The following is a 143653-nucleotide window of genomic DNA, read 5'->3' as shown; positions in this document are numbered from 1 at the left end:
ATTCAATCTCCATAGTTCTTTCTGTGGACTTGGATAACATTTTCCATCACAAGTCATTTGGAATTGTCTTAGATTATTATATTTCTGAGAGGAGCTAAGTCTAATAAAGATGATCATTCCACAATGTTGCTATTATTATGTATAGAGTTCTGCTCACTTCTCTCAGCATCAGTTCATATAAAGGTTTCTGGGTTTTTCTGAAATCTGCTTGCTCATCATTTCTTATAAAATAATAGCTTTATATAACACATTATATTCCTATACCACAATTTGTCATCCATCTCCCAATTATTTCAAATTCTTTGCCACTACAAAAAGAGCTGCTATAAATACTTATACATGTTTGTCCTTTTCCTTTTTTTATGATCTTTTTGGGATACAGACCTAGAAGTGGAATTGCTGGATCAAAGGGTATGCACAATTTTATAATACTTTGGGCACTGTCCTAATTGCTCTCCAGAGTAGTTGGGTCAGTTCACAACTCTACCAACAATGCATTAGTGTTCCAATTTTCTTACATCTCCTCCAACTATTATCATTTTCTTTCCCTGTCATATTAGCCAATCTTATAGGTGTGAAGTGGTACCTCAGAATTGTTTTAATTTGCATTTCTCTGATCAATAGTGATTCAGAACATTTTTCATATGACTATAGATAGCTCTTTATCTGAAAACTGCCTGTTCAAATCTTTTGACCATTTATCAAGTGCCATGGTCATTATTGATAATTATTGAAATGGGCTGCTCTTCTACAGTTATGGTGTAAGCAAAAGAAAATAAGCAATGGAGAAACAAAAAACCTTCTACCTAACATGTCTATCTGAGCTTGAAACTCACAAGTGAATATGCCCTTATGTATTATAAAATCATCAAGCATTGAGAATATTATCCAGAAGATACAAAGAAAACATTTCCCCACCCTCATAGAGATCTAAGACTGATTTGTGATCAGTGGCACATACAGAACTGAGGGGAGCAACAATAGAATAAAAGAAGTTGTCTGGGGTATGTAGTAAATGTTTAATAACCAGCTTTTGGGTGGGTGAAGACACATTTTGAGATTTAATTTACATTGTTAACATTTTTGCTATTACTTTCTTAAGACCAGACAATGAATGAAACATGATTTGTCACATTTGCTGATTTCCAAGGTGTAAATAGTCACACTGATCATTTAACAATTGGAGAGCTACTTAGAGATCACTTCAGCACACCCCTAACTGAAGGTAAACTTAACCTTTACCACAATTTAATCTTGGACTACCCTTAGTATTACCCTGTATACCTGTGGGTTGGTTCATTCAAAAGAGAGTGCAAAAAAAAAAAAAAAAAAAAAAAAAAGAGTTATTTTGAAATATTCACATTTGCACACAATTTGAAATGGCTAACAATTTCAGTCTGAGAGCAATGGAAATCCACTTAGGATCACAGCATTTTACAAAAAGCAACAAACAAGTCAGCTACAGCTTACTCTTTCAAATCCTGTCAGTGTTACTTTTGTGTGGCCTTGGACAAACACTTAACCTCTCTGGGTCTCAGTTTTCTTATCTCTAAAGTGAAGAGATTGGATTAAATGGCCTCTGAGGTCCCTCCCAGATCTGAATCTATGATCCTAATTCCAAGTGCAGTTTTATCCCAATATGGGATAGCTATTTTGGGATAGCTAAATTTGGGATAGCAATAGCTATCCCAATATGTCACTATGTAATTGTAGGCTAGTACATTAAGGGATAGTAGCTTCAGATAGCTCCCAGCAGGTAGCCAGTAGTCCTTTGAGTTGTAGAGCATAATCAGGCTATTACATTCTATCCTAGCAGGAATAATTATTGAAATTTCTTCTTATTGTTATTCTGATTATTATCAATAACAATAATGTACATTTATATAATGTTGTAAGGGGCACAAAGCTCTCTGCAAATATCTCTTCTATAATCACAACAATTCTGTTACATTAGACGCTATTATTGTCCCCATTTCACAGACGAGGAAACAGGCTCAGATGGCAAAATGTTTTGCCCATCTACATGATGTTTAGAAAGTAGACAATATGAAATTTATATGTGCTCCCTTTGGTTTCTCACACTAAATCCATATTTTTATACTCTAACATCTTTGTTCTCAAAAGCATGTGAATTCTACGCATTTTGATCATTGAGGGGGTTAAAAGCTAATTACCACTTTGGGCTTTTTGAGAGCCACTCTAAAAGTTGAGCCCTCTGCTACTCTTTCTCTTCAAATTCTCTTTATGACACTTACAGGTACTACTATGGATTAATAAATGAAAGGACTTATGGCTGTAACATGGCTGGTAAAGTTCTTTCTTTCCCATTTCCATAGGAAACTTATTGAAGCTCTGACCTTTGGACTTCCTGTGACCAACCAACTCAAGATATGACACACCAACATTTGGTGAAATTGAAGGTGTGACTTTGAGTTGTCCCCAATCAATCAAGCAAATCACACATGTCATGATTCATCCTTAGCATGGATGGGTTCTCACAGAAGAGAAGAGTTGGGTTGGTCAAGTTCAAGGATGCTTATTGTAGCAAGCATTCAGTTAAAAACACTCCTCTCTAAGAGTCCTCACTGTTCTTCCACTGGAATTATTTTGTGGTTATAATTTAATTAAAATTACTATTGAGCTCTGTCTCTGTGAGGCTTTTGAAATGAAACCACTGTAAAGAGTGTCATCCTACCTCAGACATGCTACAAAAGAAGAAAAAATGCAGAAGATGATACAAATATGCTATCCAAAGACCATTATTAGCAGAGGCTACATACAATCAACATAAAGAAAAGAAAGAATAAAGGCCACACACATTCAATACAGGGTTTGTTGTGGTTGTTTATGGTATTTTCCATACTCAATTCAAGAGGATACAATACAAGGACTTGTTGCCATTTTGAAACTGAATGTTAATCCTTTCAGAAAAATAGCAGCCAACAGATTTCCACCTCTTCCCCACCCCAACAAACTGTGTTTGTTAAAATTCATGTCACTTTGAAAAATCTGTAAGTGACTTTTTATTTATTTGGGGGCTAAACACTAATATGGAGAATGTGATAAAGGAAAATTAATTGTAGAATCCTAAAATTGCAAAATGAGAGATTTTGCAAGCCTAGTTTCCTCAATATGATAAAGGAAAATTAATTGTAGAATTCTAAGATTGCAAAATGGGAAGAGGCCTTAAGGTCCAGTTCCCTCGTTTTTACAGGTGAAGAAACAAAGACCAAAGAAGTAAAAAGACCTATTCATAGTTAGTCCGGCTAATTAGCTGCCAATGTAGCTAAGTACGGTATTCTGGGCTTTGTCTCAGGATTCTGAATAGGTCCTGTAGAACTTCAGCCTCCTAGAAAAAAAAAAAAAATAAAAGCTCACAACCAAAAGAATGAGAATAATCATCATGAGTCCTTTCTCAACCATACATCATCCTCAGCCGAGAGTATATGACTTCTGTTTCCTGCTATTTGCCTACGGTGGCAGTTTGAGCATAGTTTCTCCCAGTGCAAAGATTCCTAGTTATGATTCTGATGCCCTAGTTCAGATAGTAGAACCTAAGGCTTTTAACTTTCTGGCAGAGCTGTTCTGGAGCCATTGCTAATTTTTCTGTGTGAATACTCACACCTCCGAAATCAGCAAAGGCTACAAAATCAATACTTGATTTACTTGATCTTCATTAATATTTTCTCTATCTCTTTCTTCAATTAAGAAAGAGATGGAGAAAACATTAATGATTAAGAAAGAGATAGAAGAAAATATTAATGATGCAGATTCAACCTAAAAGTGTGTTGTCCTGTATACAATCCTTTCCCTCCTGCCTCCCTCACCCCAGTGAATTTATTAAACATTTATGTTTTATATATATATATATATATGTTTAACATATACATATGTTAAACATAAAATGTTGTTAAACATTTAAACATTTTTGCTTGCAAGTCAGTGGTAGTTCTACAAGGTGCCTCAGTCATACTTGAACAATATCTCCTGCCCCCGCCCTGTACCTACAGCGTGCACTGCACGCAGCAGGCATTCCATAAATGTTTGCTAAACTAAATAGTACTGAAGAAACTCCCCTTTAATTCTCTATTCTTTTACCTGGATTTTCTCCTTTGAACTCTGTTGGACACTATTAATCCATTGCTCCCTTTGTTTTGCAATTAGTCCTTCCTACTGGATCCACTTTGCCTGGAGGCACGGGATTCCAAAATCTTCCTCTTGATCATACATACTAATTTCCTGCCTAGTCTCCACCTGTTTCCCCCCCCACCCCTTTTTTTCTTCACCTGCTTTTGAGGTACCAGCAAGTGGCCATAACTACCTGTAGAACCAAAGACTGCCAATGTGACTCCCTTGCACATGATGAAAAAGGCCTAGAGGAACCTAAGGGATCCAACTAGACACTGGGAGGGCCCAGAATGTGTTCCTCATTTGAAGAGAAATGGAATTCAGAATTAGTTGATGGAAACAAGAGGGTTATTATATCTGGTTTTAACATGGTCTTTCAGAGACAAATTGACTTGAGAGGTGAGAAGAGGGCTTAAAAGTATTTAATTAAAATACTTGCTTAAAGGTGTATATTATAGCCTTCTCTTCAAGACCTGTTCTCAGCTAGTTGTGAAGTCGGAATGGGGCTGGTGAACTAATTCACACTGTGGTGTAAATGCCCAATACCAAATTATTGTGTAAATGACTAACAACTTAAGGGCCAGTTCCCTTCTAAAGAGAATTTGAATCTTAATGGGATAAAACCTGAACCCACATATATGAAATTCTAATGACTGTTTTTCAAGCATTAATGATAGGTCATTGGTGAAGATCTGGAGTTGGAAAACCCTCCTGGAACCCTTCAAATCAAAACCTATAAGCAGTTGCCTACGAGAGCGGCTCATTAGCCCCCTTGCTCTCCTCTGCAGCGGGGCAGTGCGGCCATAGCGGAAGGACCGCCGGGCTGGGATGCAGAGCGAAGGGGAGGCTATCCTGCTTCCCACTTAGGTAGCTTTATGACTTTGGACCAGTCAGTCTCTTTAAGCCCGTTTAGATGGGGATAATAATACCTAACCTGCTCCCTTCCAACCTGTCAGAGTCCGGGGGTAGATCAAATGAGAACGCTGTATAGGGAAGTGCTTTTCAAAACATCAAAGGAAAGTCACCACAACCGATGTAGGACTTAGCAGATCACAGAGAGGACCTGGGGGCCATCTCTTTCTCATTTCACAGAGCTGCCCCAAGCGCGCTCGGGGGTGAGTGTCGGAGGCAGGGTCACGGACTCTGCTCCTCCGACTCCAGTCAGTGATCTGCTCTCTGAGCAGCAATAGGATCTGCCCGGGCGTTTCCAAGGTGTGCAGTCGCCAGAGGCAAGATCCGAACCCCAAACTTTCTGGTGCCAAGTGAAGCCCTGTATCCATTATACCGCGAAACCTCCCAGCCACAAAGGGCTATCCATATGTAGGTATCATTTATTACGGGAACACGGAGTGTTACTAATGGAAGAACAGGCTGTAACAGCTATTTCCTGTTGGCACTCTGATCACCGTCAGGATTGTTCCACTTTAATTGCCTGCTGGGGTACACTACCTAACAGATGGAAATGGTGCCTTCCCTCACAGAGCCGCACCATCCTTCCTCCTCCTCCTCCTCTTTTTCCTCCTTCTCCTCCTCCTCTTCTTTTTCTTCTTCTTCCTCTTTCTTCCTCCTCCTCCCCTTCTTCCTCCTCCTCATATTCCTCTTCCTCCTCCTCCTCTTTTTCTTCTTCCTCCTCTTCCTAAACCCCGCTCTCCTCCCCCCCCCCCCCTTCGTTATTCAGACTGATCTCCTTTGGGTATATGTAGGAGAGGTGGGGGTGGGGAGAGAGTGGGAAGGAGAAGGCATCCTTCTTCTCTTGTGAGCCGGGGTGAGGAAGCAGAATTCCTTTGCCTGAGATCAGCTGAAAAATCAGTAAGCAATCTGGGCTGGAGAAAATCAAATGCAGTGGCTTTTTTAGTTCTACTGGGTTTTGAGCCCAATTTGATATAGTCCTCTGATCAAGGGACAAGCATTCCTTCTCCTCCTAATGACATTCCTTAAGGAATGGAATAAATTATAGAGAGATTGCCAATAATAATACTTTTTTTTTTTTTTTTTTTTTTACAATAGCTAGCTTTACAATTTTTTTTTTTACATTTTTACATACCTCACTTCATCACTCTCCTCAATAAACTCCAGTGATTCCCTATTACATTTAAGATAAACAACGATCTTCTCTTAGTAGAATTTAAAACCCTTTACAACCTGGCCCAAAACTACATTATTATTTTATTATATTCTTAACTCAACCTTATTATATATTACTCCCCTTCAATTTCCCATATAATTCAAACTGGCGTTCTCACTGATCTTCAAATAAGGCATTATTTCCTCATCTCTGAATCTATTCTCTATAGGTCTTTTTGTAGTTGTTGTTGTTGTTGTTAGAAGCAATGGGGGCTAAATAACTTGCCCAGGATCACACAATTAGTAAGTGTCTGATTTGAACTGAGGTTTTTATGACTCCAAGGCCATTATTTTCTCTACTGGGCCACATAGCTGTCTTGAAAATTTTTCTTTCAAGATTCTTTTTCAAACAATATATTTTACAATTATTTTCTGATCCTAGGAACTGCTAGTGCCCTGCTCCCTCCAATTATCTCTTATCTATTTTAATCCATTTTTATATACCTACATATGTACCTGTTCTCTTTCCCAACAGAATGTAAGCTCCTTGAAGACATATTGTCTTACTAGTGTTTTTTTTTAAATAGCCTTTTATTTTTAAAATATATGCAAAGATAGTTTTCAACATTCAGGCTTGAAAAACCTTGTAGCCTAAATTTTTCCCCCTCCTCTTCCTTCCCCCTCCCTCAGAAAGCAAGTAATCCAGTATATGTTAAATATGTACAATTCTTCTATACATATTTCCACATTTATCATGCTACCCAAGAAAAATCAGATCCAAAAGGGAAAAAATGAGAAAAAACAAAAAGCAAGCAAACAACAAAAAAGATGAATATACTATGTTGTGATCCACATTCAGTCCCACAGTCCCCTCTGTATAAATGACTTTCTTCATCACAAGATCATTGGAACTGTCCTGAATCACCTCAGTGTTGAAAAGAGCCATGTCCATCAGAATTGATCGTTGTATAGTCTTGTTGAAGTGTATAATGATCTCCTGGTTCTGCTTATTTCACTCAGCATCAGTTCATGTAAGTCACTCCAGGCCTCTTTGAAATCATCCTGCTGGTCATTTCTTACAGAACAATAATATTCCATAACATTCATACACCATAATTTATTCAGCCATTCTCCAACTATGGGCATTTGCTCTTACTGGTGTCTTTTTAACTCTATCATCTAACATAGTTCCTCACTCATAATGATCACTTAATGAATTCTTGTCAGTTGATCGAATTGTGGAATCTCCAAGGCTCTGCCCCAGACCCTTTTCTCTCTCCATATTCTCTCACTTGGTAATCTCCTCAACTCCTATGAGTTTAATTATCGTCTCCATGTAGGTGATTACCAGATTTCTCTATCTGACCCTATTTTCTCTTTTGGATTCTGAGGGTCTTGCATCATCCATTGCTTATTGGATATTTTGAATGAGATGTCCCATAGACATAATAAACTCAACATATGAATGTGTCCAAAATAGAAAATTATCATCTTTACCCCCAAACCTCCTCTTTTTCTCAACTTTCCTATGGATTTTCAAGGACACCTCTATCTTCGCTGCCAGGCAGGTGTATCACCTTGATATTATCCACAACTTCTGGTCCATATGTCTAATCTGTTGCCAAGTCTTGTGCTTCTATATTCACCCTGTTTCTCATATAGGTCCTCTTTCTACACTCATAAAACTACCACCCTGTAACATGCCCCCATCATCTCTCACTTGGATTTTTGCAATAGACTTCTGGGTTGGTATCCTCGCTTCTTTTCAGTCCCTCCCATTTTCTACTTAGCTGCCAAAGCGAGTTTACTAAAGTATGAGTGTAACCATGTCACTTCCTCTCCTCAATAAACTCCAGTGGCTCCCTATTACTTCCAGTATAAAGTATAAAATTCTGTTTGACATTTTAGGTCTTTTATAATCTTGAATCTCTTTTTTTTAGCCACCTTATTTTCCTATTTTGAAATCTAGTCCTAGAGGCAAATTTGCTGTTCCTACCATACAACACTCGTCTTACTACTTTCTTTGCAGACTATTTCCTTAGTTGGGGGTGCTTTTCCTTGTGACCCTCACTTCTTAGAACAACTGTCTTTCTTTAAGATTCACCTCAAGTTATCATCTCTTCTAGGAGCTCTTTCTTGGTACCTTTTCTCCCCTTCAGTTGTTATTCCTAGCCTTTCTAAGCTTAGTTTCCATCCACTTAGTACTTATTTTGTTTGTTCTAATTTTTATATATTGTTTCCTGCAATGGAATATAAACTCCCTGTGGCAGGCACCAACTTTAATTTTTCTTTGTATTTCCAGAGCTTAGCATAATACTTGATCCGCAGTAAGCACTTATTAACACTTGTTAACTGTCCTTTACAATGTTGTGAGGTAGGTAGGGCTCAAGATATATATCATTGGTGGTCTTGGAGAACCAAGGACAGAACAACTACCTTGGTAGGTAAGGCAGGTGTTACTACTTCCCTTTGGAATATGAGGAAATTGACTTAGAAAAATAGGAATAGCTGGCGTTACATAAGGTTTTAAGGTTTGTGAAACCCTTTGCAAATATTATCTCCTTTTATCTTTACAGAGGAGGAAACTGGGACAGATCGTGGCTAAATAATTTGCCCAGGATCATTCAGCTAAGGGTCTAGATTTCCTGACTGCAGATCTACCGACCTGGACCGTGGCAAGAAGGCAGAAGCGGTCTCATTTCACACCCCCCACCCCCACCCCCCACCCCCGCCCCTCCCTATCTTAGGTAGTATCCCTAGTTATAATCAGAGAGAGAGGTGAAAACAGCTGGCTCTGAGAATGGTGGACTCATAGGTTCCAGAGTGGAAAGGCATGTTTGTGATCATCTAAAACGTTTAACAGATGAAAAAACTGAGTCCCAGAGAGGTTGACCACAGATCTTATGGTTCAAGATCAGCGGTAGTAATACGTCTGATGCCAGAAGACCCGGGTTCTTGTACCGTCCTCGCTATTTATCCCGTCGGGCAGATCATCTAATTGTTCTCGGCCTCAGTTTCCTCACCCACACAAAGGAGGTGGTAATAGGTTCTGTCAGGACCTCCTGCCCACAATCCTATGCAATCCGGGCTTTGGCCACTACCCCCTGGCTGCCTCCCCTAAAGCCGGCCCTGGGTGGATTCCCTTTCAGATAAACACAGACCCCTTTCATTCCTTCTCATGGGAAGCTACTCGATAGTAGGAAGCCGTTCTCCACTTGGGAATTCCCTCCATTCATCCCTCTGGCTCTGTTCCTTCCCTCCTGTGCCACCTTCCACAATAATGCCCTTCCTAGAGCTTGTTCTCCACACACAGGACTTCCCTGCTGGCTTCCAGACGTTTCCTCCCAATGTCTCTGGATGCCTCCATTCAGCCACATCTTTCCCCGGCCCTGCCCCCACCCTGCCTCCCCGAAGCAGAGCCGGTGGTCTCCTGGGCCGGCCGCTCCCTCTGCTCTCCGCTTTGGCGGTCTCCCTCGCTGCTATTTCCTCCATTACTCAGAGTACCTTTCCTTCTCTCCAGTGCCTCTGCCACAAACCAACCCCACCCCCTCCCCTGGCCCCATTCAGCTCCTTCCTGCGGCTTTTCTTCTCCTCTCAAGTTCAGCATGCGCTCCCGAGCCCTCTCCCCATCACTCAGGGCTGATTTGTTCCTCTTTCCCCAACCCTCCCCTTGGCCTTCTGCCCACAGCCTCCGCCTCGAGGCCTCATGTTCCTGCTCTCCCTCCAGGCTCCCTCCCGTCACGCCACAGCCAGCGCCGAGGCAGGGCAGCCTCCCGGCCCAGAGCCGCCGGCCCTCGTTTCTCTTTGCCCCTCCACCTTCCCAGGGTGACCGGGGCTGGGACGCGGGCGGTGGGAGTGCGGGAAGCCGGGCTACGGCTGCTGGCCTTGGTGGGCAGAAACCCACGGGGGCTCTGTTTGCCACAAAAGCGACTGAGACCAAATGATTCAAACAGATGCCATTTGTTCCCTCCTCACTTTCCCTCCCTTGTTTGGAGTACTCCCCCTCTTTCTTTCCATCTGCTTGGATAATTCCCTTTTTATTACTGTGCAATCGGACCCATGGCAGGCCCCTGCCCCTTTAAGAGGGCCTGTCTAGTGAATGTCAGTCAACCCAGCTGCAGAGCTCCTGGGCCGAGTTCTTTACTTGCTAAAAGTGTCTGTGCTGGGGTTAGGGTCCCTTCTATCCAAGTCAGCCAGAAAGCAGGGAAGGGCGGATATGGCTGTCTCTGGCCCCAAGACCAAATCTGCTGATTAAATTCAGTAAACATTTATAAATGAAAGAGTGCGTGACTGAAAAGCACCTATGTATTAGCTCCATTTTATCAGCTATCTATCTATCCATTTCTCTCTCTTTTTCTCTCACTCCTTATCTATCCATCTATTTCTATCTATCTGTCCATCTATGTCTAACTATCCATCTCTCTTTCTCTATCCCTATTATCCATCTATTTCTGTTTATCTATCCATTTATATGTATCCATCCATCTCTCTTTCTCTCCTATCCATCCATTTCTATCTTTCTATCATTAGTCTATCTCTATCATCTATCTATCTATCTATTCATTCTATCATCTCTATCAACCCATCCATCTATATCTATTTCTCTCTTTCTGTCCCCCCTCCTTTTCTCCCTTCTTCCCTCCCTAGCTATCTATTTCTATCGATCTTTCTACCATCTATTTCTATCTCTATTCATCTATCTCTAGTTCTAGCTATCCATCCATCTCTCTCCTCTCTCTCTCTCTGTCTCTCTGTCTGTATGTCTCTCTCTTTCTCTGTCTCTCTCACTGTCTCTGTCTCTCATTTATTATCCCTAGCCTTTCTGATGATTTCCATTTTCTCATCTACAACTGCTCACTGGACATCTTGAACTGGATGTCCCACAGACATCCTAAACTCCACACATCCAAAATTGAACTCAACATCTTTCCCCCCAAACTTTCCCCTCTTCCTAATTTCCCTATTACTGCTGAAAGCATCAACACTGTCTCTCAGGCTTGCAACCTGGGAATCATTCTGCATTCCTTGTTCCTTGCATCTCCCTCAGATTTGCTCCTTCCTTCTCCTCCTGTAGCCAATCTACTTTGGCAACAATTGAGGCAACGACTATTTGTGACCCTATGGACCACAGAGTGCCAATACTGTTCAGTGGATTTTCTTGGTAAAGACACTGGAGTGGTTGACCATTTCCTTCTCCAATGGATTAAGGCAGAGATTAATATAGCTAGTAAGGAGACACATAGTGGGCACTATATAAATAGTTATGTCCTTCCCTTCCCCTTCATTAATATTTTCTCCATTACTTTATTAAGCCTAGATAGTCAATAAAGTAAGATGTAAATTGAAATCTTACACTTTATCATGATGAGAAGTCTACTGGAACATGGTAAGAAAGAAGTCTTTTTCACCTCGTTCATAAAAAGAAAAAAAAATAAATCCGGGAGGGGAAGGCCTTCAGGGTTTCTGACCAAAGCGGATGATGGGCATGACCTCAGTCAAATTGAGACCTGTTGAAGACCTTAGCTTAAAAGGTCTCTCCCTGCATCCAGGGCCACCTCCAGTCGTCCTGATCTGTATCTGACCACTGGACCCAGATGGTTCTGGAGGGGAAATTGAGGCAGGTAACCTTGCACCCCTCCCTCACTTACCTCTAATTCACTTGCATGTCATGGCATTACCTCCCTGATGTCATGCTACTCTTGGAGATCGAAGGAGACAATCAATAACAACACCTTGAACATCTTTCATAGACTCCCTTTTTTGAGGCTGCCATCAGCCTGATTTAGGCTTTCATCACCTGACTTCTAGGAGACTGCAACAGACTATTATTTGGTTTGTCGGCCTCAAGTCTCTTCTTGCTTCATAGTCCATCTTCCAGTCAATTATCAATGATCTTCCTAAAGGGCAAGTCTTAGTGTGACTATGTTGCTCCTTCTATTCCATGAATTCCAGGCTCCTCTTTCCCTGCAGGGTCAAGCATAGAACTCCATTTGGATTTTAACCTGGTTCCTTCCTCTCTTTCCAGAATTCTTATGGCTTAATTTTCCTCCATATTCTCTAGAATCTGGACTCAATGTCCACCTTAGTTGTTCCTCACATACAATGGTTCATTTCCTGACTCAGGGTATTTTCACTGGTCCCAAAAGCCTGGAATTTTCTTCCTTCTTATCTGGATCTCCTGATTTCCCTGACTTCCTTCAAGCATCAAATAAAATTCTACCTTCTGAAAAAATCTTTCTTCTGATTTCTCTTAATGCAAGGGCTTTTTCTCTGTAATTATATATATATATATATATATATATATACACATTATTTACATATTATTTATATATACATTATTATATACATTTATATCCACATTATATATACATACATATATGCATAACTTATTTGTACATAGTTGCGTATCATCCCTCTTAAATCTTTTCCTCCTTCTAACCACAACCTTTAATCACTCTATCCTCCTCAATGTTTTTCCAGACTACTCTATTTGCTGACTTTACCTTTTCCTCCTTCAAAACTTCAGTCCTTTGATTAATCAGTTCAACTTGGACATAAAATTATAGACTTAGAGCTGGAAAGGACCTTGGAGGTCACTGAGTTTGACTCCATAATTTTAAATATGAAGAAATTGAACGCAATACTTCTCCTTGGTCACACAGCTAGTATCTGAGGAAGCATTTGAACCCAGATCTTCCTGTCTCCTACATACAAAAACCCAACTGCTATACCATCCTAGAATTTTGAAGCCTTTCACCCTACTACCATACATCTTTTCCAAACCCCAATTTATTTTGGTATATTGGAGTGTCACCACTCTTCCAGTCATGTGGGTTCAAAACACAGGAGTCATTTTTAACTCTTCATTTTCGCTCATCCTCCCATATCCAATTAGTTGCCAAATCTTGTAGATTCCACTTTCACAACCTGTATCACCATTTGTCCCTTTCTCTCCACTAATACTGCAACCACCTTAATCTAGGAATTAGTTGCTTCTATCTTGGAGTATTTCAATAGCCTCCTAATTGGCCATTAGACATCTAAACCAACCTCTAAGCCATAGTTTTCAAATGGATAGCAGATCTGGCCACATCCTTTCTCTGCTCAAAAACTACCAGTGGCTCTCCTATTTATTTATTTGACCATTTAGGATAATAATTTTGTTTGGTATTTAAAGCCCTGCATAATCTGGGTCCAGCCTGTCCTAGAAATGACTAGTTCTCTCCTGCAAACATTTTTTTACTCAATTTGACTTCCTGTTTCTTATACACATCATCCCATCCATTACCTTTATATTTTTGTACAGGATGTATCTCTACATAGAACAACTTAGAATCCTCTTTAATACTGCCTCTTGTAATACCGTTGTCCCTTCAGAATTCTGCTCTGATGCCATCTCTTTCAAAAGACTTTTTTCTAATCCCTACAGCTGTTAGTTCCTTCCCACCCAAATTACTGTGTATTTACATTGTATATATCCTGAATTTACTTCTCTGTGAATACATAAGCATCTCCTTGGTTGAATGTATGCTCTTTGAGGTCAGAGGCTCTCTCACTTTCATCTCTGTTGGCTAATGCTTGGTACAGTTCCTGGCATATTGAAGTACTTAATAAATGCCTATTGATCAATGAACCAATTAGATATAACTTATTTATCTTTTACCTGGGCTATTAAAGAATCAGTTTGATAGTGGATTGTTTCGAGCTGTGTTTAAAAAACCATATATCAACAAGGCCAATTAGTCACCAGAAGTTCAGAAAACAAATATATTGCTTCTTTTCAATGGATTCACAATCTGAAGCAGAAGGCTCTACTTGGTGAGTTCAAACTCAGTGGAGAAAACTGAGAGATTTGGGGACTGTCTGAAACACTGCAAATTGTTTCCTATCAATGCATTCATTTTTGGTAGCTCAGGAAAAAGGTGGAGACATTTGGGTCTGAAAATCAGAAGTAAAGAATATGGTGAGAAGGATGTCAAATAACTGTTCAGTCTTGGAGTCAATGTCAGGGGAAAAAAAAGAGAAAGATAGGACTTACAGAACAGCAAGGCTGCAATTTGTGAGAAAATTTATAGATAAGGTCTCAGAGGTGAGGGAGAGGGTAACTTCCCCAGCTTGGTCTGCCAACTCTAGCTGCAATTCAGTCCCTTATTGTAGCAGCCTTAATTCTCTGGAATTCAGAATAAGAAGGATGGAGCATAAAACAGGTGAAGATAAGGCTCCAGCAAGTATGCCTTTATTGGGAAAGCAGTGAAGGCTTCATTGGATGGGAGCATTATAAAGTTTCTATACTGAGGCAGTTAGGTAGTACAGTAGATAAAGCCCTAGGGGTGGGAAAACTAGAATTCAAATATGACCTCAGATACTAGCTGCCTGACTCTGGGCAAATACTTTCCTCAGTTTCCTCAATTGTAAAATGAAGTTAATAATAGCAGCTACCTCCCAGAGTTAGGAGGATTAAATGAGGTGATATTTGTAAAAAAAAAAAAAAACACAAGAAGATTTAGCACAGTGCCTAACATATAGTAGGTACTTATATAAATGCCTTCTCCTTTTGTAATCTTACGCCTCTATTATACATATACATATACACATACACATACATCCCCTTCCTCTCTCTTTTGCTCTCTCTTTCCCTCCCTCCCTCCCCTTCTCTTTCTCTCTTTCTGGCATTGGCTTGGCTCTGTCATACATTTCTCTGTGACCGAAGAGAAGACTACATTGAGGAAACAATTGTGAAAACAATCGTGAAATAGCCAAAAGTTATCTTTAGGGCCTTCTCTTCCTTTATTGTTGTTGTAATTGCATTAGGAAGATATTTTAAATTTCAATGTCCTTTAAGAAAATATGGCCTAGTATAGTAGAGGTTCTCAGACTGGGTTAAGTTTTTAAAAAATATATATTTTGGTAATTGTATTTTAAGGTAATTGTTTTCCTTTGTAATTTTATGTATTTTATTTAAGCATTTTAAAACATAGGGATTCACAGGCCTAGAGTCAAAAATTTTGACTAGCAAAAGGATGAATGACACAGAAAAAGGCCAAGATTGATCTAAATGAAGATTTAACAATGAAGTCCTAAGCAATGAATCATAGAAATAATTAATTATGGGAAAGAAAATGATAATGATGAAATGACATAGTAAAATGTCTGGGATGCAGCTATAGAAGTCCTCAGGGGGAAAAGTTTATTCCTATAAGCATACATGAACAAAATGGAAAAAGAGAGGATTAGTGATCTGAATGTTTCCCTGAAAATTAGAAATCCAATGCATAAACTGACTTAAAATAAGTACAAAAGAAGTGATACTAAAAATTAAGGAAGAAATAGATCGATTTGAAGCAAAAAAATATGTAGAGATAGTCAATAAAACCCAAAAACTTATTGTCAATAAGATTAAAAAGAAGAGAGGAGAAAAAAAAAAAAAACAAATCAACAAAATAGCAAATGAACAAAGTGAAAGCACATAAAACTGGAAGAAATAAAAAGAATGATCACAGCCTAACATGCAGTTATATGTGAACAAAACTGAGAGCACAAAAGTAGAGGAATACTTTCAAAACCATAAAATACTCAAACTAATGGAAGATCAAATAGAGATCTTAAATAATTCAAGCTGAGGAAAGGAAATAGAACAGCTGTCAAGGCACTACCAAAGTGGGAAAGGAAAATTCCTGGTCCTGGTGTATTTACAGGAAAATTCTGTCAAACATTTCAAGAACAATTAGTATCAATATTATTCAAATTATTCTAAAAATTTGAGAAAGAAAGCACCTACTAGTTGTCTTTTATGAGACAAATATAGTCATAACACTCAAGCCTCAGAAGCATAAAACACAGAAGGAAAACTGTAGACCAATGTCATTAATGAATACCAATTCAAAAATGTAAAATAAAATCCTGTCTGACGGGCTACAACTAGTCATCTAAGATAAACTAGATACCTTTCCCAGAAAATACAAGACTAAAATCAAGGATGCTCACTTTCCCCTCTACAATCTTATATAATTCTGAAAATGCTAGCAATACCAATGAGACAATAAAAAGAAATCAAGATTGTAAAGATAGGTAAAAAAAGAGAGATAAAACTATTTCTCCTTGCTTTTGAAATAATGATTTATTTAGAAAATTCTTGGGAATCAGCATGAATGCTAACTGAGACAATAGCTTTAGCAAAATCGCAGGCTACAAAATAAACCCTTGAAAATCAACAGAATTTCTACATAATAATAGCAAAATTCTTTTTTTTTTTTTTTAATTTAATAGCCTTTTATTTACAGGATATATGCATGGGTAACTTTACAGCATTAACAATTGCCAAACCTCTTGTTCCAATTTTTCACCATAATAGCAAAATTCAAGAGAAAATAATAGAAAAGTAAATCTCACTTAAAATAATTACAAAATGGATAAAATATCTAAGAATGAAAGATACCTAAGCACACAAAATACAAGTATAGTTTCAATTAAAAAGTCCTCCTTATAGTAATAATAATATTTTTTAAAAAATAATTTAAATAGCTGAAGGAATACTCAGTGCCCATGGTTGGGTTGTACCAATACTATAAAAGTGCCAATACTACAACCCGTAGTTTACAGTCTTAATGCTATATACCATCATATTGTCAAAAGGATGCTTTATATAACTCAGTAAAATGATATTGAAATTTAGTTGGAGGAATAAAATATCCTTAATATCAAGGAAAATTAAGAAAAGAAGTAGGGATAAAGGGGAAATAGCACTTCCAGACTTCAAAATTGTATTTTAAAGCAGCAGTCATCAAAACCATCTGGTATTGGTTAGAAAACAGAAAGGTGGATCAATGGAACAGGCTAGACAGGAGAGAATAAGAAACAATGGAACTCAATAACTCAAGGTTTGATAAACCAGAGAACATAAATTATTTAGGAAAGAACTTATTTGATTTTTAAAAAATCTGTTGGGAAAATGGAAAAACAGTCTGGAAGAAATTAGACTTAGGTCAACTCTTTGCACTATATTCCACAATGTATCCTAAATGAATACCTGACCTTAATATTAAAAACCATACTATTAAAAATGAAAAGATAAGTAGATTATATAGTCCTCACAGCTATGGATAGGAGATATATTCTTAAGCAAAGGACAGAGATAGTTACAGAAGATAAAATGGATTACTTTGATTACAGGAAACTGAAAAGTGTTTGCACAAACAAAATTCATGCATCTAGGATGAGAAAAGAAGTGGTCAACTGGGGGAAAATGGGTTTCTTGATCTTCATTATCCTGCCCTCACACAAATTTCCTTCACCAGTCTTCCTAGAAGCCTTTCTCTTTCATCCATGTGTGAATTCTATCATTCTGGAGAGATAATAACTAGCTATTAGAAGAAAACAAAGAAAAAAAATTTCTATTTGAGGGATTAGTCATCAGGTAGGTTTGGAGCTAGAATTTCCATGCAAGGAAGAGTTACAGGCTTTAATGGACTGACTGTGCTCAGAGACTAGACTTAAGATAGTAAGGTAATCTTGATGTCATACCCATCAAGAGAGTTTATAAATCACTGGAAGCCTAGTCTCTGCAGCTTTGCACATTGCTTGGGGCTGTCTCACTAACAGCTTTTGTATCTGTATCCCCAGTGCTTTGCACATAGAAAATGATGTTTTTTCATTCATTCACCCACTAAGGCTGAGGGTCACAATGCCTGAATTCCGTCCCAATCCTAGTGACCATTTGGTTGAACTTGCTTCTTTTCCCCTTGGGCTGCCTCTCATGTATTTGAAACGATGCTCCAAATTTAGAAAGGACTAATCAATCAATCAGTGATACAAACATGTATTGATATATAATATGTAGTTTTTAATATATTAATGATGAATAATACTAGATGCCAGATACTGTATTAGGAGCTGGGCATACAATAATAAAAATGCAAAAAGTCTTTATGGGGGAAGATACTAGAATCTCTAAATTAAATAAAGGCTCCTGAAAAAGCTCAAAAGTAAGAAGGGGCAGGATCAGTCAGTCAGTCGACTAGCATTTATTAAATTCCTACTATATACCATGTTAAGAGCTGAGGATATAAAAAAAGGGAAAAAAATCCCTGTTCTCAAGGGACTCTCAGTCTCTTGGGAGAAACAACATGCAAACAATTAGATACAAACAAGATATAGATAGGATAAATTGGAAATAATCACAGAGAAAGGGCATGAAAATTAAGGGAAACTGAAAAAGGCTTTTTGTAGAAGGTGGGACTTTAACTGAGGCTTAAGGGAAGTCAGGGAAACCAGGAGATGGAGATGAAGGGGAAGAATTCTCCAGGTATTGGGGAGACAGTGAAAATATTTAAAGAGACAGAATGCTGTATTTGTGTTGTATTATTCATCCTCCATTTTCAAAAAAAGCCAATGACATCATAAGGGCGATGTCTTGACTGGTGAGTGAAGTGGATTTAAATAAGGCAGAACTTTGCAAAGTCATCAGAATCATGAAAGGATTTGAAGAACAGCTTAGGAAGTCAGTGTCATTGGATTGAAGGGGAAGGGTGGGGGTTGAGTAAGAGGAAGGGGAAGTCAGCTAGAAATGTAGATAAAGGGCTTTACAAGTCAAACAGAGGATCTTATATTTGGTCCTGGTGGTAATAAGGAGCTACTACAGTTTCATACAAAGGGGAAATGATACCATCAGATCTGAGTTTTAGAAAGATCACTTTGATAGCTGAATGGAGGATGCCCTGAAGTGGGAAGGAGCAAAGAAATCAACCAACAGTTATGGTAATAGTCTAGCTCTGAGATGATAAGGAGCCTGCACGCCAGTGGCAACAATGTCGGAGAATAGGAGGAAGCAGTGTGCTAGTATCTGAGGAATTTCCTCACCTCAATTACAGACCTTTTCTTCCCTTATCCTGAGATTAGCCAGTGTTCATTTTCTCTCTACTGCCAGGAGACCCCTGATGTTGTTCTGTAAACAATTGTCTCCTCTTCCTTCAGTCTACCTCCGGTGCCCCATCTCCCAGGATGCCCTTCCTGGTTCTAACTCTGGTGCCCCATCTTCCAGGATGCCCTTCCTGGTTCTAACTCTGGTGCCCCATCTTCCAAGATGTCCTTCCTGAGTCTAACTCTGGTGCTCCATCTTCCAGGATGCCCTTCCTGGTTCTAACTCTGGTGCCTCATCTTCCAGGATGACCTTCCTTTGGTCTAACTCCGGTGCCCCATCTTCCAGGATGACCTTCCTTTCGTCTAACTCTGGTGCTCCATCTTCCAGGATGCCCTTCCTTTGGTCTAACTCCAGTGCCCCATCTTCCAGGATGTCCTCCCTTTCGTCTAACTCTGTTGCCCCATCTTCCAAGATGCCCTTCCTGGTTCTAACTCCGGTGCCCCATCTTCCAGGATGCCCTTCCTGGGTCTAACTCCGGTGCCCCATCTTCCAGGATGCCCTTCCTGGGTCTAACTCCGGTGCCCCATCTTCCAGGATGCCCTTCTGGGGTCTAACTCCAGTGTCCCGTCTTCCAGGATGCCTTTCCTCATCTGTCAAGATGATCTTTCTCTCCTCACACTTTTCTCCAATATTCTGCCACTATCCTTTCCCCCTTACACAGTCCAAGGCTGTATCATACTGATCTGTAAGTCACCCACTTAAATTAAATTATAAACTCCCTGTGAGCAATATAAAATAAGCAAATGCTTTTTTGGTTGAATTAGTGTTCATCAGAAATAACTTCAAATGCTTTTAGGATCATGACCTACTGGTCTGCACTGACTGCCCGAGTTATTTCCCTTGTAGAAGATGAGTTCTTTGAGAATGCAGTCTACATCATATCTGCTGTTGGATTTCCGATGACAGGGAGGCAAGAAGGCCATTCTGATGCTCTGCATGGGCCTTTTTGAAGCAGGGTGCTATAATTAAAAGAAAGCCAACTCTAGACTCAGGGGATCTATTCATATCCTGCCTCAGAGTTTACAACCCATGTGATCTTGGGCCTCAGTTTCCTGACCTGTAAAATTAAGAGACTAGCTGGTCTCTGTTTTTGATCTGTTTCTTTTCAGTTCTTTTCTTATCTGTTATACTATGATGCTATCTAGAAATGGAGCATGCTTCCCCTTATCTTGGAAGGTCCTCCTTTTCCTTCTTTCCATGCAAAGGAATTTCCTGCAGAAAAAGCCTTCCTTTTCTTACCCATTTAGCTTCCTCCTGATACAACTATGTATCTAAAAACCCACCTCCACCTGGATGACTTCTTGGGAAAGATTTCAGTTACTTAAAACTACTATACGACTTAACCAAACAATTAGAACCATATATATGTGAGCTGGAAGGGACCTCAAAGTAATCTACTCTAGCCCATATCTCAGGCAGTCAGTCAATAATATTTGTTAAGTATCTTCTGTGTGCCAGACACTAAAAACGAAGGCAAGAAGCAGTCTGTATTCTCCAAGAGTTCAGTCTGATGGGAACACACACACAATGTATAGGATAAATGGGAGATAATCACCAGAGGCAAGCAATTAGGGGATGAAGTAGAAAGTGGGATTTTAGCTGGGACTTGAAGGAAGCCAGTAGGCAGAGATAAGGAAGGGGTGCATTCTGGGCACGGAGATAGCCTGGAACCAAAAGATGGGGTATCTTATAGGCCAGTGTCACTGGAACACTATGTGTTCATAGTGAGGAAAGGGGACATAAGGTGTAAGAAGATTGGGAAAGTTGGTGGGGGAAATGCTATGTTAAAAACTCTGGATACCCAGCAGAAGATCTTCTGTTCAATCTGAGGTGATTGGAAGCTAAGAAATCCAGAAGGAACAGGTGAAAAGGAAGAAAATCTCACTCTTGGGGAATAGTCAAACCTGGACAAGAATCTTTTCTTCAGTATATTTAGTTGATAAGCAGTTACCCTTGCCTGAAGGCTGTTTGTGAAGGGGAACTCACTACCTTCCCAGGTGGCTCGTTCCACTTTAGGAAATATCTAAGCTTTTAGCAAGATTTGACAACATCAAACTTAAATCTGCTTCTAGGCTCCTTCCACTTACTACCTTCAGTTCTATTCTCTGAGCAAAGCAGAACTAGACTAACCCTTCTCTTTCCTACACAACAGCCTTTCAAACGCTTGAGGACATCTATCATGTCTCCTCTGAGTCTTCTCTTTCCCAGGCTAAATATTCCCGGTTACTTTAAGCGGCTATCTTTTTCTATTTTGTATTCTTCAAGCTTATTAACATCCATCCTAAAATATGGTACTAGAACTGGACAAAGTACTTCAGATGTAGTTTGATCAAGTCAGAATATCATAAGATAATCACCTCTTTGAATTCTAGTCTTGAAAATTAAAATATTATTATTATACGTAGTTAATATATAGAGAGTAAGATCATATGGCTTTTTAAATTTTTTTGGTTGTCAAATAACATCATCATCGAGTCACCTCTCCCATTTCACACTTGTGAGATTGTTTTTTTGGACATAAATATGGGGCTTTATATTTCTTCCTATTAAATTTTATCTTACTGAATGCATGATAGGGATGAACAGTCTACAAAATTGTAGAAAAGAAAATTATACAGTATAAGCAATGCAAAGGTACAGTTAAAGAAATGTGTGTTAAAAAAAAAAGTGACCTGGTTACAGGGATAACATTGAGGTTGTTGTGGCACTGAGAATTTGAGGAAACTCTTACCCCAATGTTGGGTGGATCCCTTTTTTGAACTTCTGGGAAGAGGGGAATAAGAACTGTATATATGGGTAGGTATAAATAGATTTCCATTTCCATTATTTTTAATTTTTATTTTTTTCCATTTCCACTATTGAAGGGCATTCTCACAGTAAGGAAATATCATTTCTATTTGAATATTGGAGATTTAGCTCAAGGTTCTGTCATGATCTTTTTGGATATTGACTTTGTCATCCAACTTGTTAGCTATCCCTCAGTTTTGTATTGTCTATAAATTTAATGTGTTTTTATCCAAGTCAGAAATAATGACATTAAGCAGTCCAGGATTAAGCACAGATCCTCTGAGAGATGCTCTAGTGACATTCTCCCAAAATGACATTGAAACCATTAACTACATTGACTACATTTTGGGTCTACCCCCTTGAACCAGATCTGAATCTACCTATGTTATATTCATAAGCAATAACATGTATTTAGCAAAGGGAATCATATTATATATACTGCAATTGGGATAATGCGTTTAAAGTGCTGTGTGAATCTTTTTATTATTATCATTGATCATTCCCCTAGGCTTGCAACCTAGATATCATTCTTACTCCTACCCCTTATTTTTCATGTCCAATCAATTGTTGTCTTGTCATTTCTACCTCCCTAATATTTCTTATGTATTCCTTGTCTCCCTCCATTAGACTGTAAGCTTCTTATAGATAGGGACTATTTCTTTACCCTTTCTTTGTATCCCCAGGATTTAGCCCAGTGCATGACACATAGAAGAAATTTAATAAATGATGCTCACTTATTGTTATTATTATTTAAACCAAGGGAACAAGAGGAGACAAAAAGACACAGTAGCTAGAAAACTGCCCCTGGAGACAAGTAAACTTGGGTGAAGCTCCAATTCTAACACAAACTCTGTAATCCTAGCTAAGTCACTTCCTTTCTCAGTACTTGGGCATCTTTCTGTGAATGTCTTCAATAGTATTTTATTTTTCCAATTACATATACAGATTTTCAACATTCATTTTTATAAGATTATGAGTTCCAAATTTTCCCCTCTTCCTCCTTTCCCCTCTCCTAACCCAAGAGAGCAAAGCAATCTGATGTAAGTTATACGTGTTCAATCATTTTAATCATATTTCTATAAGAATGTCAGTCTAACTAGGAAAGGAGTGACTTTAAAAATTAATCCTGCTCTGTTCTTGTTTTCTGAATTAGGATTTTTTTTTTAATCCTATTTCTATTTAAGGATAGATATTAAGGATAGAACTTTGTCTTTTGCTTAATATACTTCAAGACAATCCCTTCCCATAGTCTCTCTTTCCCCTGAACCCAATAAACTCTAGCTCCCCCCCCCCCCATGTATCATCCCTTTCCCTATTTTTGGAGTTTTTCTCAATTTATTAATACCTCTCTTTTTTCCTACTTATTTAAATATTCCCCTACCCTTCCCCTCCCTTTCCATTAATTAAAGTCCTCTTTACTCTCCTCCTTTTTATCCTCTTTTGTTTCTTTTTTTCATTTTCTGGGCCCTTTTCTAAATTAAGGAATTCTTTCCCTTGTTCTTTTCATTAATTCCCTTCACTTTCTGTATAAACTTTTACTCTTTGATTCAAAATCCATAAACTTATTTCTTCCTTCTTCAATCTCTCTGTTCATTGTGGAATTACAGCCATTAAAGTCTCTATTTTGAGTTCCCTCTTCAAAACAATTTCTATATCATTGCCTGGTTGACATTGCCCCTTATCCCCTCTTTTTTCTGTTGTGCCTCACTCTTAGAAATATTAATCCCTATAATTATGATAGAAATATTGCCTCCAATAGAAATTTTCCTGTATGCCTGATTGCTCAATCTTCATGAACATGGTTTTTTCCATTTGCCATAGAATCTCCTCTTTGGGCCTATGATCTCCCACCTTCCTGGATGCCTGTTGTTCTCAGAAGCTCTGATTCCCTCTATCTCGAGTCAGAATTCCCATTTCTCATCATCAGATCAGATTTCCCATATCTGTCCCCTGCACTGGAGTATTCTTCAGGGGGATTGTCTCTCCCCACCAAATTGTCTCCCTCCTTCCTTTGTTGCTGTTTTAAATCTCCCATACCCCTTTTTTGCCACCTCACCCATTCTCCAGTGGCTCCTTTATTTTCCCCTGAAACTATAGATCATCATTGACTATAGACTTGATTATTGTTTATCACCCACTCATATCCCAATATCTTCTTCCTCCTTTTATTTGTCCTCTTCTTCTGCCTTACTCAATCTTTGCCACTTGTGGAGAAGACTAAGGAAACCTCCAAAGAAAGACGAGAAGGAACAGGACCAGAGGTACAATAACCTACACTTTTGCTAACAGCTCTTTGCACCCAATGAGAGAAATATTTAGGGAAGAATTCTGGTAAAATGGGAGGGATTGAGGCATTTGGAGTTAGGGTACCTGAGTTCAAATCCTAAATGTGTCATTTACCAACCACTTTCTAGATCTCAGTTTTCTCATCTGCAAAGAGGAGGGTTGGATTGGATGGATTTTAGGGTCTTTTACATTCACAATCCCGCGATTCCAGGAGTGCTTTGCCCATAATTCAAAGACTTTAAATTTTGTCAGTAGGTATTGCCTCCCCTGCTAAACCTTAGTAGAATAAATCTTATATTTTTGTGAGCAATAATATATCATAAATAATAATATAACTGAACATGTCCACCCTACATTACACACACATCACCTTGCCTGCTTCTCCCCTCTCCCTGAGCTAAATCTGAGGCACTCTATTCCCCTTTCCCACCCCCCAGCCCATCATTCTGGTGATGCATTACTCTAAACTTAGCTAAGCCATCCTTTGATGACAGATGCACCGGCTGGTACTCAGACACACACACACACACACACACACACACACACACACACACTCAGTACTGGAGGCTTTGCCAGCCTGGGAGGGCCAGCCAGAACTCACATTCCACTGACATAGCCTCCAGGACCTCAGCCCCACAATGAGGCACTGGGGCCTTGCACAGAGTAGGAAGGCCCCACACGAATAACTGTTGAACTGTCAAAAGTCTACTCTGGGGCGGCTGGTGACTAACTCCTTTTTAAGTTGCCATATACCTGTCTGGTCTGCTGAAATCTCATGGAACTCTCCAGGGCTGCGTGGAGATGGCCATCGGCTGGCCTGGAATAAGTGTCTATCAGATAACCGAAGGATCCGGAGCTATCAAAAGTCTTATAGATTACTCTGCTCAATGCAGATTAATAAAAGAAGGCCAGAGGGATGATAGAGCTTACCCAAAGTCACACAGAGAGTAGAAGCAGGCTCAGGAACCTCAGTCGCCAGCTTCCAAATCCAGCCCACTTAGCCCTACCCAAGCCTGCTTCCCTGTCCTGCTCAAAGTCTTGCTTTCTCTGGCTTTGATCCCCATATTCCCTCCTCCCCTACAGAGGCCTTGGGAGATACAACCACAGGGAGTCTACAAAAGCACAGATGAGAGACACATCGGAACCCTGCCATATGCAGACAGAACAACTTTATTAAAAATGCAGCTGTTAGAAAAACCCTCAGAGAGGATGTCTGACGCAGATAGTGGTTGGCACTGAGAAGTACAAATCTTAAATAAACTCATCAGAATAGGGACATGCAAATACATTTTTCTTAAAAAAAAAAAAAAAAGTTCTTCTCTCCCTAAATTAAAGAATACGATAACCTCCTCCCCCACCAATTTCCCACTTTGTTTTCACTGCCTGCAACTTTGAAGAATCATGTGGCTCTCAGCCCTTTTGAGGCCTTTTCTTTGGCTAAAGATAAAGAAAACGTGATGGGAGATAGAATTTTAACAGGGATTACCTGGTTCTCTTCCTGCTCAGAACCGGACTGCCCAGTTGAGTTCTCACAGCTTAGTTTCTTCCTCTGGAAGATGGGAAGAACCCAGCTGATACAGAAAATATATTGACTCTGACATCTGAGAGGGCATAGAAGGCACTTAGAAAGCTCAGGACAGAGGTGGTGGAGGAAGGCAGTCAATACCACAGCCTGCCATTGTGCTTTGCACGGTTTCCTGGCTGGCCCTAAATAAAGGGATTAATGGCACCTCCAGTTCTAGTCATGGGAAAGCGTGCAGCAGGTGTGGGCAGCTGTCAGCTACTGGGAAGAAGGGGCATTCATTCACAGGCTCATAGATTGGCGCTGGAAGGGACCTTAGAGGTCAGGGAGGCCCAGAGAGCCCGCAAAATTAGCAGATATCTCGGGCAAATTTGAATCCAGTTCTTTCAGTCCCACGCTATTCACTCTGCCATTTTCTCCCTAGTGGGGGGAGGGCCCAACCTTTTCTCAGATGTGGTCCAGTTTTCTTCCGAAGCAGGGGGCAGGGACTGGGGGAAATGTCCCTGTAGTTAATACTGGGTGGTACAATCTATATCCCCAACCCTGCTCCCTCGCCCCCCAGCCTCCAACAAAAGTCGCAGCGCCTCTGGGAGTGCTTCTGGGGCAGGAAACGCCCGGCTTGCCCGGCCGAGGCCCAGGCCGCCGCAGACCGGCCTTTTGGCGGGCTGGAATCTGAGGACCATCCCCGGGCTGGGGGGGCAGCGGGGGAAAGTCTAACAGCTTTAGAACGCGCCCTGCAGGATGCGCCCATCCCTGGGCGCCGGTGTCCCGCTGCAGCTGACAGGAAGTAACCCCTGGTTCCCCGGAGTCCGGGTCCCTGAGTCCCACGGGGGCCCCTGGGGCCAAGCAGGAGCTGGCTCGGGGGTTGCCGAAGGGCCCCTCCGGAGGGCCGGGGGAGTGCTCACTGCCGACAGGCCTCCCTGGTGACATTGGGCAAAGGGTAGGCGAAGAGGGAGAAGTCCAGGATGTACTTGGGCAGCAGCTCCTGCAGCAAGGCCCTGGGGGTGTTGCAGAGGTGGTAGTGGAGGCTCTCGGGACTGGCCGGGCGGTACCAGGCCTGCCGGGCGGGAAACCGGACGGCTCGGGGCGCCCTCACCCACTCCAGCACGCGGTTGGCGTCGGCCTCCAGCCGCTCGTAGGAGCCCACGAAGTCGTAGTGCACGGCGCAGGGCTGGCACAGCTGGTACACCGGCATCCAGTGCTCGTTCATTCGCTCGGGCTCTTCGTCCACCAGGTACCTGAGGAACTCGGGGAAGGTGACGTCGTCTCCCGCGGGGCTGGGGCCCGCGCCGGCTCGGTAGCGGCGGACAATCTCGGCGCCGTAGCGCTGCTGGTACTCCCTGATCTCCCCGAATTTGTTCCGGTAGGCGGAGAGAAGGCGTTCCATCGGGTCCCGGACGAACACGAATTTGAAGTAGTGCTGGAGGCGGTAGCGGATCTCCTCCGGGCGCAGGTCGGCCAGGAACACCAGGTCACTTCGGTGGTCCATCTTGAGCCTCACGTCCACGCTGTCCAGAGCTCCGGCCAGGACCTTGAGGACGCGCTTCCAGTTGGAGCAGGCCACTTTGGGGACATAGCAGTAGAGGAAGCGGTACTGGTCACTCACCAAGATATGGCGGAACAGAGTGCGACGCTGCCCCGCCGGGAGGTCCCAGGGGTCCCGGGGCATGCCCGGCTGCCCGCACACGGCCCGCACAGTGCGGTTCCGCACGTCTTGTCGCACCTGGTGGTCCGGGTCCCCAGGGTCCAGCAGCGCCCCCGGGCCTCCGGCTGCAGTCCCCCGCCACACAGGGTCCATTCTGCCGTGGGGGTGCAAGGGCGGAGGCTTCATCTCGGCCAGAATGCCTCTCTCAATCATGAGCAGCAGCCCACTGGAGGCTACTATCACTCCAAACATCAACATGGAGGGGAGCAGCAGGGGTGGCCCCCCTAACCCGCCCCGACCCCTCCCCGAGGCCAGGGGAGTCCTCCTTGATGTCCGCCCCAGGGCCTCGGTACCCTTCGGGGCTGTCAGCGGGGTGAGAGGCCGGGGGAACATGGGATTTGCTCCCCACTCCAGGGAAAAGGACCCAGTTAGATGGTAGTTTTAACGGGATGGGGCAGTCACTCGACCACAGCTCAGGGAAAGCAAGTCCAGCTTTAGGCCCAGAGCCCCGTGGAAGGGTACGAGCTGCTGTACTCTGGGTCTAGGCAAGATAAAGCTCTGGGGGTGTGGGAGGCGGCCCCGCGAGGGGAGCGGGGCACTCCACTCGGGCCAAGCGGAGCAGCCCAGAGGGAGCAGCTGGACTTTACCGAGTACGGAGCTTCAGACGCCGCGTTTCGGGCCGGCTGGGCAGGAGGAGGGAAGCAGCGGAGGCCGGATGTCCCGCCTGGCCCAGCTCCCCCTTCTCGGGCTCGGCCCGGCCCCAGCTGTGACATCGAGCAGAGGGCGGGAGGAAGGGCTCCGCCCCTACCCAGCCGGGGCTCAGGTTGGGGGCTTCCACCAGCTCTTCCCGCTCGGGATCCATCCCGCGCCTGCGGTCCCTGCCTCCTACAGAAGGGGACCGGGGGGGGGGGGGGCGGGGGGGGGGGGGGGGGGGGGGGGGGGGGAGGGTGGGGAAGGAGAGAGGTAGGGGGCGGGGGGAAGGCATCGGAGCACCGCGAGTTCAAGCTTGGGGGCGTCACACCCCTCTCTCCCCACGGGCCAAAGAATAGGAAGCACCCAAAGCTGAGAGAGCTCAGCCCTCGAGACTCCTGGCAAGGGTACTTAGAGAGAAGAACCCAGACGCCTTGCGCCTCCCCACCAGCTGCGTGGACAAAAGAAGCCCCGGAGTTCTCTTAACTGAATTGGGGGGGGGGGAGGCGATGAGGGGCGCAGACAGGATTACTCAAGAACCTCCAGGCATTGGCCATCATTTAGTATCCTTTCAGCCCAGTCCTTCATTGACACGGAACACCCTGAGGTGCCATGAGACGGAGGGGGCCCACCCTGGGAAGGATGGAGGATCGGCATTCCCTCTACCTAGGATTTCTTCGCTCCTGAGGCTTCTCCTGCCTGGTTCTGTGCTGTTAAACTTCATTCAATCTGAATGGGACTGGGTCCCGGAAAGATACGGGGCTGCTGGTCCAACGCTCCAGCCAGGCTGGGATTCAGATGAACGTTTTGGCTTTCCATTTTGAAGTTTCGCCCTCGAGAGGCCTCTCCGCACTCGGGCCTCCCCAAGTCCCTGCAGCTGCAACCTGTTGGCCATACTTTTTATTCAGAGCATGGGGAATTGCGCCATCAGACACATAGGCAGTTTGGTATAGCTGATGGAAAGGGCTTTGGCTTTGGAGTCTGCAGGTCGGGGCTTCCGATCCTTCCTCTTTCTCTTTCTGCCTCTATGACCTTCGCCAAATCACTGAACCACCCCCAGGCTGCTTCCTCCTAAAAAGGAGAGCTTTCCAGCTCTAGAACTATAATCCTCTGACCCTGACCAATAGCATGGCCCCGCTCATCTTCCTGAAGGATTCCTCAGACAGTCATGTACAAGCGTGCCTTATCCACCACTGTAGTCACCATTCACATACTTGATTTGAAGTGGGGAGACACCCAGTAATGAAACACTAGGGTAACAAAAGCCCTTGGCTGGTACCTGTCTTTTACACACGGATCCCTGGAATAACTGATTGACTACAAAGGGAGGGGGAGGAGAGAGGGAGGGACCACATGAAGGAGTCAAAGATGACTCCAAGATTTAAATGGCCCTAGAGTGACTGGTAATATGGCGTCAAAAGAATGAGGGAAGAGTTAATCTGGGAAGGAAGAAGTGTTTTGAAAAGCAATGGAGTCCATTCTAACAAGAGTCCCAATGAGTTGGTAGAAAGAAGGTGGGTAAAATTGCCTGGACTGGGGTAGGGGGCAAGTTCATATTCTTGCAAATGACTCTCAGATCATTGAACAGCTACCAAGTTTGAAAGTTTAGTGTATTATTTTTGCATCATTGTTACTTTTCCAGCAGTAGAGATAATTAGTTGATCAGTAGTCAGTTGCATGTGCCTACTTCTATCATACATCAGTACCTCTTGATGCCCTCCCCATGCCAGCTGCTGGTAAACTTTCTAACAGCAGGTACAATGTCTTTTGTCAGTATAGCTTTACTCAGGATCTTTGCTCCGTCCACAAGCTTATTTATTGCTAGATTACCTTTCTCACCAATGTTCCCTGAGCAAACCTTGTGCCTGTTATTTTTCTTAGGCTGGACCAAATATATCTATGGCTTTTGTTCCTTCCAGGCATAGGAGAGAATGCTATTGGGGCTGTTGCCTCTGCCTCCTCAGCGAACATGACCCCTCCCTTCCTCTTTGAGTAAAGAAATTCATAGGGTTGGGGCAGAGGGAAAACAGTGTGGACTTTTACCTGTTCTACACTCATGACATTTAGATGCTTACAATGCAGTCTCCTCATCTATAAAGTAAGCAATCACAGTACCAATTTTACAAGTTGTGAGAACTGATTAATGAAGGTAAAGTATTCTGCAAACCTTAAAAGCCCTGTGTGAACTGGTGATGGTGGTGTTTATTATATTGCTACCTCCCTAGAGCAGACCTTGCTCATTGATCAAATGAGATTGAGAGTTGAACATCACACCAAACTGAACCAAATCTTGTGAGTCACCCTCTATCAGTGATGCATTTTCTGAAGCATTCCCATTTTCAGTCGAAGGGAGAGTAGTCTTTAGGCCTGAGTTGGGACCATCTAACAGGCATTTCTTCCCACCCCCCAGGTTTAAGGTAAAGTTCTTCAAAAAGGATGGAAGGCAGAATATTCACCTTAGTGATGACCCATGAATCATCTGACCTTACCCATAGCACAAGTATGCAGAATCCTCCCCTTTCTTCCCCCTTCTCCTTTGGATTGAATAATAAGTGAATCAATACACACTGCTGCCTCTGAGCTGGGCACATCAACCAACCATCAAGTGCCCAATAGCCACCATCAACCCTCTTTTTGAAGGGATTCCTTGAGGTTTGGAACTGCACTCACAGTACTTGGGGACATAGCAAACATTGCTATTATTCAGTCATTCATCTTAAGAGATCTTCCCACCCCTATAAGAGAGTTTGATCCTTGTCCCAAGCCCTTTTTAATTTATCCCACAACTTAGACTGAGAGTGAGGAAAAAGTAAAGTTCCCTGTATTAAAAGGGATACTATAAGAGTTAACACACTGACACATGAAACAGACTCACAGGCAAAAGATGACACGACACTAAAGTGAACCTTTTCTAAATCAATACAATTTCTCAAATTTATTTTTTTTTCTTAAAGAATTACTTCTAATTTCTCTGTCAGAAGGGGGTGAGAGGGAAGGTTTCTCCCCCCTTGTAAACACTGAAATACAGATCTGGGAAACGAGGGGAGACACAAAAAAAGTGCATTTTACAAAATTATCAACTAAAATATATTTTACATGGATTACACTTCCATTGAAATTCTACCAGCTGCATTTTCAGTTTCAAAAAATATTTCCATATCTAAGAGATTAAAAAAGCATGAAAGAGTCCTGGGTGGCAGCGGGGTGCCCTGCCTTGAGGAGAAGGAACCCGAGGAGCAAAGTAAGTCTCTTCCCCCTCCCCAATGGAAGGATGGGTCTCCTTCTGGAGGGCTAGGGTAAGCTTAGCTTTTTCTCACAAGCAGGATCACTTAAGATCCTTTGGGAAGGAGTGGGTATCTGTGGATACCCCAACTGCTGGGCAGCATGAAAAGCTCCAATCCCAAGCCTCCCTTATCCATTATTCCCCTACTGCCTGCTGTGGGCAAGATGCCCTAAGCATCCCAGGATCCCCATCCCTCCCAGACTGATTTTTTTTCCCCCTAATCAGCTTATTTGTTTGAGGGGCCCTCAGATTCCTCTCCTCCTTAATTGGGACTGGGCTCCCCTCTTATAACTTCTCCTCTGTTACCTCAGGGACTTCACCCACTCTTTAGTGGATATGAACTGCCCCTTCTCCCTTCCCCCCCAAGAAGCCTCAATACAAAAGGACATAGAGAGGACAAGGACAAAGCAGGGGCGCCACAAAGGCCTTGAGAAAGTTTGGCCTTGCATAGGCTATCCCCGGATCAAGAGGCTCTCTGCCTCTCACACAGCCTGATCCCTTCAACTCCCCATGAAACCATGGCTTCCCTGGGAGTGAGGGTGAGGAGGGCAAACACACTGGTGTGGGGGGGGCAGCTGGCAGTCCAGCTAGCTAGAGGCAAGACCCATGGTCTCAGCCTTCCCCTCCCCCATCACGGTCCCTCTTTGGTATGAAAAGGAAATAAACAGGGCCTGCGCATTGTTGCCACCTCCCCCCCCCATCCCCCACCCTCCCACCCCCTGCCAGGCCCAACTGAGAAGGGAGTAAGGTAAGGGGTGGGGTAGGGGGCTCCTAACCTGCTCTTTTCTTGGGGTCATCCCTAGGAAGAAAGGTGAGGTCAGAGCCTGGCCCTCAGCTCAGGCTAGAAAGGAACAAAATGGAAAACCTAGGTCCTTCCCTAGCTCCAGGAGTGAGTGGCAGCAGCTCTCAGCAGGTCTGTGATACAGTGTTGATTCTCATTCTGGTTAAATTAGTGCAATCTACAAAGGGCTTCCAGGGGGACGGACGGATGGGTGGGCAGAAGGGGGAGGGTGGGGGAAGTGTTGGGCCACCCCGCTCTCCTTTGGTTTGTTTTAGGACTGGGCTCCAAGAGTTGGGTGCTGAAGGTCTGCAGGAGGCTCTATAGAACCTCAACGTGTAAGGCAAGAGGGAAAAAAGTCTCCAGCAAATCAGGTAGTATTTTTTTTCTCTCTCCCTGACCCCACCCCCTCCCAAATACCCACCCTCCCTTAAACAACACACACCCCATGTTGGGCAGTTTCCTTCTGGGAGTCCCTAGGCACCTTTCTCTGTGCCAGGACGACGGGAAGCTGGATATCAGCTAGACAGAGTCCAGACCAGGCTCACTTCCGTCCAGGCAGAGGAGACTGCCCTCACCCCATGGCGTAGTATACTGTAGGGTGACTGGGATGAAAAGTGGAGAGGAGGATGCTCCAGGAGCCTTGAGTGGGGGTGGGACAGGGGCAGGCCCTCCTAGCTAGGGAGAGGAAGTCAAGTGCTCAAGAAAACAGGCTCTGGCTTTCTGAGGCTGGATTCAGTGATCTGCTCAGAGCCTGGGGGTGGGTGGGTGGGGAGGGAACCCCTAGGAGTGGGCAACAGCTGGTCACAGTGTGGCGAGGTAAAGCTGGTCTCCCACTCTCCCTTTCCCACCGAGGGCAACCTGTAGGGCCGGGGGTGTGGCCCTGCCCTGTCTTACCCCGCTCCCTTCTGGGCCAAGGCTCCACTCTGCAGAGACTGCTCTAGCCAGGAGATTTCCCCCCATGGGACATGGGAAGGATTTCCTGGGGGAGCCTGGTACCTTCCTTGGAACCTGGCCTCTGCTAGGGCCCCCTCAGGCTCCACCCACCCTCAGCCAAACCAGAAGACGCCTCCCCCAGGTCCCTTTTGCTCTTTCTAACCAAGTGCTGTGCTTTGAGCTGCTGCCATTCTCGCTCTGGGGAAGCCACCCTGGCACACAGGGAACACCCCCACCCCGGGTGCCCCTTGCCAGTTCTTCCCCCTGAGCTGGGGATTGGGCAGCTACTGTGGGTTCTTGAGGATGCGGCCATGTCGGAAGTCATAGACGTGGCGGCAAAGAAACACCAGGTCAGGGTCTGTGTCTTCTGGCACTGTGCGGTGGGGTGGGGTAGAGTACTCTACCGAGGGGGGCACCAGCGCTGCTCTCTGGCCAGGGAGACCTTCACCCCGACGTTTTGCCAAGGCACAGAATCTGTAGGGAACAGTACGGACATGATCTGGGGGTTCATCTCCTGGGCCCGACATCTAGGATTTAGACCTTGTCCACGAGTCCCTCCCCTTGTGGGAGCCGGCCCACCTCTGAATCTGAGCATAACAAGCACCTTCCAGGCCCTCCTCCACCCTCCTGGAAATCAACTGAACAAGAAGAGGATCACAGTGGAGGTCTCTTCCCACTAGGGAAAGGCTGAGGAAAAGACCATCCTCCAGTTCCCCCAGGAACTCCCTCCATCTCACCCATCCCGCCAGATCCAATCTGCGGTGAGAAAGGAGTGTTTCCCCAAAAGAGCCAAAAGTGGCAGAAAGAGTTCTGCTGGCTCTCAGAAGTGTCCCTAAGGCCTCTGCGGGGGCAGAAGGAACAAGGGGCTGACAGCTCCCCCGGGGCTCTATCAGGGTTTTATTAGAGGAGGAAGGTGGGCCTGGGTGGGCAGAAAGAACCACACACCTGCAGTACTCTGCAAAAGTCAGGACATAGCACTTCTCCTCGATGCAGGCCACACTGTTCTCATCCTGGTGGCGGGATGCAAAGATCTCATTCTGTGGAGAGAAGGGGGTAGAGAAGAGGGCAGTACAAAGTTAGAGGCTGCAAAGTGCTCTCGGTAGTCTGAGCTCAAGCCAAGCAGAGTGAAGAAGAGCCATTATCCTCTCCCCTGGAGAAAGCTCAATCACCCATAATGCCAGGAGGCTATTTTCTCCTAACCAACCCTCCAGACCAAATCCTGGACCCCTTCATCCCTCCCCTCCCCAGCCCTATTCCATTTTTCCATTCAACAAAGAAATTACAACCAAGAATGCCACTGGCAGCTTGCTTTCCAGGGGCTCTGTATATAATATAGAGAGTGTTTCTGCCATTTTATTCTCATAGTGCTGGTCCCAGCACTGGGTGGTTGTTTTTTATACAAGTCTGGGAGAAAGGAAACAGTCCTTTTCAACCTAGTCAACTGAGGAGGCTAGAGGAAGGGACAGGTTCCAGGATCTTCTCAAGTCCTCAACCCATCTGAAATAGGCTGGTGCTAGCCTCATCATGGTCAAAAAATAAGCAGAGAGGGGTCCAGAGAGAATGGGAGCAATGTCAAGAATAGAATCCAGGTATCTTACTGCCTAGTTAAGGGCCTTCTCCATTTTGCTCCATCTTCTTCCCAGAGAACTTAATTTAAGCTCACTGAGGGGAAGCTGGGGGCATTCAGGCAGTCTGAGTTAACAAATGTATCCATGTACTCCTTGCATACTGCCTTTCACATCAACTCAATCTTCAGGAAAGAGGGACTACTTGTCCTGCCCCAACTCCACTGCTATGTGGCTAGGCAGATACCTCTCTTTGATCAATTTTAGCCAGAAAATCCACTCTGCAATTGTTAAACTGGACGTTGTCAACAGGAGAAACTAAGATTCCAGCAGGTTCCAGACCTTAGTCTCATGTAGAGACCTGCACTATCTTCAGTGACCCTCCTCTTCTTTCTCCATTTCCCTTAAGAACCAGAAAGGCCCAACAGGAGAGGACTGATGGAGAATGGTAAGAATAAATCCCAGTCTTGTAGAGGTCTTGGAAAAAGTCTGGCTAAGAAGAGAAAGCTAGGCCCTGACCTTTATCAATACCTTTCCACCCTCCTTGCAGCCCCCCGAGATCCAGAGGACAGTCCCAATAATAATATCTCTTTATTTTTCAGGTGCTCACCTGATGCATGCTGGGATTTCGGCCTCCCTGAGTATGCTCTGGTCTATAATACCACAGCAGGCTCATCATCAGTTCTCCTGTGGAAAGATAACAGAAGTGCTCAGGGATGGTGTTGGCAATCTGAGAAAGACTGGCCTCAAGTTCCCAAGCTGTTGTCAACTCTGGCTGGAGTTCTTTGCCCAGATTAGATTTTGCTAATGACTGCTCATGATTCCAAAGCCGTGCAGAACACCTGGCCCCTCTCCCTGATCCTAGCCTAGAATTCAGTATTCAGAGATGAGCTTATGACATGGGAACAGCTTCAAGGGAGACAGGATAGAGGCTCATGCCTGAAAGTGTATGGACAGAACTTGGAGAGAAAATTTAATGAGGCATTCAGTCCCTGAGGTGTTATCTTCCAAAACTTGAGACTTGAACTATGAGAATCTCAACCCAGTGCTATTCTGGTGTCATGTGCTTCCTATCCCTGGGTTAGTACCTGTTTTTGGGTCTTCCCAAAGGGCAGAGATCTTGGCCACATAGGGCATAGATTTCTTTCGTGGTCCTGACTTCAAAAGGACTGTATCCCGGACCCGGATCATCTCTCCATCACGCTCCACTGCCTGGTAGCTCTTTCGGATGGCTGGTCCTGGTTCATTCTAAGCAATGATATAAATGAGTTTCAGATTTTGCAGTCTTATAATAGGAGAAGAAAGGAATTATAATCCTTTCGACATAATTGCACTTCACTCCCAACCAAGGAGAGGGAGGTCAAGGGATTACATTTATCCTGTATATCTCTTTTTTGAGGATTAGAGTAGGGGAAAACTCACAGAGAGAAATTAAGAAATGAAGTAAGAAACTTTATGGAACCATCCCTGTAGGCTCTGGGCATTAATTATCCTACTTCACTGCCATTTGGTCCCTTAATTTCATATAACTCTCACATATATATATTCAATTATTCAATATATATTCAAAATACATATTCAATATATTCAATTAGGGATTTCTTTTAGGAAGTGACTTTAGTTTCATTTTAGCCTCTGATTCTAAATTTTTTTGTGATTTTTGAGTGAGGGTATCCAGGATTTTTGCTTGGTCATGCTTTTCAGGAAGTCCAATGATTCTTAAATCATCTTTTCTTTTTCTTTTTCTTAAAGCTTTTTAATTTTCAAAACATATGCATGGATAATTTTTCAACATTAACCCTTGCAAAACTTTGTGTTCCAATTTTTACCTCCCTTTCTCTCAGTCCCACCCCTAGATGGCAAGTAATCCAATATATGTTAAACATGGTAAAAATATGTTAAATCCAATTTATGCATACATATTTATGCAGTTATCTTGCTGCACAAGAAAAATCAAATCAAAAAGGAAAATAAAATAAAATAAAATGCAAGCAAACACAGCAAAAAGAGTAAAAATGCTATGTTGTGATCCACACTCAGTTCTCAGTCCTCTCTCTGAATGTACATGGCTCTCTTTATCACAAGATCATTGGAATTGGCCTGAATCATCTCATTGTTGAAAAGAGCCATGGCCATCAATCAGAATTGATCATCATATGATCTTGTCATTGTTGTGTACAATAATCTCCTGGTTCTGATCATTTCACTTCACATCAGTTCATTTAAGTCTTTCCAGGTCTCTTTAAAATCATCATCCTAATCGTTTCTTATAGAATAATACCCACAATATTCATATACCATAATTATTCAGCCATTCTCCAGCTGATGGGCAGCCACTCAGTTTCCAGTTTCTTGCCACTACAAAAAGGGCTGCCATAAACATTTTTGCACATGTGGGTCCCTTTCCCTCCTTTAAGATCTCTAGAATATAAGTCCAGTAGAAACACTGTTGGGTCAAAGGGCATGCCCGGTTTGATAGCCCTTTGAGTATAGTTCCAAATTGCTCTACAGAATGGTTGGATCACTTCACAACTCCATCAACAATATATTAGTGTCCCAGTTTTCCCACATCCCCTCCAATATTTGTCATTATCTTTTCCTGTCATCTTAGTCTATCTGAGAGGTATGTAGTGGTACCTCAGAGTTGTCTCAATTTGCATTTCTATGATCAAAATGTCTAGAAATGGTTTTAATTTCTTCATTTGAAAATTGCTTATTTCCGTCACCATTTATTAATTGGAGAATGGTTTGAATTCTTATAAATAAATTTGAGTCAATTTTAGAAATGAGGCCTTTATCAGAACCTTTGAATGCAAAAATGTTGTCCCAGTTTACTGCTTTCCTTCTAATCTTGTCCGCATTAGTTTTGTTTGTACAAAAACTTTTAAATTTAATATAATCAAAATTATCCATTTTGTGTTCAATAAATGAATTCCACTTCTCTTTTGGCCACAAATTCCTTCCTTCTCCACAGATCCAAGAGGTAAATTATCCTTTGTTCTTCCAATTTGCTTATAATATCACTATGTCTAAATCACAAATCCATTTCGACCTTATCTTGGTACACAGTGTTAGGTGTGGGGTCAATACCTAGTTTCTGCCATACTAGTTTCCAATTTTCCCAGCAGTCTCTCTCAAATAGTGAGATTTTTATCCCCAAAGCTGGGGTCTTTGGGTTTGTTAAACACTAGATTACTATAGTCATTGATGATTTTGTCCTGAACCTAACCTATTCTACTGATCGACTACTCTATTTCTTAGCCAATACGAAATGGTTTTGATGACTACTGCTTTGTAATATAGTTTTATAAATTATCTTTTCTTGACTTATTTTCCACATTATTTATTTTTGATGGTAGATAACTCAGGTATTCTAATTTTTCAGTCTTTTGACTTTGTTTTAATGTTTCATGTTCTCTTTCAATCTCTGAGTTCTGTTTGCTCCATTCTGTTTTTTAGGTTGTTTGCTTCTTGACTCATATTTTCCACCTTTGAAGTTGTTTATTCACCTATTTTTTCCCCCTCAAGAGTACTAATTGCATTTTTTTGTTTCTTGCTTCATTTCTTTTATCCATTCTTAAAGTCCTTGTTGCCATACCATTTCCCCCCTTATATTTATTGTAGAGTTACACTACTCTCCTTCTGGATTTACTTCTTAGGCTTCTTCTAACCCATGCATTCTTCGGGGTATTTGAAGTTTTCTTGTATTTGTTCATGTCTCTAGCCTCATTTCCTAGACTGAGACCTTGTGACAGGGCTACTCTTTGATGAGGTGAGTAGGTGCTGGTTCTGTTTCTGTTAACATACTTCCAATGTTATGGATAGGGTGGCTGGATTCTGCTCCCTCTCTGTGCCATTTTTCATAATCCAGATGTTGGGGCTTCAGGTTCTAACTCCTTACAGTCTACTAGATTTGTGGCTACTGGACTTGGTTTCAATTCCATTTTCTTGGTCCTCTAGTGTGGCTATTGAATATCAGTGATCTTATTGGCTTCATCTTTTAGATGGAACCACAACTCTATCTGCTAAAGTACTTATACCCTGTCTCTTATTTCCTTGGGAAGTCACCTACAAGGAGCTGGCTTTGACTCCTAGTGTGGCTCCTGAGACTTCACTGGCTTAGTCCTGTTTATCAGAGATCATGGTACTTCAAGGTTTCCCTACAGTCACCCTGAGCAGAGTGCCCATAGGCTTCTGGACCTCTCCTTATGAAGTTATGGACTACTTTACTGGTGTTTCCATTTGAGATTATTGAATATTTCTTTCAATAATGTAAACATCTTTGCTATATTATTTCTCATGGGAGCTACTAACTTGACTGGAGGCATTCAAAACACCACCATGTTTACAATCAGTCTAATATTCACTTTCCTAGAGGAGTACCAGAAAGCTTCTTGGAATGGTTCCCATTTTATGAATTAAAAAATTGGAAAAGCCAGAGAGATGGCCAGAGAATAAGAGAGAGGGAGACAGAATCTAATACCTGTGATTACTCATGCTTTGCTCAGAGAAAGTGACTTGCCTAAGGTCACTCAAGGGCAGAATTTTGTTTAGAATCCGTACTCTAACTTCAAACTCAGCTGCCTCAGGTACCTGCATACTCCCATTTTGGAAATTGTCGAACTGCCACGAGTTCATAGCAAGAATCAGAGAATAGGAGGTGAGAAGGATTTGGTCTCTCCTCCATCTTTCACAAGCTTAATGCTTGTGAGTCCTCTGAGTCCTCTGAGATTCCAAAAAGCTTTGCCTTCTGTCCCTTGCCTCCCCTCCTCTCAGAAGATGCTAGGTACTTACCACAACATACACAGCCTTTTCACAGGCAGTTCCGACAGGCACCCAGCCATTAGTGGCCCGACGACGCTGGATGCGTTGCTGCTTTGGGTGGCTGCTTACTGCCTTGGTTTCAGAGGGATGCAGGCAGCTGGGTGCTGTACGCAGGCCAGACTTGGACCCACTAGGAGGTTTTGCACTTTGTGGGCATGCACGGGCCATTGTCTGGGGCTCCGAATTGGGTGTCTGCAGATGGGGGACAGGCTCAGCTGCAGGCGGCACATTGGGCACAGGACATCCTGAGAGGGGGTGGGCGGGTGAAGCTGGATGGCCAGCTACGGGGATCGTGAGGTCCAGCTGGTCCAGAGACCTGCAACTCTCTAATGGGAAAGGAAGGGAAAATGTCAAGGAGAACTCTGTGGTCCCTTTTACCTACTTTTCCAAAAGCTTAGTCCCTAAACTAAAATAGAAATTTTGTGATCACAACTGGAGAACCACAAGAGGTTTACTAAGAGTAAAAGGGTTTTAGGCTTTAGTTAAGGAAGTACAGGATGAAGGCAACTGTGTATACAAAAAGATAGGCAAAACAAGAGAAGCCATATATGTCCTGGCCTGGTGTGGGGTGGGGAGAAGAGAGAAGAACCCTGCCCTCATTTTCCAGGGCTCTAGCCCAACAGGGAACCTGGAACAACCAGTCTAGTCAGAGCCTATTGGTCTATAAAGTTGTTTTATAGCCTCCTATAGAGAGGGTGGAGAGGGAGTCACTGAAAAGGCCCAACTCAGTGCCTCCTTGACAACTCGGGCTCCCAGAAGGAGGGCAGAGCCACTTAGAATGATGCCTGAATTACTGCTCTAGTTGATTTGCTCACCTTCCCTAGGAAGGAGAGATGAGGAACTAAAAGTGGTCAGTGTCTGAGCTGAGAAGAAGAGACCCCAAAAGTCATGGCTGCCTACTTCCTGTCTAGACTTTCTCTGGTAAGCACAGTCACAGAACTTCAGAGGTAGAATGGACTTCAACAGCCACCTAATCCAACCAATACCCAGAAGAGAATCTGTGATAATATAAATAACACAGGCTCATCCAGTCTTTCCTTTTACAAGAAGGAGTCTCCACTGTGCCTTGAGGCAGCTCATTCCACTTCTAGATAAGCTCCTACAAGACATTTTTCCTAAAGTCAAGCCTAAATTTGTCTCTCTATAACTTCTACTAACTGTTCCTCATTTTGTCCCCTGGACCAAAGTAGAATATATACTGGAGATCACAAGTATGAATGTCACTGGGCTGGTGAGCTTTTTGGAGTACAGGGAGGCTGCCCATGTGGAATGCTGGGAGGAGTCTATCCACAAGGCTATTATCAAGACAAGGCAGCTTTCCTAACCCAATGAAGACACCAATTCTACACCCATGTGAAGACTGGTAACTTTCGTCTTCTTGGAAAAAAGAGCAATGCCAGCATGTAAATCCTAAGACCTCTTTATTCTTTCTTATTTGAGGATTTTACTCTCATTTTTGAAGGAGTCCCCCCCCAAGCCTACCCCTGCCAGGGAAGAAAAAAGATATAATAGAGATAGATTCATCAGGCCTGGAACACATTTTCCTGAGGTGTTTATTTGTGTTTTATTGAGACAACAAGGGCCAAGGCTGCGGGCTCAGATACTACTTTGCTTAAGCTGTGGGAATCCTGACTGCCCAAAGGGAAGGCCACACACTAAGGGAACATATAAGGAAGGGCACTGCTTTCTGGCATTAAGGCCAGTATTCTTGTGGTAATAGCCTGCTTTCACTTTAAGGCCTCCATCTACATTCCCAGTCCCATGTCCCAGCTATCCTTCCTGCCCAGGACTCAGCTCTCCATATGAATGCTTTAGTAACACACACTGGTCAACACATGCTTAAGGCTTTCTGCAGGAAACATACAATCATAGGATGACAAAGACACAACTTGGCAAACCTAACATGCTATATCTGAAAAGGTACTAGCATAGTCCACCCCACACTCTTAAGTGCTTCTGAGAAAACATTAGTGAAAGCAGCTTTAGGAGGGCAGTCGGCTAGGCTGCCAGAGAGGCCCTGCCCCTCATCAGTCAATGTTATAGCAGAGTTCTGAATCGTTATGGTAACATTTGGTTACACAGTCAGGTTATCAAAAACACATGTTACAAAAGTACACGCATCTTCTTTTGGATCTATTGCATGGAAGTGAGTTTGCTCTAGGTCTCAGTCATACTACACTGAATTTTGGGATACCCAAAAACTTTGACTAAAGTACAAGTCCTTTTTATAGGGACCCATTCCTGATCCTTGCAGTTGCTAGTGCCATCCCTTCTTGGATTATCTTCCATCAAGTATGTAGGTTGTGTATAGACAGGTGCGCATGCATACACATACAAACACACACACACTCACCCCCACTCCCACACACCCCTTTTGTGAACTTGGTTGTTTGCAAGTTGTCTCTCCCATTAGAATGTAAACTCCTTGAAGACAGGCAGTTTAAGGCCTATATAACCCCAATACACAGCATAGTAGCAGACACACACAGTAAGCAATTTCAAATGCTTGCTGACCGTTCACAAGAATACCCAGCTATTATGTTGTGCTATTCTCCATTAAGTCCTGACAGATAAGTTGGGCACAGCTTTGCCTGTCTGACATGCCTAAGCAGCTTGATGGCCACTAAGGCAGGAAGAATAAAACTGAAGAGCTTGCCTGAAAATGTCAGAACCAAAATTGTGCCCACTTCTCAGGGCCAGGCTCCCCTAATGACTTTTTGCTATGACCTCAGAGTGAACTCTCAGAACACTATGCTATAGGCAAAGACTAGAAAGGCACATATCACCACAAAAACCCTTTGTCCCAAGGCAAACACCTTTTCTAGGGACATCTTACCTGCTGCAAAAGGCATTTTGTAGGGACAGCTGCCATGAGTGGCATGGAGGCTGCTGACACGACTAAGGGACATGGGGAGAACCCCGCAGAGACTGTAGCTGTTTACTCCTTCTCCTTCTCCACAGCAGTAACGTGATGAACACCAAGGAGGGTGCTGGAAAGGGGTCCCTGTGGGCAGGGAGCTGGGGGCCACCAGAAGCCCATCACAGGGGGCAGAAGGGGACAGCTCTCCCCCCTCTGGGAACACAGGACAGGGTGAGTAGCCCCCACACTGCAGTCCGCTTTGACCATAGTACAAGTAGACCCCGCTCAGTGTGGTAAGCTCAGGACCACCATAGAAACAGCCGTAGTCAGAGTGGTTGCCGGGCACAGGCAGCGGGGGCAGCTGGGGGAGAGGGAACGAGGGCTGGTGTAGGTCTTGTTTGGGAGTGGGAGACTTCTCTCCTGGGCGCCCGTACTCTGGCTTCATGGCAGCCTGCCCACCCATCAGCAGGGGCAGCCGGTGGTACAGGTCTCCAGGGCTCTCATAAGAGTGGCTCAAGGATTCATAGGGTAAGGGTTCTCCTTTGCCACATAACCGAGGGGAGCCAGAAGAGTCAGTTGGTGGCCAGGTTCCCTCAGGGGGTATTTGCCAGCTGGGCAGTCCCTCAATCCCTGCGAGGTTAGCTTCCTGCCTAGCCTTCACGCAGTTTTTCCGATTGGCTTTGGCCCATTTAAGCCTCAATGTCTTAGGGCCTATAGAGTCAGGCCGGACATCTCCATCGGTGTGATTTCGAGGGGCCCGATGGGGCAGTTCCCGCTCCTGGCTCAGCTTGAGGAAGGCTGCTGCATTCAGGCTGGCCAGTCTTTTGGGAGCAGTATCACCTTCCCGACGGGAGCCATCTTCAAATACTTCCTCAGGCAGAATGTCCTGGCTACTACCCTTGAGTCTTCCTGCCCGAGTTCGGCTGCGTCCCTTAAAGCTTTTGGGGACCGGCTTCTCTGGTGAGGCCCAACTCCCACTTACTTTATCTCGGGCTCTCCTCGTTTCCCCTCGGCATCGCCGAGTAGCAGCGAGCCCGGCCCCGTCATCCCGCTCTAGGAGCAGGTTATTGAGGGCCTCCGCATTGAGCGAAGCCAGACGCCGCTTGCGTGGCTCTTCAGGAAGAGAGTTATCAGTCCCAGCCTCCTGCTCCCCACCTGTCTCACCCTTGCCTGGAATAGAAGTCTCTGGCAAGCCAGGTGTAAGTGGCTGCAGCTCTTCCACCCACGTGGAGGCCTCCTTGCCTCTGGGGCCGGCCACATGCTCCAGGCGGGTCAGCAGCACTTTGCAGGTCTTCGGCTTGCCGGCGCCCAGGAGTCGCTTGCGAAGAGGGTAGTTTTTTCTAAGCTCTTGTAGACTGGGGAGGCTAGGGACCTCTGGGGCAGCCCCTGGCTCAGTGCTCTCCTGCCGCTCCATCCTCTTGCCTTCCACCTGAAGTGGTTCCCGGCCAGTAGGGAGAGAGTTCAGCAGGGACAGAGATTTCCTCCGAGCATGCGTCATAGAGCAGCTTCTGGACCTGGAGGAGAGAAAGCAACAGTAATAACTGATCATTGGAGACGGTGCTTCACATCTGCTATTTCATTTGATTCTTATAGCCTTATGAAGTAGATATTATACAGATCTATGGAAGAAAGATTCTCTGAGAGGTTAACCAACTTGCCTATGATCACATAGCTGCTACATGACAGAGAGGAGGTTTCCCCGATCTCCAGGCAAACCTTCTTGTCACTACACCTCTCTCTGACAGCTCCCCCATTCGAAGCCCACTCCCATCTTCCAACTTTTCCTCACAATCACTTTCCAATTTTAATTATCTCTGCTAGCTCCATTTTGTTCACTTCCAGGACACCAATGCACCACCTGGTTCTCTGTTTTATCAAGCCAGGATTTGTTTTTCTCCAACTCTCCTCTTTCCAAAACATTGATCAACAGGGATGGTCCAGAAGATCTATAGGCCTATGTTAAATCTTAACTGAAAAAAGGGATGCTCTTCCCATGGGCACATTTCTCCCATTATCCTCCAAGCCCAAGACTCAGTCCCATCTTATCCATGTCCATGGGAGGAAGGGGAAAGGGACTGTCTATTTAGTAAGGGAAGAGAAGCAGGTCCATGGACCAAACTAAAGTAAAAAGGAAATATGGGAAGAGAACCCGGCCTGGTATTCTATCATTTTCTCTTCATGTGATTTGGGGACTATGTACTAAGGACTAAGCAAAAGCTATGTGGCTCTGGGTGACAAGCACCCTGTGTTCCCATGGGAACAGCAAAGTTCTTATGAAGGTTATAGAGCAATAATTCAATTTAGGTGTAAAAGAAGAAAGGGACAGAGATGATACTTCTGGCCTTTGGTTTCTTCATCATAAAAAGGTTGAACTAGATGACCTTGAAGGATCCTTCAAGTTAAAAAAAAATTCTGCTCCCAATTGCCTTGCAAAACAAAAAATAAATAAGTGAATGAATACAAATTTTATAAGAAGAGAGCTACTATCTTCCCATGAATGAGGAATGAGGTCTTCTTAGGAAGAATAAGCTGGTCTAATCAGAATTTCTGGGTAAAGGACAACCTAGATCTTTCTGCTCACTCATTCTACCTACCCACTTCAACCCCAAAGGTTCCATAGTCAAAGTCAGGGCCTAGATTCTATGAAGAAAAGCATTTCAAAGAATCAGAAGTTTGTCCCCTACCTAGTAACCAAGCCTAAACCACCCCCAAGCTGGCTCTTTAAGGGCTCCCCGGGGCAAGGAAGTTGTCATCTTACCCAGTGGTCCATCACCAAATCTAGCCCCAGGGGCTCTACTTTCCCTGGGAAGGGCAGCTAATAAGTCTGTTTTAGGGAAAGGAAAGGCTGGGAAGCTGGTAGTCTGGAACCCTTCAGTTCCAATGTGGGTACATATTATATAAGAAGCAGGTCCAAGTCACAGACCCAGAAACAGATGCCTTAAATCCTTGTTTAAACACAAAGGGATTCAGGAAAAGGAAGAGGCAAAGAGCAAATCAAATAAAAGTTAAGGGGCTGGAGCCTTTCCCCTCTACTGGCAAGTCCAGTGTTTGGTATTATTCCAGCTTAATAACAACTTATTCATATGGTGCTTTAACTTGTGAGGTGGATAGTGTTAGTATTACTATGACTACTTAATACATGAGGATAATAAGGCTAAGTGACCTACCCAGAATTGGAAAGTGTCAAAGCAAGGAGTGGAACATGGGGATCTCCAGTTCCTATGTTCATGGTTTGCCACAAAATCATGCTGCTTCTTAAATTAGAAGACATCTGGGATCACAGACCCTTATATAGAAGAACCAACCAGATGTAGGAAATTCTTCCTTAATGGTGTGCTCAGGCCAAAGCGGATAAGCATGTGACAGGTAACCCAGAATCCTGCTCTTGCACTTCAGAAAGCCTGGCATTGAAGAGGGGACATTGGGCAGAAAATTTTCCCCCAGCAAAAAAGGCTCCCAGATCCTGAAGAGTGATGGATAAGGTGAACCTAACTGGTCTGAGGGAGTTGTGGAATGTCTGTTCCCTCTCGGAGCATATCTGCCCGTCAAGAAACTCAAAGAGCAGCCGCAGCCAAGACGAAAGCTGAGTTTCTAGCTTAAGTCCCAACTCTGGCAGACCCCAGGTCTCATTGGATAGTCCACAGGGGCCCAACTTCTCAAACAAACTAGGGCACACAAACCCAATCCTGGCCCCTAGGCTCCACAACTCCTTTCTGCCTACCCTCAATGCCAGCCCATCCCCACTTCCCACCCTTTCCTTCTTAATTTCCCCCACTGCTATTGTTATTCACATACACTCCACTCTAAAGAACACAGAGTTAGAGTCCCTGCTGGGCTAGGATTTAACCCTGCAATTCCCAAACGGGAGTTGTGCTCAGGCTTCCTGAAGCCTCCCTTCTCCGGTGAGCATGCCAAATGCCCACTCAGAGGACCAGGATAAGAGTCCAAGGTGAGCACTGGCCAGTAAACTGGGCAGCACAGCTCTGAGTCACTCATTTTCAGCCCTTGATATTTCCCCTGGGAAGAACTGGGGGAAGGGGGAGGTAAAGGCTTTGGGAATTGTCAGAAGGACTCCCCTCCCTGCCATAAACCAGTCTGATCAGCGTGGGCGACCCCCATCCCAGAGCCCTGACTCGGCAAACTGGAAAGGGGAGGCAATGTGCCAGGGAGAAAGCCGTGGCTTCATGTGCTGACCTGCCCTGGCCCCGGGATAAGGCCAAGAGCAAGGTACTGGGGCAGAAGGGTGGGGTGGGGGAGAGGAGAGGGGCAGGTCAAAACCAAGACCCTTTTCTCAGAAAGCTCAGGGGCCCCCCAAAGGTGGAAAAAGAAAGATTGGGAAGTTGAGTGGTCCCCCTTCCCTCCTCCCTCCCCCATCTAGGCAGAGAGCCTACCAGGACAGAGGAGCAGAGGATGGCCTAAGGCCATTTAGCCAAGCTCACCCAGACTCTTGGCCTTCATGGGATATGTATGCATACTGAGAGTCAAAGTCAAGCTGGGAACATAACTAAGCCAGTAGACAGCCCTCATGCAGATTCATCTGCCCAGAATGGGGGTGGAGGGACCTTTGCTTAGCAGCACACCAAAGAAACAATATAGGACAGAGGCAGGTAGTCAAGGAACACTTGTTAATTAACTGAATGGGTAGGTGACAGACGTCAGGGCTCAGTTTGCCCTTTCAGGACTCTAACTGGAGCCCTCTTTACCATGTAAACATGAAATCACTAGTGAATTTAGGAAACAGGGAGTAAGGGTCTCAGTGTTATGCTTCTCTCCCTCCCCCTAGTTCTCCTCTGAGATTGAACATATGAATTCTTTTTTTATATGAACAGCCAGCTCAACATACAGGTGGAGATGCTGCTCAGTTGCTTGACCATGCAGTGGATAAACTGTGACTATTCTGAGCTTAGTGTGAGTATGGGGGAGGCTCTCTCTGCATTAACATACCCTCCAGTGAAGTTATCAAATCCCATGTAGCTCATTGAGAAAACTCTAAGCCATCAGAAACGCCACTGCAGAATCCTCCCAGATTTTATGCAGGACCTAAATCGTGAACTGCCCCCTCCCTCACGCCAGAATCATCCAAGTAGAGACTGGGTGATTTGGCTCCAGCTTCCCTTGAGCATGCTGAGCTGTGGGCTTTCGAGGCACGCTGAAGAAAGAGTGGAATGAGTCACACTTTGAAGCTTGACATGGGAACTACCGCAGCAGCTTTTCCCTGGGGTGGAGCTAGGCAAGAGAGAAGCAGCTCACAGCTCTATGGACCTTCCCCCCCCCCCCCCCAATAGGTCTAACCTAATCTGAGAAAGAGGATCCTAAGAAATCAGGGTGAGGTATGAATTTCAGCAGTCTTTCCCTCTCATTTATACAATGGATCAACCACTAAGTACAAAGACTGTTTTAGAATTTGGGAGTGGGGTGCTTACTAGGAACTTGATTCTATCACACCAAGAGCCAAGGAAGGCAGCTGCGCTGAGCCCCCACCCCCACCCCCACCCCACTGCTAACTCTGGGTTCCCTCTCCTTCTAAGGATATGGTCATTGGCTGGCCCCTAATTGCCACTCCCAATAAGAACTTCCTAGGAAAGTGATATTGGGGAACCTGATTCTACAATCAAAGATATTTCTTGTGCCCCAGGGCACTATCTAGCCTGAGAACACCAGAGAAAACCAGCCTAGCAGTTTTTTCCCTCAATATTTTCCCCTTTTTATCAAACATCCAGGCAGTATGAAACCCCGAGGAAGAGCAACCAGGAGGCCAAGACCTTCAGGAGAAATAATAAATAACATGTACAGTTTATGTATAGTTAGGCAACTAGTACAAAAGTCACCGTTTTCATTTTCTGTTTTAGGAAACAATCTCAGAGAAATGACTTTGCCATTTATTAACTATATATCTTTGGACAAGTCAAACATCAAACTCCATTTCTCTACTTTAAATTCTAAATTTTGCTCGTCACCATATGACCGTGTCTTCAATCCATGAACTAGGATTTAAATGGCTAAGATGTGCCGAAGATAGGAGAAATCTATCAGTCAGAAAGACCCGAATTCAAGCCCTGTCTGTGACACACATCTCCTTGCCAAATCATTTCAAGCTCATTACAACAGGCAAATGAATTGTAGAGCAGGAGCGCATCTATACTGGGAAAGGGAGTTTCCAAAAAAGGAATTCTCTACATCAGTGAAAACACAGGTCTTTGGGGGGGGGGGGGGGGGGGGAGAAAGAAACCAGATTCTAGGAAAAGACAAAAAGTAAACAATCCCTTCAAGTTGTATTCAATGTATGGTCACCCCAGAGACAGAGCAAACTAATAATCTCCAGTGATCAGGGACAGTGGGGTTGAAGCCAAGATGGTAGAGATCAAGACTCGGCTCTCTTCGAAAGTCAAAGAATGATCTTTATCAAAGAAGGATCTGGGTCTCAATTTTGTCTTGTTCTACAAGACTGAAAAAGAAGACAGTCATAGACCTGGAGTTCCAAGGAACCTTAAGAAGTCAACTGAGTTTAACCCCCTCATTTTACAGATAAGTAAATTGAGGCTCATAGACCACTCAAAAGACCTGAGAAAGGAAGTCAGAAAAATTTACTTTGATCCTCTATACCTTAAAGCTGCAGGCTGGTCTGGAAATGGTGCACTGGCAGTGCTTAATACCCTGGCCTTTCCCTTCAGATATCTGAGGATAACTAACTAAAATGGGAGCTGACATGTGACCCTTCCTTCTTTTATGCAATTAGTACCATAAACCAAAAGGGTGAAGGCTAAAGAGGTGGCAAGGGAAGGGCAAGCTGAGGGAAGCTATATTATCGCATCCTTTTTGGATTTCTAGTCGCACACGTGTATGTGTGTGGCTGGGGGTAGGGAATGGAGGGAGAAAGGAAGGTCAGGGAATGCTTCTGGGCACCTGAACTCCAGTCTGGCTTTGCATCTTCAGCTCAAGGCTTCCACTGCTGATGCTAAAAGACTGGCCCTTAAGAGGAGGCAGAATATGGAACTACTACCTAAGTGAGCCCCAGGAAGGTTCCTATGCAAAAAAATTCTTCCTCACTGCAGAAACACCACCATTAGTAGTTAAACATTGCCCAGTTCTATCAGCTTCTTTTAAAATGTAAATACTCCCACAAAGCGTAGCATATACATTCCTAACTGTGAATTTCTGGCAGTGTGGGATAGTGGAAAGAATACTAGATTTAGCATCAGAGAATCTACATTTCCAAGTCCTTTCAGGTATAAGTTATCTAAGGTACATAACGCTGGACCTCAGTTTGCTCAATTGAAAAATGAGAGAGAGAACTAACATGTAGATTTAGAGCTGAGAAAGACCATTAGAAGTCCCGAGTCTGACCCTGTTGTTTTAGAGATGTGGTACACGAGGCAGAGAGAAGTTAGTTGCTTTGCCCAAGGTCACAAAGCTAGTAACTCAGGATCGAACTTCCCTCTTCCAGATTCCAAGTCTAACACTCTATTCACTATACTAAGCTAAACTAAATGACTCCTTCTAAAGCTAAATCCTACCAGCTCCTCAAGCTTTTCCCATCCAACATTTTGAAAGGACAAGGAACATGAGAAGACTAGAAACCTAGGGGTGGGGGTGGAGGACAGTTGCCGAGTTATGGCAAAAGGGCATAAAAAGGGGAGGTACCCTTAGTAGTCTGATCCTCAATCTGGTCTAGAGTGAGAGTCACAGGGACATGGGATTGGGGGAGGGGAAAGGTATAGAACAAACAGGCAGGGAATTCCTTGTTTTCTTCTACATCCTCCCAGCTGTTCTTATTGTATTAAAAGTGAGACTACTTAACCAACTATACCAACGGCAGGGATCAAGAGAATCATCAATTCTCAGCTATCACTCTGTAATTCATAGAAGACAAACCAAAAGCCATCTTGGAGGGCTGCTTGTGCCTCCCCCTCCTGTCCCTCCTACCATCTGGGCTTGGGAGGGCAGAGAACTCCCTCACAGCTTGGGAGCTCTTCCACAGTGAGTGGGGAGCTAGCTAGATGAGTGCCAGCAGCTGGTTAACTTCAGAAGCACCCTGGGTCTGTTCCTTATAGCCCCTCTTTATATTAAGGGTCTATACTTTCAAATGAGGCCAGCTTCCTTTCTTCTCATTTAGAAAACGAAGAAATTCTGCCTGCATACTGAACTTTTGCCACGCTGTTATAATTCTACATTTTAAAAGTCCAAGTATTACATCATGGGAAAATTGGGATCTTCACTCCTTTCTATTTCTGCTGAGTATGGTGTGAATTGGGGTCAGGGATCTCTCACTCCAATACTGACTGAAAGCCCACTTTCTACCTTTATGTAAAACTTCAAAATTACCACGGTAAAATCAGCCAAGAGAAATACTTTTTAGCTTCTTCAAGGAGGTGGGGGAGGTGGGGTGGGGTGATAAGGGAATGTGGATTTTACTCCCAAATTCACTGTGAGCTTATGTCCAGGAACCACAGAGCAGTATCGATCCTGAAGAGATGATAATCTCAGCTATTAGGTGTCGATTAAAAAGCTACCTCTGCCATTCAATCCATTAGGACAGAAATCCATAGACAGGGGCAGATTAATATAAGTGACAGAAAATGAAAGCTGGGGTGCAATGTAACCTATTAGCAGGCTTTTCCATCTACCCTGGAACAGGTTTGATGAGCTTGGAATTTCTATGGTCAGTGTCTTAAGAGGGCCGAAGCCACATGTTCTTAAGAACTAAGCCTTCCTGGTTGGAAAGGCCTGGGATGTCCCCCATATGAAGTTTACTAAACAATCCCTTCTATTATCTCAACTTCCTCTGAGAGGATGCTACTAGACTGGTCTCAACACAGGCGAGCTAAGGCACTTGATGGGTACTCACCAAGAAAGCTCTGCCTGCCCCTAGGAAAGGGTGGCAGAGACAACCAGGGCAATGATATCTCCTGAGGAAGACATATTGGGATTATCTTTTAATTCCCCTTTAGCACACAGCATAGTGCCTGGTACATAGTAGGCACTCCAAATAGAGTTGCTGAATGAATGAAACCTAGACACCATGCTGGTGTGGGCACACGTCCAGCATGCTCTGGGGAACCACTCCAACCACTGCCACCTGACCCTGTTGGAAGGTCTGCCTCACTACCCGCTCTGGCTTGCCGCAAATAGACTAGCCTCACCTTTCAGTCCTCTCAACACTTCTACAAGAGATGTTCCTAAGCTGCTGGGCCTCGCGCTACCTTTGAAGCCTTTCTGATGCCCAGCCCGTGGTCCCACTACATTAACCTCAGGCTTCAGTTTGCCCTGGTATACTTGGTATACTGGCCCAGTCAATCTAGGATCTACTTCTATCTTGGAGTTGGGAAATGGGCTTTAATTTGCACTAAGTGAAACTATAGAAGTCTTTCTTTCCCCCTCCTTTCCTAAATGAGCACACATACACAAAAAGTAGTGACATGATGGAGTGTTATCCATGCAGGTCATGAAATTTTCACTGAAGGTTGAAGTGTCAACAGCTTTTCTGGGATGGTTCTATCCACAAGGAAAGAGATGTGACTAAGTTAAGGAGAGGAGCCTGAGGAGTCTAAGTCTATAGCCCCTGGGCCCTAGATGGTGAAGGTTACCAGGAGAACCAGCTGTGCTTCTTACAGCACAAAGCAGCTAGCTTAGTTTATAACTTGTGCCTCACTGTTAAGAAGCTACAAAGTGAGAGAAGAGACAAATTAGGAAGTGATTATTTGCATCACAAAGGGATTCTTCAAAGGGTTCCTTTAAATGGCAAACTCCCCATCTTAAAATGATTCCATTTACAAAACTTAACTTGACACACTGCTTTTTTCCAGGTGTGTCATTACATGAAAGAAGGCACACCTGCATAAGAGATTGTGGTCACTGAAGCAAAAGCCTTGGGCTGTGACCCAAGCAGGGCCAAGTCTGTCACTTTGCCTTCCTCTGGGATCCTAGGCAAGTAAGCCAACCTTCTTATCCCTTTCTACATTTGTACAAGGAGAGAGATGGGCTAAATAAAGCATGGGCTCTTCCCTTTTTTTTTAATGTCAAGGATCCTTCAGGCAATCAGGGGAAACTACTGACTCCTCCTTGAAATAATGATATTAAATACATAAAATACGTAAGGTTTACCAAAAAAGCTATTATAATGAAATAGTTATCAAAATATAAAGGAAGACAAGCACATGGATCTCGGTTAGGAAACCTTGGACTAAATTATTTTTAAAGTCCCTTCCAGTTCTAACATTTTATGAATCAATGCAAAAAACTGCAACAAAACTCTGTAAGTACCCAGATAACAATGGGACATGAGCTGTAAGGAAATTGCTATTTTTTTTTTTAAATTCAGGATGGCACACACACACTTATATATATGACATGATATATGTATTTGTGGATAATTTAGCACTATTTGGAGGATTTTTGAGCACTATGGCAAGAAGCCTACAGGGTGAGAATAGGTCTAGGATTTTATATCTGTTGGAAGGAGGAGCCCCATAGCTGAAATATCTAAGTATCTAGGCAGAAATAAACCCAATTATATCTCATTCCTTTCTGGAGTCAATTTGTTTGAATTTGTTGAAATTTCTAATTTGTAGTAAACAAAACAAAACAAAACAAAACACGTGTGTGTGTGTGTGTGTGTGTGTGTGTAGTTTTCTTTGCAGTTTGTCAAAAGGGCAAACGTCATATGTCAGGCAAGTAATGTGTGGAAAATGCTTTTTGCGCTTGGGATCAGAAGACATAAGTTCAAATTCCAGTTGATCATAGCTATTCAAACCGAGGCAAAGCCTAAGTTTTCTTTTCTGTAAAATAGAGGTTAAACTACTTCTACAACTGCTCTCAGATTGTTATCCTGTGGAGAACAGTCTATAAACCTTAAAGAATTATACAAACCACAAGTTCATATTATCCTATTTCACAAAGGGATGCCTAGCAAAAGATAGTTTTTAGGAGTGATATGAGGACAACCCATCCCTTCGACATAACTGTACATATGTCACTGGACAGACCATCAGTAAATTCGCGCCTTGGGAGGGTCTTAAAACTGAAATGGCCACTTGGAGGAAGATCTGAATCACATCAACTGTATTGCCAGTTTGGGCCAGGAAGCCAGTTATGCCAAAGCATTCAACAATTGAAAGACACAAGGAAGACAGGGTGAGTAAGAGAAATACATACTCAGCAAACTCCCTTTATTGAACTGAAAAATGCATTTCACAGCAAAATGAAGAGGAATACCCCCCTCCTCATATTTTTCAATCACAAACCTGTAAAATGGGGAAGACTTATGCAAAATATATTAGTGATTTGCTGCACATCACATGCAGAGGTGACATTACTGTTATATTTTCTCTTGTTTCAGGAATGGACATGGCTATCTATTCATAAAGCTAAACTCTTTTGCCCAGACTCTGGCAACCAAGGACACAAATTTCTAAAATGGCTTGCCAGTTATGGCTAGTCTCTTGGCTATGGAAAAGATCAGGCTAAGTGGTGCATATAGGGACTGAATGTGTGACTAGTCTTATTAGTATAATGTTCTAATTGAGACAAAAATAGATGCAGAGAATACAAAAAAAAAAAAAAAAACTTTCCCAATAACCCTACATCTAAGAAGCAGTGAGAAACACCTGAGGTATTCATATTATATAAATAAAAAGGATAGGCAAAACCCAGACTTCCTAGCTGGTGGTGAGCAAAGGAACATTATCTGATTTGTACCCTAAGGCTTTTTAAAATTCTTGTTCAATTGTTTTCATCTGTGCCTCATTCTTTGTGACCCTACCCGGGGTTTTCTTTTTTTTTTTTTTTTTTTTTTTTTTATTTTTTTTCTTTTTTTTTTAGGATATATTTATGTGGAAATTTTCAGTGTTTACAATTGTCAAACCTCTTTTTCCCATTTTTTACCCCTTTCCCCCCCCCCACCCCCTCCCCTAAATGGCAGGATGACCAGTAGATGTTAAATATATTAAAATATAACTTAGATACACAATAAGTATACATGACCCTACCCGGGGTTTTCTTGTCAAGAATCCTGGAACAACCATTTCCTTTGCCAGCTCATTTTACTGATGAGAAAACTGAGGTAAACAGGGTTAAGTGACTTGGCCAAGGTCACACAGTTTTACAAATCTGAGGCCAGATTTGGACTCAGGATCTAGACTGCAGGTCCAGCACTCTATTCAACTAAGCCACCTAATTACCTTATTCCTCTCCCTTCTCCTTCCTTCCCTCTCAGCGATCATGCATTTTTCTGAGCTCCACCTGAGTTCCCTTCTTTTCTCTCCCGGCTGACAGCACAGTTAACTACATACATCTTAAGCACTCTTCCATGGGGCATGTACATCCTCCTCTTTACTCCTCTCTATCTCCTTTACCAACCTCCTTTCAACTCTTGGCAACTGCTTCAGAAAAACACTTCTCCCTCTTTTATTTCATTTGTAAACTAAAATTGACCCTAATCATGTCTGACAAGTTTAAGAGTGGTAGTGCTACTGATTTACCTTTAGCAAAGAATCAATTAATCGACAGTTATTAAGCTCTAGCGAAAGGTAGAAAGAATGCCAAAACTGAAGTCCCTGATATAAAGGAGTTTACAACCGATTAGAAAGAAAGAAAAAAAAAAAAAAGCTGAAAATCTGTAAATGAAATTTAACAAAGAACTTGTGCCTATCAACCTTTTGAGTCCTTGAATTTAAGTTGTCTTTGTGATCTCTATAAGTTTTTATTTGCTTTTTCATTCTTTAAATATGCTTTTCTTCAAAACACCAGTATTTAAGATAAAATAAAAACTAATTATCTTTTCAATTTTATCGTGTGCTATAACAGAATTGTTTTCTACTATTTTTGTTTTAAATATAACAATATTCAGTTATGTTATAGATTAAACAGATTTTGGGTGCTGGTCTGAAACGAAATTATCATTTCTAAATTTTTTTCTTCTGAAGAAAACCCCAACAAAACAAACATGCTCAGAGTTTAAAATATATATATATATATATATATATATATATATATATATATATATAAATTTGAACTTTTGTAATATAATTAGTTTGTAAAACCAGAGATCAACTGTAATCCCATGAGGGAAAAGGTTTTTTGGGAAGGGATATAAAGAATGTTTCTCCAATTTTAAAATATCCTGGGGAGGAGCACGATTTCTTTATAACCTCGGAATTTTTTGGTACTTTTTAAAAATTCTCTTGCAACAATTAAATCTTGTTTCCTTTTGAAAACTTTATTGATGCCTTTTAATTTTCCATTTCATTCCTTTTCCTATAATATACCATCCTTCTATTCCTGTCCCTCCAACACAAGGGGAAAAAAAAAAACAGGAAAAAAAATCAACCAACATGATGATTGTGCCACAGTGTATACAATCCATAGTTCTCCCTATCTGTGTACACCAGGAGTAGAAGACTGTCTCATTATCTGTTCTCCAGGGTCAAAAGTGATCAGTTAATCAGAAAACATTTATTTTATATCTGCCTCAAGTAGAAGCAGAGAATAGCTAACCACTATTTTTCATAGAACTTCATGAAAATGTATAGGATTTTATATATTTAAGCTGGAAGGGTCCTTAGAGGCAATTTAGATCAGTGCCCTGATTTTAAAGATGAGAAAACTGAGGCTCAGGGAGGCCATTTGACTTGTCCCTACATAGGAATATCAGAATGGAGATTTCAAACACAGATCCTCTGATTTTAGATCCACTAAATACTCTAGTATATAAAATTATATTTAGGTGATCCTTTAAGTCTTCTTTCTTTATATTCAGCAGTTCCAAATCCTGTTCTTTTTCCCTGGTGATTTTATCCTCCAATTTCTTTCCCATTATTTTTCTAGCTTTTTTCTGAATCCCGGCTAAGTTTTCCACACCTGTCAAGTCGTTTAGTTAATAACATTCTAATAAGAGCTTGACCAATTTGAATATAGTTGGAAGATGATCTCATGGCTCTTAAAATGTCAACCTTGTGCCAGCCCATCCTAGTATCATGCTGGTACCCCAATAACAATTTTTCCATGAGTTTATAAGCAAGACCCATCATTTTTGACCTTTCTGTATCATGTGACACCATCTCTTTCTCTCATACTCTCTCTCTCCCTCCCCTTCCTTCCCCATATTCTTAATCAGCTGGCTTCTATGACACTGCTCTCTAAAGGTCTCTTCTCCCCCCCCCAACAATTCCTTTTTGATCTCCTTTACTGGTTCTTTTTCCTCCTCCTCCCAACCCACCCCTAAATGTGCAGTTCGGAGTCCTGAGGTCCTTTCTTCATGTATTCTTTTTTCAATGCTCCATTCTTTCCTTCGCTAATATTGTTTACTCCTGCGGCTTCAATTATTACATCTAAATCTATATTTACAGTCCCTGACGGTCACCCTTTGGTGGGCATCTCTATCTAGCCAACATTTAAACCGAACATCTCTCCTTCCCTTTCTTCCTCCCCCAAAGGGGAAAAAACCCAATTCTCCTCCTAAGCTATATCTGGAGAAACTACCACTCCACCAGCAATGTAGGTTCAAAATAGTATACTTATATAGTTCTGTCTTATTTGTCCCTCCTATTCAATCAACAACAAAGTCCTGCCTTTTGAAACACTAGCATTTAATCCTTTTCATTCCTGCTATCACCAGAGCAGTGCCTTCTACTAGTTAGTTAATAGTCTTTTCTGGAATCTATCCTACCTATTAAGGCTATATTAAAGCAATCTCCCTAAGGTACAGGTCTGATCACATTACTTGTCCGATTCGGTAAATTCCCCATTCTCTATAGGATGAGACACTTTAAGGCTTTTCATACATTGGCTTCAAACTACCTTTAAAAAGCACCTTAATTTTATTTTGTTAAACGCACAAAAATCTCTCTCTCTCATTCCCAGAGCCTGGAGAAGGAAAAGAAAAACAAAACCCTCATTACAAATAGGCAGAGACAGTCAAAACAAATCTTCACATGGTCACATCTAGCTAGAATGATGTCCCATCACCTTTCTCTCAAGAGGCAGGTACTAGTGCATTTCATCATAGGTATTCTGAAATCGTGGTTGATCCTCACTCCAAACTACCTTATTGCTGTTATTTCATAGTTTCCCCTTCACAATTTACATTTCAGTCAAACTGGACTATTAGTCTTTCCCCAACCTCATCCTACTTTCCCCCTCCTCCTAAGAGGCACTCCATTTGTGCACATCATTCTGACTCCCTGACTCTCAGTGGCTGCAATAGCCACCTACATCTTTGCTTGTTGAAATCCTCTTTCCTTTGTGGTCCTACACACTGTCCTATTTTATTAGGTCTTTCCCTGATATTCTCACCTTTCTCCTTGGTGATTCCCTCTTCCTATTTGACCTCCTATTAGTCTTAGTATAATACAAGTATTATACTCAACAAAATAATAAGCTTCTCTAGGCAAAGAACTGGGTGTGTGCGAGGGGTTGTTTTCTGTCTGCAGTTTTTCACACCTAACAGTGACTGGCACCTGAAATCACAAAATTAGAGCTGCCAGGAAACTTCAAGATCATCTAGTTCAACCCTGTCAATTTACAGATGAGAAAACTGAGGCCAGAGATGGGAAATGATGACCAGGGTGACAGAGGTTTCAACAGCTGAACTGGGATCTGAGCCCAGGTCCTTGGGTACATGTGCATCTCAATGTTTTTTGAATGACAATGACCTCCTAAAACAATATTTACCAATTCAAATCATACTGAGCAATGGTTTTACCCATTTACTAAAACTAAATGTTCTACCACAACTCCTCTGTCCTTTCAATATTAGCTCTGGAGTTCTTGGGAATCACAAGCAGAGGAAAAGGAGGAAAAATCAGTTGGGTTTTTTATATTTACAAGTTTTTTTAGAAAAAATCTTTGGCAATAAAAATTGCTATGATCCATATTGATTGAAAAACATTACTCTAGCACACCCCCAAATTCATAGTCAAAATTGATGCCAATCACCTGACCTAACCTTCAACTAGAACATGAATCCAAGCTACAATATTTAAAAGTTGTGGTGAGATATGTGTATATGAGAGATAGAAAATATATAAAAATTTAATTTTTTTAAAAATAAGGAATTCATTTTCAAATATGTTCCTGCCTCTTCCCAGACAAAGATTTTAATAAGGTAGGGGGAGGGAAGTTCGCCAAAAACATATACACTGTTTCATAGCCAAAGTACTCCTCACTTTTGCAACAAGAGAAATACATTTTCTTAACTCTATTCTGGGTCATTAGTACGTTATATTTACAACTTGGTCTCTATAATTATACAGGGTTCAGTTTAAATTTTTTTCAGGTGAAAATATAATAAAATATACTTAAAGGTTTATAAAACAAAACAGTAATATTTGTGCAAGTTTTTTTAACTGACAATCCCTACCCCACAATTAAAAGACAATAGCTGCTGGTACTGACAACTGGACAAAGGGTCAAAAATCTACCTCCATTTCTTTTCCTCTATGTCTTGGAAACAGCACTATCTAGCTAGGCATAAGGACCATCAAGGCATCACAAAGACAAATGATTGCACATAATCAACTAGATATCACAGAGTGAAAAGGAGACCTGTTTTACACTGTAGGGGTGGGGTGAGGGATTAAAATCCCACTCTCTTTGAAGGGCTGGAAAAAATCACATCTGATTTTGATTTGATCCCAAAGGAATTAGGAGAATCAGTGGTGTCCTTTCACTCCAACAACCTGGTTTATACTCCTAACAGAAGTTCCTTGGGATAAAGCCTTTAGGCAGGGGTTCCTTTGCTGTCCTTTCTCCTTGTGGAAGGGCCTTCAAAAAGGAGCTCAAGGGCAATGTTATTTTTTTGTGAAATGCTGAGAAACACTCCAGTAAATGCTCCCCACTGAGAGAGAAGTGGGGTTTAAATGGCCACTCTCCTTGGACATCCACCTATTCCTCTCTTTCCTAGGTCTGTTCATCTAGTCAATGGGCAAACCAGTTTTGTCAGGACAAGGCGCCAAAGCCTTAGTTGACTCAAGGAAAAATAGGAGGGAGGATCTGGAAATTAAAAACAAAACAAAACAAAACAAAAAAAAACCTATCATAATAAATTTTCATTTGTTCAGGATCTGATTAGTCTTCCACTCTTTCTCCTTCCTTTCAACCATTTTACCTAACATTAGTAGCCCTACCATGAAACAGAGATGGGGGGAGAGGGTGGGGAGGGAAGGATTGGGAATGATGGAGGACAGGATGGGCCCAGGACATAAAGGAGCAGATATTCCAACCAATCTATTTGACTCTAGGTAAAAGGAAGGAATTCAATTACCTGAGACCTCCCTCTCCTCCAGGGAATGGGCATCAGCTTCAGTGGTCTATAGCTGGAGGATACCAGGAACCCAGTCTGCTGGGGATTGGATTCCTAATCTTGATAGGCTGGATTACACCTTTTCCCTCCAATTTAAACAAGCAGCATATCTCTTTTCCTATAAACTGGGGTATTCCAGCCACGGTCCCCCTTTTATGCATAAGACCCCCAAACCTCTTCCTTTTTGGAGAGGCAGCGACCAACCCTCTTCACCCCAGCTTTTGCCCTCACCCCACTGAAGGCCTCGTGTCCCCAGCACAATGGCAAGTTCACAAAGGAAGTGAGCCTCGCCAGACTGTGCTAGCAAATTCCCATAAATACTTGGGCCTGGGGTAGCGCTGCTTATGTAAAATGCTTCCCCATTGAGAGATGCTGCTTTATTTACATTCCTCACTACCCATTCATAAAAAGGAGGCCTTTTAAAGTCGGAGCTGTTCGTATAACGCTCCATAAACCCAGCAGCTTCAGCTGGCAGTCTTAGACCCAGCCTGCTTCTCAACGCCAGAGATTTTTTTTTTAGATTTTTTTCCCCCCTTAATGGCTCACCTTGCGACGAGGCATTGAGGCCAGATGCTGCCAGAGCAAGGCCAAATAGAATAAGAACAAGATAAAATGAAAGAAAAAAAAAATCCACACGAAAATCCTCCCAAGCCCTGAGAGAGCAATACTGAAAGGAATGAAAATAAATTGAAAATTCCTACGGAAGTCCAACTTGAGGTGGGGGAAGGAGAGGAGAAGGGATGATAATGAAGTATGAAGGGGGGGGGGGTGTCGGAGAAAACAGGGAGGTAAATAGAGAAGGCAGGCAAAAAAGAGATTATCAAAGGGAAGGAGATTCCTTATAGATTTTCTCAAACTTTCTTTATAAATGATAACAATTCCCAGTTTCCCATTCATCCTTCCAGGTGCCAGAAGATGTGGAGAGGACTATTTTTTTTTTTTTTTTAAGCTGAAGGTGGAGATGGTAATAGGAATTTTAAAATTTCAGGTAAGAGTTTTAAAAAGGGGAAAGATTTTCTTATGACCCTTGATGAGACACCTTAGAGCTTCTAGTTCCAAGTGGGAAAAACAAGAGTACATAATCCAGACACTGCTTTAGATGAATAAAAATTATGCTGATGCCCGGTAAAGGGAAGAATTGTGTCTAAGGGCCACAGAGCAAAGCAGCTTGGAGCTATGAATGAACCCTAGTTCTAAGCTGTAGTACCTCTTCTGAGCTACAGTAGATGAGGAGGAAAGGTGGTGGTTTCTTTGATGGGGGAGTGGGCTTTGTTGCCATGGTAACAAGAAGAAGTATCTTTCCCTTCTGGAAGGAAATGCTAGTCCATTTATCATCAAACTGGGGCACAAAAGGGGAGATGGGGGGGGCAGGAGAGCTGAAGAATTTATTTTTAAGTATCTAGATTCAATCTAGTCAATAGTCTTAGCCCATTCTCTACACCGGTTAATGGTGGGCGGCCACAGAGTCCCGAATTTGATAGGATTCCTAATTACTTCTTTTCAATTAGCTTTAATTATGGATAGATCCGTTTTCAAAAGACCTCTGTCCCAGACTAGCTGAAACACACTGCCCTCCCTCTATACCAGACTGGAAACTAGGAATCCACAAAATCTAGGAATCTCTATTCTCCCCTCCAAAACATTTTTTCCCTCATTTACACCCAAGACTAAGAAGAGATAAAACACATGGATTCATTTAGCATGGACAAGGAAAATTGCATAACGACAGCAAAAGTGTGTGGGTGGGGGGAGATGGTCTGGTTGAGTAGGAAGAAAACAGGATTACAACATTTTCAGATCCATCTCTATATGGTGTCATGAGGACAATCTAATAGACAGAATCACCAAAAGTGCAGAAGACCAACATACATGAGTCCACAAAATCTCAGAATGCTAAGTGCAAACTAAAATACAAAAGAAAAATAGCACAGTAAGGAGATGGCAAAACCTCATTTCCTCCCCCATCAAATGATCCAGCCTGTCTACCTCCAACAAGGAAAGGTCAGAGTCCCTTAAGGGCATACAAAATACTGGGTATTTTGGGTCAAGTGCTTCTCTTTTCAATTCAATAGCATTCTTCATTCATTCATGACAAAATTTTTCACTGAAAGCTTATGTGTGTTAAGCCCCACAAGGTATAATGTGAAAAGGGAGAGCATACAATTCCTATTCTCAAGAAGCCCAGAATCTAACTATGGAGACAAAAACCAAAAAATACATGAACCAGTCAGAAAAAACAATAATAAAAAAAAGTGCTTTATCAGTTGCAGGCACTCCAGCACTGTAGCGGTTCAAAGAGATAATTGGCGAGCTAGGGAAGGCTTCACTGTGGAGGGAGTACTAGAACTCATTCTTGAAAGATGGGGAGTTGGCGTTTGGTTGAAGTAGGGGCAACATTCTGTTAGGGGAGAATTCTCCCTAAAGTGGTAGAGGAAGGACTGCTCAAGAAGTATTGCCTGTTTGGCTGAGTAATAATAATAAGAGCTAACATTTTATATAGAGTGTACTTTGGCATTATTTCATTTTATTCTCACAATAACTCTGGGAGGTAGACACTACTATCACTCCCATTTTACAGATGAAGAAACTGAGGCAAACGTCGGTTAAATGACTTGCTTAGGATCATAAGGATAGTAAGTATTTTAAGGTCAAATTTGAACTCAGGTCTTCCTGATGCCAGACCCAAGTGCTGGGTCTACTGCGCCACCTAGCTGCCCCAAGTAGAAGAAAGAATTAAAGAGAAAAGGTTTGGAAGATCCTAGAATTTAGAGCTGAAAAAAGACCTTAAGTCATCTAGTCCCATCCCCTCCCTTACAGACGAAAAACTGAGGTGCAGGCAGATTAATTGATCTAATCTGCTTAACGGCACATAAATAAGCATCAGAGTTGGGATGTGAATCCAGGACCACTGACTAAAGCTTTTCCTCTTTACCATTCTGTCTCCAATATGGGACTGGATATACGTCTTGAATGTCAGGCTGAGGAATTTGAGTTATATTATGTAGGCAAGTGAAAGCCATTATAAGGTTTGGGAGCAGGGAAATGACTGATTAAAGTGATATTTTAGCACAACTGTTCTGTGTTTGGGCAGGCTAGAATAATGAAAGCAGAGAGAATAGTAAGATGTTATTGAAAAATCCAGTCATGAGGTGATGAGAGCCTGAACAAGGGTGGCACTCAGAATGAAAAGGCAGACAGACTGGAGACACCTTAAAAACAGAGAATCAACAGAACACCCATGAAAAATTTCATTGGACAGAACACATCAGCTATATCTGATTTTAGAGGTTTCTCTAAATGACATCCTAACCAGGGAAGGAGCAAGGCCATCCCCACAGTTCCATTCTGAATTCCAGTTATTAGAAGAGATTATCTCTTGTACAGATACCAGAACAGATGAGTGCTTTGGAATCCCAGCCCTGGAGCCCCACGAGGACAAGAGGACCTGGATCCTGCACCATTTTGAGATGTTTATGCAACTGAAACCTTCTCACTTTAAGCTGCATTCTCCAGTCCACCAAATCTCCCTCAATTTGGGCAGTCAGAGCTGCTCATGTTCTGGCCCAGAGGCTCCACCCTCAAGGGGAGATGGTAGTGCAGCCCACACTGCACCACTGGGAAGACTGACAGTCTGAGCATCAGCAGCTTCCCAGGAGCTGGGATTAGATCCAACCAACAGCTGGTAGTAGCTCTTACTCAACACTGCCTGAGGTGGGATTTGAACTCAAGTTTTCAACCCATATTCTAAACCATCGCCTAAGCCTCCCCTCCACGTTTTTTTTTTTTTTTTTTTTTTTTTTTTTTTTTTTTTTTTTTTTTTTTTTTAAATCTTTTTTATTAAGAGAAATGGCAGCTGAAGGGGAAAAAGGACTTCTGGGAGTGTTTATATGACCAGGAAGATAGCTACCGGATTAAAGCCCAACACTGATGTTGGAGGAGGTATCTACAATTTAAAAGAACAGTGGGCAATGGCTCCCACCCCACCCCCACTGTCCAGAGTCTTCTTGTGGTAGTGATGCACTCTACCCTGCAGGACACGATGTCCCTTTAGGGCAAGGTTTAGTTTGATAGGGACCTCTTCTCCCTTTTTATGGAAGTTTTATGATGGGGGCAAGAAAATCTCCCAGGGGAGCATCTCAAAGTAATGACGTGTTGTTTATTTTTTCCCCTTTTATCATCAAAATCTGGCCCTGGGCTTTATTAATAATCTCCAAAGTCAAAATGAGAGCATTTCCTACCCCCCCCCCCCACCTCCACTAACTAGAAGAGCATTTTTCATTAAAGGAAGACCCTGGTGTGGGGCGCTGGTGCTCATTTTGTAAGCCCTAATAGAGATCGGGGTTATGGAAGAGGTGTGTAGGTCGGAAATCTGCTCCTACTCCAGTTTATTCCCCTCAAATTTAGGGCCCTAACGAGCACAAGTCAATTAAGAAGCTAGTGCTGATTTGCAAGCCTTGTTTTACCTGAACCCGAGGTCCTGTTTCCCGATCCCCTCACTGTACATGTTTCTCCCTTAGCACCCTTTCTTAAGTGCTCCCCACAGGGCCACATCCCTCTCTGCTTCTGAAAGGCGACCTCCATCTCTGGGGCTCATGCTCACTGGAACCCCGGGGAGGGAAAGGACCTTCAAAAAAAACGGGGCAGGGTCCTCTCCCTGACGCTCTCCTCCCTCCTTCTAGCCCCCTCCGGGGCTCCGGGAGCGCCTCCCTCGCCGATCGGGCCGAGGGGCCTGCTTGCCCAGAGGAGCGCAGACGTCCTGCTGCTACCCCGCCCCCGCTCCCGCTCCTCTCGGCCCCCGCTCCCGCTCCTCTCGGCCCCCGCCAGGGCCTGACCCCGGCGGCGAGAGCCCTTCCCGGGAAAAAGCCCGACAATCCAGGGAGCCGTGGCAACAGCACCGCGGCTCCTCCTGCAGTGGGATCCCCCCAAGCCCAGGGCCCGCTCCTCCGGCCCCGCAGTCTCTAGGGCCGGGTCGAGCTGTCGGGCCATCCGGAGGGTGGGGGCGGGCGCCCCGGACCCTTGCGCCCCTACCCGACGCCACCACCTGCGCCCCGCTCCCTCGCGGGCGCCGCCTTTGTCCAGCGCTTCTCGGCCGCGCTGGCCCCTCCAGCCGAGCTGACCCAGCCCCCCAGGCCGCAACCGAGAGAAGGCGGCGGGGCGGAAAGGGCAGGGCCGGGCCGGGCCGCGAAGCTCGGGCCCGCTGTCACTTCGACGCAGCTCAGAGAACTTCAATTCCACCCACCTCCCCCCAAGCAACCCGACTCCTCGGACCCGGATCCGCAGCCCCGCTCTGCCCTCTCCTTTCTCGCCCGCTCCGCAGTCCTCGAACCTGGTTCCGTTGCGTGCCCAGCCTCCCTCCCCGGCTGCACACCGCGGTCCACGCCTCCCCTCGGCTCGGCTCGGCCCGGTCCTAGATCCCCGCCCCCCCCCCAGCCTGACTCTAGAACCGGCTCCGCTCCCCATCGCGGGCCCTCCGGGGGCAGGCGCTTCTCGCAGCGGCGGGGCCGCCCTCGGTCTCGGCCACTCGCCCGGGGGGCTGGCGAGGGGGGCGCGGCGGCCCTGGGAGGAGAGCGGGGACACTCGCCCGCGCCCGAGGAGGACTCCCGAGGCGCAGCGGCCAATGCCCCAACCTCGGCTACGGCTCCAGGACGCCCGCCCGCGGTCGGGATGCACTCCGCCGGCCCCTCGCCCCACCCCCCTTCGCCCCCCGCCTCCCGACGCGGGCAGCGGCGGCCCCCGGGGGCTGTCACCTCGAGGCGCGTCGCGCTCCCCCGATGGCGGGGACCCACCCGGACGCCAGGACTCTCCGGAGAGAGGCGGCCCGCGCGGGCGGTCAGCACCTGCTCTGCGTCTGTCCGTCTGTCCTCATCCCCGAGCGGGGGCGGCGGCGCGTTCGGTGGGGCGAGCGAGCGATCGAGAGAGCAGGCGGACGGTCCCTCTCTTCCCTCTCTTTCACCTCCTTCTCTCCCTCCCTCCCCTCGGCCTCCAGCCCTCTAGCTCACCCGACTGGTGGCGCGGACAACGGGGCCCAGGACGCCCGCAGGCCCCGGCCGGGCTGGAATCCGGCGGCTGGAACCCCCCGGGGGCGCTCAATTCCCGGGCTCCACGCTGCTGCGTCAGCGCCTCCTCCTGGGGGCCGGGGCCGGGCGGGCGGAGCGGGGGCCGCGACCGGGCGGGGCCGTCGGAGGAGCGGGCGGGCCGGGCCGGGGCGGGAGGGCTGCTGGGGCCGTGCAGGCGGGGCGGGCGTCCAGACAAGCGGGCGGCGGGGCCGGGCTCCGGGATCCGCTACGCCGCTCGCGGTTCCCCCACAAACTCCCCGAGAGCGGAGCCTCCGCCGCCCTCCTTCCTGCTTCCTCGTCCGCAGCCAATCGGATTATGGCCCTCCGCCACCTCCACCAATTAGCAAAGAGCCCTGGGCTGGCCCCCGCCAGCCAATCCCGGCCCTCTGTTCCCCCTCCCCGCCCCGGACCAATCAGAGCCGCCCCCACCGGCCGGCCTGTCCCAACGCAGGGGGCAGCACGAGGCTGCCGGGGGAGGAGGTGCGGGGAGTGGCGGGGAGGGGGGGGTCGTATCCAAGGGGTGGATTTCCTCCGCCAGCCTCTTGTACCTCTCTGTTTCCCGGAGCGCCCCCCAACCTGGGCCCTCACCCCCAGTGGTCTTACCCCCCCAGTCTGCCGACCCCCAAGACCCTCTCCCCAGAAGCTCGCCCCAGCTACCCCCCAGGAAAGTCTTACGTAGCGCCCCCCCCACCTCCATGCTAGCATTCCCCTTCCCGTCCCCCACCCCCCACCCCCTCCATCTCCCGCCCTCCCGCCCAGCCACCCATCCAGGGAAACTGCAGGAGGCACGGACACACCCCACCCTCGCAGGCTCCTGCTGCCCGAGGTTAAGCTAGAGGGAGCCCAGCAAGAAATGAAACAAGATCGGACGCCCCCTTCTGCAATAAGGACCCCAGACCCCAGTGAGATGAGCCCCCTTTGCAGGGAGCCCAGTCTCTGCCTCACCCTTCCATCGTCCCCTAGCACCAGTCTCCTTTCCCTTGCAGTGAGGTCAGCCCCTGGCCACGCCGCTCCCCCCCCTTCTAAGCTCACCGCCCCCCCCCGATCTTCCCTTCTTGACCCCTCCCCTAACAGCCCCCTCCCTTCCAGATCCTAATTCTCCCTCTTCCTTTGCCTTTTTTTTTTTTTTTTTTTTTTTTTTGCTTAGCCTTCACCTATTTCCATCTCACGGCTAAATATGCGTTCCCCAACACCGCCACCCTTCCTACCTACCCCCGCCCGCCGTGGGCCCGCTAGGGGAGTCACCGGCAGAGCTCCTGGAGCCAGGGGTGGGCAGTGTGGCGGTCCCAGCGGAGGCACCTCGGAGTCCCCGAGCCGAGATGCAGTTATTTTGGCAGGTGGGAGTCAGAGCTGTGTAGACACATTCCTGGCTCCCCTCCCCCCTCGCACACAGACACGTCCCCAGGAGCCTGAGCATGACTAGTCAACCCGGTGGGCACGGGCGGCAGAGCTCGGGCTGTGCGAGGCCGGGGTCTCTAACCTCCAACGCCCGCGCTTACCCCCATCGGCTGGGGGGGTCCAGCGCCGAGGCCCGGGGCAGAGGCGAAGAACAATCTAGATTCCCTGACAGTCTGGAGACCGGGGTCTGGGAGCAATATGCGCTGGGCCCCAGGCTGGGGAGGGAGGGACACCCGAAGAGAACTCGGTCAGGAGAAACCAAGCCTCCTAGTAACCTAAGCAACCCTCCCGAGGCTGCGGGGATCAGAGCAGCATAGATTTTTGAGCTGGAAGGAATCTTAAAGACCCAGCCCCCTCCTTTTTCAAGTGAGGAAACTGAGTCCCGGGGAAGTCACTCAGGGTAAGACCGGGGTGTAGGCGTCTTGCGCTCATGTGCAGTGCCTTTTGGCGCCGAGAAGGACCTTTAGGGGTCATCGAATTGAACCCCCCCTCATTTCCACAGGTAAGGGAGTTGAAGCGAAGAGTCACGTATGGGCAATGAGAGTGGGCTTTGGCACCCAGGGCTTCTGACTACGAATTTTGTGCCCTTTCTTCTAGTTCTTCCCCTCTCCCGCCTTCTCGCTGCCTTTGCTTACCCCCAAAGAGAGTTCCAAAACGATCAGGACAGCCGCCTCCTCCCGGCCCCCGCCCCCCAATGCTCACCCACCTCATCTTCCGGACCCGAGCCGGGTCTTTGCCATCCCCAGCCCGACAGGTTTAAGGAGGGGCTTGGTTCGGTAGGGGAAATGTGTGGTTGGAGAGATAAGAATGTGGCATTGGAGATCTCTGAGAGGGTACAGAGTCATTCTTAATCCCTCAGCCTTCGCGATCCTCTCGGGAGCACTACGGAGGGACGGCGGAGCCCCTCCCCCAAACCCTGAATAGACCTACTCCCGCTGCCCCCCGCCCCCACCCCACCCCCGCCAAGCAAACTAAGGCATTGCTCCCTTTCTTCACTATTTGCCCCTCGGGGCGAGGTCCCGAATTAAGTCCTCCTCCGAACCAGAGGCAGCTTCCTTAACCCTGGCTGAGCTACAGGCTGTACCTACTCCCCGGCCCCTCCCTGACTCCCATCCCGGGGGACTAGGGAGGAGGCTGATAACCCCAGTCCTGCCCCCACCCGGTTAGGGATTGTCGGGGAAGAAACCGCCGCAGCCAGCAGAGCCCGGTGCCCCTGTGCCTTTAACTGCACCGGGAGTGAAGGAGAGGGGAAGGGAAGGGAAATTTCGGAGACACACAGGCTCCCTGTCAGCAGCTGCTCCCACTTGGGAGGGGGTGGGGGAGGGGAGGGATCTGAAACGAGGTGCGGGCTAGAGGGGCCGGGTAGCTGAGGGCTCCGTCTCGGCTGCTGGAAGGCCAGGTTGGGCGCGGGCACTGGCGGCGGGGGCTCGGGAGGAGAGACTGCTTTCCCCCTCCTGGGTCGGACGGCGGAGTCTCGGTGCCCCTCTCCGGGGCGGACCGAAGGAGAAGGAATAGCACCGCAGTGGGCTTGTGGGGAGACGCAGGAGGCATGGCAAGCCGCTCCAGACCGTGTGCCCGCTCAACCGGAGAAAGTCCTCGGGAGGAACTCGCCCCCACACTAGCCTGGTGTCGGGGGCAAACCCTCAGATCTGCTGGAAGCTTCGTCCGATGGGGAACAGTTCTGAACTTTAGTCCAAGAGCTGAGGCCCAGGGCGTTCCACCTACATAAGTTACTCTGACCCTCCTCCCCGCCCCCCAAGCCTTCATGGCCTGAAACCTCCAAGCCAGAAGAAATGATTAGGGCCCCCAAGGGCACTTGTTATCCCCCCAGAAGTTAGTGAAAGCAGATGCCCCCCAAAGCCTGTGTCACTGTGACACCTCCACTGTTGTTCTTATTAACGGCAGAGAATGAGACCCATCTTCCTCTCCCCCCGACTGTCCTTTGTCCCTAAAAGATGCTTCCCGGACAGTGAGGGTTTCCGCGGGGCAGACTTGAGAGAAGGGAGAATGTCAATTCAGCAGCGCCCCCCCCCCCCCTTTCCCCAAGGCCTTCCTTCTCTCCCTGAATCCCTCAGTCTCAGGAATCCTTAGAGACTCTCCATCCATTCCAGACCTCCCTTTAGACTTTAAAAGATCAATCACTCCCCCAATCAATAAACACATAGGACGTGCTGAGCTCTCCGAACGAAAAGGCAAAACCAAAGCAATTCCTCCCCTCAGGAAGCGTATAGTCTATTGGGGAGTCAGATGTGTATGCACAAAAACATTCTAAATAAACACGGGATTTTTGGGGGGCGGGATCCACTAGTTGTGGGGGCAGAGTGGGAATCAGAAAAGACCTCATGTAGGAGGTAGAATTTGCACTAGGTTTTGAAGGAAACTAGGGAGTTTGAGAAGAAGAAAAGAGGACGAAAGGCATTCCATGCATGGGGGACGGCATGTACAAAAGCACCAGTGACTAAGGATGAAATTGGCCGGACCATAGGGTGCATGACGGGGAATGATCCTTGGCTCCAATTCCCCCTCCCAATCCAAAGCCCCCAAGACCAAAAGAGAGGACTTCAGGGGCTGTCAGAAAGGAAAACTGGTACTAACTAGATTTCCTTGGGGGTTAACTCCACCCCCACCTCCCTTAGGTTGGATTCACTGTGGGCTCCAGGGTGGGATAAAGAGTACTCCCAGCATTCCTCTCCCTGCCAACGAGAAGGGCTAGGAGAGCTGAGAAGGGAAGATGCAGAAAGGAAAAAAACATGGAGTGCTGGGGGAACACAGTGAACACCCCTCCCCCGCCCCTCCCAACTGAACTGGCAGCCAGAAGAGACAGACTGCTCTGCATGCAGCCTATGGTAGATGCAGGTCCGGCAGGCACCTCCCCCCAGCTGCTCCCTGGCAGTGAGTCGCTTGTGGGTGCCCACGGAGCTCTGTCGGGTGTTCAGACCCTGCAACACACTCTTCCACCGTAGGAGAGATCTTCTCCCCCCAACACTTGGAAGGCTACTCAGTGGGGCTGCTGTTCATTCCCTAAATTCCCTGCTGAGACTCTGGACAAGAACGGATGGTCCAAGAGCCCCCAAGGTCACCTAGCTTCAGTGGCAAACCCTTGAACCCCAGCAGATCCCAGGGATTGCTGAGGAGAACAACCGTACTTGAGGGGAGAAAGGGTGGCCGTGGAAGGCAGCTACGTGTTTCCCCCTTTAAGGATTGTTAAACAAGGGGCTCTAAACACCTTACTCCTCTCCCCTAACTCCCTTCAAAGAAAAGCCCTAAGGGCGGTTAGAGTAGGAAAGCTGGATTTTTTTTTTATAGCCCTTATGGCTTTGACCCCTCCCTCTTAAAGGGGTCGGACCCCCCACCCTCACCCTTAAAGGGATCTCCGGAAATTATTTGCCCCCGTGTAGGTAAACCTATTAAATGCTGAAAGCTGAGATCCAGCTGCTGAGCCGAGTGGGCACCTGCCCCAGGGAAGGGGGCCAGTGGTGCTCAGGGCTCTTATGGACGCTGGAATCATAGAAGGCAGTACCCCTCTAAAGATAACTTGGAGTCCAGTGCTCTCATGATAGAAAGCAGTGGCTCCTCTGGGATAAGGATTTCCCCATTCATGAGGCTTTTTATGGGGGCTTTTTAGAGGTGGCAGTTTGGAAGGTGAGGGACCAGGTGTGGGGTTGGGATAGGACCGAGCCTGGCTGGGTCACTCCTGAGGATGGAAAGAATTGCTGTGGGCCAAGGAAGGGCTACACCCAGCTCCCGTTTTGGGGGAACACATGTCCGTTTGCCACCGTGTCCAAAACCCCCATCTGTCCAGCACCAGCCTCCAGATTGCTGGCCGGGAGAGGAGTCTTTGCAGACTGTGTCTCCCTGCAGAAGCTGCTCCCTCTCGCTCCCTTTTCCCCTCCCCCCACCGCCTGGTGCCCTAGGCCCTCATTTTGGGGGGAATCTCTTTCCCACCCTTCATGCCTGCCCTCACTGTGCCGGTTCCTGGCTTCAGACTCAACCCTCCCCTCCCTTTCCATCCTCGGGTATCCCCTGAGCTTCCCATCCCCCCACAGATCTACGTCCCCCCTCCCCCCCAGGACTGCCAGAGACATTGGCAAGAAATTGCTGGGAGGGGGTTGGGGGATGGGCACACTGCAGCTCCCAGAAGCCGGGAGCAGCATCCCCTCTCTCCTGCCTGTTCTCTACTTCATCTTTACCTTGTCTGTATGGCTGGGGTCGGAGATTGGTGCAGGATACTAGAGGGGAGGGGGAGGGGAGGGGGTCTGAAGGATGGGATGGCCTGGGACGGGGAGAGGTCCACAGAGACAGACTCACTTGCAACTACCTTGTTCTCTCCCAGGGCTGGGGGGATTCCTTTGGGGGTGAGCTTCCCTAGCCTTTAGAAGCTGCTCAAGGCTCTCCTGGCCCTTCATAGCCCGGGTCATCCCTCAGAGAGAGAGAGAGAGAGAGAGAGCTCTCCTGGGAACTGCTGCAATCCTTCCCCCTTCCCTCCTTCCACAGGGAACCTGGGCTCCCGAGTTCTCTGGCTGCGGGCTGATTCCTGGACTCCAGCTCAGCCCTTCCCCCCTTTGGGCTTCATTTTTCTCCAGAGATTCACAGACGATGTGAGGGGGTAGTGTTAAGAGCCCACCCTGGAGACCCGATAGAACCCAGGGGTGAATGGCTGAAGAGGCAAGTGGGCTGGTGTTTGGCCCATCACACCTTCCCCAATCCCCACTGGAAGGAGCCTTCCTTGACTGACAGGTTTGATAGATACCCCTATTCTATCCCCCCCATTCTCTAGAGCAGAACCAGTGTTCTGTGGGCAGATTTCAGAGAGTCCTTGAACTCGAGGGAGGGGGGGGGGGCATTTCACTAACCTCTAGCTGAAACTTAGCATTTCCTTTGAATCTGAATATAGGCAGCAAGCATTCTGAGATGGGTTCATAGACTTCCTTAAATTGTCAGAGCAGTCTATGACACAAAAAAGGTTACCCACCCCTGCTCTGCGGGATCAATTTAACTCAAAAGTGCCAGGAAACATTCCCTTCTTTTTCTTCCCTCTCCCTGTTGGAGAGATGGGACTAAAATGATCACTTCTTTGTGGAAGCAGCACGGACCCTCTCACAATTCTTTCCCAGACTCCCACCCCTCCACTTCCTAGTCCTCTACTGAGAATCTGGATTGTCCTTCAGCTCTCCATTCTCTTTAAACAACTGCCTTCCCTGCCACTGGTCCCTGACCATCCCCACTGCTGCTGTTATTTCAAGGAGGGACCTCTAAAAAGAAAATAAAGCCTGAATGAGGAGGAGAACCTGACAAAAAAGTCAGAGAAAGTGGAATTCCATGGTCTCTTGGTTCTATTCCATTTCTCTCCCTTCCTTACCCATTCTCCTTGAGGAGTTGTGACTGGGAGTCACTGCTTAAAATGTGGGAATAATGGACTTCTGGCCACAGATAGTACATCTAACAAGGCCTAGTAATATATGTATGTATGTATATATCAGGAGTCTTGCGTATCTAAACAAAAAAGTATTAAACTAGAAAGGAAGTCAGAGAGAGGAAACTCCCAGCATATGTCTACCCAATTAGACATAGACAATAGTAACTAGAGTGTAGGAAGAACAGCAGTAAAGCTACCCAGGAATTTAAAGGTGGCAAAAAACAAGCAAAGAGTTAAGGCCTTAGATGTCTATTAACAAATTAACAAAATATGGGACAAAAAGCAAAGAACTGGTACTCCTAAATTTACCTCCTGGGTGTTACTAGGTCTTGGTAGAGAAGTTGTGATGGAAGACATCTGCTAGAGCTCTCTCTACATAAAGCAGGATAGCTGAGGTGATTTCTTGACTTACCTTAATGATTATTTCATTTTTCAAAAGGTGGAACAAGCAATGAAGGGAATTATTATCAAGGATCTGGTTCTCACCAGTGAGGAGGAACTGGATGCTGGGGTGGAAATGATGAGAACCTTGGGAGAAGTAACCACTTCATTTTAAAGTTTGAGTTAAAGAAGAAAAGGAAAGTAGAATCTGGCATGAACCCTAGATTTTTGAAGAGCAGATTTCAAAGGATTTAAGGAAAGGATAGGGAAAATCCCATGATCTACATGGAGAAGTCAGCCCAGGAGGGATAGGAAAGTCTCAAGAATTGAAATTTTGATGACAGATAGAGAAATATTCTGAAAAGAAGGAAAAGGGGAAGTTGTTGAAAAAGACTGAATTGAACAAACAAGGAATTTATTTTTAAAAAAATCCATGTACTTGTTATCTTGGAGAGGAGAGAAAGAAGAGATGGAGGGAAAAATTTGGAGCTCAAAATGTTACAGAAATGAATGTTGAAAATAATCTTTACTTGTAATTAGGAAAAATGCTATTAAGTACAAAAAACTCCATATATGTAGTGATTGAACATGTATAGCCTATATCACATTTCTTATTGTCTCTGGGAGGTGAAAAGGGAGGGAGAAGAAAATTTGGAACTCAAAATTTTTAAAAATGAATGTTAAAATTGTCTTTACATGTAATTGGGGGAAATAAAATATTAAAATATAAATGCAGAAGATATAAACAAAGATTATTAATGGTACAAAAGCACAACACAGATATTTTAGGTATGGTATCAGAATCAATCATGACTTCAGTGTATTGTTGATGAAGCATGCCTCCTTTACAGTGGAGAGGTGATGGACTTTAGGGAATAAGGAAAGGAATTTAGTAATAAATACTGTTATCAGATAGGGCTAATTCCTGAATTTATTTTGCCTGAAAGCTGGGCCTGGAGTAAAGAAGGTTTCTCTTTTAGAATTCAAATCTTGTCTAAGACTATTTACTAGTGTGATTCTGGGCAAGCTATTTAATCCTATTTGCCTCAGTTTCTTCATCTGTAAAATAAACTGGAAAAGTAAATGGCAAACCACTTCAGTATCTTTTTCAAGAAAACCTGAAAAAGAGTCTTAAAGTGTTATATATAACTGAAAAATGTCTTGACAATAACAACAATTCTTTGATCAAGTTAATGTTCTCTTGGAGTTAAGGGAGTCACTAGAAAATGACAGTAATGGGTTGTTGTTTTTTTTTTAAAGCATTAATAAAACATTTATTTGATTAAAAAAGAATGATATCAGAATCTCTAATTCTTAGGATGGTTTGAGGCTTTTGAGGAAAACTTAGGATTACTAAAAGGAGTTTTTATAGGTTGAGGAAAAGTAGAGAATCAAAGAATAGAAAGGATGATTGATCAGGGTGGATAGAAAGACATCAACTAATAGAGGGTAAAACAGGAATTCAAAATTTGCTTTACTTCTGCTTTTTTTTTTTTTTTTTTTTTTTTTGGCAAAATGGATAGCCTTTGAACTGAAAATAACAAAACAAAATCACATATAGAGATAAGGTAAAATATAAGATAAAAGAAATATGGTAGAGTGGATTTAGAATAAGATGACCTGGGTTCAAATGCTGATTGTTCTATTAACTATGTTTGAGCTTGGGCAAATCAAATCCTCTCTAAGCTTTGGATCCCTCATTTATAAAATGAGAGGGTTAAATTTTATTATCTCTATGGTCCCTTCCAGGTCTGAATCTATGATCCTAGTCTCCTATTTGAGATTGTAAAAGACTACCCAGCTGCCATTGAGGGATTCAAGTCTCTGGGCCTAGAGAAGCTATGTCCTAAAGGAGTGAGAGGATTGATAAATGTGACAGATGGCTAAACCACCTCTACAGAATTTTGAAAGAGAATGGGGCATGAGAAAGGTGCTTTGAGATGAGAGAAAGGTAAATAGTATTGCAATTTTCTTTTTAAAAGGAAAGAAATTACATTTTACCAACTATAGTCAGTCTATAAACATATATAAAATACCTACCATGTGTCAGGTTCTTAATTAAGTCCTGGAGATAGGAAAAAAAAAGGCAAAAGACATTCTCTGCCCTCAAGGAGTTCACAATCAAGTGGGGGTCTATATGTGTGGAGAGCTACATGCTAACTGAATATAAATATACACAGGATAAATTGCAGGTAGTTAAAAGAGGAAAGGCACTAGAATTAAGAGGGATCTGGGAAGTCTTCCTATGGAATTTTAACTGAACTAGTGGGCTTTACTCTACTCCTGTCAGAATTCCAGAACCTATTGTTAATGGATGGTTAAGTGAACATATAGGAAAATAAATGTAGTTCACAAAGCAAGCTGGGCAGACTTAATGAGAAACAAGTCTTGCCAGATTAACCCAATTTCCTAATTGGTGTGATGGATAGAGAACTGTATATGAAGTCCAGAAGACTCCTGAGGTCAAAATTTTATCTCCGACACTTAGAGGACTTTGGGCAAGTCACTTAACAGTTTCCTCAATCTCAATTTCCTCCTCTGTAAAATGGGGATAATAATGTCCTTACCTTTCAGGGTTGTGGTTGAAGATCAAATGAAATAACACATATAAAAAACTTTGTAAAATTTAAAGTGCTTTATAAACACTAGCTACTTTATAGACAACGTTGTTGATCTGGCAGATACAGAGCAGTTGACAACTTCTCATACAATTCTAAAGCATAGGAGGAAAACAGGTGAACCAGGTAATGTATACTTAGAAGGAGTCAGAAGTGGTCCATAACGGCACCTAAAGCATAGTCCTCAAGTCAATGTCATCTTAGAAGGAGGTCTCTAATGAAATCCGAAACCCCTTCCCTTCCCGAGGGACCAGTGCTCAGCTCTGAGCTGTTTAATATTTTTATCAATGACTTGAATAAAGGGACAGATGGTATACTTATCAAATTTCAGATGACATAAATCTAGGAGCAATAGTTAAATGTTAGATGATAAAGCCAAGATTCAAAAATATCTCAATAGCCTGGGCCAAATTTAATAAAATGAAACCCAACAGGCATAAATGTAAAAATCTTACACTTAGGTTCAAAAAGTCATCTTCATGATTACTGGATAATGGAGGTGCAGTTAGATAGCAATTCATTTAGGGAAGATCTGGCACTTTTAGCGGATTGGAAGCTTAATATATATATATCAACAGTGTCTTACCCCCATCCTAAAACTAATGTGATCTTAGGTTACATCGAAAGCCTACCATCCAGGACTAAGTAGGTAAGATGTATTCTTCCTTAGTCAGATTACTGTACTGTCACACAGTTCTGGACACATTTTAGGAAAAACACAGACAGCCTAGAGCATCTCTAGGAAAAGGATCACCAGGGATGGTAAGGGAGGATGCTTTAGGAGGAGTGGTTGAAGAAAGAAGTGATGTTTTGCCTGAGAACAATGAAACTTCAAGGGAGCTTGACAGCTGTCTTTGACTATTTGAACGACTGTCATGTAAAAGGAGAGATTAGACTTATTCTGCTTGGCACAAGAAGGCAGAACTAGTGTGGAGGAAAAGTTGTGAGGAGGTAGATTTGAATTCATTGTTAAAAAAACACAACCCAATTAGAGTTCTCAAAAATGGGAAAGAACTGCTTTGGAAGATTTGGGGTTCCCCCTTCTGATATCTCAACCAGACTGGATGACCACTTGTCACATGTTTTATACAAAGGATTCTTGTTTAAGTATGAGGCCTCTGAGGAACTGTCTGAGTGAGATTCTGTGATTATATGATTCTGTGAAATTCCCTAGGGCTGAGTTTGTTTAATTCATGCCATTACTGACTGGAGGGATGTATGTGTAAGTTAGGACAGTGTTCCTGATAGTCATTGGATAGAAAAATCGTAGTGGTGTGGGCGAATTTCCACTTTACTTTTTTTTTCAGTTAGTAAATATTTATTAAGCATCTACTATGTACCAGGCATTAGCTTGTGGAACAATGAAAAGAACAATGGTTTCTAGAGTCACCTCTAATGCAAAATAGTATCACCTTGGAAAATCTACTTAATTTTCCTGGGCTGCAGTTTCCTAATCTGTAAAATGAAGGGATTGGAACTAGATGGTCTCTGAGGTCCCTTCCATCACTAGATCTATGATCTTTTGAGATCTTCTTTGAGCTTCTAAAGAGGGAAGGACCCTCAAGACCTAGTTGTCCCCTTAGGTCAATTTCGTTGTTGTTGCTCAGTCATGTATTTGGGGTTTTCTTGGCAAAGATGATGGAGGGCCATGTTCTTCTGTAACTCATTTTTACAGATGAGGAGAACTGAGACAAACAAGGATAAATGTTGCTCAAGGCCACACATAGCTAATGTCTGAGGTCTGATTTGAACTTGTGATCATAGTGCTTTATCTACTGCGCCACCTAGTTGCCAATGAATTAATTAACCATAAAAATACTAAGCTGGAGATGGCCAGTTTTAGGGCTAGCCCTTAAAGCTCTCAAAAATCAGGTTCCACCGGGTATTCAATCTTACCTCTCTTTGTCCCCATTTTTAAAAACTGTTTATCTGGTCTCCTGACTGTCCTCCCAAACAGGTCACATATGCTCCCTCCCAAACCTCAAGGTTTTAGTCTGACTATTCTTCCTACCTGCATTTGTCTTCCCTTTCTGATATATCTCTAAATTCTACCCATCATCCATTATTCTTTCTTGAATTTTTATAACCTATCTTGCCTATGCCACAGAAAAGAATTGTTTTTCAAAGTCATTGTATAAGATGGATTTTCTTCTCCTTCTTCAGGTCACCACCATTCCAATCAGAATAGATAGGAGATCATTACTTAGGGACTATGAATATGAAGAAGGACTAATCTATTACTTCATATCCAGGACAAATGAAAGCCAAGAAGCTGCCAATCTCCCAAACTCAATCTTGGGGAAAGGGACAAAAGGAACACATTTTAAAAAGGAAGGGGGAGAAAAACTACAAAGGGACAGATGGGTCATTTTTAGGATATAGCCTAGAGTGCAAAAATTTTATTGCATGCTTATTTGGAACCTGAGATCTGAGTGCCTTTCTCATTTTTTGATCAAGAGACTCTTTGCTCAAAAATCTTCACTGGCTCCCCATTGGCCTCTATAGTGAATCCAATCTGGAGCTACCTTATAATTCTTCTTCATGTACTCCATGCTTCTGCCAAATTGGATTACTCTCTCCCATACCCTGAAGACACTGCATTGATCTGCCTTGGTACCTTTATTCTATGTCTGGAATGGGAGGGAGAGACTTCTAGGCTTTTTTCCTTCCTTCTCTTTGAGTCTGTAGTCAAGTCAAATCCATGAAATCTTTCCTGGTTCCCCCTGGCTCCAGTCAGTGACAACCCCACCCCTTGGATACCTTTTAATGCTTTTATTAATTTCACATAATGAACATTTATATTTGAGTCTTACATCCCTGTTAGACTGTAAACTCCATTGGAACAAAGATCTTGGCTTTTCTTTTAGAGCCTATCATGGGGACTCTCTGTAAGAGAAAGCATCTAATAAACGTTTGTTTTAAAAAAAATTATACTTTTACTTTGTTCTGTGGAGGTAGCATGATAATATGTAAAGCACATTGAGCTTGGAATCAAGGAGAGACCTTGGTTTGAGAGATCCCAGCTTTAATACTTAGTGACTGTATTACCATGGGCAATATAACTGAGACTGAAGTTTCCTCCCTACAAGATAAAAATCATCATAGAAACACATAACTGGAAACTTCTACTCTTTCTTGCCCCAGAGCAAGAAATCTCTACTACACATCCAACAAGGGGTCATATAGCTTTTGTTTGAAGACTTCCATCAAGGGGAAATCTCATATTTCCCAAGCCATTCCATTTGATTTTCAAATAGTTCTAATTGGTTGAAAGTTTTCCCTTCCATCAAGACTAAATCTACATCTCAGCAATTTCAACTTGTTCCAAAGGATCAAGCAGAACAAGTCTAATTTTTATTCCACAAAAAATGTATTCAGATATTTGGAGACACCTTTCAGGACCCCTGAAGCCTTCTCTTCCCCATGTTGAACATCTCTAGGTCCCTTAACTGATTGTTCTATAATATGATATTGATATCATCTCTCTCTGTTTACTTTCCAGCTTATCAGTGATTTTCCTAAAGGCTGCTCCTCGAAAGGTACACAAATCTTCACATGTGGTCTGACCAGGGCTGAGGACAGCAGAATCTCCCTTGTCCTCTTGGAGACCATGCCTTTCTTAATATAGTCTATAATGGGACTGGCGGCTAGGTGGTACATTGGATAGAGCACCGGGCATGGAATCAGGAAGATTTTTCTTCCTGAGTTCAAATGTGAACTCAGTCACTCACTAGCTGTGTGACCCTGGGCAAGTCATTTATCCCCCGTTTGCCTCAGTTTCCTCATCTGTAAAATAAGCTGAGAAAGAAATGGCAAACCAGTCCAGTATCTTTGCCAAGAAAACCCCAAATGAGTTAACAAAAAGTTGGAAATTCAGTGTTTCTCTGAATTCTTCACATTCCTCATTCCTTATGGTACAAAAATGTCCCATTCCATTTCTAAGCCATCATTTATTTAATCATTCCCTAGTGAACTGGCCCATAGCTTGTTTTGCTATTGCAAAAAAGGCTGTTATGAATGTTTTGGTATATATGGAACTTTTCTTTCTGCCATTGACCTCTTGGGGGAATAAACTTAAGAGTACAGTAAAGGATCAAAGGATCAATTTAGTGACTTCCTGCACAGTTCCAAATTGTGGCAAGGTTCTATAAAACTAGGATCAGCAAAACTGAACTTCAGAATGAGTTGAGGCTGATAAAGGAGGGAAGGAAAATAAAAAGGGATTTTAAGAAGCTTCATTGGAGAGCATGGGGTAGAGAAGGAAGAGGAGAACCAAAGAAGAGATGGAATTATGGGGTGGGTAATTAACAATATTTCTTTGTGGCTTTATCAAAAAACAAGTAATGTCAGACTAAACTTACTTGCTTTTTTGAATAGGGTTATTAACTATGAGATCAGGGAGTGCTGTAGATATAGTATTCTGAGATTTTACACTGTAGCCAACCTGAATTACTTGCCATCTGGGCCACTGAACTTTATCATCTGCCCTGCAGCCAAACACTTATATTTTTATCTCCTTCTGTTAGAATGTGATCTCCTTGAAGGTAATTCCAGAGAGGAGTACAGTGCTTTGTAAATAGTAAGCACATAATAAATGCCTTTTTATTCTTTCATTTTAATCAAAGCATTTGATAAAATGTTTCATAGTGTTTTTGTGAAAAAGATGGAGAACTGTGAATTAAAAGATAATATAATTAGATAGATTAAATCTGACTAAATGACGGAGAGTTTTTGTTAGGACAAGTTTGGCTAGAGGTCCCCAGTGGTGTGCCTAAGGGATTTATGCTTGACCTAGAGATACTTAACATTTGTCTCAATGTCTTGGATAAGGGATAGATGGCATGTTTGTCAAATTTGCATATGATATAACCAGGAGAAACAGAGAATACACTGGATGATAGATTCAGAACTCAAAAAGGCTAGACTATTGGACTGGAACTAACTAAAAGAAATTTAATAACTAAAAATGTGAAATTTTACACTTGGTTTAAAAATTTGGCTTCCTATGGACAAGTGAGGGGATGACTTATTAGTCAAGAAATTATCTGAAAAAAATCTGGGGGTTTTAGTAGACTAAAAGTTCAATATGAGTCAGAAATGTGTTTCAGAAGAAAAAAAGAATGATGCCTCGGGCTGCATTAAGGAAAGGATAGTTTCTAGGAATAAAGAGGTGATGGTCCAGTTCTATTCTGCCCTTACCAGACTTGTGGGATTCGCAGTTTAAGGACACTAATGCAGTGGAAAATGTCCAGAAGAGGGCAACCAAGATGGTAGAGGGCACTGGGTATCTGTAGTGGGAGAACCCATTGAAGGAAGTGAGGATGGTGAACCTGGAGAAGAAATGGTTCAGGGGGAATCTGATAGAGGCTTCAAATGTTTGAAGGGTCCCTATATGGAATGTGATTAGACTTATTCTTTTGGTTCTCTAGGATAGAATAGGGGCAAATTGCAAAAAAAAAAATACAAATTTAGGTTTGATGTTAGGAAAAACATGCTTTCAATTAGAGCTGTCTAAAAATGGAATTTTGGCAGCTAGTTGGCATACTGGTTAAAACTCTGGTCTTGGAGTTAGGATCATCTGAGTTCAGAAGATCCAGCTTCAGAATTACTAGTTATTTGTCCTTATTTGCCTTAGTTCCTCATCTGTAAAATGGGTTGGAGAAGGCAAACCATTCCAGTATTTTTGTCAAGAAAATCTCAAATAGGGTGACAAAAGTTGGAAATGTTTCCCCTTGTTGGAAGTCTTCAAGCAGAGGTTGACAATTTCTTGTTGGTTATGTTGTGGTGGTAGGATTCCTGTTGGGCATGGGCTGGCTACTGAGATCTCTTGCAACTCTGAAATGCTGTGATCCCAGGAATGCATCTGAGATTTTATTTTCCAGAACAGTTGAATTAATTCCTAGCACTACCAGTAGTCAGTTGCTGTGCCTTTCACTTGAGAAGTTGGTGATCAAAATAATGACTAAACATATCTTCAGAAAGTCCTTGATGAAGTATGTCATCCACTTCCTGACAGAGAGGTGATGGACTTTTTGTGATCCTTTTGGGGATTTTCTTGGCAAAGGTACTGGAATGGTTTGTCACTTCCTTCTCCACCCCATTTTGCAGATGAGGAAACTGAGTGGTAAAGTACCCAGGATCACCAGCTAGTAAGTATCTGAGGCTGAATTTGAATTCAGATCTTCCTGACTTCATACAGTACTCTATCCACAATGCCATCCAGCACTCCTAAAAAAAGACACAAGTTTCAGAAATGCACATCTTTAACATGATTATTGCTAATAGTTTTGCTTGACTTAGTCGTTTTGTTTCTTACAAAAATTCTTCTCCTTCCCCTTCTCTTGGTTAATCTGGAGGTGTAGGGTAGGAAGAAGGGAGGGGAAAAATTGACAATAATGATGCAAAAAAGGCCATTGAAAAATTTTGTAAGGAAATTTATAAGGGCAGTTTTTAAAAGTAATACATAACATTAATTTAATATTTGAAAAATGTAATCTTTATGAAACGGAGATGTGATTTCATATAGAATCTTTCTTTTCTGTGTTCTGCTATGTGTATGGGAATTTGCTATGTATATAGAAATTTTCCCTTTTGGTGTTTAGATTCAGAATAAAAAAAATGAGTATGTATATTTCTTACCACATCCTGAATTTTATTTTTTGATCTTTTACTTTCTTTGCCAAATTGTAGGATATGAAGTAATAAACTGGTGCTTCTTTGATTATCCGTGGGGGAAAAGGGCCTTTTTGACCTTGAAATGTCTTCAGAGTTCCATTAGAGCTGATAGAATGGTGTGGGGTCAGGGTTTCCCCCTATACTTCAGTGAAAGTTGGCAAGGGCCTGCTTTTGCTTTGGGGCTCCCTAACCTTAGAGAGAGGAAGCATGAGGTCCCACAGGTTAAAGAATTCTCTTGTTTCATAGCTGCTGACCTTGCTTCTCTGAGGCTGAATGAAGCTAGAGAGATGCTGATGGCCTCTGAATGGCATTTAGCCTTGAAATTCACTTCAGAGCCTGAACATTTGGAACTATGCAAGAAAAGTTACTAAACTGTTCAAATCCTTCTTTCCATCAACTCTGCCACAGAATTTATATCCCAAGGAGGTCACTGACTGCTCTAGGAAGTAGGGATCCATGTGTACCAAAATATTCACAGCAGTCTTTTTTTTTTTGTAACAGCAAAAAGCTGGAAACAAACTTAGAATGTAGCATTTGGGGAACAGCTAAACAAATGGTGGTATATATATATATATGCAATGGAATATTACTGTATTTATAAAGGGCAAGAGTGGAAACTATAGGGGGGTAGAAAACTAGCCTTGGACTAAGGATGAGTTGAGTTCAAGTCTGTGAGCATGGGAGACTCTTGTAAACTCTTAATGCCCCCAGAGGACTCTCTTAAGACTTTTAGTAACAGATAAGTTGCTAATCCACATTTGCCCTGGTAATTTTATGTAAAAATGAAATCAGGGGGTCAAGGCAAAAAAAAAAAATATGAGTAAGGGGAAAGGCAGCCATGGTGTAATGAATAGAGTACTAAACTTGTAATCTTAGAGGTCATGGACTTAAATCTTACCCCTTCTACTTACTAAATGTATAGCTGTGGGCAAGTTGATTTAAACCCATTTAAATACTAGGCAACTCTCTACGATTATCAGTTCTAAGATGGGAATCTGCACAGGTGTAGGGATTTTCCATAATATCGAAATCACTGATCTCTGATGTATGGATTGATTGTATTACAAGGCCCTGGGGTTCAAAGACAAATGTGACATAGACCAGATTGGTCTCTGGGGACTTATAAGAGAACAGAAGGAAATGGCATGTACCCAAATAATGATACAGGGGAGTGGGTGATAAGAGCAGGAGAGAAGTCCATGGAGTTCTATGAGGACCTGGAGGAGGAAAAGCTCTTTTTTATCTGGGGTGTGGAGGAGGAGGAGCAGAGGAAGGCTTCATGGAGGAGGTGACTACCAAGTTGAGTTCTGAAGAAAGCACTTGGATAATAGTGCTGGATTTGAGAAACCTGGGTTCTGGATTGGGCTGGGCTGTGGAGGAGTCCATTATAGGCAGAACTGGAATGTTTGGAGCTTTCTCTCAGGGTGCCAACCCTGAAAGGGAAGTTTCTTCCCAGCCACATACTGGTAAGTACCAGAATAAATTTCTTATTATTCCTTTTTACTTTGGGTTGCTTTATTCCTCTGCTGGGCGGAATCCCTCTCCATCCAGAAGCCTTACCTTTTTTCTTCCTCAGGAATTGGAAAGGATGTTGCTCATGGTATCCCTTCATCTTTAATTGCTTCCAGGAATTACCTGGAGTCAGGGAAAAATAAGTACAAGAATGTCACGGACTTCCCTCAGAGATTTTATCAGAGACTCCTACATCTCTTGGGGCTTCTGATAAGCTTCCACTTACTACCTCCCTTCCTCCCCACCTCCCCTAAGGAGCTGCCTACAGAATTTCCCCCAAAGGTATGGACTCCTCTATCTCTTCACGAGGTTGCCTCCAGAAACCTCAGCATGGTATATTGGACAAGAGTGCTGCGTTTAGAATCAGAGAGCTTTCTAGTTCTAGAATTTAGGTTCTAGATATTCTAAGGCTACACTGTGCTCTCATTCTAATTCCCCACCCCCTGCCTTTTGCTTTAAGATTCTGACTCCTCCAGAAGGTTGCCCAGGGGGAACAGATTTTATGGGGCAATTTCTTTTTGGTGTTCCCTACCTCCTCCATCCCCTGCCCATTTGACCCAAGACATGATTTTTCTTACCTTTTTCCTCTCCCTCTTTCTTTATTTCTCCCAAGGGATTGTTGCAGGTATATCCTTGACCCATTGGGGAGGACTATACTTTGCACTTCCTCATTGTCAGTGCCAACTTTGCTCCAGGCTCCAAATTGCCTACTCAAAGCAAGGGGGACAGTGAGTGAAGATGTGGTTGGGAGATAGGAGGAGAACATAGAGGAAGAATAGTTCTATTTGATTGCACACACATGAACTATGTAGGAGGTAAGGCTGGAGATATAGGTAGTGTTGTAGAATGGAAAAAAGATTGTACTCTTCCAGTCAAGAGTTCCTGGTAAGAGCCAGCATTTTTCCATTTGTGTGACCTTAAAAAGAGTCTCTTCCTGTCTATGAGCCTCATCAGCAAAATGAAGACCACTGCTGCCTTCCATGATTGTTGCAAGGAAAGCACTTTGTAAAACCTTAAACAGTTAAATAATTAAATAAGGCCAGGGCAATTGTTCCATTTATCCAAGCAGAACTCCCAGAATCCCAAAGAAATAGGAAAACATCTCAGACACTGGAAATCTAACAGTTGCTAAAACATCATTGAATAGTTATAGCCACTGTTACTCATTTCTATAAAGGAATAGACTCATTGTCTACTTGGATTGGAATTCCTAGCTTTTTACAAAATTTGATAACTTGAATGAATTCAACCCCTCTTAATTCTGATGCCTGCCCTCTTTTAATTATTTAGCTCGTTTAGTTTGTTTGCATTGTGGGTTCCTTGAAGGCAGGAGCAACTTTTGCCTCTTTTTGTAACCCCAGTACTTAGCACAGTGCCTAGCACTTAGTAGGCGCTTGCTAAATATTAGGGCAACAGTGGATAGAATGCCAGACCTGGAGTCAGGAAGACTCAGCTTCCTGAATTCAGATCTGTCCTAGCTGTGTGATTCTGGGAAAGTGATTTCATCATTTGCTCAGTTTCCTCATCTGTAAAATGACTTGGAGAAGGGAATAGTAAACTACTCTAGTATTTTTGTCAACAAGACTCCAAATGGCATCACAAAGAGTCGGACTGAGTGATGTGAAAAAGAACAACAAATAAATGGATTGATTGTATTTGAAGGAATTCATATTTGTATGAATTTGAACTATTAAAAGCTAGATTGTGGAGGGTATTGAATGTCAGCATCAGGAGTTTATTTACCTGACATTAGAAAGCTCTCACTGAAGACTTTTGAGAAGAGGAATGATTGAATCAGTTTTAAACTGGGAAGATTACAAATGTGACTGTGTAGAGGATGGATTAGAACTAGGAGAGACTGCAGGCAGGAAGACCACTTCAGAGGTTATTTATTACAAAAGCTAAAAGGAGAAAAGCAGTTGAGAGGAGATGAATTGGAGAGATATTGTCAATGGGTGGTCTACTGTTAGTTGTCAGGTTCATATATGTGAATCTAGACTATAGGCCATGTTCTCCCATTATAATGCGAACTACATGAGGGCAGGGGCTTTCTCATCTTATTGTTTTGTGTCATCCTCAGTGGCTTCATAAATATTTGTTAAGCTGCTACTGAACTTAATGGCTGATACTTGGCTGGGGGAGAGGAAGGAGCTATTGACTATAATTCTTTTATATTCCTTCCCTTCCTCCTTAGGTCCTGGACTGTTTCACAACACATTAAAGATGCTCAGGAAATAGAAGGGACTTCTGAGGTTATCTAGTTCAATCCTCTCTTTTTACAGAGAGAAAACTGAAGCCTAGGGAGTGTCCAAGTTCATTCTCCTATATGCATTGTCTTATCCTATTCGAATGGGAGCTCCTGGAAAATATAAGAGGAGACTCTTGTTTTTTACTCTGTATTCTTTCATTCATTCAAACAAACAAGTTGGAGGCAGCTAGTGGATAAAGCACTATCTAGCTCTGGAGTCAGGAGGACCTGAGTTCAAATGTGACTTCAGATACTTAGTAGACCCTGGACAAGTCACTTAACCCTGTTTACTTCCCAAAACAGCAGCAAACAATCAAGCAAAAAACAAAACAAAACAAAAAACATCAGACACATTTAAATAGCAGAGGATTCCAAACAAGGTCCTCTGATTCCAAAAACATTCTCTCTGAGACTCAGTTCTCCTATTTGCCAAATTGCGATAGCTAATTCTAATTCTACCTCATAATGCTCCTGTGGGGAAAGCAATTTGTAAACCTTGAAGGGTTATATAAATGTGAGTTACTAATCAGAATTATTGTCCCTAGGTCCTGGACTAGGGACAAAAGGCAGGTGAAAAGGAGTAGACTCTCAAAAGCAAGAAGCTTTGAGGACACATCTCTACCATAACTTTCCCTCTTGGACTCAGTCCTCTTCCCCACTACTAGAACCCATTCTTTCTAAATTGGAGCCCTTAATTATGGGAATAAATATTTATATAACATATATTATATACATTATATAAACTACTATATTTCTGAGTTGAGAACTTAGCTTTATCAATTTGAGATTCACAACAATCCTGTAAGATAGGTACAATTATTAGCCCTGTTTTACAGTTGAGGAAACTAAGGGCAAATTAAGTTAAATGCCTTGCCCAGGGTTACATTTGAACTTGGGTCTTCCTAATTCCAGACTCAGCTCTGGATTCACTGCATCCCGAAGATGCCTTCTCCGGCTTGCAATCCTCTTCTAGCTAGATGTCTTCACTTCATGCATACTGGGTTTTGGGTTATTGCTATAACACGTCCCAGGAGGGACCTAATTCTCCCATTTTCTGGGCTCAGAAAGATGCATGGCTCTCAATTTATCCCCACATTCTAATGATTCCTGTCACTGCTCAATTTCCCAAAGCCTGGGTTTTGAACCCTACTCTGATCAATCCGCCTCTCCTTCTGGAAAGAATCCCTGGAACTCATTTTCTCCTTCCCATTTCTTGCTCAAATGAGACAGTCTTTCCTTTCATTCTCTTCAGTCCCTTTACCCTTCATCTTTAGGGATAGGGCAGGGACTCATCCAAAGGCTTTTAGACAGTTTTATCCCCATGGAAAGCATCAAGAGTAGGAATGGGGAGAATCCAGGACTGAAACAGTATCTTCTCTGTTTCCAAGAGAACACTAGGAGGCACTTGCCATGTAGATGAGTAAATGAATTAATGAAAAAGCATTTGTATATTACATACAATATTTATTAAGTACTATGCTAAATACTGGGGATGCAAAAAAATCAGTCTGGCCAGAGGAACTTACATTTTAATGGTAGAAATAACCCATAGAGGGGAATGGTGGCCAGGGAGGGGTATTTTGGCTTGGAAAATTTTAGGGGTAGTGAGAAGAGCCATGGGGGGGTAGACTTGGCATACTTTTTTGGAGTAACAATAGAAGCATTGATTTGCTATTGGTTCCAGACTAGATGTGGGGAAAAGTTTTTTCTTTGGAGAACATTAGCCAGTGAGCTTCTTAGGAGCAGACACTGTGATTTTGTTTTTGCTTTTTGCCTTTCTTCATATCGCTAGTGCTTAGCACAGGAAACAGCATAGTTAGTGCTTAATTAATGAATGTTTGCTGATGAAAGTATAGATGAGGTGACAGGGCAGGTAGTGAGGAAGGACCACCTAGATTTGGGCCATAGAGTGAGGGATAAGGTGGGATATAGAGCTTGAGTTTCAGAGCTGAAAGAGTGACTAAAAAATTGGAGAATGACTGAACAAACTATCATATGTAAATGCAATGAATATAAAAATAACAAATATGGGGAAGTTCCGTATAACTGATACAGTGGAAATGGAGTGATGAAAACAGTATGTACAATGACTATAGTGTACACAGTAGGGGCTTAATAAAGGCTTATGAATGAATGACTATAATGAAAGGAATCAAAACAAAACTGAAAGCTGTGTATTTATGCCAGTTTTGGCCCCCAGATGAACTGAGGGAACATACCTTTCTTCTTTTGTTGGAAAGGAAGAGGGGACTATGGGTATGGGATATTGCGTATCTTACAAGATACAGTAATTGTTTCATTTGATTTAACATAGCTGTTTCCCTATGTCGCAAGAGATGACTCAGTGGGGCAGAAGTATATTCAGAACTGATAACAATATTTTTCAAAAGCACATGAATAGAACTTTTCTTTTGAAAAGGAGATGCTGCGGCAGGTAGGAAGTGTCGGTACATAGACAATGATCTTGGAATCAAGAGGACCTAAGTATTTTTAGAATTTATGGGGGTGGGCACAGTGAAATGACGCTGGAGAAGAAGCTGAGAAATTAGGGATAGAAAATGAGACATGCAAACTGAAAGGGGTGGAGGGGAGAGATCTGAGTGTGTGAGATTCTGTAGAAAGAGATTCTATTATAACTAAGAGCTACCTGACTTTAAGCCCAGCACTTTATACAGTGTGCCACCTAGAGGCATCAAAAGGAAGAGAAGAAAATCTGCAGACCGTAAATTTTGAGTTTCATCCCTTGCAACATTCTAGAATGAATTATTAAAGAAATAGTGGGCATCTAGGAAAGGCTCTGACGATCACAAAGAATTAGTACAGTGTTATCACGAACTAGCCTTATTTTCTTTTATGACAGGGTCATAAATCTACTATACAGATTTTAGCAAAGTGTTTAATAAAGTATCTCGCAATATTCTTTTTTTAAATTTCTCATTTCATTTTTAAAAATTCAATTTTATTTTATTTGCAGCTCTGAATTATTTCCCTCCCACTTCTCTCTCCCACTCATTGAGAGAGCAAGAAAAACAAAACCTGTTATAAAACTGTATAGTCAAGGAAAACAAATTCCCACATTAGCCATGTCCAAAAAAAAAATTTTTTTTTTTTGCTTCCTTCTACCCTTCTGCCCATCATTTCTCTATTTATCTGGAAGTGGGTAGAATTTTTTTCATCATAAATCTTCTGGAATTGTGGTTGGTCCCTTTGATCTCATATTATCATTGGGAAGAAAATTGGGCTAGCCAATCCAATTAGTTGTGGAACTAGATGAATGGCTATATTTAAAAAATAGTCATTAATGGTTGTAAGGGATCAACAGAGGGAGGTTTCCAGTGGAGTACTAAAGGGATCTGTGTTTACCCCTGTACTATTTACATTTTTTTTTTGTCAGTGATACCAATAATGACATAGGAGGACACACTCATCAGATTTGTACAAAGTTGGGAGGAATATATAACATATTGGATAACAGATTCCTAATTCAAAAACATCTTGACAGGCTAGAGCATTGGGGTTAAGTCACATAGGATAAAATTTAATAGGGACAAATGTAAATTCTGAACTTGGGTTCAAAAAGTCGACTTAAGTACAGCATGAAGGGTGGGTGGAGGCCTGGTGAGATAGCAGTTTGTCTAAAACCAATCTGGGGGTTTTAGTGGACTTCAAACTCATTATGAAGCAAATGTGTAATGTAGTAGCGAGAAGAGCTGTAGAAAACAGTCAGCTGCACTAAGAGAGGTATCATTTTTACAAATAATGAGGTACTCTGCCTTGGTCAGGGGACATCCATAGTGTTGTGTTCAATTCTGGGTTCCACAGCTGAGAGCATGATAAGCTGGAAATTATCTGGGAGAGGGTAACCAGTATGATAAAGGGCCTTGGATCTATTTCACATGAAAAAAAGTTAAAGGAATTAGTCTGGAAAAAATAAGATTTTTTTGGTGGGGCAGGGGAGAAGGGGGAGTGGGTCAGAATAGGAATGATGTGATAATTGTATTTAAATGCTTGAAGAGATGTCATGTGGAAAATGAATTTTACTTCTTCTATTTGACCTGAGAGGGCAGAAACAGGAGTAATGAATGAATGAAGTACTTAGTACGTATACTGTGCTAATCAATAGAGGTACAAATGAAAAAGCAAGACAATCCCTGTTCTCAAAGAGCTTCTATTCTAATGGGAGAGATAAAACACGGAAAGTATCAACTGTAAATCAGACGAAAAGTACTAGAGTACTTAGGACATAACAGCAGAGCAGTTATTATAAAATCAGTTATTATTTCCACTGATAAAATCTTAATTTCTGATGATAAACCATTTGTCAGTGCCAAGGGCTTTGGCAACAAGTTCTTTTTTGACTCTTCAAAGATTTTCAAAGAGGTGAATCTGTGGGATCTGAGAATGTTGAGTCTGGAGAAAAGACAAGATTTAGGGAGAGCATGATAGCTGACTTCAAGTGTTTCAAAGGTTGTCATGTTAGAAGACAGATTAGATTTATTCTTTTGGAACCCTAAGTAAGATTTAGGAGTAATGAGCACAAGTTTCAAAGAGGCAAAATTAGGCTTGGTGTTAGGAACACTTTCCTGGGATGTAATGAGATCCCTGTCATTGGAGGTTTTCGAGAAAAAGCTGGATGTCCATTTGTTAGATATGTTGTAACAGATTGCTTTTGGATATGAGTTGGACTAGATGGCCATTGAAACCATGATTTTCTGTCAAAAAGCATTTGGGATCAGGAAGATCTAGGTTACAAATCCATTTCTTACCATTACAAATTTTATGTGTGTGGACTTCCTTATCTACTAGCAGTGGTTCTCAGACTTTTGTTTTCAGTATCTTTATCCTATTAAAAATTACTGAGACTCTCTCCAAAGAGTTTTTGTTTATTTGGATTATATTTATAGACATTTACCATATTGGAAATAAAAACTACTTTTGAATTTGTAGACCCTCTAAAAGGGTTTCAGAGATCCTCAGGATTCTCTAGACCATACTTTGAGAACCACTGTGCTAAAGGGTATATGGAATAATTGTATTACTGATCATCCAAGCTTGGTAGGCAGCTGGATGAAGCAGTGGATGGAGCTCTGGGTCTGAGTTCAAATCCAGCCTCTGACTTTTTCTTAGCTGTATAATCCTAGGCAAGTCACTTGTTTATTATTTGTTCTTTGTTTTTGAAGAGTAACAACTGATTTTACAGATGAGGAAATTGAGCAAGCAGGGTTAAGTGACTTGCCTCACTTAAATCCAATTCACTCTAAAGTCAAGACATTATCCTGTGATGTCATTAGTCTTCTTCAAAATGAAGAACAAACAACTTACCCTCATATCACAACTTCAACTTATTTCACAGGATTTTTGGGAAGATAAAATGAAATACAGAGTATTACAAAAAAAAACTTAGTATAGTTGTAAGTTTAAAAATGTACTTACCCTGTATACACAGAGTGATTAAAACTTTAAAGAACTGTATGGATGTTAGCTGCCACTGCTGCTACTATCACCACCACTTCCCTCTCTCCCTCTACATCTTCCTCCTTTTCCTCCTTGTCCACTTCTCCCTTTTCAATTCCCCTTCCTCTCTTTCTTTTCTTCCTCCTCCTTCCTCTTCCCCCTTCCTTTCCTTCCTCTCTCTCCCTTCTTCCTATTCCCTTTCTCCCCTCCTTTTCCTTTTTCTTCTTCCTCTCCTCCTTCTTCCCCTTCCCCTTCCCTCCTCTCTTTCTTCCCCTTTCCCTTCCCTCCTTTCTCTCCCTTCTTCTTCCCTTCCTCCTTGTTCTCTTTCTCCTCCTCCCTTCCTTCCCCTTCTTCCCCTTTCTACACCTGCTCCTCCCCTTCCTCCTCCTCACCTCTTCCTCCTCCTCATTCTCTTCTTCCCTGTTCTCCTCTTTCTCCTCTCCCCTCTTTTTCTTCTCCCTCCTACATCTCCTATTATCTCATCCTCTTCAGGTACCATGTACCAGCTCCCATTTCAAAATTAATATTCACAAGGTCATAGATTTAGACTTGGGAATGCTTTGAGGTCACCTAGTCTAGTCCCTTCACTTTACAGACGAAGAAACTGAAGTTGATTATTAGTCAGTTATGTAGCATTTATTAAGTGCCTGCTATGTACCAGGTACCAAGCTAAGTGCTGGGGCTACAGAGAAAAATAAAACCAGCCCCTGCTCTCAAGGAGTCTCTAGTGGGGGAACACAACATGCCAACAGCTATGTACAAACAAGATATAGACTAGATACCCGGGCGATAATCTCAGGGAATGTACTAAAATGAAGAGGGATTGGAAAATCTTCTTGCAGAAACTGGTTTTTAGCTGAGTCCTGAAAGATGCCCGAGAGGCGTGAGGGTCAGTCAGTGCCAGTGCATAGTCATCAGGTGGAATATCCAATGAAAAAGATAATGCAGTCAGTGTCACTCGTTGAAGTTGGCACATCACTTGATTCCTGTTGGTCCCCTTGCACTTGGTTGCTGACGTGGTTAAGCAGTAGGGAATGAGGTTGACCAAGGTCTTGCCCAGTCACCATCGCCACTACTTTTGCCCTGGCTGACCATGGTGGCAGCTAGAACCCTGGGCAGTGGAGACTGGGGACCATAGCCTCTATTCCATATTCCCTTCCCTTCCCAGTCAAAGAAGCTTGGACTGTGTGGGGTTGAGGAAAGTATAAAGTATAAAAAGTACATAAAAGTATATAAAAAAGTATAAAAAGTATAAAGACCAAAAAGAGGAGAAAAGTAGTAACATGGTAAGTGTACTGGAAAGTGCACTTGGACAACCAAAATGTAGCTTAAATAAAGCATTTAGCTTACACCTAAAAGATTTCAGCTAACCCTGACCATTTTGAGCTAGACCTATGAGCTAGTCCTAGATATAACCAATTAAACTATTTGTAGCACCCTTCAAAACATTTATTAATCCTAGTATAGGTGAAAGAACAGGTTAACCTATAGGCATAATAGAGAGAGTACCATGAGGGAACGTTGAAAGATTCCACCCTGTAAGTGATAAAAAGCGAAGATTATACCTTATACCTTTTGCATAATGATTTAGCTAGTCAAACTGGACAGAAAAAATTAAATCCCGCCTTCCCGAAATTAAGTGAGCTATTGTAGAACAGTTATCAGAATGAACTCGGCTATGTAGCAAAATGGTAAGATGATTTTACAATAGGGGTGAAAAGCCTATCCAACTTAATGATAGCTGGTTGTCCAAAAAACGAATTTAAATTCAACTTTAAATTTAATCCAAGTACTAAAAAACACAATTTAAATTTAAATGCTATTCAAAAGAGGGACAACTCTTTTGACATGTAAACAAACTTACCTAGAGGATAATGAAACATACACAAAACATTGTAGGCCTAAAAGCAGCCACCAATTAAGAAAGCGTTAAAGCTCAAACTTACCTGTCATTTAATACCAACAATTCATCAAAATCCCTACACCTTATATTGGACAATTCTATTAACATTTAGAAGATATAATGCTAATATGATGGTTCTCAGAAAATGATCTGGCTCAAGAAGGGAAAAGTCCAGCTGGGCTGGGCTGGGCTAGCTCCTCTCTCCGAAGTCCACTTGCTGCTTTGGGGAATTGGGTGAGGAGGGATGCTTAAGCTACAAAATAGAGACGTACTCCCTATGGGAAAAATTTGTTTTTTACTCTTCATTTTTACCACTCATTATGCTTTCTGGAACCAATTAATGGCAAATTCCAAGGTACAGCTCTATATGGAAAGAAGTCAAATGTAAGAAGATTGGAAAGATCTGGAAAGGGTTCAGGTTATGAAGAACTTGGGAAGACAGCCATTTGATCCTGGAGGTAATAGGGAGTCACTGGAGTGTCTTGAGTAGGGGAGTGATATAATGAGACAGTGCTTTAGGAAGGACAATTTGACAGCTGAATGGAGGATGGATGGAGTGGGGAGGGACTAGAAGCAGAGAGATCAATTAGAAGGTTGTTTTGTAGTCCATATATGAGGTGATGAGAATCTATGCCAGATTGTCAGAGGAAAAAAGGGGGAGCAAGTAAAAAAGGTATTTTTAGAAATGACAGGACTTGACTACGATTGGCTATGGTGGGGATGTGAGAGAGGGTGAAGAATCAAGAATGACACCCACATAGTGAGCCAGGGTGACTTGGAGACCCATAGTTAGAGGGAAGTTAGGGAGAAAAAGGAGTATTTGAGAGGGACAATAATACATTCAGTTTTAGACTTTGTGTCTAAATGTTTGAAATGTCTAAATACTCAGCTATGTATATAAAACCAGAAAAGAGAAATGTCAGAAAAACCTAGAGAAGAGAGAGTGTCAGGGAGAAGTGGGTATTTGACAGTGCCAAAGGTTGCTGAGAGGTAAAAAAAAAGTAGGAGGATTGAAAAAAGACCATTAGCCTTGGCAATTAATAACTTTAGAGAGAGTAGTTAGTTTTAGTTGGATGAAGACGCTGGAAGCTAGATTGTAGAGTTGAGAAGAGAATGAAAGGAAAAGAAATGGAGGCAAATTTATATTCATTTTATAGCCAAAGAAAAGGGAGAAGTGATGGACTACGACTAGTGAAGATGAATAGTTCAAGTGAGGGTTTATTATGAGGGTGGGGAGACATGGGCATGTTTTAGGAAGTAGGAGATCAAGGAGTGATTGAAGATTATTCAGAGAGTAGGATGACAAAGGGAATGATCTACTGGAGAAGACTGGATGGAATGGAATCACTTGTATAAGTACAGAAGTTAGTCTTGGCAAGGAGAGGGCCATTTTGATAGGTGAGCCTAGGGTGAAGCAGGAAATAGAAGCAGAAGGCATTTGGGTGATGTGAAATGAAAAGGAAGGGAGAATAAGGAGTTCTCTTAGAAATGACCTCAGTTTTTTTTAGTGAAAGATGAAACAAGGTTATCAGCTTGGACTGTTGGAGGGAGGCAAAGCCATGGGAAATTTAAGAAGGTATGAAAAGATTAAGAAAAGCCTCTGTGGTGAGTGGGATAGGGAATTAAGAAGGTGATAAAAGACAACTTTGTTATATCAAAGGTTCAGTTGAGATTATATACTATAAAGTTAGTCTAGCATTATGACTTTTTTCAGAAGATCTAGGGATAGGCCTTTGAATCCCAATCCAACAATCTTTCCACTACTCCTTGCTTTCCATTTACTCCTTTATCTTTTAGAGGGCTACTTGATCTTCATAGAGTTGGAGGGAACCTTAATGATTATTTTACATGGATCCCATTTTACAGAAAAGAGAGCTAAAGTTTGTCTGGTCCAAAGTTAATTCGATTATATTCAGTCAATACTTGAGTGTACAGGTGCTGGGGAATTCCAAAACAAAAGCTTAATGATCTGTGATGCTAGGATAAAAGTGTAAAGTCTTTAGTGGAAGAACATGATTTCAGATAAATAAATATAAATAATGTATTTTTGGGGGGTGGGGAAGCAACTTGGGAGATCCAAAAAGGCCCCACATAAGAGGTAGTACTGGAGGAAGCCTTGGAGGAAGCCAGGAGATCTAAGAGACAGAAATAAGGAGAGCATTCTGGATAGCCCAGGCAAAGGAATATTAGTGGGAAATGGGATATCACTAAGGGTTAAGTAAGAAACACAGAATGAATGAACAGGCATCTGTAATAAATTTGAAAAGGTTAGCAGATTGTGAAGTTTTGCATTTTATATCATTGGCAAATAGGAAGACAGAATTGTATGAGCAGAGGAATGACATAGTTAGGCCTGTATTTTAAGCATATCATTTTGGCATTTGTGCGGGGAGGATGGTTTGGAGAGGATACAGGCTAATATTGCAAGGAGGAGGGGAAGGAGAAAGAGAATTTGAATCTCAAAAGTTATAACAATCGAATGTTAAAAATTGTTTTTTCTGTTAATTAAAAATAATAAAACAAAACCAAAAACTCTTTTTGCAATAGACAAGAAAAAGTCATTTTCCCATATCTTTGGATGTATCCAGTTTTTTTTTAATCATAAAGTAGTATTTTCCCCCAGTTACATATCAAGATTTTTAAAATTCATTATTTACAAGATTTTGAGTTCCAATTTTTCCTCCCTTTTTCTCTCCCTCACCTTCCTTCTTCTGAAGATGGTAGCTAGAATAACATTCTATATAAAAAGAAGACAGTCTCTATAGTCTAGTCTTGATGGGATGAGGGCCTATGTTAGGGTAGTGGCTATGTGTGTATAAGGGGCAGATTTAAGGAATATTGTCCTCATGCTGCCACTAGGGGGCAGGGTGTAGCTGACAAAACTTCCAAGTGTGTGGCCAGAATCAGATTAGAATGTAATTCCTACCTGACTTTAATGTCTTGATGTATTAATAAAAGATAAATGCATGAACATGTGATTTTCTAAGTCAATATGCAACCCACAAGGCAGTTTGAGGGCATCTCCCTCTGTACATTTCTATTTGAGTTTGACGTCGCTGATCTAGACACAACTTGGAAACTGGTTGGGTGTGATGAGGTGGACCAGTGATGAATGAAGGTGAAGAACAGAACTCAGGAAATTAGGGAGGGGGCTGGGTTCAGGTAGAAAGATAATCTGTTGAGTTTTTTAAAAATGACAATTTCACCTAACTAATCTGTGTAATGCTATCCCAATTAAATTATTTTAAAAATACCTTTCTGACTTAGAAAAAATAATAACAAAGTTCATTTAGAAGAGCAAAAGTCCAGGAACTTCAAATAAACTGGGGGAAAAGATATAAAGGAAGCAGATTTAGTAATATAAGATTTTAAACCACATTAGAAAGTGAGAGCATTGTTGAAATGTAAAATGGATAAAATTGATTATTCTGAATTAAAATTTTCTTTTATAAATGAAAATTATGTGACCAAGAATAAAAGGCATGCAGAAAACTGGGAAGAAATTTTCATAGTCTCTCAGATAGAATGTGATTGGGTTGGAATATTGCTGTGGTATAGGATATGATGAATTGATTGATTTAGAAAAATATGCTAAGACTTATGAAGCAAGATGCTATCCATCTTCAGAAAATCAGATGATAGAAGAAAATGAGCATAGTAGAGCCTTGTTTATGTGTGTGTTTATATATGAATGTTTATGGATATCTATGTATATATGTGTGTGTATAAATACTGTATGTGTATATATATGTAGCCAAGTTTATTTGGATGGGGGAGGGAGAGAAAAAAAATCAAGTAAAAAGTGCATAGTGGAGAACTAAAGAAAATCTATGTTAGCAAAGAAAAGTTGGACAGCACTGAAAACAATATGTAGTGTTTATTATACAGGTTTTCTTGAAATGGACATTTATTACTTTATACTGAATCCTCTCTTATGTTATACTGTGTATCTGGTGACTTTTTTTCCTGTTCTTATTTTGTATTTAAGTTTAAATTTAAAAACTTTAAGAAATCCAAAATATTCACATTTTATAATATATTTATCAAATCTACAGGTGATATGAATGAGACCCCTCATATGCTATGAAACAGAATTGGTTATCTTAAAAGATCTTGGACTGAAATGATGATTGATGAAATTTAATGGAGAAAAATGGAAAACACCACAGTGTCTTATAGCTGAAAAAACCCTAGTTTTGAAATCAGAATACTATACTTTGGAGCCAGGCTCTCCTACTTACAAACTGAGAGATATTGGGCAAGTCACTTAACCAATTTAGGCTTCAGTTACTTTAGTAAAGTGGGGCCACTTAGAGCAAATGATATCTAAGCTTCTTTGGGTTATTAAAATCACTTATACCTGGATTGGATTAGGGAGGCAGGTGTTATTAGACAATATTAAGTTAAGGACATTAAATGACCATTAGGACTAGAACCTGAGTTCCCTCATCTTCTTACTATTACTTCATTAGTAAACATTTATGGAGACCTACTAAATGAAGAAAGTTTGGGTACCCAGCTACCTAAGAATACAAAGAAAGGGATAATTGATGAGCAGAAGCAGGAGATCATTAAATACTGCAACAACAAGACTATACAATGATCAATTCTGATGGATGTGGCTCTCAACAATGAGTTAATTTAAACCAGTTCCACACCAGAAGTGCTAGTCTCCCTGTTCTCCCCAACATGTAGTGTTTGTGTTTACAAGTGTATCTGAGACCATCAGTACCTTCAACCATTTTTCAGTCATGTCTAACTCTTCATGACCCCATTTGGGGTTTTCTTGGCAAAGATACTCGAATGATCTACTGTTTTCTTCTCTAGTTTATTTTGCAGATGAGGAAACTGAGGCAAACAGGGTTAAGTGACTTGCTCAGGATCACACAGCTAGTAAGTCTGAAGCCAAATTTTCATTCCTGAAGATGAATCTTTCTGACTTCAGATCTGACATTATATCCATTGAGTCACCTAGTTATTCTATATCTGAGAATAGCATGTATTTTTAAATGTTTTATTGATGCTTTTATACGTTATTTTGCACCTTCCTCCTGTAGATCAAACTTTTCCTGTTACAAAGAAAAACTAAGCAGACACATTCCATATGTAGTGACCATACCTAATAATGAATGCAATATTATGTTCTAGTAACTCCCTACCTTTCTTCTGAAAGAACTTTTTTTTTTCATTTTCTCTAGGACACTTACTTTTTCTTTCTTTCTGCTTTTTTTCCCCTCAGCAGCAATTGGAGTTAAGTGACTTGCCCCATCTAGTTACCCTTATTAATAACTCTTCAATTACTGAGTTTGATTGCTTTTGGTGATCATTTCATTTGTATCATTGTAGTCCTGTATTTTGTTCTCTTAGTTCTGCTTATTTTACTTTGTATACTTCTTTATCCGAATCTTCCCAATGTTTCTCTCAATTCTTCATTTTCCTCATTTCTCATTGCACAATACTCCATTGTTTTTATAGATTATGATGATCTCTCAATTTCTTGCTAATTTTTTTTGCCACCATGAAAAATGCTGTGATGATTTTTGTTGTTCAGTCCTGATTCTTCATGACCCCATTTGGGGTTTTCTTGGCAAAGATACTGGAGTGGTTTTCCATTTCCTTATCCAGTTCATTTTACAGATGGGGAAACTGGAGTAAACAGGGTTAGGTGACGTGTGTAGAGTCACACTGCTAATAAATGTGCTGCTAAGTGTCTGAGGCCAGATTTGAATTTAGGAAGATGATTTTTCCAGGCTCCAGGTCTAGTCTCTATCCACAATTACAATATCATCTAGGCATATATTGGATTGTTGTCTCTGCCTTTGACTTGCTTGGGGGTATATATGTATAGCAGTGAGATTTCTAAGCCAAAGAGTGTGAACAATTGTCATTTTTCTTGTATCATACCAAAGTAAAATAATGGGTATGTCTTTGTGAGTCATTTATTTTTGGGTAAACAAAGCATATGTGATTGGGTCAATAGTTTGTTTCTCTCTTGCTATTTTCTTTCCCTATTAGGCTTAATTGCAGATTTTTAGGCAATAACCTTGGATTAGGTACTAAATCTAGAGGTGGAGCATTTTATGGCAATAGAGAAGAATGCTGCTTATTCTTGTTATTGGTTTTTTCCCTCCTCAGGCAAAGAATCTCCATGATCGACAGCTGTGGAGGTATAGCTGTGGCAGGGTACCAAGCTGGGGCTGTATCAACTTTCAAAGCCCCCCTAACAAACTTAGGGGATTCCACTGAGGAATGTGTGCCCTTATCGTCTCTGTTCTAAATCCATAGAGATGAATCTATGCCTTGTTATTATTTTCTAGCTTGTAAATTACAGTGTATTTAAATACCTTAAAGAAATAATTCAAATTTGTAAGACCTAAGACTCATTTTTCAATCGACAAATGGTCAAAGAATATGTATAGGAAGTTTTCAAAGGAAGAACCATATAAATTCTTCCTTTATATATATTCTTCCTTTGAATATATAAAAACCATATAAATAACCATATTCAAAATATTCAAAATTACTAATAAGATAAATACATATTAAAAATCAGCAAAGATGACCGAAAAAAAAAACCAAAAGAAAAATCTCAAATACTAGAGAAGCTTAGGGAAAAGAGTCACATTAATTATTGATGGACTTGTGAATTGGCGCTACCATTCTGGAAAGCAATTTGGAACCTGCCCCAAAAGTCATTAAACTGATCATACTTGTTGATTCAGTAGATGCCACTAACTAAGGTTATATCCCCAAAGAGATGAAAGAGAGAAAGGACTCCTATGTACATGCAGTTAGGAACTTAAACTAATGATTTGGGAGAACTGAACAAATTATGACATATAAATACAATGAAATTTTATTGTATCATAAGAAATGATGAAAGAAATTTCAGTCACTTTTTCAGAGAAACCTGGAAAAATCTGTATGAGATGATACAGTGAAGTAAACAGAGCTAGAAAAATTTATATTATAACACAATAAACACAAATAACTCTGAAAGACTTTAAAACTCTAATAAATGTAATAATCAGTTATGATTCTAGTAGATTGAAGATGAACTGAGGGACTACATATGCAAAAAAATACATTTTTGGTTATGACCAATGTAGAATTTGTTTTTGCTTAACTCTCCATATTTGTTTTAAATATTTGTCCCCCTCAACCATTGAGAGAATATAAATGTTTATTAATTAGAAATAACTAAATAAGTAATTTTTATACTTTCTAGTACACATTCCCTCCATGCAAGTTTGCAAGTTTGGGCCCATTTTGGTTGAGGTGGAAGCCCCTGAAAGGCTGGGTAAGGAACGTGAATGTTGATAGAGCCTAAGTAGAGCCCTGACCCTTTTGGGTTTCGATGAAGGCTCATTTTGTCTCTGCTGTGTTGCATGAACCTCCAGAGGCCTGATTACTCTTTCCCTTGGAAATACTTTCCCTTTCCCCAGGCTGGAATATTCCCTAATCTTTTTCCATTTATTTCTTAAAGGGAAAAATTCCTGCTTCAATTTATTATTTTTTTTTTCATTTATCATTCAATTCTACACATGTAGAGTTCTTGACCTACTGGGGTAGACAGGGCCACCGGTGAATCAGTAGGGTGGTGGTGGTCCAAATGCACCGGTCAGTTTTGTTTCTACCAGGGCAGAGAGTGAGCTTTTTTTTTGAGTCATTTATTCAACAAGTCTTTGCTGAGCATTTATTCTACAGAAGGCACTCTGGCACATACAAAGTCCTTGTCCCTGCCCTCAAAGAGCTTACACCCAAAAAAAGAGCACTGTACATAAATAACTTTGGGTATTTTTTCTTCTTTAAAATAATAATAATAATAAGATGGTTCTCTCTGGAAGAGAGGGTTTCTTGGGAAGGTTTTCTGGAGGCAGCCTTAGTTTCAGTTGAAATAAATAATTACTCCAAAATGCAGCCAGCTGGTAAAAATGCAAAGGTTTATTTTTCCTTCCAAATTAGCCTAGTTAGTTGAGGCCTAACTCTCTGCTTGGTTCCAAGAGATCTTGCAGCTTTGTCCTTGGCTTCTGCCTCTGCTTTCTTCAGCCTCCAGCCAGCACCAAGTTGGAGGATGCAATGAATCTCTTGCCTCGAAGAGAGGGCTTGTGGGCTTCCTCCCAGAGTGCTTCTCTCCAACCCCAGTCAATGTTCTAGAGTAAATCCCCCAGTGGCTCACTGAAGCTGTATTTATGCTGAGTGTAAAAGGCTGACTCCGCCTTCTGGAGGCAGGGATTAAGGGAGGTGTGAATTCAAATATCTCTTTCTAGACCCTGAAATCTCCCAAACATGTGAACTCCAATGAGTACTTAAATATTTCTTCCTTCTATGAGCTCTCTAAAGGTGTGAACACAAGCATCGTTTCTATCAGTTGTACTTAGTACCTTGTTTCAAGTTCTGGCCCACAACATCTCCTTCTAAGATCAAATCAATCATATTGAACCATGCTAAATGAGATAATTATTTGTCTCTATCAACTCTAATGGCTTAACTTTGTAAAGATTCCAACAAATCACTACAATACTGGGTGTCCATAAATGACACACACACAAATAAGGCTATAGGTATCAGGAAAAAGCTCTAGATAGTTAGGGCAGTCAGGTAAGACTGCAAATCCCAGGGGCCGCCTCCCCTTCCTAATTAGCTGAGACAGCGCATGCAAAGAAAGCACTTGACAAGCCTTAAATGCCCACTGTTACGTGGCTATTTCCAAGGGCAGTCCTGCCAACGCTGACTGAGCCGCCTTCCAGGGAGGCAGGGGCAGGGAGGGCTCGCGCACAATCTTCTGAAACTCCGGCAGGGGGCGGGCAAGCTCCACCGAGCCCCGCCATCCGAGCAGGTTGGCAGCAAGGCCCAGCTGGGGCGTGGCAGGGAGAGCTGAACCGAGTTGGCCAGAGATGAAGCCGCAGCATTGGCCAAAGTCCGGCCAGAAGGCGAAGTGCTCCCGCCCCTCCCAAACCGCGCTGCTGAAGTCACTTTGGAATCCTAGCTTCTTGGCGCGAGTTACGGCGCCCTTCCCGGCGCCCGTTTAACTTAACCTTTTCAATGCCATGTACAGCCCTTCTCAGTGTTTTTAAATGCACAAAATAAAATATACAGGACTAAACGGAAAACTACGTATGTTGAAATAAAAGTATAATTTTAAAATTTGCATATACTTCCTTCCCCCCTCCCCAACCCCCATTTAAGGTAGGCAGGGGCATCTTTGGGGGGTTTCCTAGCGCTATTCCCCCATTCCCACTAAGTTTCAAAACCTCCTAGTCCAGTTCTAAGCATGGAAATTGGGCTGCCTTTTTTTTGAAGGTGGATGAACCAGGGAGAGGTCTTCACGGAGGTCCAGTCTGAAGGAGGAGCTCAGTAATGACTCTAACACTTGGATGCAGACTGTGTACTAGAGTAGGGTATGCATCTTGTCTTGGGTTATATATGAGTAAGACTCAAGAGCTGGAAAACCTTAGAAATTATCCAGTTTAAACTGAGTGGATGTCCATCAGTTGGAGAATGGCTGAATAAATTGTGGTATATGAATATTACGGAATATTACTGTTCTGTAAGAAATGACCAACAGGATGATTTCAGAAAGGCCTGGAGAGACTTACACGAACTGATGCTGAGTGAAATGAGCAGGACCAGGAGATCATTATATACTTCAACAACAATGACCAATTCTGATGGCCATCTTCAGCAATGAGATGAACCAAATCAGTTCCAATGGAGCAGTAATGATGAACCAGCTACGCCCAGCGAAAGAACTCTGGGAGATGACTAAGAACCATTACACTGAATTCCCAATCCCTATATTTTCGCCTGCCTGCATTTTGGATTTCCTTCATAGGCTAATTGTACCATATTTCAGAGTCCGATTCTTTTTGTACAGCAAAATAACGGTTTGTTCATGTATACTTATTGTGTATCTAATTTATACTTTAATATATTTAACATGTACTGGTCATCCTACCATCTAGGGGAGGGGGTGGGGGGAAAGAGGATGAAAATTGGAACAAAAGGTTCAGCAATTGTCAATGCTAAAAAATTACCCATACATATAATTTGTAAATAAAAAGCTATTAAAAATTTTAAAAATTCATCCAGTTCATTTTCTTCCCTTTACAGATAAGGAAACTGAGGTCCAGACACTGAAGCTTGCCCAAAGTCTTTTTTTTTGCATGTTACTGCTTTAAGACCAGTTTTCCTAAACCCCTGAATGGTCATTTTTATATCTCTGGCTGATTTAAACCAATGTATCTTTTTTTTTTTTAAATTATTTATTTTAAACATTCTTTTTAAAATCGAGTTCCAAATTTCTCTCTCTAACCTCTGTCACCCAAAAGCAAACACTGATATAATACATGTGATATATAAAACATATTTCCACATTAATCACATTGCCAAAAAAGAGAAAGTGTGAAAATTATACTTCAATTTGTACTCAAACCACTGGCTCTTAATGGTTATTTAAACCAGATTTTACTTGTATTAAGGTCACACAGATGCATCCTCATGTAACTAACTCCTTTAAGACATTCCCTCTTCCCAAATTCCCCAGCCCTACTCTGGGGTAGTTATCTAAATCTGATTTTACTTGAACTTTTCATTTAAAATAGAGTGTAAGGAGGAAAAGCTAAGGAACAATTTACCATGATTTATCCTAGAGTTCCATGTGAGAAATGCCAAAAACCTGGGGCTAGTTAACAGAGGGATTCAGGCAGGCAAGAAGCCAAAGGGCTGTCACATTGCTTAACTAGTCTCTGACTAGAAGCTAGCCACAGGTTCTGCTGAGCATCACGCCAGGATCTTCCTTCTCCCTTCCCTGATTCCCTGCATGGCAGGTAGCAGGGGCCTGAGGAGGGTGTGGAATCAGACCAGCAGCAGGGTGGAAGCAAGCTGAACAAGGGGTGAGCCAACGGGCTGGTGGATTCAGTACAGCAGCAAGCTCAGTCTCTCAAGCCTTCCACTTTCCCCTACTATCCCAAGTCACAAGATCCCAATTCTAACTCTAAGCTCCTCTTTGGACAAGTGACCACCTCTCTAGCTAGGCCTCAATAATAAACAGCCAATATTTACATAATAGTGCTTTAAAATTTGCAAAGCCCTGGATACATGACCTCATTTGTAAGACAACTCTGTGAGATAGATATTATGATGTCCATTTCACAGATGAGCAAACAGTCTGCAATTTAATTTATCCAGTATTACGTAGCTAGTAAGTGTCTGAGGCAGAATTTGCATTCAGGTCTTCCTGACTCCAAGTCTTATACTTTGGATGCTATACCACTTAGCTGTCCCAAATGTCCTCACTGGTAGAGTATGGAGGTCCCTGTCCTAGCTTCTTATGTGTCCACTCATTTTAATGTGCCCAGCACAAGCCAGTGGAGAGATACAGTTTTGCTAGCTGGTTAAAAAGACAGGCTATATGTGTGCATATATCCGAGATGTGTGTATGTAGATGTATGTGTATACACATGCGTGCAAACACACACACATACTTCTTCAGGAAATGTTAGCCTTTTTGACTTTGCACTTGGCTACCCTTGATGGTATCTTTTCACTTGTTTGGTAGGGGAGAGGACACAGGAGAACGGTGCCAAATAATTCATATACCTCTTAATGCCGCAGAGAGGAAGGACCAGCTCTTTCAGGTCATTCATGAAATCCCTTAGGACAACACTCAGGGCCAAGGACAAGAATGAAGACATAGGACTTTCCACAGTGGCCAAGGAACAAAAGTCAGAGTAAGAGGTTAGGAAAAGGTAAAATACATTTTGAAACAGATAGGTTTGGCTCAATCCATGTGTTACAAAATAGCTAAGGCCAAACTACCATGACCCTAAAAAAAGACCTCAAGGTCTCAAGGCAATGCAGTCTGGAGATTGGCCAGTCATGTTCAGGTTGAACTGGTGACTGAGAAAATCATAGGTGGAGTCAGGGGGAGGTAACTTAGATCCTGGTGCTAGGAAGGTCAGTGAAGAAGAGGGCTCAAGGATGCCCTTCAAGGATGCACACAAACCTTCCAGCTGCAGATACAGGCAATACTTCTGAAGGGGGCAAAATAGGTATATATTAACAAAGTTAGACAAAGTAACTATTCGATATATTTTCTAGTTCAAACAAAACTTTTTTTTTTTTTAAATCTTTGTTGCTTTGTCCTCATTTTGTTCTCTTAAAACACGTGTGATTCTGGGATGTATACAAACCACATTGGGGGAAAATGTGGCCTTTATTTAGACCACTACAGTATTCTTTTAAGTCACTCCAATCATGCACTAGACCATTCTCCACTAAGCTCTAAGGCAGGGGTCCTCAAACTTTTTAAATAGGGGGCCAGTTCACTATCCCTCAGACTGTTGGAGGGCCAGACTATAGTAAAAACAAAAACTTTGTTTTGTGGGCCTTTAAATAAAGAAACTTCATAGCCCTGTGTGAGGGGGATAATTGTCCTCAGCTGCCGAATCTGGCCTGTGGAGCGTAGTTTGAGGACCCCTGCTTTAAGGCTACTAAAAGTTAGGTCAGGATTTTTGGTACCTTTTTAAATGACAGTGCTTGCTTGGGGCTGATGCCCCAGTAACCATTTGTTTTTTGGGGGAATGAAAAAATATCCAAGTCTTTGTAGGGTTACCTATAAGCAAAAGGATAAAGGAGCTCGCTAGGTGTGATGTGGCCTCTCCATCACAGCAGTAGGGTGCTTGTGTAAGACAAGAGTGAAAAGAATGCCTCATCCAGAAGAAACTGGTCTTAAGTGTCCCCAGCCTCAAGCTTCTAAGAGGCAAGACTGTGGAGTGGGGAGGGGAGATAAGATAATTTTTCACTTCAGGGAGGAGGATAGAAACAAAAGAGAAAAGGGGGAGCTGAAAAGGGGCAGCCTAAATGATTAACGAATTTTTCTCTTTCCCCACAGCCATAGTGGGTGGGGAAGGGTTCAACCATCTAAAAAGTTCTACACAAACTAGACAAAAATCAAACACCCCAGAAGAAATCAAAGAGGGAAAGATGGCTAACCATCAGTCCTCTGTAACAATTTCCAGGAAGAATTTATGTGACTGATCATTAGGTCATCTTATACTTTTAATTAAATAAGAGAGAGAACATGTTGACTTCTGGTTACAGAGAGACACCAGAGAAAATCTGGCTGGAGTGCCTGAAGGTGCTTGTGAGAAGGTGCAAAAGGACTGAGGAGAGAAACAGCAGTTTTTTAAAAAAGAAGAAAATCAAGAAAACTAAGCAACCATTGGCACATTCACACGCTGCTCCTCAGACAGACAGAGGAGAGCCCCCTCTGCTAGTGGAGAGGAGACCTTCTCCCAGGCAGCAGGGGAAGTATGTCCGCCCCAGGGAAGCCTGATCCCCTCTGCCAGCAGCACCGGCACAAGGCCCGGGCAAACACTCTGGCAGAGGCTGGCCACAAAAGCTGGGTCGAGGTGGTCTGCGTGGGCCTGCTGCCACGGTCTCATGCTCCTTGGTGAATCTGCCCCGGGTTGAAGTCCAGCTGGCTAGGCAGACAGGTGGCAGGGCTGGCCTCCTGCTGCTCTGGGGCACAGAAAAGCTTCCACAGAAGGGTCATTTGGCTGCTCTGCCGGGGAGGGCCACAGACTTCTAGGCCCTATTTGAAAGCCTCGTTGAAAGCCCGGCCAATGACCAGCCTCCGAATCTCACTGGTCCCAGCCCCAATTTCATAGAGCTTGGCGTCTCGAAGAAAGCGTCCCATAGGGAAGTCATTAATGTATCCATTGCCACCTACAGCCAAGAAGGGATCCACTGACTTTAGTGGGAAAAGGGCATGTGGACTGGCCAACGATGTGGGGGAAAAAAAGTGGATTTTTGCTCTTTCTCCTGGAGCTAAATTAGGGACCAGATGGTGGTGGGTCCCTGAAGGAACCCCAGGGAACTATCAAGAAGGGTGGAAGGAGCGGGCACTGGGCTGGTGGTAGCAATGACGCCTCTCATTCCCCATTCCTCTGTAGTTACAGGCAGCTCTGTGTGTCTGCACAGGAGAGAGGCCAGCAGCCATGTGCCCCACCAGCTCCAGGTCCCAGTGTATCGGGGGGCCCAGGGAACAGCTCCAGCTTGGGCACAAAATCTAGGCCGAGGGGCGAGGGGCACAGGGGGGCACTCACCTAGGCACTGGATGCCGTCCAGAGCCACTTGTGTGGCTGACTCTGCTGCATAAAGGATCACACCTGCACAGTCCTGTGGGAGGATGGCATCACTCTGTACCTCTGAGAGGGCCCCTGTTGGACCCTGACAGAAGAGAGCACCTCAATTGCCAAGAGTGCCCTTTGGGTAGGTCTGTGCCTGAGTAAGGGAAGGAGGTACCCAGAGACTGGTATACAGAGAGAACCCCTTCTTCTTCAGCACTCCTTCCTCCCTCTTCATTGCCTGTGGGTCTGAAAGCCCACCCCATCCCCTTTCCCTGACAGGAGGCACTTACCTTGGGAGTGTGACTCCCTTCATCACAAGCTTTGGCAACATTATAGATATATTGCCGACTGGTTGTGAGGCGGGTGTACATGTCTGCCATTTTCCCCTGCATCAGCTAGGCACAAACAAGTATCCAGGGTTAATATTTCTAGTCATTTCCCTCTTGGGAGTGGCTCTGGGCTTGAGGAGGGGGAGCAGCAGCAGCACAGGGAAGGAATTAGGGAAGGAGTCCTTGGGGAACTTGCTCAGGGTACTAGTGTTGGCTAAAACCTGGGAAGTGACAGCCTCCATCATTCCACCCCAAAAGACCTAGGCTGTCTTAAAAGCACTTCCTTCTAAACAGCCTTTAAAGGGAGTTATTCACTTCCCCTGTGCCATTTGAGACAAGAATGCCTTACAGGACACATCTCCTTCTTTTCCACATCCTTTCCATCTGCTACCGCTGCCCCAAATAATAACAGAATGTTCCCACACCAACATCACAAGACAAGCCCTGAATTGATATGGCACAGCCTCCCGAAAAACCAAGTACATCTGCAGTAAGGGAGCAAAGGAATATTTAATAAAGCCCATTTCCTACATGAAAGTACCTAGAAAACAGGGGACTGGGCTGTGGGTCCCATGGATAATTCTTGGACAGTGTGTGTCAGGAGTCCAACTCTATGGAGATGATCAAAGAAAACCATTCAAGGCCACTGGGCTGCTGTTTCTACCAAGGGAACTTCAGCCAGGGAAAAGCCACATCTGTATCCCAGGCCTTGCTTCTTCCTCCCCAGCCGGATCCTACTCACTTGAAAATGGCCGATCTTTTGGCCAAAGGCTTCCCTCACATGCAGGTAGGGGATGGTGTGATCCAGGACAGCTTGCATAATCCTGCCAGAGGGAAGGGAGTCCTTCAATGCCCATCCCTGAATAAGGATAGATGGCAAAGGGAGTGGGGTGGAGAGATGGGGCAGGACTAGTGATCACACAGAAGCAGGAGTTAGGGATCCGGGATGGCAAAGTCACAGGACCTTTAGGGACAACAAGGAGCATGATCTTCTGATCTCTTTCTTCTTCTTATCTCAAAGCACTTGTGAGGTAGCAGATCACAAATGAAAAAGGACTAAACCAGAAGTCAAAAGACTTGGGTTCTCAAGTTAACTCTTGCCACTTAATATGATTGAGTCTCAATTCTCTCTTTTGAAAAACAAAGTATCGTTCAGTAACTCCAGTTAGACCAAGTGATCTCTAGAGACTATTCTAGCTTTGGTTTTTTGGGAGTGAGAGTAGAGGTGGGATGGGGTAGAGGTGGGGAAGTATGTATCTGGGATTTGGGATTTCATCCACAAGAAATATTCCATATGAAAACTCCCCTCACAGATTCAGCCTGGGAATTCACCTGCAACTTCTAGTATGACACTCTGGAACCACCAGGAGGGTACATGACTTACCAGGATCCCAGTCAATATGAATGTCTATGTGTGAGGCAATACTTGAACTCTGTCCACTATGCCAGACTGCTCCTCTTTCCAATGACTAGATTTAATAACTGACTTGTATAACTTGTCCTTCTCTAAGAGTTCTAGTAGGGGAAAATGGAGATCAGAAAAAAGCAGTAACTCCTGCTACTCCTTGGCAGCAGGTGTTTAGAAGCCAGGTCTAAGGCTTCAGCCTAAATGCTCAACCACAAAGCTCCTTGTGGCCTTTTCATCTTGCCCTAAGGTACATTGTGTGTGTGTGTGTGTGTGTGTGTGAGAGAGAGACAGAGAGACAGAGAGAGAGGAGAGAGGAGAGAGACAGAGTGAGAGAGACAGAGACAGAGAGAGAAAGAGAGAGAGAGAGAAAGACACACAGAGAAGAGAGAATTAGAGAAAGAGAATTAGTGAGAGAGAGAAAAAGAAAAGAGAGACAGAGGAGAGAGGAGAGAGGGAGGGAGGGAGGGAGAGAGAGAGCGAAAGAGAGAGAGAGAGAGACAGAGAGAGAGAGAGAGAGAGAGAGAGACAGAGAGAGAGAGAATCACCTTTGTCCCAGGGAAAGAAAAACTGAAGCCCACAGATGAGGAATCCACAGCCTTGAAGGAAGGCTGCCAAGTAGGGAGACTCAAACCTGGGTAATGCATACTTACCCCAGGGGGCCACCAGACAGCACCAACCGCTCCAGGTCCAGTCCACTCATCAGTACATAGACACCCTTATTCAGGTGACCCAGAATGTTGGAGACTATTGGAGAAAGCACTTAGTCAGTTGAAAGCAGATGACTATTGAAAGCTGCCAAAAGACAGTATCATTTCATCTTGGATAAACTGATATCAAAGTACACATTACTCCTTACAGTTTTAGATGCATGAGAGATCTTAACAAGGTGTATCTGATGTAAAGGGCCTATGATGACAGAGTTAAGTTTCAGACATATTTTCTGGAGGGCATGCTGTACAATCAAGAGTTATTGCTCTTTAAAGTTAACAAAACACACTGCTCACAATAACTTTTAATGCCAAGTATTATTTGCTATTTTATAGATGAGGAAAAGGGACATACAACTATCAAGTATCTGAGATGGAATTTGAACTCAGGTTTCTTGATTCCTAGTCCAATATTTATTCCACCACGCCATAATGGATTAAAAATCTCTCAAATTTACAAGGTTACATCTGCTTCCTTCTCATGTTTCATTGGTCAGATCACCTGCCCATGGCTTTTAGGACACCTGTGACAATGGGTAAAATTAGGTCACTTCTCTGGGCTCATATGCTCATCTGCAAATTAAAGAGATTGGACTTAAAGTCCCCTCTCAGCTTTGAAACCAACCCTATGATGATGGCCACCTTTGCCCCCATTTAGGGTCATGATAAAAAACCCACTTCATGTTCCCTCTATAGATAACCAACCTTCCACAATGATGTTATGCTTCCTACATACCAGTTCCCAGGATTTCCTAGGTTACAGTAGTGGATCTAAACTAGGAAGATTGTGGGGACTTGTGATCTGGGTCAAATCTCCTTCGAGGAAATACTGTAGGATTTCTACTGTGGTGGAAAAAGCACTGGATCAGGACCTAGAATCCTTGGCTTATGATCATGGCTCTCACATTTATTAGTTACATGAATAACATTTCACATCTCTGAGTTTCTGTTTCTTTGTAAAATGAAGGGGTTTGCGTTATAATCTCTAGGTCTCTTTCAGCTCAATCATGCAATCATCATTCAGAACCACTCCAGAAACACAGAAAGAGAAAGGCAGATTTTAGGCCTTAGAAGCACTGCACCTCTATGCTCAGTGACACAAGCTTTTTGCTGAACATTCTTCTGGATAACACACCAAGACACTGAATATCCTTGGGGACAATGTGACTATCCCATTAATAAAAATATCCTTTAATCCTGAGTTTACAGAGATAATGCATTTCAGTGAGTTGAGCTTTGAGCTCTTTAAAAAAAACCCAATGATGGGTAGACACTGATCCACTCATATTCACTGCTTTGGGATAAGAACAATATTTTGTTAAGGCAGGTAGCTTGGGTAGGAAATCTAATTCAGAACTTAACAGTAATGCCACCTGGGCCATGGAATGATCAGACCAGCACTGGTCCTCCTTCAGCACAGTCTTGCCATATTGTCACCTTATCACAGATGCTGTTTGATTAGGTACATATGAGGGAAAGAATATGGATGGTAAATTAGCATCCCTCCACTGGGTCTACTTTGAAAGTTGTGTTCTGATATTTTTTTCCCTCTTATTAGTGAAAAGTTAAGTTGTTAGTCTAGAAGAAGATTATTTGTACTCAGAAGGGAATTATTGGCTCAGTATAGATTTCAATTTTGGTCAAGATTAACATGAACCAGAGACCTAGCCTACTTCCCTACATGAGAACTATAATTTATCCCCCCTGAGTGGGCAGGACTGCCTAGAACTACCTAATCAGAAGTGACCTCTTTCCAATATCTGGACCCATGAAAATGATGGCAGGTTCAGCTAATTATAGATTCTAAATGGAGTCTAATAGGACTTTTCAAGGAAGATTGAGTTAGCACAGGAGGCAGCATCAAGGGGGAAAAACATGGATTTTTAAATCACAGGAGCTGGGCCTGAAACCTGGCTCCAATGCCTGTGTGACTCTGGATAAGTCAGCTAGCTTTTGAGCCTATTTTCTTGACAGTAAAATGAAAGGACTGTATTTGATGACCCACAAGAGATTCTTAAGGTCCAAATCTTTGATTCTACCATTTCTGGGTAGAATGGCTAGAAGCAAGGTTCATCCTCAGGGACACTCACCAGGGACCTTGCAGTTTTCAAAGATCAGCTCACAGGTATTAGAGCCCCTCATTCCCAGCTTGTCTAGTTTCTGGGATGTGCTAAATCCAGGCATGTCCTGTATGAGAGAACAAGAAATACCCCGAGGCTAGATCTTCACAAAGGATCAAAGACCTTCACAATGAGAAAACACAGTGACCAATTAGATCCAAGTAACAACACATTAAATGGGAAAGGGTGATTTTTGTACTCAGGTAATGCAGAGGCTGCCAAACCTCATGACCCTAGTGACCCCCAGAGGTGCTTGAAGGTCTCATTCTAGCAGATAGCTACTCAGGTCACCCAAATTTCTAACGGAGCAGAAGACAGGGGAAAAAAGAGAGACTGGTCTTTGACCAACAACACAAAACATTTACTGAAATTTTTTTATCTTCACATGGTACCAGATGAAGGGCTACATGCAAGTAAAACTCCAGACATAACTCCTGCCCCTTCAGAGCTTAACAAACTTTCATATAGAGATGAATGGACAAAAAAGACCAAAAAAAGTATATATATGTATGTATGTACATATATATATGTATACTGCTTGAGAAGAGATGTTTTGTACATACAAGGGAATTCTAAGCATGATAGGTAGTGTAGGAGGAAGTTTAAAGACAGGTGTAAAGTGGTCAGAAGCAAATTTGTTTGAGATAGGTGAAGAGGTTAGTTCAAAAGCATAGGAAGAGATATAGGAAATGAGATAGGCTAATTAAAGATATCTTAGATTTGTCCTATAATGTAATATAAGACCAGAGAGTATTAGGAAAGAGGGGCTATCCGGGTCAGAACTGGCAAAGAAGAGTATTTGGACAACAGAGGTAATCTTCTAGTTTTAGTGCATCCCTCTGGGATGCATTTGCTCCTGCTCACCTTCTCCACAATGAAGGCTGTGATGCCCCGAGAAACCGGCACAGCAGATACATCTGTCTTAGCGTAGACAATAAGAATATCAGCATCTGGTCCGTTGGTGATCCAAAACTTTGTGCCATTCAGGATATAGTAATCTCCTAAGGAAACACAGCTCTGGATAGTCAGTCCAGAATCCTCATTTCCATTTTAATCAGTCAGAGACTATTGATTCTTTTTAGAATAGGACATTCCCAGATCCAAGGAACAGGGACTAGTACATTTATGTGGCACTAAGCCCAAATGCTACTCTGTTCTCCTGCTACATTCTATCTATCCCCCACCTCCATCGCTTCCCCAAAGCCTTTCCATGATCCTGTCATGCTAGCCAGATGCCCAGGGTTGAAGCTAAGAGTTATCACACCTTTCTTTTCGGCTTTCAGCTTCATGGACACAACATCAGAACCAGCATTAGGCTCACTCATCGCCAAGGCTCCAATATGTTCCCCACTGATGAGCTGTGAGAGAGATCACAAAACCACCGTAAAAAAGCCTCTTTCAGCAGCTACCCATTGTACCAAATTTCTGATGCTTTCATTTGTGGCTTCTTCACCTTTGAAAACTTTCCTTTTGGATCTGAGAACTGATAAGGATTCAGGAAAAGAAAGGTAAATTTGCCTCTATCTTTTGCCTAAGTATCTAATGAAACATGTCAGTCTCTATTTCTATAAGACCTCACATATTGGCTCTATCAACAGACTGGCTCTAGAATGCTGAGTTTTATTCCAACCATATTAGGTAGGATTTATTCATCAGCAGGGACCCAAATGCCCATTTTAGCATCACACACGTCACCCTGCTGCACCCACCCCTCCCATACATCTTTACCTTAGGGAGATATTTCTCCTTCTGGGATTCATTTCCATTTCGTACAAGCTGATTGATACAGAGATTGGAGTGGGCTCCATAACTGAGCCCCACAGCTGCAGAGGCTCGGGACATCTCCTCCATTACTAACACATGGTCCAGATAGCCCAGGCCTGAGCCACCATACTGAGCTGAGATAGGGAGAGGAGGAGGGGAGGAGGGAAGAGATAGCAAAGACAAATAATGGCATCCGTAAAAATACAACTGCTTTGAATTCTTTAGGGGAAATATGTCATGAGTGACAAATTTTCAGACATGGCCAATATGTTAATTTGTTTTGCCTATCTGTACTTATTTGGTGCATAGAAAGGTTTTCTTGGTGGTAGGAAGTCACTGGGAAATGACTATGACATATACAAAGAAAAGAGCAATAAAAACATAAAATCCTAGAAAGCTAATCCATTTGCTATATAGGTAAGAGGGTTCTGTGTAACAAAAGCCCTTGCCTTTCATAGTCTCTAGCAGGTTTCATTGAGACCATTCTTAAAAAGTCTTTCCTGCTTGCGAGAATTTGGCAAAGTCTCCAACTCAGGGTCACCTATATACCATAATGCCGCATTAGATCAGAAGTTGGGAGAAGGAAGGGAGAGAAGTATCACTTGGTAATAAGATTTTTAAATCTATGCCAAGAAAACCTGTTTCTTTAATCCTATCTATCTATTCTTGCTCTCTAATATGTGTCTCTTTGGTATATCTCAGTAACTTCTTTGTTTTCTAAACTCTATACCTCCAAACTTATTTGAATTAGCTGACAATCTGCTATTTCTTCTTTTTTTTCTGAAGTGATAAATAAGGCCTGAGATACTATTTGTAATTGTTTTCTTGGCAACACCTTAGTAGGAAAGAAAAGACCAACAGAACCTATTTAGTAACTTTTCAAGTATAGGCCAAGAACTGTCCCATAGACTGGTTTGACAATTAGAAGTAATTAGAGGCTCTTTCATGTTGTAACTGGAGGAAAATATTTGTTTGTATTAGTAAAGACCTTATATAGTAAAGCTTAATTGTTTACTATATGAATTTAGTTCCATAGTAGTTAAGACAATGTTCATTGTACTTATTCTTGGAATAACATTTAAAAGTTTTTTTTAACTAAGAGAGATAAAGATATTGTTTTAGTTTATGCTAAGAAAACCTCAGCCACTTAAACCTGTCTTCTCCAGCCCCAAAGGACAGTGGCATTTTCTCAAAAGGAAAGATAGAGCAGGGTGGATGGTACAGTTGGCTTAACTGTTATATATCTGTGAGTGTGTGTGTGTGTGTGTGTGTGTGTGTGTGCGTGTATATGTGTGTCTTTAAAGGCATTATTTTGAGAACTTAAAATTTGCAAATTTATTAAAAAATGTGAACTTTTTAGAAAAAAAGCCTATATAATGTTTCATTGTTTTTATCCTACCCACTAATATTTTACCATAAGGAAAATTTAAAAAATATCATTTCAGTCTGTCTACAAAGTGATTTAAAATATACCTGTTTACACTGAGATATTAAACTGCAAAAGAAATACTGAAAATCAGTTTATCAAAAAAAGTTAACTTTTCCTGGTACATATACAATAACTGAAAAAATTTCACTTGGAAAAGTGTCTTAAAAAAGAAAAACTTTTTCACTCATAACCATTCATTTTAAAATGGAAAGGCATTTAAAATGACAAAGTAAATTAATCTTACCAAAATGCACCCTAGCAAAGAAGAGCTCCAAGATTTGCAATATCACACTAATGATGTTTGGCTACAGTGTTCTATTTTCAAAGAAAGAAATTTAATCTGATTGTCAATTTTAACAGTTCAGTTCTGCCATATAATTCTCCTCAAGCTAGGGCATCCAAATCTGCAGTTTTCTTTGTTTCAGTATGGCAGGCCAACTAACCTATTTCCTTCAGCATTACAAAAGTAGGAACTTGCAATTTGTGTCCAGTGTGGTTTTTCCTCCTTCCCCCCAAACCAAAATCATTGTTACAAATATGCATAGCCAAGAAAAAGAAATTCCCCATAGCCAAGGAAAAGAAATTCCCATATTGTCCATGTTCAAAAAATTTAATGCAGATTTAATTAATCTGTATCCTCTCATGTTCTCTGGAACAGTTGTTGGTCATTGCATTAATCAGAATTCTAAAATCTTTCAGAGTTGTTTGTCTTAGAATATTGTTTTGTATAAACTCTTTCTAGTTCTGCTCACTTTATCAGTTCATATAAGTCTTCCCAAGTTTCTCAAAAACTGTCTCTACCATTTCTTACAGTACAAGGGTATTTCTTTCATTTTCCTCAACCAATGGGTACTGAGTTTCTATTTCTTTGCTACTACAAAAAGAGTTTCTATAAATATTTTTGTACTTATGGGTTCTTTTCCTCTTTCTTTAATTTTTTTGGGGTATAGGCCTAGTAGTGATATTACAGGGTCAAAAAAGTAAACATACCTAAATAACTTTTTGAGTATAGTTCCAAATTACTTTCCATAATGTTAAGACCAATTCATAGTTCCACCAACAGTGAATTAATGTGCCTGTTTCCCCACAGTCCCTTCAACAATTATAATTGTCAAACCAGTCTATGGGACAGTTCTTGGCCTATACTTGAAAAGTTACTAAATAGGTTCTGTTGGTCTTTTCTTTCCTACTAAGGTGTTGCCAAGAAAACAATTACAAATAGTACCTCAGGCCTTATTTATCACTTCAGAAAAAAAAGAAGAAATAGCAGATTGTCAGCTAATTCAAATAAGTTTGGAGGTATGTAGTTTAGAAAACAAAGTAGTTACTGAGATATACCAAAGAGACACATATTAGAGAGCAAGAATAGATAGATAGGGTTAAAGAAACAGGTTTTCTTGGCATAGATCTAAAAATCTAGAGAATCAGAAACTGAGCTGGTAACAGAGATGCCATATTTTGGATGGGGAAGAGTCTGAGATGGAAAGATGAAAAAAATGAGTAGAAAAGGTTACGTTAGGGTCTTTCAGGGAGTAAAACTGTCAATTTAAACAAGGCTGGGGGGCACTGTGATAGCTAGGAAATTTTCCAGGCTATTCTAGGCAAAAGGACTCAAAGTCAGGTATCTTTTCAAGATCCCCTCAACTCTACAGGTGCTTTTTTATTGAGTTCTAACTTACATTAAAAATCAGATACTTTCTGATTCAACATATTCTCTATAGTTCTGGTAAAGAACTAGCACTCTCATTCAGGAGGAGTCAATGACACTTCCCTCCTTTCTTTTAGTTAAGGTTGGAAAACTCCTTGCTATGAAGAACTATATGTGAGGAAGCCACAGAAGGGCTAAAGAAGAGTATGTCAATAAGAATGTCAAAGGAGAGAGGCCTCAAGGCCAGTTAAATGTAATATTGACATTCTTTGGGTAAACAGAGAACAAAGCAAATGGAATGAAATGTTTCCTACACTCGAGGTCAGAGAATAAAAAGGCTTTACAAATCCTTGGATTTGGAGACCTGTTGCAAACAGCAGGACAAAGCAAACTTTTGTAGCAGGGGTGGTCTCAAAGTCCCAGGCTATTCCAGAACGGCATGGCAAGTGGGAATTCTAGTTACCCATCAGAAAGAGTACTTGGGCGTCATACTTACTAAGCTCAAGTTCCTGTAGCATATTAAAAAAACAAATACAACCCAAGTCTTGAGAGTTCTTTCCTGATCAAGATCAAAGGTTTTGGGATGGAAGTCATAGCAATTTCCTTCCTCTTCATTTTCTCTCCTCCCCAAAGCTGACCTAGGAGCTCTTCACATAGAACTCTGATTGATAATTAAACCTACATGCTGTAGCCACACATTTTCTCTTCTTTTTATCTTCCTCTGCTAGTTCTACCTGTCCTTCCAGATTCAGAAAGCTCTGCTGGATCAGCCTAGACAGAAATGATCAGAAGATTTTGGATAATAGTCTTGGTCTGTAAAGATTAGATTGTAGAGACTATCTAATCTAACACTTCATTTTGTAGCAGAGGAAATAGGCCTGGAGAGGTTAAGCCACTTGGATGGCTCTCTTATCACAGTAACTTGTACATCTTCCCTCTCCTCACAGATTTTAATTGCTTTACAGAAAGGAACTCAGTCCTATTTCCCTACAGTGCTTTTCACATGGTGAAAACAAGTTTGTCAAGTAAGTACAATTGAGTTCCAACCACATCCAAGTTCTTTGTGAGAGGTGAGACTCAATAAAGGAAAAAGCAGAACAAGACATGTCTACGGATTTCTCATTATCTATTCATTGTTTGGACACTGGTTAAATTTAACCAGAGATGAAGATTTTTAGGGACTATGAAAAACAGGTGCGTTCATTCACTCTTGGTAGAACTATGAATTGGTCTTGCCATTTTGTAAAATAATTTGAAACTATCGTCAAAGATTGGAAGAGCATAACCACCGTATGAAGTTGGGAGTTAACAGACAAGCTTTGTGATCCTATTGATCCTGTAGCTGAAGAGGAAGGAGGAAGATTACTAAGTAGAAAGAAAAGTAGAATGCTCTGAGCAGGGGTGGGCAAGAAATTGAGGATGCTGAGTCCTGCTGGGGAGGGTGAAGGAGGAATCTCTTGTCAATAAATACAAACTCTTCCCAATCCTGAGGATGGTGGGTATAAAGACCCTAGGAAAATCTGTTTTCTTTAGAGGCCAGACTCACCAGGGACTGTAATGCCCAATACTCCTAGGTTTCCCAATTGCTTCCAGAATTCCTGCAAATAGAAAAGAAATTGCAAAACCAAGCCACCAGTACCTGACATGTAAAGTACAGAGCCCAAACACTCAATTCCAAGCTACTTAAAAAAAGGATCTATTATTACTGGGTAGGTCTCAGCCAAGCGGTCAATACAAATGAATTCAAATCTTCAGTAAGCCACGATGCGGGTCCCTAACCACCCCAATTCTTGAAGCACAGCATACTTCATGCCTTCCTCCCAGATGCCCTCCCAAGAAAAATGAGGATATCTCCTCATTACCAGTAGTACAAAACTCTGGACTTACCCGAAGGTCCTTGAACTCGTTGGTCTGATCAATTTCTTTAGCTTTGGGGGCTAAATGTTGCTGAAAGAATTTGAACACGGTGTGTCGAAGCTGGGAAACGAGAAGGGAGGGGAGAACGGGATGAATGTGCTTTGCTGGAGAAATCGCTCACTCTGTGGGGTACAAATTCTTTCCACATTCTCATCATGTGGAGGTCAGAGACCACACTACGGCACACTGAAAGATCCGGTCTCAGCTTGAGGAGGGACATCACAACAGATGCCGAGGTAAAGATCTAGAAATGAAATGTCATTCCAGAGGAGAACAGAATCTCTGAACTGGCTCCAAAACGATCAAGAGGATCACAGCATCAAAGGTTAAAAACAAAAAGGGGTCTCAGAGGTAATGAAGTCTAATCCCCAAGTTCCTAAAGGTAATAAGTGAAGAGCCTAGATTTGAATCTATCCCCAGACTTCTTTCTCCAGTTTGCCTTTGACAGCCAATTTAAATTGTTAACCTACTGGGTATGACCTCCTCGACAAAAAAAATGTTCCTCACTTCTGAACTAGATGCTAAGGAAACTGAAGCCGAGGAGTTAATGTCTAGCTTGCCCAAGACTACAAGGCAAGTAAAATACCTGAAGCAAGATTTGAACTCCGCTGTAGCATTATTTTTTTTAAAGACACCCAAGGGCTATTGTTATAAAGTAGGTTACTACAGGAGGCTAGGGTAATTGTCTACCCGGGAAAGCATAAGAAAGCAAGAAAAATGCTGTCCCAGAGGATTCAGGGGCAGTTGGATTTAAACCAGATGAAACCTTAGCAGTTCAGTGGGTGTGCGACTCTTAGTGACCCCGCTGGGGATTTTTTTGGCAAAGATGCCAGTGAGGTTTGCCGTTTCCTTCTCCAGCTCATTTTATAGATGAGGAATAGAAGCAGCGAGTGACTCCCAAAGCCACACAGCTGCGAAGGGTCTGAATCCGCCTTTGAACTCGGGAGAACTCCAGCTAACCCCACGTCCATTAAACCCGGAGGTCTCTCGGTTCTCAGTCTCGATTAAATCCCTGAAATTGTGCTCGCAGCGGGGGACTCTGGGAAGAGGCGGCTCCGGGCCACAGAACCGGGCTCTACACAAAGGAAAAGCACAGCCGCAAGGCAGCCGGAGTCCCCGGCGGATGGTCCGCGCTTCCCACTTCCATCGCCCTCAGAACGCCCTCGCACAGTCTTTCTTTACAAGAACGCCTTTTGGGGATGTGAAACGTTAGCCTAAAAGGGGCGAGGCACTGCCAGGGACCGCCCGCTGCGCCCTGGGGAGTTCCCGGCGTCTGGCGCGCAGCCCGCACGGGCCCGGCGCTGCGGGGGCCGCGCCCCTGGGGGAGGCCGCGCCCCTGGGGGAGGCCCCGGGCACGAGGCGCTGCGATCCTGGCTCGGGCTCACGCTCCAAGAGGCGGAGGCCCGGGCTCGCCGGCCAGCCTCGGGCCTCCGGGAACTTGAGAGGCTGGGGCCGGATCGGGGCCCGGCCCGGGAAGCGTAAGCTTCGCAGGGCGGAGAGGGGAGGCCGGGGGATCGCGCGCGCGGCCCGCCCCGCAGCGAGGGGCCGGCGGACACTTGTGCTACCTGTTTTTGCTCCTCGCTCAGCCCGTTTATCGTGTCATCCACAGGCATCGTCGAATAGCCCCGCCGTGAGGCGAAGGGCGCGGGCAGCCGCAGTTTCCCCCAAGGCAGGCGGGCGCGAACCAGCCAAGCTGCAGGCGCCATCTCTGCTCCCAATCGCCGGCTTAGCCTTTTGGCCCGGGCCATCCCCAGCAGCTTCACCAATCTCCGAGCGGATCTGCCTCTGTCCAATCGGCGAGGGGGTGGGGCACCAGCAGCCTATTAGCGTTCAGGTCCTCCGAAGGACTCCCCCCCCCCAGCCGGAGCTTCCTTCTAGCCAATCAGCGGTGTGTCCTGGGAAGTTAGGTCTCCTCCCCGCGAAGCCGCGAAGTGACCGCAGTAGGCGCTGGCGGCGGCCGGATCTCCGAATGGCCATTTCTCTCTCTCTCTCTTTTTTTTTTTAACATTTCTTTTTTTTTTTTTCCTTTTTTGAATTTATTTTTTTAAATGGCTTTTTATTTACAAGTTATACGCATGGTTAATTTTACAGCATTGACAATTGCCAAACCTTTGGTTCCAATTTTTCCCCTCCTCCCCCTCATTCCCTCCCCGCCATGGCAGGTTGACCAGTACATGTTAAATGTGTACAACATAAGTATACATGTCCTAACAGTTATTTTCCTGTACAGAATCGGACTCTGAAATATTTGTACAATTAGCTTGTGAAGGAAATCAAAAATGCAGGTGGGCATAAATATAGGGATTGGGAATTCAATGTAATGGTTTTTAGTCATCTCCCAGAGTTCTTTTTCTGGGCATAGCTAGTTCAGTTCATTACTGCTCCATTAGAAATGATTTGGTTGATCTCATTGCTGAGGATGGCCTGGTCCATCAGAACTGGTCATCATATAATATTATTGTTGAAGTATATAATGATCTCCTGGCCCTGCTCATTTCACTCAGCATCAGTTCGTGTAAGTCTCTCCAGGCCTTTCTGAAATCATCCTGTTGGTCATTTCTTACAGAACAGTAATATTCCATAATTTTCATATACCACAATTTATTCAGCCATTCTCCAACTGATGGACATCCATTCAGTTTCCAGTTTCTAGCCACTACAAAGAGGGCTGCCACAAACATTCGTGCACATGCAGGTCTCTTTCCCTTATTTAAGATTTCTTTGGGATATAAATAAGCTCAGTAGTAACACTACTGGATCAAAGGATATGCACAGTTTGGTAACTTTTTGAGCATAGTTCCAAATTGCTCTCCAGAATGGCTGGATGTATTCACAATTCCACCAACAATATCAGTGTCCCTGTTTTCCCACATCCCCTCCAACATTCTGCATTATCTTTCCCTATCATTCTAGCCAGTCTGAGAGGTGTGTAGTGGTATCTCAGAGTTGTCTTAATTTGCATGGAATAGCCATTTCTAAGGGGATTAGTGCTTCTTGAGGCTGTCCTGACCTTAAAAGAAAATAAAAGTAATTCCCTGCCAAATTCTGTTACCAGATTGCAGCATTGCCTCACACACCCTTTAGGCATGGTGGAAGTGGTGAAGGTGGCAGTGATAGCATCAGTCTGAGAATCACTGGCTCTTGGTTTTTACAACAGATAAATGAGGATAAAATGGATGTTGAAACCAAAAAAGTAACGACAGCCTGAAATTGTTGTGCAAGGGAGCATTAGTGGACTCTTAAGGTTTAAGGTTACTGTTTTTTGTTTTTGTATGTTTTTTTTTTTTGCTGAGGCAATTGTGATTAAGTGACTTTCCCAGGGTCATACAGCCAGGAAGTGTTAAGTGTCTGAGGCCAGATTTGTACTCAGGTCCTCCTGATTTCAGGGCTGGTGTGCTAACTACTGCACCACCTAACTGCCCCTGTTATTTGAATTAACAACAATAGCATTTAGGTAGCACCTACTATTTGCTATGTAGTGGTGATGGGCAAAATTTAAACAAGTGCCTAATATGCATGCACTGCTAATTTCATGGGCAGAAGAGACACTGTCAATCTGTTTTCATGAGAAGCTACAATCAGACAAATGGAGGGCCACATGGATTGCTGCACATTGTTCAATGACAGTTTTTAAAATGACAAAGTCCCTTTTTTGTTTGTCAAGGAGACAAGGGTATCCGGACTTCAATCACTGCTTCCCTCTCCTCTCAGCACAGAGACAATTAGTTGAGAAACTTCCCAGAATATATATGTTTAAGGCCAAAAGATTTAGGGTCAAGTAAGAGACAATAAACATGTTGAAAGAAGCATTAGTACTTGTGGCTGCAGTCCAGCAGGTTGGTTGGTCACAGCACCAGAATCAAGAGGAGTGCTAATGTTTGCCGCTGTAGGGAACTAAGAGCCCTTCCTGGGTAAAGGTGAAAGTGCAAAAGAGCAGTGACCATTCTTCTCCCTGGATCACACCTGCTTGGAAGAATGGAAAACTTGCAGACCCACTCCCCCCATCTCAGAACTCCACTGAAAACTGCAGAATTAAAAAAAGCTCAAAACTTGGCACAGAGCCTTCTCATCCCCAGGTGAGCAGAGCCCAACTTTAAGTTCAAACTCAAAAAATAGGTTGAAAATAATGAGCATAGAACAACAAAAAAAGAACTTTGTCAAAAAAAGCTACTATATGGCAGGGAAGATCTAACTCAGAAGAAGCCACAAATGAAATCTCAAAGAAAAATTCTAATTGGACACAAACCCAAGAATTATTCCTGGAAAGGTTAGAGAGAATAAGATTTCTAGGGAAAAAAATTAGCAAAAGAAATGTGTTGCAAGAAAATCATGAAAAGAGAATTAAAAGCTGGTAAAAGAGACACAAAAGAAATACTGAAGAAAATAGCACCTTATAAAACAAATTTGGTTAAGTGGTAAAAGAAGTATAAAAATTCGCTAAAGAAAAGAACTCCTTAAAAAGCAGCATTGGCCGAATAGAAAGAGATACAAGATTCATTGAAAAAAAATTCCTTAAAAATTAGAATTGGACAAGGGAAAATTTGAATCCATGAGACAGCAAGAAACAATGAAGTCAAAAGAATGAAAATATAAAAGAAAATGTGAAAACTCTCATTTGAAAAACAATTGATCTGGAAATTAGATTGAGAAGAGAAATAATTAAGGAATTATTGAACTACCTGAAAGTGATGATCAAAAAAAAGTCTAGATATTGTATTTCAATAAATTATAAAGGAAAGCTTTCCTTATGTCCTAGATACACAGGATAAAGTAGAAATTGAATCAACAAAGAGATCCCAAAATGACAACTCTCAGGAATATTATAACCAAATTTCTGAGCTCCCAGGTCAAGAAGAAAATATTGCAAGCAGTCAAAAAGAAACAATTCAAATAACCTAGAGGCACAGTTAGGACCAAAAGTTAGCAGCTTCCATGTTGAAGCAATGGAGGGTTTGGAATATTGGAGGGATATTCCAAAAGGCAAAAGGGCTAAGATTACAACCAAAAATAATCTATATAGAAAAAACATATATAATCCTTGAGGGAAAATGTACATTTGATGAAATAGAAAAAAAAAGAATAGAGAAATAATACAGAATAGAAAGAGAAAAAGAACAGAAAGAATAGAGAAAATTCTTCAGCATTCCTGATGAAAAGACCAGAGCTGAAAAGAAAATTTGATATTCAAACAAAAGACTCAAGAAAAGCATTAAAAGGTAAAACATGAAAGAGTAATCATAAGATACCCAATAAGGCTAAATTGTTTTCATTTCTATATGGGAAGATGATATATGTAACTCCTAAGAATTTTATCAATTATTATGGCAATTAGAATCTATAAGGACAGAAGACATGAGTGTAAGTTGATTATGGTGGGATGATCTCCAAAAAAATTGAAGGTGTGAGAAAAGAGGGATGAACTGGAAAAAGGGGGAAAGGAGAGGTAGAATGGGCAAATTTTTCTTGTGTGAAAGAGGTTTATAAGGAAGAGTTTTTTTTTTGTTTTTTTTTTTAGAGTGGAGGAGAAAATGTTGGGGGGAAAGTGAGCAATGGTTGAATCCTACAATCATCTGAACTGGTTCAAGGAGGAAACATACACACACACGCTCACTCACTTAGTTGGGTATGGACATTTATCTTACCTGATAGAGAAATAGGAGGGAGCATTATGGAAGTGGGGGAAATGATGAAAAGGAGGCAGCGGTTAGAAGCAAAACAACCTTTTGAAGAGAAATAGGTTAAAAATGAGAGATGAAGATAAACATAAGAAAATAGGATGGAGAAAAAAACACTGTAATCATAACTGTGAATGTAATGAGATGGACCCATAAAATGAAAGTGGATATCAGAATGGATCAGAAACCAGAATCCAAGAAGATGTTGTCTTACAAGAGACACACTTGAAACGGAAATGCACATACAGAATTTTTTTTAAAAAGGGCTGGAGCAGAATCTATTATGCTTCAGTTGAAGTAAAAAAGGCAAGGGTAACAATCATGATCTCAAGACAAAGCAAAAGCAATGATCTAATTTTTTTTTACAGCATTTTTTACAAAATTACAAATTTTTTGTCTGATAAAGATCTCATTTGTCAAATATATATGGAATTGAGTTAAATTTATAAATGGAACAGCCATTTCCCAATTGCTAAATGGTCAAAGGATATGTTGTTTAGTAGTTTCAGTCAAGTTTGACTCTGTGACCCTATTTGTTTTTCTTAGTGAAGATACTGGAATAGTTTGCCATTTCTTTCTCCAATTTATTTTACAGATGAGGAAACTGAGGCAAACAGGGTTAAGTGGCCATAAGGCCAGATCTGAACTGGGGAAGATTCATCTTCCTAACTTCAGACCGAGCACTCCATCCACTGCACCACTTAGCTGCCTGAAGGATTATGAACTGAATATTCTGAAGAAATCAAAGCTATTTAGTCATAGTTATATATGAATAAGTGCTCTATTGATTAGAGAAACACAAATTAAAAACAGTTCTGAGGTACCATCTTACACCTAAGTGCTGAAGAAGTTGAGGAAAAATAGGTACACCAAATACAGTTGGTGGAATTGTGATCTGGTCCAACCATTCTCTTTAACAGTAAAATGATTCAGGCCAATTCCAATAGACTTGTAATGGAAGGAGTAATTGACATCCAGAGAGAGGACTATGAGAACTGAATATGGATCACAACATAGTATTTTCATCTTTTTTGTTGCTTGCTTTTTTTTCTTTCATTTTTTTCTCTTTGATTTTATCAACAAGATAAATATGAAAATATATTTAGAAGAAAAGCATACATTAAACCTATGTTGGGTTACTTGCTATCTAGGAGAGGGGAGAGGTAGGGAAAGGAGAAAAAAATTTGGAACACAAGTTTTGCAAGGATGAATGTTGAAAACTATCTTTGCATGTATTTTGAAAAATAAAAAGCTATTATTTTTTAAATGTTATCCATATCCAGAGAGAGAACTGATAAACTCTGAGTGCAAATTTAAGAATAATTTTCTTTTTGGGGGGAGGGGGAGAGGTCATACTTCTAATATGGAAAAACGATTTCACATGTATAACTTAATGCCATCATTTAGCTTGCCTGTATGTATGGGAAGTATGGGAAGAAGAGAATTTGATACTTAAAATTTATGTAGAAAGTAATGTTAGAAAAAAAAAAGAAATGACAAAAAATTTTTTTAAAAAGATTTTTTTAAACCAACTACCACAAAGGAGGGGTTGGATAGGGCTGCCTGTGGGGTCCCTTTAAATGTAAGGTATGTGAGACCCCTAGTTTTCCAGAGTTAAGACCCAGTAAGCAAGCTGTGCCCTGAGCTTGACGTTTAACAATCAATCCTCTGTGCTGACCCTCTGGATGATCTCCTCTTACGTGGCAAAATCACGTAAGTATTTTATTATTGTTCTGAGCTCAGATAATCTCCAGACAAACTCAGTACAAGAACAAGCATACGTTTTAGTCATGCTATTCTGCTATGAATCAAACTTGTCTCATTGTTGCTATTATCCCGCATCGCTTGGGGCTCCAGCTTGCTGTGTAATCCTGTGCAGGTACTGAGATATCCCTGGACTCTGGCACCTGTGTCTAATTTCCCTCCTTCTCTGCTTGCAAGCCCTTCCCCTCACTTTGTGGATTTTGTTTTTAGTTTTTGCTTTTTGATGAGATAATTGCGTTTAAGTAATTTGCCTAGGGGTACAAAAAGTACCAAGTGTCTGAGTCTGTATTGGAATTCATAACCTCCTGACTCTGGATCCCTTACTGTATCAATTGGGTTATCTATTGGCCCCATGGTTCCCTCCATTTGAAATTTGTGTTTGATTACTGTCTCTGTTGGGGTCCAGCCATCTACAGGTTAGAAGCAAATTTGGTTCAGTTGACATTATAGAGGAGGTTAACAATGCCTATGTGCTGTAAATTTTGGGAACCAATATTTTCCAATATTTCAAAGTAATGGAGGCTGCCAGAATTGTATAAGAAAAGAGAGAATCTCAGTCCTGAAAGATTAGGCTCTTTGGTATGTTTACTATATATGGCAGCCCTTCTGTTAGGAGTTTAATTGTGCATAACTACTGCTTTCCATCTCCTTCCATTTTCCCTTTACCTTGCACCTGAAAATTTCTCTTACCCACAGCTGGGCCTATTTAAATTGAGCAGCTTGTCCCTATTTCTTGATTTGCAACTTGCGGTGACTCAAAAATAAAGTTAAGGCTTAGTCAAAGAAACCCAACCCTGTGTTCCAAAAAAAAAAAAAAAAAGGAAAAAAAAAAAAAAAAAGGAAAAAAAAAAAAAAAAGAGGCCTCTTGTTTTTAAATAGCTACCTAGGCTAGGACTAAGAAATCTGAGCCTGATAACCCAGCACCTGGCATTCCATATACTAATAAGAAATTTATTTGTTCTGTCTTGTTTCTTTATTCTTAATCTGGAAATTTTGTTATCAGTCCTGAGAGAAAGGAAGATGATAAACAAGATAGTGTCTATCGTGTGAGAGGCGAAAAAAATCTCTCTGGGTGACCTGTGAAGGTAGAGGAACCAGTTCAGCCTGAAGATAAACTGAATCATTTCTCTCCCCCCACCCCCCAAAAATTTAGGTCTGGCATTTAAAGTAGTTAGTAGCCCTGTGTCACATGAAATGCATATATTGATGAAAATCAGTCTGCAATAGCCAAATGGTGGAAATTCTGACAATTTATGTATTGTAAAACGTTTTTGGAATTTTCCCATTCTGGGCAGGGACTATTGGTATCTGGGGAGGGGAAGAGAGCAAGAGTATTTATTGGTAGCTTAAGAATGAGCAATGTTTTATATTTTATCGAATGTATAATTTATTCTGTTAGCACTGTATGTATTCTGTACCTAAATTCAGCTGATTTTTTCCTATGGTCTCATCAACCAAAGGAAAAAGGTTAACGAAAAGGCAAAAAATTTCCTGCTCAAGTTTCAAAATTTTCTAAATTGTTTCATTTAAGTATTTCTATTTCTGATCAAATTAGGAGTTTAGAAAGGAATACAGATAGAAGGGAATGAGATCCTTTCCTTATTTGCAGAAATTTATGGCAAAATATGGCAACTGGCAGCATGACAAACTAAGACTGAATTTGTGACTGAAGAATTAATCTGTTTAATATATATTTTCATATTGTGATGGGATTATGGTTTTAATGGTTTTTATAAATTGGAATAGCTTAATGGATTTTGAAGGGCAGAAGTATTTAGGACTGTTAAAAGTAACAGATTTTATGGAAAATGCATACAAACAACATCCAGACATCTCTTACTCTTCTCCCTTCCCTGGAGAGTGAAAAAGGAAGGTGATTTTCCCAATTAGAGAATGCTCAGTCCCAAACTGAATGAAATAAAAGTTTTTCCTGTAATAATTCCAAAAGCAAAGGGAAAGTAGTTTTGCCTTTTGAAGAACCACTTAACTCTTATATTAACTTTCCAACTCAGACTTAAGTCAAAGGCAAATTTAGAAAAATAAAGAGATTTTGAAAATGGATAGTTATGATCCTTTAATGAATGATTTGGTAAAACTTCTATTTTATCTATTTATCTATTATATCTATTTATATCTATCTATAGATATAGATATCTATTTATCTATTTTATCTATTAAATCTATTTAGAAGCAAGGTCACTTGAAACTAAAATGGACCATGCACTTATATGCAGGGTTTAGCTTGGAAAAATGAGAAAAGTTGTTGCAAAAACTTTCGGTTATAGAAGAAAATTATTTGTGAAATTGATTTAAGATTGGGAAATAAACGTGTGAATGATTGACAAAGTAGCAGTGAAGAAAAGCGTAGGATTCTTTTCCGGGCCAAGTCAGTGGGATTGATGAGATAATGATTCTCTAATTTACATGTACTTAGTACTTACTATAATTCCACAAGATTCACACCTTTAAGAGAGCATATATAAGGAGGAACTTTCAGGGCCAAAGAAGACAAGCCCACTAAAGGACAAGCCCACTAGACACACAAGCCCATTAGAAGCTCTGAGCCTCAGCCAGGATTCAGTCGAGGAGATTCACAAGCCAGAGATGGCAGCTTAAGCTCTCGGAGCCAAGACTACAGAAGGCCTCTAAGAACAACTAGCCGAGTCCCAAGTGAAGGAGATAAAATTTTGAAGGAGACAATAAAGGATTTGGACTTTAACTCCTGACTGCATTCGGGGTGATTACACTGAACTGAAACGAAGGCTGCTCCCATTAAGCCCCGCAAGAAATCTGCTCTCAGAGAACATTATATTTTAGAGAAGAATATTATACTGTAGAGCTACAAAAAAAGCCTTTAATCAAAGTCCATAGGATAAAAGGGAAAGACAAAGGGGGTTTGCATTTGTTTGCACTGATGCTGTATAAATGTCAATTAGAGGGCACTATTGAATATTAACTTTTTCTAAAAGATAATAGTAACTTTCATCCAAGTTGGGACAACAGAAAATTCTCAGCTTTGCCAATTCTCAAAATATCTAATATATGCCAAAAGGAAAACACAGAAATTAGTAGAATATTAGCAGGAAGTTTAAAATTATTTCTCATTAAAAGAAGAAAATAGGAAGATGTCTGTAAAGTTGTGAACTTCACAAGTGCTTTTTTAAAGCTTTATTTTATAAATGTTTTTATTCTTATGGATGTGTAAAGTAGCTGGAATGATGAAGTAATTATTTGAAATTTGCATTGGTTTTCTTAACTATAAAATGGGAGTAATACCATCTATCTTGCAGGGTGCTTGTAAGGATCAAATGAGCCATTTGTAAGAAATGCATTTAACAGGACTAGATTGTAGTAGGCCCCACTTCCATTCTTTTAACTCTGAATGCAAGAAGTACAGAATGCTAAATATTGATAGAGGAATGGAATGGCTTCTGTAGCTAACCTGACTCATTCAACTGCATTAATGTCATTTGGCTGGCGATTAAGATTTGTTTCATATTTTAAATTCATGATATTATTTCTATGAGTTTCTTGCATTATAATATCTTTGTATAGCAGAGCTGTTGTGGGATGAAACCTAGATTCATCTTTAGGAAATTTTTCTTTTTGACCTGAATGCTGTGATTTTATAATTTGAGAGGCAGAGGTCCCTTTTGGTTAAAGACTGTTTTAAGAATTCAAAATGCTGAGGGGGAGGGGAGAAGGAAAAAAGAAAAAAATTAAGTAAAAGATTCACAGCAGAGAACAAAAGAAAATCTAGAAGAAAGCAAAGGTAGCTTTGAAAACAATTTATATCATTAATTACATGTTTTCCTGAAACATCAATTTATTTATATTGAATTCTCTATATTATTGGGTACACAGAAAGTTTTCTTTCTTCATTTTGTATTTAAAACAAAATGCACACTCCCCCCCCCCCCCCAAAAAAAAAAATCAGTATTCACTCATGGCTGTCAAAATCTCATTGTCATTTAAAAGTTTTGTGAGACTTTGCCACATCCTCTAAAGTTTTGCACTCTAGTAAGATTATAAGGCCTTAACTCTAAAAGCTACCATGAAAGGCATATAAATGGGGGTCATTCTTACCGGAGACTTGGGATAACTCCATTTAGAGAAGAATAAAAATCACCAAGGTGAGGATGCACTCATGCTGACTGAACCACACACACATACTAAACAAGGAGGAAGGAGGAGGATAAATGTGCCTGGAGCCAGGTTGCACGCCAGAGGGAAATCTACAGTTTCCCAGAGTAGGTAATAACTCCATGAGAAGGGGGTGCAGGAAAGCTGCTGAGGTGCTCGTTACCAACTGGCTCTATGACCTCAATGAATGACAAACCAGAGGTGGGATTATGGATGCTCCCCAAGTGTCATCGATTCCTGCGAGTCTGGGAAAAGGCCTATCTGGCATGTGACTACATGAAGGGAGGGATACAATTTGAATTGGCACAAATGAGGGGATGGAGCCAGGAAGGGAATACCAAAAGAGAAGCAGCAGTGACAAATTTTGACTACCTTCAGATTCCCTTCCTCCCTGACATCACATGAGAAAAGGCTTTTGCCTTTGAAAAAGGAGCCCAAGGGTCTCAGCGGCCTCGAGTACTACTGTGGACAATTTGGGATGGGCATGGGAAGCCTGAGCTGGCTTTAATGTAGACGCATGATTCTTTTGTGGGACCTTTAATATGCTGCTTTCCTGTAAGGGTGAGTTTTTGAAGGGGGCAGCAATGCATATATATATATATATATATATATATATATATATATATATATATATATATATATATATATAGTTTAGAAAGGATGTTGGTATAAGTGATAACTCTGGGCACAACTCATATATAGTCTTGTTACAAATATTGGAAATAATTCTTAGATTAATAGTCTATTAATGGCTCAGGGAAAAATAGCCAGAGCCCAGTAAGGTCAATTCTGTGTAGAGGCACAAATTAATTTGTAAAAGATTGCTTGCTTTCATTCCTTAATGTTGAGACATACTTTTGAAGGACTTTCTCCCCAATGTCCAAGCCCAACCCCAAAGCCCCGGCTAAAGTGCACCACCTGGAGCTGGAGTGTGGAGTGCTTCACCTATCCTATTTCTTGATCTGATCATACAAGGATATTCCCTTCTCGTGGGCCTGGCCCCAGCACCTCCAAATCGCCAGACCACTATATCATCTTCTCCCTCCCCACTTCAGGCAATTGGGGTTAAGTGACTTGCTCAGGGTCACGCAGCTAGGAAGTGTTAAGTGTCTGATGTCACATTTGAACTCAGTTCTTCCTGAGGTGCTAGTGCTCTATTCATTTTCCTGAGGCGAGGTGCTCTATTCCTAGCTGTCCCCAATATATCATCTTAATTTATAATCCTTCTACAAACCTTACCATCTAGTTTGACACTGAGCCCTAATGACCTTTCATATATTATTTTTTCTCTCAAGTAAAATTTTTTTCTCTCAAGTTCTTTGAATTTCTATTTATAAACTCAGTATGTAGCATAGTACTTGGCACACACAGTGTTTAATAACTCCTTTTCCATTCTATTTTAGTGCAAAAATATTTATTTATAGACATATTTTAGCTTAAGAAAATTAAAAAAAAAATACCATCAGGCGAATTGGAACAAGATGATCCCAGTAATGCATTCATTCCAAGTCCATTATCCTAGTCGGTTATTTCACGAAGATATCAATCATCCATCTGTACACCTTCCCTCCTTGTTTAGGAAAATCTAAGTTAACCCATTTCAAATTCAGAAATGTGGCTGGAAACAGAAAGGAAGCAGTGTGGTAGACTTTATGCCATAAGATATATTTAAATCCCAACTGGGAAGGTATAACCAAAAAAATATGGTTCAAATCAGATTATGACAGCATGGGACTCAGCATCTCTTTTCTTTTAGTCCACTTTAAAACTCTTAACATTTCTAATTTCCAATCCCCACTGAAAATGATACTTTTGTTAACTCATTTCAATTTCTGATTTTACCCTCTAGCTGAATTGCTAGTTAGTGACCACAGCAAGGTAGCCCAAGGGTCCAGTTTTCCTTTCTGGATTTTAAGGCTGTCCACATACCATCCAATGATTCACATCTCTGGTTGCTTGGCTAACATAGGCTTAAAAGGCTGGAATGCTCTTCATGACAAACTTGGATTATTCCAACTTTGTTTCTGAAGATATTTTAGTTGGGACAGTAAAGGAAGTCCTGTTCTAGAAAGACTTAAAAAAATGTTCTTATAGGTTGACTTTAGCTGAAGGAACAAGCCCCCTTTCTTCTCAAAGTGCTAATAATTGTTCCATTTGCTCAAGGGCAGCTGTAAGATCATCTCTTTTGTTGTTAAATGCTGCCTGTTTTTCAAGGAAATTAGTTCTTTCCTCTTCTTCCATCTTCAACTTCACTTTCAATACCTACAAAAAAGGAGCCATTAGAAAAAAAATTCACTTGACTCTTTGGGAAATATGGCAGATGAATTTATAATTATCATTTTGTTCCACCAGGGAAGACACAAAGTGGCAATTAGCAAATTATATATGGCTGTCTTCTATATAAATAATGTGTACTCCACCATCTATAGGACAGGTTTTTTATGTCTTTTTGAGTTTTACCACCTGTGTGTTATAGAGTTGGTATGGCAAGTAAATCTAGATGATTAAATTCTTAATACTACAATGTAAACTCAATGTAGAATCTATCCTACGAATAATCCAGAATTTCAGATTCCATGCTATTATACATATTTGAAAAGTTCAAATGTATATTCAAGCTTCAAAGCTGGGAGTTCAAATGCATTGCCAAAAGATCATCAACTCCATGAGCTGCATACAACTTTTCATCCTGTGGTGATTGAGACAGAACCTTAGACAAATCATGGCTTTGGAATATGAAGAATATAAAGAGTGCAAAACCTTAAAACAACACTCGTACCTGTAATTCCTCCATCTGCTTAGTAGCTGTCTGGTTAAAAAGCTTCAGTTCATCTTTCAGACTTTCCAGGAGCAACTAACATAAAATAAGATGGAGGGCAATCTTTGGATCAGAAATTAGATCAGAAAGAAAAGTTGGATCAGAAATGTAAAGTTTACCTATTCTAGTCAAATATGTATATTAGTGTTATAAACTATTTTACTCCAAAGAGAACTTGAAAGAGCTTTTACAGTGAACAATTATCTTTTTTCAGAGGAGGAGAGAAAATCTGGTCCTTTGCATCATATAGTTCACCCCCAGAAGAAGGGAGAATTTAATAAGGGACGTGAATGAAGAAACTATATATGGGATTTAGACTTACTGATGAAAAACAGTAAATAGCTATCTACTAATTTTTAAAGAGAAATTATTTTTGGTCCAGACATTAGTATTCTCTTCTGGATAATCAAAGGTCAAATTATGCTTAGCAAGTTTAACATCATGCAAGTCTACTCTATTTTTACCATAATCAGCATATATATAGTATAGAAAATACCCAGTCCCTCACCATAGACTCCATTTGACATTTCATTTTTTGTTGCTGATTTTCCAGGATCTGTTTGCCTGTAACTGATAAGCATGTCCCCAGTGAGTGATTGATACAGAAGTTCCTGAGTCTTTATTTTCCCCCTCATCCCAATCTACCCCCAAGAAATTGAGCAACTACTATATACAACAAATTATGTTAGATACTTTGGGAAATGAAAAATTATGTTTCAATTGAGAAGACAAAATAAAATTCAAAACCTTTTGAATGCCTACTATTTCTAAGAACATAAAAACCATGCTATATGCAATGTACCAAGCAGTACAGGCAATTAATCTTACAAACAATTTACAGGTTGTTTCGCACATATCATTCTTATCTGTTATCTGCATAATTAGATAGGGCAGTGGATAGAGTAGTGGACCTGAAATCAGAAAGATGTGAGTTCAAATGCTGCCTCAGATACTTATTGGCTATGTGACCCTGGACAAATCATATAATCTGTCTGCCTCAATTTCCTCAACTGAAAAATGAAGATGATAATAGCACCAACTTTTCAGGATTGTTGTGATAACAAAATAGCAATTAATATTTCTAAACCATTTTACAAATCTTAAAGCACTATATAAGTGATAGCTATTATTTGTAAATTCATTATTAAACAAAAGCTGTTGACTCTCGCTAAAACCCCATCAGCCCAACAACCTTTCCTCCTTCTCTGCACCTATCTCCCATACTCTTGACTCTAACAGCAATGACTATGTTGAAATCTTGAGGACCAGTTATCAATGAGTTAATTACAGGAATTATGATAATGTGAGGTCCAACTCTTTCAAAGTCAGTTAACAAAGAAACTCTGGAAGCTTTCATAGAAGGGCACAGGGCTCTCACCTGGGTCAATATTACCACTCTCCAAAATTGCCAAGTAGCTATCCTGAGATTTCTCCAGCAGCTCCACCTTTTGAGTCAGCACTTTCAACTCTTCCTGTGAGATCACAAGGTTTCCAATCAGTCCCACCTTCCAGACATGGCCTCTACAATTTCTCCTACTTTGGCTAGGTGTGGCCCAAGCCTCCCCTCCTTCATATCTGCTCTGGGAAACCTTGTGTCTTTGGGTTACTCAAAGGATCATCCCTTAGGATTCCTGTTCCACAGGACTGGCTTCTTACCTGGCTTTCAGTCAGCTTTAGTTGCAACTGCCTGTTAACTGTCTCCAACAACTGGTTTTTCTCTTTGAGCTCTTCCTCAGCTTTCTGTTGATTTAATGGTTTGTAGCTGCAATGATAATTTGAATCTAAATTATTCTTTCTTAAAAAAAAAAAAGCTAAAAACACTTTCTAGTTGCTAGAAATGACAGCACTGTTTAGCACTGTGACACTAGAATAAAAGGACACTAAATTTGAAAACAAAAGCAGTTTCATTTGCCCCAAGATTTACCTCTTTTTAATGCTCTTCTTAATAGCAGGATCCATAGTCTTCAGCTGCCTAGAGAGATAACAATACAGAAATAAAACAGTGAACAACCTGAGTGTCATTTGCATTGAGAATCATTGACTATTAAAGCTGTAAGGGTCCTTTAGCAATCATTTAACTCTTCCTTACTGTGGATAGAATAGAAACAAGCACAGAGACCCTTACAGTCTGTAGGAAAAATTGGGGACTATAAGCCATACCAGTGTTATTAAAGGGTCTTTCTCCCAGGTCCTCCAAATTTATTTCTAACCATCTCCAAACCTCAGGGCTAAAGTAAAACATTATTTATTTCAGCTCAGACTATTAGAAGGTCTGTGTTAGAAAGAATTCTGAATTTTCTACAATAAAGGGAAATGGGCTATCAAAACCTCAAAAACAAACCATCCCATTACTCTTAAGACGAGTTTAACTTAAAAGTTATGACTCCATTCAAACAAGCATGGCTTACTAATTGGTTTATTTCCAGTTCCATTATAGTATGTTATAGCTACTTTTTGGTAAGAACATGTAAAAGGTTGTGACGAAAAGGGAAAGGAAAGCTTCCAAACACCTGTTATAGATTTCAATTTGTTTTTTCCAGAACAGACCAACAAAGAGATTTGAGGGACTGTGAAATGACATCTCAACAGCAGTGTGCAGTAATTCACATGTCATATTCTACTGAAAACTTTCTTTTCAGTTGTGGTTCATTAGAGTCATTTCTACCAAATTATGCATTTGAGTGCAATAGTCTATTTCTATCTATGTTCTTACCTCTGCTTGGTGATTTTGTACAATTCATTTTCTGGGCCTGCTGAGTTGAGAGGTTTGTGGAGTTCCTCTTTGGACTTCTGAGGTATCTTACTCTTAGAAGCACCCCGACAATGTGTTTCTATGAAAGGAATTTTTTTTTATAAACCTTTCTTATTTTCAAAACATATGCATGGATAATTTGACAATATTGACCCTTGCATAGCCTTGTGTTTCAGATTTTCTCCTCCTTCCCTCCACCTTCTCCTCTAGATGGCAAGCAATTCAATATACGTTAAACATGTTAAAATATGTTAAATCCAATATGTATAAACATATTTATACAATTCTCTTGCTGCACAGGAAAAATCAGTTCAAAAAAATAAATGAGTAAATAAACAAAATGGAAGCTAACAACAACAAAAAGGGTGAAAATGTAATATTGTGATCCACAGTTCCCACAGTCCTCTCTGGGTACAGATGGCTCTCTTCATCACAAGATTATTGAGACTGGCATCTTATCGATGGAAAGAGCCATGTTCCTCAGAATTGATTGTTGTTATAATATTGATTTTGTCATGTGCAATGATTTTCTGGTTCTGCTCATTTCACTTAGCATCAGTCCATCCATGTAAGTCTCTCCAGGCCTCTCTGAAATCACCCTGCTGGTCATTTCTTATAGAATAATAATATTCCATAACATTCATATACCATAACTTATTCGGCCATTCCCAACTGATGGGCATCCACTCAGTTTCCAGTTTCTTGCCACTACAAAAAGGGCTGCCACAAACATTTTTGCATATGTGGGTCCGAAAGGAAAATTAAAGAGGGTGAAAACCCAACCGATATGACCCAGTTTTAATTCAAATCTTCATGGTCAGTATTTTAATCCAAATTTCCATGTCCTAATTGAGCCAACCTCATTCTATGAAAAGCAGCTTTGAGTCACTACATTTTAATCTGCTTGGAGTAAAAAAAAGACCATATTACTTGAGAGTACTTGAACTCTGTGAAGCTCATTTGAGGATTTCCAAGATTGGAAGAAAGAGAGGATATAAATGTAACTAGGTGGTTAATATATGCAAAAGGAATGGAGATGAGGAGTTAAAATATTAGCTTAAACTCCCTAATTACACAATAGCTATATCTCATAACTAGCTGGGACTATTTCATGGATCTTAGCCACTTTGTTCCTTTTTTTTTTTTTTTTTGCGCTGAGGCAATTGGGTTAAGTGACTTGCCCAGGGTCACATAGCCAGGAAGTGTTAAGTGTCCCAGGCCAAATTTGAACTCAGGTCCTCCTGACTTCAGGGATGGTACTCTATCCACTACACCAACTAGCTGCCCCTCACTTCATTCATTTGAATTTTTTAAAACACTTTTTTTATATTAACTTTATTATTAAACACTTTAAAAACATTTTTAAAGCAGAGACTTTTGCAATTTTTTTTTCCAGTTCCAAATTTTCTCCCTCACTGTATCTACTTCCCCCCAACCATTGAGAAGTAAAGAAAAACAAAATCCATTACAAATACATATTTATACAAATTTCCCTACTAACCTTGTTCCAAAAGAGAAAAAAAGGAAAAATACTCTTCAATCTGTATTTTGAATCAATTTATTATCTTTCTGGATGTAGATACTATTTTTTGTGATGAGTCCTTCTGGAATTGTGGTGGGTTATTGTTGGTCAGAGTTTGGTTATCTTTACTGTTACTGGATAGATTTTCCTAGTTCTGCTCATTTCATTTTACATCAGTTCATACACAGAAGTGGGATCCAGAACCTTTCCATTCACATGATCAGCGCCCTAATTCTTTTTTTTTTTTAAAGTAACTTTTATTTTTCCAAATATATACAAAGAAAGAACTCTGGGAGATGACTAAAAACCATTACATTGAATTCCCAATCCCTATATTTATGCCCACCTGCATTTTTGATTTCCTTCACAAGCTAATTGTACAATGTTTCAGAATCTGATTCTTTTTGTACAGCAAAATAACGGTTTGGTCATGTATACTTATTGTGTATCTAATTTATATTTTAATATATTTAACATCTACTGGTCATCCTGCCATCTGGGGGAGGGGGTGGGAGGGTAAGAGGTGAAAAATTGGAACAAGAGGTTTGGCAATAGTTTTTTTTTTTTAATTTAATAGCCTTTTATTTATAGGATATATGCATGGGTAACTTTACAGCATTAACAATTGGAGGTTTGGCAATTGTTAATGCTGTAAAGTTACCCATACATGTAACCTGGAAATAAAAGGCTATTAAATTAAAAAAAAAATATCAGCACCCTAATTCAAGTTCATGTCATCTTTCACTGCACTATCACAGTAGCTTCCTAACTGGTCTTCCATCATCCAGTCAAGTGTCCTAGCCTGCAATTTGAAGGCTTTTCTTTTTTCCCTTTTTTCAAAATCAGGACAACTGTTACTTTCAGTTCTATGGCACCCCTCTAACTTTCCAAAATTTTTCAAAGATATATTTATTGAGCACTTCCCCCAATTTTTTTTCAGCCTTGGCTCGGTTGTCCGAGCCTTGGGACTTGAGGGGAGACAGATGTTTTCTTATACTCAAATGCCTTATTTATCTTCAATTTCCACTCCATATTAACCGTGTTAGTTCCAGTTCTATCCCATCTATATTTATACAGGTACGTAAGTGCCACTCTTCAGGATTTATCCTCGTCTTACACCTTTAGCATGTCTTTTAAAATTCTAAGTCAGGAGGTCCTCGGTACATCCACACTGACTCCTTCTTTTTCGGGCGCTTTGCAAAAGCGCTGTGCTAAGGGCTAGAGCTGCAAAAACAACAACAACAAAAACCTGTCCCTGCTTTCCAGACTCATGCTGGAGAGGAGGAGAACAAATCAGGAAGCGTTTCCTGCCAAAGAAAATTCATATTTGATTTTGGAAGCGATAGGGAGTTTACTGAAGAGGAGAAATTTATGTCAGGGAGATTAACTAGGAAATCGCGGCAATAATCCAGTTGTAAGGAAAAGGAAGAGAGAAAAGGGAGCAGAAAACAACTAATGGAATAGTAGCAAACGCCAAAGTCCTTTAAAAGACCTTCCCTAACTCCTCTAAAGAAGCAATGTGGCTTCAGACATGTCCTAGCAGCGCGGCTCTGGGCAACTCACTTCCACCTCTATATAAATGAGTTATTGTTATTTACCCGCCGCTACGCCTTCTCTTATTACAGCCCCTCCCCCCCGTATTTATGCAAATTCTACCACAAGACCTAAAACTGAATATTTAAATTTCAACTCGGAGAGGGCGGGCATTTGCTTCGTTAGTGTCCCCCTGGCTGTAGGGCGGCGCGCAGCGCCCCGCCGGCAACCCCGAGCGAGTCAGAGAAGCCGGGCCCGCGCTGACCCCGTCACTCACCCCCTGGCTGGCCGCCGCCCGACGCCGCCGAGGGGACCGAGCAGGTGAACGCTGACCTCGCAGTGCTGGCTTTCGCAGCGGGGCCGGGCTGGAGTCTGAAGTGAACGGGGCTCCATTGGAAGCCAAGCCCAAGGTCCTGGGACCCCGGCCGGCTGCCCATGCGGGATGGCCCCCGGAACCCCTTCGGAACCCCGGAGCCTCCTTACCCCGTCACCGCGCCTCCCACCCCGCCCCCCCCAGTCGCCTCAGACTCCGGGGCCCCCCTTCCCCCTCCCAACTCTCTCTACCCGGGACGCTCAAGTGCTGAGGCCGAATCTCCCGCTCCCAGTCTGGACCCGCTCTCCATCACCACTCCAGACTCAAACCGCCAGCCGCACGCGCCTCCGTTATTTCAAATAGAAACTTCCCGTGGAAGGGGGCGGGGCGCACTCTTAAGGCCGGGCGCCTGCCATAGTGTACGGAAGGAGCCCGTACGAAAACGGAACGGAAGTTCAGGGCGCAGCCATGTTGTACGGCAGGTGAGGTCTCAGGAACGTTGTGAAAGGTTGGAGACTGACCAGCGCGTAGTATATCCAATTGGAAGGGACACTTCGGTCGTCGATTTAGAACGGAAGAAGGCCTTGGGGTATGGGCGTGGTCATTTTAGAAATCACATGGTTATAATGATTTTCAGTTTATACGTTGGTAGATTTAGATCTGGAAGGGACGTCAAAGACCACCTAACCAAGTCACTGATTTTCCCAGGGATGCGCAACTAACTAGTAAGTGTCAAGGGTTGGGTTTAAAGTGACACTTTCTGACTCCCGGGTCCATTTTCCCACCCACTACACTAAAGTGGGTTTAACAAAGTATCCTTAAAAAAAAAGAATCGGGAGATCTACCTAGATATGTCTAAGCCTTATCACCGATGATCTCAGACAACTCATCATCCAATGTACTTTGTAACCTTAAAGCAAGGGTTCTAGGGTCCCGGGATAGAGTTCGTGAACTCAGATGGGAGGAAATACTTCTTTATTTTTAGTAACAACCGAAATGATGCTTTTTCTTCAATTATTTTAAAGCATCATTCTGAGAAAGGGTTCGTAGGCTTCCATGGACTTTGGAAGAGATCCAGGACTGCAAAAAAGGTTAAGAACTATGTTAAAGTTTTATGCAAGTGGCGCAATGGGAAGAGGCATATGACTCATTATTTATGAAGGCTGGTTCTGTGGTATTTCAAGTTTACATCCTTATTTTGTTACTTATTATCCTTATGCAGATCCTGCCTTTGAGGATTTGCTGTTGGCTGTTCCCTTTTAATGTGGTGATCCAGTTTCACCACTTGTCCTGTTTGGTAATTCTGCCTTAGGTTACAACTGTTCCCTCTTAATGTTTGAGGTAAAGGTTTTATAGGCACTCCTATCCTATCCTAGGATATCCTCCTATCCTAGACAGGATAAAAGTTTATCCATTTTAGATGTCATTAGAATATCAGTAACCTCTCTCTATTAGGCTATCCCCACCTAGGTCCCTCCATTATGTCACTGTTCTTGTTATTCCATAAAAAGCTCGCTGCCCCAATACTCGGAGCTACACTCTTTGAGATGATAGTCTCGTCTAGCCCTGGGATCAACATGGATCCATTGGTCCCAGTATTTCTCTCCATTTAATAAACTATTGAATTGGTCTCTAATCTCTGTCTTGCTCAGTTTCTTCGGCATGACATTGGCTACCTATATGACTTTGGTCAAGGTCATAACTAAATCTCTCTGAGCCAACAGAGATTTTTCTCATCTATAAAATAAAAGGACTTGGACTTAATGATTTTCGACATCACTTCTAGTTTAGGATTTATAATCCTAAGATTGGTTGATGTTTAGGATCCATTTGAACTCAGTATCTAGAATCCTGTGTGATTATTAATCATTATTAATTATATTTCTTGGCAAATATACTGGAAATGTTTGCATTTCCTTCTCTGGTTCATTTTATAGATGAGGATAGTCAAACAAACAATTAAATTACTGCTCAGAATCAAATCACACAGCTAATAAGTGTCCGAGGTTGGATATGAACTCAAGAATTCCTGGTTCCAGGTCTGGCACTCTGTCCACTGAGAGATCTAGCTGCCCCTATATATATAATTATTTTTCAGATATTTGGAGATGCTATTGTGATTATTAAAGTACAAATTAATTTGAAAGTATTATTGAATTAATAGTTATTTTAGATTAAAATTTTTTTTTTTTTTTTTTTGCCATCTTTTGGCTTTATATCACTGTTATTTCTGAATATGTGTCTTCCCGGAACTCCTCTTCCCCAGGATCATTGTAATAAAGAAAAAAGAGGGAGAGAAAACAGTGCAGCAAATTAAACTCCATCTACTGTGTCTTGTCAATATATACAGTTTTCCACACTGATAGTTCCTCTATATTTGTAATTTTCACTTAGCAAAAATCTGTTTTCTTATTTTGTATTTTTCACTTTAGCAAAAATCTATATTCTAACCCCCCATTTAGTCCTCCCTCTAAATTAAGTCAAAGAAAAAAAATTTCCTGTTTTAAATATGTGTAGTCAAATAATTTTCACACTGACCTTGTTCCTTTCTTTCCCATCCCCCATTACCTCAAAGTTCCTTTCACTGAGTCTGTCACAAAAAAAAAGGGACAATGTTTCATCATTATCTTTCTGAAATTATATTTAGTCATCATGCTGATTTCTTTCATATTGTTGTAATATTCCTTGCTTTTCTGGTTCTGTTTGCTTCATTCTGTATTAGTTCATACAAATCTCAGGTTTCCCTGAAATAATTTTCTTCATTTTTTAATACAACAATATTCCATCAATTCCATCATTTATATACCAGAACATGTTTAGTCATTCCACAATTTGTGAGCACCCTTCAGATCCCATTCTTTATCACTTTAAAAGGAGCTACAGATATTACATTACATTAATGTTTGAGGTAAAGGTTTTATAGGCACTCCTTAATGTTTGACAGGATAAAGGTTTATCCAGTTTAGATGTCATTAGAATATCAGATACAAGCTTAGTTTGTTTTATTAATCCCTCCCTTAATCTATTCACTCTCTAATTCATCCCGTCTTTCTTTTCCCTCCAATTTCTCTATTGTATGAAATGCTTTTCTGTGCCCAATTCTGAATGTGATCCTAATGAGGTTGAAATATCACCTGTTTCCTACCCCCACCTTGTTTGTATAGATGTCTACTTGTGTGCCCTGTTTCCCTAACCTTCCTTTCTCTCTCCCAGAAATTGCCCCTAGTGTATTCAGCTTTCCCTTTTTTTATATTCTTTTAAGATCATTAAGACATAACAGAAGCACCTCCAGGTCTTTTGGCTAATAAGACTATATGATCTCCCCTTATAGGTTTCATAAGGGATACATGTATCATGTCTCCATATTAGGAAGCATGAAATTTACCCTTGTGTAGTTCCATAGCATTGCTTATTTGTTTACCTTTTTAGCTTTCTTTTAACTTGTGTTTTGAACTTCAAAATCTCTACCAAGCTCTGGATTTTTCATCAGGAATATTTGGAAGTCTTTTATTTCATTAAAGATCTGTTCTACCTCCATCTCTTCCCATGCTCATAGCTTGCTCAATGTTGCTGGGTAAGTTGTATATCCTTTGCTTTCTGGAATATCGTGTTCCAAATTGTCCATTCCTTTATAGTGATAGCCACTAAGTCATGTATAATTCCGACTCCTCGTTACTTATATTTTGCATGTAATATTTTGTTTTTTGTTTTTCTTTTTTCTTTCACCTGGAGCTTTTGTATTTTGGCTATAATTTCCAAAGTTTCCATTTTGAGGTTTCTTTCAGGAGGTGACTAATAGATTTCTTTCAATTTCCACTTTGTCCTATGAATCTGAAAGATCCGGGAAGTTTTCTTTTAAGATTTATTGAAATGTGATTTCTTTGTTCTGGCTATGGCATACAGGTTGATTGTTAAATAAATGATTGTTAAATTTTTTTTCTCCTTGATATATTTTCCATGTTTATTGTTTTTGCTGTAAGATACCTTACATTTTCTTTTATTCACTCATGTTTTGATTTTTTTAATATTTCTTGTCGTCTTATATTCCTTTTAATCAATTCTAATTTTAGTGAGTTTGTTGCTTCAATAAGATTTTGCACCTCTTGTGACAAATTGTTGATTCCCTTGCTAATTCTCCCATATCTCTCATTTCCTTTTCGATTTTTGACTAGTGTCCTTATTTCATTTAGAATTTTTTTTAAACTTGTTTAATCTTTCAAGAATGCATTAAATTTGGGCCCAAACTCTTGTTTTTTTCTAAGCTTGCTTTAGATGTTATGGAATAGTTTTCATCTGCTATTTATCTCAAGTTACCTTGCTACCATAATAGTCCTTTATGGGTTTTTTTTTTTGCTCATTTCTTAAGTCTATTTTTTGACTCTATTCACTAATTCTAAGCTCTGTATACTTCTGGGCTTGTGCTGCTGTTGCATTC

General features: G+C 42.1%; 5 protein-coding genes across 8 annotated transcripts; 1 reads left to right on the top strand and 4 right to left on the bottom strand.

Annotated features, from left to right (window-relative positions):
- Window positions 1-25319: 25319 nt before the first annotated feature.
- CHST14 (carbohydrate sulfotransferase 14) lies at window positions 25320-28083 on the bottom strand. The gene has a single exon (XM_003755993.4). The coding sequence runs from the start codon at window positions 27739-27741 to the stop codon at window positions 26605-26607; it is 1137 nt and encodes a 378-aa protein (XP_003756041.2). The 5' UTR covers window positions 27742-28083; the 3' UTR covers window positions 25320-26604.
- Window positions 28084-30838: 2755 nt separating this feature from the next.
- BAHD1 (bromo adjacent homology domain containing 1) lies at window positions 30839-65761 on the bottom strand. The gene is made up of 7 exons (XM_031952091.1): window positions 65580-65761; window positions 42261-43798; window positions 39395-39750; window positions 35689-35848; window positions 35211-35287; window positions 33981-34072; window positions 30839-33509 (listed from the first exon to the last, which is right to left on the bottom strand). The coding sequence occupies exons 2-7, from the start codon at window positions 43780-43782 to the stop codon at window positions 33320-33322; spliced, it is 2397 nt and encodes a 798-aa protein (XP_031807951.1). The 5' UTR covers window positions 43783-43798; window positions 65580-65761; the 3' UTR covers window positions 30839-33319.
- LOC116420986 (translation initiation factor IF-2-like) lies at window positions 65198-66315 on the top strand. The gene is made up of 2 exons (XM_031949282.1): window positions 65198-65473; window positions 65575-66315. The coding sequence occupies exons 1-2, from the start codon at window positions 65198-65200 to the stop codon at window positions 66313-66315; spliced, it is 1017 nt and encodes a 338-aa protein (XP_031805142.1).
- A 39967-nt stretch (window positions 66316-106282) lies between these two features.
- On the bottom strand, window positions 106283-120476 carry IVD (isovaleryl-CoA dehydrogenase). Of its 2 annotated transcripts, none has more exons than XM_031952089.1 (12): window positions 120264-120476; window positions 118669-118758; window positions 118328-118379; window positions 113669-113838; window positions 113205-113298; window positions 112805-112941; window positions 111911-112007; window positions 109764-109857; window positions 108448-108529; window positions 107667-107771; window positions 107353-107476; window positions 106283-106972 (listed from the first exon to the last, which is right to left on the bottom strand). In XM_031952089.1, the coding sequence occupies exons 1-12, from the start codon at window positions 120444-120446 to the stop codon at window positions 106839-106841; spliced, it is 1362 nt and encodes a 453-aa protein (XP_031807949.1). In that variant the 5' UTR covers window positions 120447-120476; the 3' UTR covers window positions 106283-106838. The 2 variants fall into 2 exon arrangements, with proteins under 2 accessions (XP_031807949.1, XP_031807950.1); XM_031952090.1 differs by having other exon boundaries at window positions 107353-107425; window positions 120264-120474.
- An 11215-nt stretch (window positions 120477-131691) lies between these two features.
- KNSTRN (kinetochore localized astrin (SPAG5) binding protein) lies at window positions 131692-139650 on the bottom strand. Of its 3 annotated transcripts, XM_003756007.4 has the most exons (9): window positions 139470-139650; window positions 139183-139277; window positions 135812-135929; window positions 135023-135070; window positions 134755-134860; window positions 134477-134570; window positions 133607-133668; window positions 133060-133134; window positions 131692-132542 (listed from the first exon to the last, which is right to left on the bottom strand). In XM_003756007.4, the coding sequence occupies exons 1-9, from the start codon at window positions 139526-139528 to the stop codon at window positions 132411-132413; spliced, it is 789 nt and encodes a 262-aa protein (XP_003756055.2). In that variant the 5' UTR covers window positions 139529-139650; the 3' UTR covers window positions 131692-132410. The 3 variants fall into 3 exon arrangements, with proteins under 3 accessions (XP_003756055.2, XP_023356273.1, XP_031807948.1); XM_023500505.2 differs by lacking the exon at window positions 139470-139650 and having other exon boundaries at window positions 139183-139408; XM_031952088.1 differs by lacking the exons at window positions 131692-132542; window positions 139470-139650 and adding an exon at window positions 132562-132969 and having other exon boundaries at window positions 139183-139411.
- Window positions 139651-143653: the final 4003 nt, after the last annotated feature.

Source organism: Sarcophilus harrisii, chromosome 2, assembly GCF_902635505.1.
Source record: "Sarcophilus harrisii chromosome 2, mSarHar1.11, whole genome shotgun sequence".
Taxonomy (NCBI): Eukaryota; Metazoa; Chordata; class Mammalia; order Dasyuromorphia; family Dasyuridae; genus Sarcophilus; species Sarcophilus harrisii.
The sequence above is the reverse complement of the archived record's forward strand: the minus strand, read 5'-3'. Positions and strand labels throughout refer to the sequence as shown.

Coding starts and splice junctions, on each gene's coding strand:
- BAHD1 (XM_031952091.1), bottom strand. CDS start 43,782: ATGACGCATGCTCGGAGGAAATCTCTGTCCCTGCTGAACTCTCTCCCT. Junction 35,849..39,394: donor AAAAGGCTGTGTATGTTGTG/GTAAGTACCTAG, acceptor ATCATTGCTTAG/AATGAACCAGGACCAGCCAT. Junction 34,073..35,210: donor GAAATCCCAGCATGCATCAG/GTGAGCACCTGA, acceptor TTCTCTCCACAG/AATGAGATCTTTGCATCCCG.
- KNSTRN (XM_023500505.2), bottom strand. CDS start 139,342: ATGGGCAGCCGGCCGGGGTCCCAGGACCTTGGGCTTGGCTTCCAATGG. Junction 135,071..135,811: donor TACAAAATCACCAAGCAGAG/GTAAGAACATAG, acceptor TTATCTCTCTAG/GCAGCTGAAGACTATGGATC. Junction 133,135..133,606: donor AATGTCAAATGGAGTCTATG/GTGAGGGACTGG, acceptor ATTTTATGTTAG/TTGCTCCTGGAAAGTCTGAA.
- CHST14 (XM_003755993.4), bottom strand. CDS start 27,741: ATGTTCCCCCGGCCTCTCACCCCGCTGACAGCCCCGAAGGGTACCGAG.
- LOC116420986 (XM_031949282.1), top strand. CDS start 65,198: ATGCCCCAACCTCGGCTACGGCTCCAGGACGCCCGCCCGCGGTCGGGA. Junction 65,474..65,574: donor CGGGGGCGGCGGCGCGTTCG/GTGGGGCGAGCG, acceptor CCAGCCCTCTAG/CTCACCCGACTGGTGGCGCG.
- IVD (XM_031952089.1), bottom strand. CDS start 120,446: ATGGCCCGGGCCAAAAGGCTAAGCCGGCGATTGGGAGCAGAGATGGCG. Junction 113,299..113,668: donor AGGAGAAATATCTCCCTAAG/GTAAAGATGTAT, acceptor TCTCTCTCACAG/CTCATCAGTGGGGAACATAT. Junction 108,530..109,763: donor CTGTCTGGTGGCCCCCTGGG/GTAAGTATGCAT, acceptor TCCCTCTGGCAG/GATTATGCAAGCTGTCCTGG.